The 144,179-nt window shown below is 42.3% G+C and overlaps 1 protein-coding gene across 1 annotated transcript; it reads right to left on the bottom strand.

Moving 5' to 3' along the window:
* Nucleotides 1–45,833: 45,833 nt before the first annotated feature.
* Nucleotides 45,834–91,580, bottom strand: fscn1a (fascin actin-bundling protein 1a). Its single transcript, XM_043711264.2, has 5 exons — nucleotides 90,595–91,580; nucleotides 77,789–77,945; nucleotides 58,779–58,900; nucleotides 50,293–50,460; nucleotides 45,834–48,156 (listed from the first exon to the last, which is right to left on the bottom strand). Exons 1-5 carry the CDS (start codon nucleotides 91,412–91,414, stop codon nucleotides 47,954–47,956), a joined length of 1,470 nt encoding a protein of 489 aa, XP_043567199.2. The 5' UTR covers nucleotides 91,415–91,580; the 3' UTR covers nucleotides 45,834–47,953.
* Nucleotides 91,581–144,179: the final 52,599 nt, after the last annotated feature.

The following is a 144,179-nucleotide window of genomic DNA, read 5'->3' as shown; positions in this document are numbered from 1 at the left end:
CCAGACATCCCACTCCTCAGTGACTGAAACAATGGAGGAGGAACCAACAGAAGAGTGGCAGTTGCTTAAAAGGCAGCCAGGAAGGGATGATACAACATCCCAAAGCAACAGGACCCCTCCAACATGGGTGACAAAGACTGTTTCTCTCTTAACAAGGAAGGAGAGAGGCAGCATCTACAGAAGGAGCAGCAAAGCGCAAGGAGGAAATATCTGAGCCCCAAATATTGGAGTCAGTGAAGAGACTAGTGCAACCCAACCACACAGTGAAGAGATGGCCCATTCGTCACTCCAGCGCTTTAGTGATTGCTCGATTTCACTTTATCTGGAGGATGTAGACGGATTGTGGGGCATGTACACACCTCCAGAGGAGGGAGGAAAATGTCCTTAACATCTCCCTCATGCTGCTGCCACCTTCACGTGCAACTGCTTCAAGCTGGATGTTGACCCTCGATACTCAGAGTCACTCCTTGCTGAGGTTTTATCTGGCCAGATTTCCAAAGAACGCTTCAAATAATTAAACCGTGCTTGTCTCTTGTGATGAGGTTTATGCAGGAAAGTACTTATGACCACAAGTGCGTCGGGTGGTGGTCAGCATGTAGCATCCATACGGTCCTGCAGAGAGATAAGATGATCAATCCTGTCAGATGGTTCACTGAGTAGACTGTCAGAGTCACTTGGCAGAATGTCTCCTCACCAGAACATATAAACAAGCATCAAGATTAATTGGTGGTGAAAATGGCCTTTCCAGTAAGAAATTCCTTCCAAATTTTCATTAAAATTCTGATTTTTAAGTGGAGATGGTTATAGTCATAGTGACATTAAAAGTCTATAGCACAAAAAAAAGTCCTTTTGCCCATCACGTCTGTGCTGGTCAGAAGTAATCACCTGATTATTCAAATCCCATTATCCAGCATTTGGTCCATAGCTTTGGTATCACAAGTAACCATTTAAGTATTTCATGAATATTAAGATTTCTGCCTCTGCTAGCCTTACAGGTAGTGTTTTCTAGATTCCAACCAGCCTTTGGGTGAAAAAGATTTTCCTCACATCTTCCTGCCTCTTACCTTAAGTCTGTGGCCCCTGGTCATTGATCCCTCTATCAAAGGGAGATGTTTCTTCCTATCTGTGTCTCTCACATAATTTAATACATCTCACTCACGTCACCTCTCAATTTCCTCCACTCTAAGGAAAGTAACCCAATTTTTCCAATCTTTCTTCATAACTAGAACTCTCTGACCAAAGCAACATCCTGGTAAATCTCCTATAATGTGGATTCCAGAACTGCATGCAATACTCTTGCTGTAGCTGAACCAATGTTTTACACAGCTGTGGGAGGTACTAGGACCAGAGGACAGAGTAAGGGCCCTGAAAACTAAAGATGCTGGAAATCTCAGTGGGTCAGGCAGCATCCATGGAGAGACAGCAAGCTAACATTTCGAGTCTAGATGACTCTTCACCAGAGCTCCTTCAGAATATGGGCCCACCCATTTATCTAAAATGAGGAACTTCTCTAAGAGTCATGAAGGAATTCTTTATCACAGAGTCATAGAGATGTACAGCATGGTAACAGACCCTTCGGTCGAATTCATCCACGTCGACCAGATATCCCATCCCAATCTAGTCCAACCTGCCAGCACCTGGCCCATATCCCTCCAAACCCTTCCTATTCATATACCCATCCAGATGCCTTTTAAATATTGCAATTGTACCAGCCTCCACCACTTCCTCTGGCAGCACATCCCATACACGTACCACCCTCTGTGTGAAAAAGTTGCCCCTTAGGTCTCTTTTATACCTTTCCCCTCTCACCCTAAATCTATTTTCCCTGGACTCCCTGACCCCAGGGAAAAGACTTTGTCTATTTATCCTATCCATGCCCCTCATTATTTTATGAACCTCCGACACTCCAGGGAAAACAGCCCTAGCCTGTTCAACCTCTCCCGGTAGCTCAAATCCTCCAACTCTGGCAACATCCATGTAAATCTTTTCTGAACCCTTTCAAGTTTCACAACATCTTTCCGATAGGAAGGAGACTGGAATTGCATGCAATATTCCAACAGTGGCCTAACCAATGTCCTGTACAGCTGCAACATGACTGCCCAACCCCTGTACTCAATACTCTGACCAACAAAGGAAAGCATACCAAATGCCACCTTCACTATCCTATCTACCTGCGACTCCACTTTCAAGGAGCTATGAACCTGCACTCCTAGGTCTCTTCGTTCAGTAACACTCCCTAGGACCTTACCATTAAGTGTATAAATCCTGCTAAGATTTGCTTTCCCAAAATGCAGCAGCTCACATTTATCTAAATTAAACTTCATTTGCCGCTTCTCAGCTCATTGGACATCTGAGCAAGATCCCATTGTAATCTGAGGTAACATTCTTCGCTGTCCACTGCACCTCCATCAGCAATCTTACTAACTATACCTCTTATGCTCTCATCCAAATCATTTATGTAAATAACAAAAAGTAGAGGGCCCACCACCAATCCTTGTGGCACTCCACTGGTCACAGGCCTCCAGTCTGAAAAACAATCCTCCACCACCACCCTCTGTCTTCTACCTTTGAGCCAGTTCTGTATCCAAATGGCTAGATCTCCCTGTATTCCATAAGCTCTAACCATGCTCACCAGTCTCCCATGGGGAACCTTGTCAAATGCCATACTGAAGTCCATATAGATCAAATCTACCGCTCAGCCCTCATCAATCCTCTTTGTTACTTCTTCAAAAAAACTCAATCAAGTTTGAGAGATGTGATTTCCCACGCATAAAGCTATGTTGACTGTCTCTAATCAGTGCTTGCCTTTCCAAATACATGTACATCCTGTCCCTCAGGATTCCCTCCAACAACTTGTCCACTGCCAATGTCAGGCTCACTGGTCTATAGTTCCCTGGCTTGTCCTTACCACCCTTCTTAAACAGTGGCACCACGTTAGCCAACCTCCAGTCTTCCGGCACCCCACCTGTGACTATCGATGATACAAATATCTCAGCAAGGGGCCCAGCAATCACTTCCCTCGCTTCCCACAGAGTTCTAGGGTACACCTGATCAGGTCCTGGGGATTTAACCACTTTTATGCGTTTGAAGACATCCAGCACTTGCTCCTCTGTAATATGGACATTTTTCAAGATGTCACCATATATTTCCCTACATTCTATATCTTCCATGTCCTTTTCCACAGTAAATACTGATGCAAAATACTTGCTTAGAATCTGCCCCATCTCCTGCAGCTCCACACACAGGCCGCCTTGCTGATCTTTGAGGGGCCCTATTCTCTCCCTAGTTACCCTTTTGTCCTTAATGTATTTGTAAAAACCGTTTGGATTCTCCTTAACTCTATTTGCCAAAGCTATCTCATGTCCCCTTTTTGCCCTCCTGATTTCTCTCAAGTATATTCCTACTGCCTTTATATTCTTCTAAGGATCTATCCAGTCTATACCTGATATAAGCTTCCTTCTTTGTCTTAACCAAAACTTCAATTTCTTCAGTCATCCAGCATTCCCTATACCTACCAGCTTTTCCTTTCACCCTAACAGGAATATACTTTCTCTGGACTCTCGTTATCTCATTTCTGAAGGCTTCCCAATTTTCAGCCGTCCCTTTACCTGCGAACATCTGTCCCCAATCAGCTTTTGAAAGTTCTTGCCTAATACCATCAAAATTGGCCTTTCTCCAATTTAGAACTTCAACTTTTAGATCTCTTCTATCCTTTTCCATCACTATTTTACAGCTAATAGAATTATGGTCGCTGGCCCCAAAGTGCTCCCCCACTGACACCTCAGTCACCTGCCCTGCCTTATTTCCCAAGAGTAGGTCAAGTTTTGCACCTTTTCTAGTACATACATCCACATACTGAATCAGAAAGTTTCCTTGTACACACTTAACAAATTTCTCTCCATCTAAACCTTTAACACTATGGCAGTCCTAGTCTATGTTTGGAAAGTTAAAATCCCTTACCATAACCACCCTATTATTCTTACAGATATCTGAAATCTCCTTACAAATTTGTTTCTCAATTTCCCGCTGACAATTAGGGGGGTCTATAATACAATCCCAATAAGGTGATCATCCCTTCCTTATTTCTCAGTTCCACCCAAATAACTTCCCTGGATGTATTTCCAGGAATATCCTCCCTCAGTACAGCTGTAATGCTGTCCCTTATCAAAAACACCACTCCCCCTCCTCTCTTGCCTGCCTTTCTATTCTTCCTGTAGCATTTGTATCCTGGAACATTAAGCTATCAGTCCTGTCCATCTCTGAGCCATGTTTCCGTAATTGCTATGATATCCCAGTCCCATGTTCCTAACCATGCCCTGAGTTCATTTGCCTTCCCTGTTAGGCCTCTTGTATTGAAATAAATGTAGTTTAATTTATCAGTCCTACCTTGTTCTCTGCTTTGTCCTTGCCTGCCCTGACTGTTGACTCGCTTCTGTTCTCAACTGTACTAGTCTCAGATTGAAATCTTTCCTCACTATCTCCCTGGATCCCACCCCTCCACCTTACTCGTTTAAATCCTCCCACGCAGCTCTATCAAATCTCCCTGCCAGTATATTAGTCCCCTTCCAATTTAAGTGCAATCCATCCTTCTTGTACAGGTCACTTCTACCCCAAAATAGATTCCAATGATCCAAAAATGCGAATCCTTCTCCCATACACCAGCTCCTCAGCCATGCATTCATCTGCTCTACCCTTCTGTTCCTGCCCTCATTAGCTCGTAGCACCGGGAGTAATCCAGATATTACAACGCTCGAGGACCTCCTTTTTAAATTTCTGCCTAACTCTCTGTAATCTCCCGAATCTCAGCCATTCTCCTTCCTCTTGTCATTAGTTCCAATGTGTACAATGACCCCCTGTTGACACCTCTTCCCCCTTGAGAACATTCTGCACCCTCTCTGAGACATCCTTGATCCTGGCACCAGGGAAGCAACACACCATTCTGATTATTTGCTGCTAGCCACAGAAATGTCTGTTTATAACTCGGACTAGAGAGTCTCCCCTCACAATCGATCGCTTGGAACCCAACGTACCTCTCGTCACATTAGAGCCAGTCTCAATACCAGAAACTTGGCTGTTCGTGCTACGCTCCCTTGAGAATCCATCACCCCCTACATTTTCCAAAACAGCATACTTGTTTGAAATGGGGATAGTCACAGAAGACTCCTGCACTAATTGCCCACTTCTCTTACCTTTCCTGGAGTTAACCCCTATATGTGATTGTATCTGCAATATTTCCCTTTCCTATAATTGCCTTCCATCAAATCCCCTTGCTCTTGTAAATTCCTCATTGCCTCTAACTGCCTCTCCAACCGATCCATTTGATCTGATAGGGTTCGCAAACAATGGCATTTATTGCAGATATAATCCTCAGTAACCCGTAAACTCTCCCTAAACTCCCACATCCAACAAGAAGAGCATATCACTCTACTAAGGGCCACTTTTGCTCCTTTCAATCTACAGACCCAGAAAATAGCACTGTCTTATTCCTCTACAAAAGACTGCTCCAGGTTAAATTATTACTTATGGCTTATATTTTAAATTCAATCAAGAGACATAGCTCAATAAAACATGTTAGCAAGAAGGAGCCCAGTCTACTCACTACTGCAGACTTATTTTAAGGCCACACTTAAAATCCACTTATCTGCTTCTGTGCTGTGACCTCTCCCAGACAGGTTCCTCCAAGATCAGTTGTGAATTTCACTGTTTTTTAAATTTTCCCAGACGCACTCTGATGTCCAGCCATATGTGAAATCAACAGCAAAGGCAGTAACTGCTAACTCTGTCAGTTAGCAATGTGGGTTTCTGTCTGTCTCTCTCTCTTTTAAAAGTGCTGTTGTTTTGTCTTTTTTTCTCCAAAGTTCCAGAACAATGCAACAGCACATAAAACAGTAATTACTGCTCCTGGAATTCGAGGAAATCATCTCCAGCACCTAAAATATCTCCAAAAAAGGAGCAGCTGTTCCAGCCAGAAATTTTTCCCGACCTCCATCTTGGATTACCCAGAATCCTCAGAGGCTATAGAGGTGAGGCTCGGTTGTTAAGTGTATTCAAGAATGAGGTAGACTTTAAAACAGTAAAGGGATTGAGTGGAAAAGGTAAAAAATTGGAGTTGAGGGTTATCAGCCTTCCTGTCTATTCCCCTCATAATTTCATTTATCTCAAATAGATCTCCCTTCAGTCACCTCTGCTCCAAGGAAAACAATGCCAGTCAATCCAAGCTCTCTCGATAAGTAAAATTTTAAAGTACTTTTACAAATTTTGTGAGCAAAGCACAGTTTTGGGAAAAAAAGTGTCAGGATGTAATTATCAACACTGACACAGCTGCACACTGTTCTGTAATGAATCTAACCTGTTTATTCTGTTTCCTTCTCCTATATCAGAATCAGTGTTTTATGCTGTAGCACGAACCAGGTGAATTTAGGCTTTTCATGCAAAACTAAAATGCAAATATTCCAAAGGTACATTCAAACTGACAATGGGATGCAAATTGCAAATATTGGGAAGAAAAAAAAAATGAAATTAGTTATCACAGCATTAGCAAGAATGTAGGTCCAAGATTTGGGTGCAATCCTTTGTCAGAACTGTAAAGCTGACAAAAAAGAGGCACAAAATGCCAAAAGCTGCTGCAGTAACAGGGAGCAGGTTAATGAGTTGAATGAAATGCACATTACTTCAGAAAAGAAGCAAAGAACTTACATTTGTATAGCATCATTCATGACCTTGGGATGTCCCAAAGCATTTTATAGCTAAATCCATTTCACTGAGGTGATCAAAAGGATGTTAACTGACTAAGCAATTAGCGTGAAAGTGCATGAGAGAGGCTAATACAAGGGAACAATGGAAAATAATGCTTTAAATTAATCAATTTAAACTTGTTTTAATTACTTAATTTGGTTATTACTTAATATTCATTGGAAATACAATATTGGGAATTAAATCCAGATTTACATAGGCCACATAAAAGAATGTTAAATACTAATTTCATTAGGACTCAGCTTTATTCTGCACAGCTTGTCACTTGAGATTGAATCTTTATTAAGAGCCAGTTTCCCTGCAGTGCACCAGTGCTGGCATTGGGAAGTTACATAGCCATCAATAAATTGATAACATGACATTACTGCACATATTGTTAATAATTGCATTTCACCCTTAAGCCAAACAGAAATGAAAAATTGCAAGACCTAGTATGATTGCAACTGTTTAAAGCATTTTCTGTACTTCACTATTCCCACATTCTAGTTTTAGATGTTATTCTTCTCACTGTTGTTGTAACTTACTGTCTCAGTCACTTGTCATTTCAAAGAAAATACATGTGCTCACTAACAATGCATTGGCTCCTCTTCTGATGATGCCTCAATTTTAAAATTTTCTTGTATGTTTTCAAATCTCACCATGGTCTCACCTCTCCCTATCCCAGATTTCTGAGATCTCTGTGGTCCTCCAATTCTGATCTTAAGACCATAAAACATAGGAGCAACAATTAGGCCATTCAGCCCATTGAGTCCGCTCCACCATTCAATCATGGCTGATAAGTTTCTCGACCTCATTCTCCCCCTTTCTCCCGATCACCCTTGATACTCAAGAACCTGTCTATCTCAGTCTTAAATACACTCAATGACCTGGCCTCCACAGCCTTCTGTGGCAATGAATTCCATAGACTCGCCACTCTCTGGCTGAAGAAGTTTCTCCTTATCTCGGTTCTAAAAGGTCTTCCCTTTACTCTAGTCTCTCCTACCAATGGAAACACCTTCCCAACATACACTCTATCCAGGCCATTCAGTATTCAGCAAGTTTCAATTAGATCTCCCCTTCATCCTTCTAAACTCCATTGAGCATAAACCCAGGGTCGTCAAATGTTCCTCATATGTTAAGCCTTCCATTCCTGGGACCATTCCCATGAACCTTCTCTGACTATGCTCCAGGGCTAGCACATTCTTCCTGAGATATGGAGCCCAAAACTGCACAATACTCCAAATGTGTTCTGACCAGAGCGTTTTAGAGCCTCAGAAGTACATGCCTGCTTTTATATTCAAGTCCTGTCAAAATAAATTCCATTATTGCATTTGCCTTCCTAACTACTGACTCAACCTGCAAGTTTGCCTTGAGACAATCCTGGACTAGAACTCCCAAGTCTCTTTGCATTTCAGACTTCTGAATTTTCTCCCCATTTAGAAAATAGTCCACGTTTCTATTCTTCCTACCAAAGTGCATGACCTCACACTTTCCCACACTGTACTCAATCTGCCACTTTTTTACCCACTGTCCTAAACTGTCCAAATCTTTCTGCAGCCTCCCTACCTCCTCAATGCTACCTGTCCCTCTTCCTGTCTTTATATCATCTGCAAATTTAGCCAGGGTGCCCTCAGTTCCTTCATCTAGATTGTTAATGCATTAAGTGAAAAGATATGGTCCCAACACTGGGCCTTGCGGAATACCGCTTGTCACCGGCTGCAATCCTGAGAAGGATCCTTTTATCCCCACTCTCTGCTTTTTGTCAGACAGACATACCCACATGCTTCTATCAATTGTAGCTCCTCCTGTACATCCCAAGGTCTCTTAGGGAGTGCTGTGCCAAAGGCCAAGGGATTTTTATGTAGTCATTTTGGTAATGATGACTTCTCCACCACATGCCTCCATGATCCATCTCATGACAATGCCCTCTTATTGTTACATTTCTACTTGATACAGTTATTTCATGTTGTGCAATGGTTTCTCTTGCCCGGTGAGTACACATGCTTCAAAGCTTCATCCTTGCCCATCTCCATTCTCCTCCACGTGATTCCTCTTGACAACATGGGATGGCATGGTGGCTTAGTGGTTAGCACTCCTGCCTCACAACGCCAGGGACCTGGGTTCAATACCACTCTCTGGTGACTATCTGTGTGGAGTTTGCACATTCTCCCCGTGTCTACATGGGTTTCCTCCAAGGATGTGCAGGTTAGTTGAATTGGCCATGCTAAATTGCCAGTAGTGTTTAGGGGATGTGCAGGCTAGTCATGGGAAATGCAGGGTTATGTGGTAAAGTGATGAGTCTGGGTGCGATGCTCCTTGGATGGCCGATGTCAATGGGCTGAATGGCCTACTTCCACACTGTAGGGATTTTGTGGACACAATTTGTAAGCTGTAAAAGTTATATTTCATATTTCACATCCAAAATATTGTGTCTTTAAGACAGTGATAGATTCTTGATTAGTAAGGGAATCCAAGATTACAGGGAGAAGGCAGGACAATGGGTTTGAGAAACATGTCAATCATGATCGAAAATTGGGGCAAACTCAGTGGGTCAAATGACCTAATTCTGCTCCTATATCTTGATGATCTGGTTTGACCCTGTCTAGATTAAGCTTGCCATTCACAGAGTTAACAGCCAAAGTGTAAAAAAAGGTGCTAAATAGGTAACAAGATTAACCTGTTCGAAACTTTGGATTTAGCATGCAATTCTGGACCCAATTGCTGAATACCGTATTTGGATTTGTGAGAACTTTCTGATTTTGCAGGTACAGCAGGCAAGCATTGTAGATAATTGTCAGTATATTTGTGCATCTGACACTGCTGGAGCTGTGCAGCCTTCTGATGAGCCCAGGATCAGGGAACTAGGGAAAGGGTTGACTAGGTTGCTGTCAGTCTGGCATTGGAGGTCCAGCGTGTGGTGGGATGCCCTATACCTGCAAGCCTGGGGATTCCAGTGGAGGATACCATCCCACCCTGCTCTGATGGTTGTCCCTCCTTTCTGCAGCAACTAGTGCTGCTCAGCTTGGCCTCCATGGCCTTCTCCCTTGGGATACCCCTTGCAAAATGCCCATGAGCAAACTCTGCCTTTCTTCTGATGGCTTCCCTAATCAGTTGGAGTAGCATAACATTTTCTTGCTTTCGGCAAAGTCCTCAGAGAATTTCCAGGATCAATGTTGTTTTAATGTCGCTGATGTTTTGATGAAAAGTGTTCCATTAAGTCTCTCGATGTGTTTTGAGGATATTCTTCACTGCTATAACATGAAATGATGGGGATCCCTGTGTGCTGACTTAGGTCCATTACTGGAGAATAGGGCCTGTTTGGGGTGCATTTTAGTTTTGGATTGAACATAGTCTGTTGTGGCTGTAGAGGTCTATTTCGGAGTGCCAGACCCTTTTCTCCAGCTGACACAGATCGACCGTAATGGCCCAAAGTTGACTGACTTCTTTCTTCTTGTGGCAAGCTCCCTTTTGTGCTGCCCTGTCATTTCTTTCACCCTCTACTTGTTTCCAGACACTCTGGACTCAGGACTTGCCACGTGATGAAGTATAGACATCTTGTACAAGCCAAGGATAGAAGCCAAACAGTCCAACTCTGGTGGATCACCTCTTGGCAAGACAAAGTGCCAAATATGGAGAGCAAACAACACATTAGGCCTTTCCAGAATGTTTGCCCTTGAGTCAGTGGTGACTTGGGTTGTGAATCAATTGGATGATGGCTGTATCCGTTCTCCCAAAGACATGCTCAACGGCAGGTTAGCCCCTGGCATGCGATCAATAGTTTCCCATATCTGCAATATAAACATGTCCACAACCGAGACCTCCGGTATCCCTTTAAGTGGTGAGTACCTCTTTAGGCTGCTCCTGAAAATGTTACATTTGCTCTCAAAACAGTTGGTTGACATTATCATTGAATTGTTCATCTTCAAATTGCCACACCCTCCTTTAGTGACTATTATCAGGAATTTACTGACAATCTGTTTGACAAGTGTTATTGCCTCAACTCTTTAATCAAGATGGTGTCTTGCACTAAACTCTAGCTGAACCAACATTTCTGGTCAGATATTTTCCAATCAACCTGTTCAGAAATGTTATGACACACCTATAGCAGGTCGGACCCGAACCCAGGCCTCCTGGATCAGAGGTAGGGACACTACCTTTGCACCACAAAAACCTGAAAAATGAGTTGCTGGAAAAGCGCAGCAGGTCAGGGAGCATCCAAGCAGCAGGAGAATCGACATTTCGGCCCTGAAGAAGGGCTTATGCCCGAAACGTCGATTCTCCTGCTGCATGGATGCTGCCTGACCTGCTGCGCTTTTCCAGCAACACATTTTTCAGCTCTGATCTCCAGCATCTGCAGTCCTCACTTTCTCCACCACAAAAACCTCCCCATTTTAGTTCAAGCACCCATCCTGGACCTTTTTTTAACTTGACCATCATCACATCATACACCCAATTTACTATGAGTTTTTGTTTGCCGGTAATTAAGTGTGCTTTCCTTTTAACGAAACGTCAAAGCAGGTGATTGACAAATTGAAAACAGCTAACACGTTTAGGACATTCAAGACCATCATTTAAAAAAAAGACCATCTCGTCGTCAAGAAGGGACTCTTGTGGTGCAGTGAGTGTCCTTACATATGGCAAGCAGTCCTGGGTTCAAGTACCACTTGTTCCAGAGGTGTGTGTGAATCACATAGATTAAAAATATACTTAAGAATAGTACTTAATTACCCAATTAAAAACAATTAATTCCATGTGTGGCTCCATCCTATACTTTAATATATTTAATAGTGCTTAATTACCAAATAAAACACAATATTCTTTCCATCATCAGTGTCTCCATCAGTCTGGCCTCTACGAACTAATATTTAGCATTGTAATCTAGCAGCTGAACCAATTCTTTTATTCTTACTGAAATGAATTAAACTTCGTGAAGGGTGCTGCTGTGTGACACACTAGTAATGGATCTTAGGTGCTACAAATTTTGTGTCAACTATGATTTTAGTTCTCTCCTTTTGATTTGGAATATTGAAGGTGCAAATACTATATTAGCACAGAAAACCTAGACTGATACTTCAGGATGGTACCGAGGGAGAGTTGTGATGTTAGGTGCTGTCTTTAAAGTGAAGCATTTAGGCCTTCTTGGGATTAAAAGATTTTATGGCACCATTTTGAAGCAGAGCAGGTGAGATTTCCTTGATGTCCTGACTAACTTTTAATCCTGTAATCAACATCATTAAATTAGATCCTTTGGATATTATTGTGTTGTCTAGTTCCTCCTCAAAGCAAGTTAGATAGCTCCAAACAGAGTTATGAATGAACTTGTCCAGGTGTCCCACAATACTGAAGTGGTCAAATCACTGTGAACACAAGGCAGTAGCAATACAAAACAGTCCTAACTTCAGGAAACCAGTTATGATAGCTTTTACTGCAAAACAATGCTAGCTCTAATCCACTTCGACTCCTTAAGCTTTCCTCTCTCTGTCAGTGGATCTCTGTCTGTTGCTATGCTGCTCCCATCAGAAGGTTCAAGAGATCAGTCTGCAGGCCAACCCTCTTTTTTTTTATATATACCTTTTTGGAAAGTTTTCTGGAGCTTTCTGTAGTTCTGGCGAATCAGGGAGACTCACTTTATACTATTTTGGTACTTTGGCAATCATTTGGATGGCTTGCTACTGCTTGTTTCTTTGTGTAGCATCCCTTTCTGTCTTGGTCCTTGTTTGTTTGGTGGATAAATTGTTGGCAATATATCTGTCCAGGATTATTGTTGCTTTTTGTGTTATGCTAATATCATTAACACCTGGCTGCTCTGTTTGTACTGTCTGGTGCCGAGGTTTTGTCATTTAGAGTTTTACTTGGCTAACGTACCAACATCCCTAACTGTTTGGCCAAGTTTGCAATGTGTTTTAGTACAGCTGCTACAATTGGATAACTCTCTTTTAGGAATTAATTGTGCAAATCCTACATTACAGCAGTAATACTTCTTCAGAAATATCTCTGGCTGTAAAGTTCTTTGACGCAGGCTGAAGTGAAGAAAGGTGCTTATCAATGTAAATACTTCCTTGTGAGTGGGTATGCAACCGATTATGGTGGTCAACCTACAAGTTTCTTTATTCGCTGCACTAATAGACCACATTATTTGGAGTACCATAAAGGGTGTGGATTTCAAGAGCATTTCAATAATAAAATACAGATGTAGGTATGAAAAATGGAGTCCATCTTAGAAAACTTTCCCTTTAGAAATATTTGTGTAGGCTGTTATTCTACCCTACTCTCAATCGAACTATGTTCAGTTCAAACACCAGCAGTCAAAGGCTGCAGACTTCAGCGAATGATCTGAGAATACTATCTGCTTAGTGCAAACTACAGTTTGCAGGCTGCAGTTCGTGGCATCTTTGTGCTACCTCATCATCCAAAAGCAAAGTGAGTGAGAAACGTAGGTACAATTATTTAAAACAGGCCAAGTGGAATTTTGTGTTAATGCAAACATTTGTTTAGAAATCATTTTAGATTTCAAATCTCTCCATGCAGACAAGCCATCTCCCTGGGCATTATAAATGCTTCTTTGCATCAAGCTATTAGATCCATTTACAATATATTGCCTTTTATTGCAAGTAGTGAGAGATACTGTCATAGAAGGGATTCACAGAACTTGTCTGTAGTACTGTAGTCCGATCAGAGTCTGATTCTCAAATTGTGTTAATGTTTATTAACCTATTGAAGCTCAGTTTTACCTGTAGTAATGTTCTGCTGCGGTGGAACCAATCACACTAAAAGCTGATCACATGGTCATAGCCCTGTTGCGTTTGGCACCTTGTATGCAAAATGGCAGCTGTACGTCTCCATGTGACAAGGCTGAGAGAAATGATGAAGTAGTACATAAATGCAAGATCTTTCCTTATGTCACCTTATAGTCCATCATTGATTTGCCATACATGCATGAGAACATATAAAGTAGGAGCAGACTATTTAGCCCCTCGAGCCGCTGTGCCATTCAGCAAGGTTATGGTTTGACCTAATTGTAACCTCCAATCCCCATCCTCATCTACCCTAATAACCTTTCACTCCCTTGCTTAAAAAAAACACTCTACCTCCTCAAATATTCCATGATTCTGCAAGAGAGTTCCAAAGACTGAGAGAAAGGTTTGCCCTCTCTTGGTTTTAAATGGATGACCCTGATTTCTTAAATATAAACTTTACTCCTAGATTCACCCTTAAGAGGGAACATTGTCTCCACATGTACCCTATCAAGGCCCTTTAGAATTTTATGCACCAATCAAATTACCTGTTGCTGTTTTAGACTCCAGAGGATACAGGCCTAGCCCGTCCAACCTTTTCTTTCAAGATAAGCTCCATTTCAGGTACTAATAGAGTTAACCTTCTCTGAACTGCCTTTAATATACTTACATCCTTCTCTAAATAAGCGAAGGAATATTATGCACAATATTTCTAAAGTGGTCTCTCTTGTATAACAGAAGAATAACTTCCATTCTTCTTCAGTTTCCCTCATGATAAATAATAACATTCTATTAGCTTTCCTAATTACATACTGTACCTAAATACTAACCTTTTTCACGCATAAGAATGCCCAGATTGCTGTGCACCAGAGCTAATGCTTTTTTTATTCTTCCTGTCAAAAAGTAGATAATCTCCCATTTTCTCTCATACTCCATTCGCCATATCTTTGTACCATCTACTTCACCTATCTATATTATTTTGTAACTTTCTTAAAGCCCTTCATGACTGACTTTGAGTATCTTTGTACGTTCACAAATTTTGCACCATACTTTCCATGCCTTTATTTTTTTGTATGAATTGTGAACAGTTGAGATTCCAGCACCAATCCCTGTAGCACACCACTCATTACATCCTACTTACCTGAAGATCACTTATTTATGCCTACTCTCTGCTTCCTATCAGCCATGCCAATATGCTATACCCCTACAATACTTCCCACAATAACCTTTCACGTGGCATCTTATCACATACCTTGTGGAAATCCACATAGTGCATCCATCTTTATCCACAGCACATTACCTCATAACTGCAATAGATTGGTCAAACATGATTTTCCTTTGACAAAACCATGATGACTTTGCTTAATTATCTTGACCTGACCCTGATTGTTAGGAAAGACATGATACACTCTCTTTCATCCTTTGTAATAGACTCTAACACTTTCCCAATAATGGTCTATTGCTGCATATTCTATTTGTCTCCTTCCCTTTTTAAATAAAAGGCATTACATTGACAGATTCCAATCCTCTAAACTTTACCAGAATCTAAGGATTCATCCTCTGCCACTTCCACCATTAGGGATATATTTCCCTCTCCACCCCTATCAGAGTTTCAGAGAGACCATTCCCTCCGCAACTCCCTTGTCAGATCCCCACATCCCCCTCCTTCCCCTCCACCGCCCCCCCCCCCAGCCCTCACCCCACTCCCGCCACCTTCCCCTGCCACCGCAGGAATTGCAAAACCTGCGCCCACACCTACCCTGTCCAAGGCCCCAAAAGATCCTTTCACATCTGACAGAAGTTTACCTGTACCTCCACTAATGTCACCTACTGTATCTGTTGCACCTGATATGGTCTCTTCTACATCGGGAAGACAGGATGCCAACTTGCAGATCATTTCAGAGAATATTGCCCCTAGTGTTAGGTATAGGGGTAAATGTAGGGGTATGGGTGGGTTGCGCTTCGGCGGGTCGGTGTGGACTTGTTGGGCCGAAGGGCCTGTTTCCATACTGTAATGTAATCTAATCTAATCTAAATATCACCAGAACACATGCACCAAATAACCCTGCCACGCTATGGCTGAAACTCCCCCTCTCACTCCACCAAGGTCATGCAGGTCCTGGCCCTCCTCTATCGCCAAACCCTAACCACCTGATGCCTGGAGGACGAACACCTCATCTTCCACCTTGGGACCCTGCAACCACATGGGATTAATGCAGATTTCACCAGTTCCCTTACATTACTTTTGTTACCTTTGTTATACTGGCCCTATCCTTCTCATTTAGATCCACATGTTTAAAAGTGTATATTTTTCTAATTTATGGTAACTTGCAGACAATCCATAACTAGTTTCTTGTCAATCAATTAATTTAAGGATTTCCTGTAATATTACTTGTTGTTTTCTCACTGTTTCAAATTCAGCATGAGCTGCTTTCTAGCAAGGTCTCGTCCAACTAGTAAGGTCGGTGTCAGCTTTGTGCTTCAACCCTGATTTACAGACTGATGCTCCAAGCTGCTCTCTTATTGACCTGCAGGTCCTGCCTCTCTGACTCCATTTCACACCAATCAGCTGCTGTCCCTAAACTCATGACATCACACTGCTTTTGGTTTCACTGCAGATAGGCCTCTCAATCCACAACTAATTTCCTCCTCCATACATCTCTCATTCTGGACAGTTTATTCATAGCAATAAGTCTTTAAAACACTTTTATTTCCCCCTCTCTGCCCCAAATGTCCCTCCTGCTCCAAACTTCTCCATAGCCCTCAATTCCTAGTTGCTTGCTCTGTCTCAGCCTTACTCTGGCAAAATCTCCTTTACTCTAATCTAACACTCAGTAACAGTTCCACTAGCTAGTATGTAGCTTTTCTCTTTTTTAAAAATGGAGGTACACTTGCTATCATCCAGTCCAATGGGACCATGAATAAAGGGCCATTTATTCAATCACTTCCTTTCAGTCCCAAGGATGAGGTTTATGAGCACCTGGGCTCTTGTCAGCCTACAGCTCCAACAACTTAATGATTGTGATTTTCCTGAGCTGCTCCCACCCTTCCATCTTCTGATTTATTATTGCTTCTGGGATGTTACTTGTATCTGCCACAGTGAAGTTGATACTAAATACTTGTTCAATTAAGCTGTTCGTTTCTTTATTTTCATTATTAATTCTCCAGTCTGACTGTCTAAAGGATAAATGCACACTGTTAACTCCCCCTTCAAATACTTTGAGAAGAAGGAAGTAAAAGATAATACAATTCTCATCCTACTCCATATGTACAACATCAGGAAATAGCAGAATCTGTGATAGGACCTTTTTTGATTTTATGAATGGGGTGTTCAAAAAGAAAACATGACTTAATTACTTGAGAATGCTCGGAACTGCGAATCTTGTGCCCAAATCCTGTCCAAGCAGTAATAAAATGTTGAGTCAGTGCGGCTGTGAAAGCAGCTCACAAGAAGGTCAAACTATCAAAAGCTTTGTTGCAAAGCTCAAATTTCAGCAGCCTGGGGAGAACATTGCAAATGTTGTGAAGAATAACTCACGTAATATGAGCCAGTCTTGTTTGATGTCAAGACACTGGGGAGGGGACGCATGTGTGCAGGGAATTTAAGAATTCTTGAAAAGAACCTCTATTTCCAAATACATCACCAGTGTTGAAGTTGGCCATGTCATGTGTTTTATATCGAGAGCTGATTGGATATGTTTCATAGAGATTTGATCACTTGACATATGACCAGACTTTTGATGGCAGTTTTTCTTTCCTGAAGGAGTAGCTTAACACTGGCTAATTTCATGTTGCCATAATTTAACTGGAGGTAGTCTGAACATGTCTTTTACAGATTTATTTTAACTCCTGCTCCCTCATGGACCTGTGGAATGCATATTAGAGAACCATGTGTCCTTTTCATCCTCTGAAGCTATCAGTATTTCTTTAACATATTATAGTAGTGCAGTTCGGTAATTGGCCAAATCCAGTCATTCCAGGGGCTGAACTCATTAAACAATAGAACATGTTAAGCCTGTTATCTCTCTGGTCCAAGGGTATTGATTTTCTTCCACCATGAATTCAAATAATGATCGTTTGACTCTGCTGCATTTTGGGAAAGCAAATCTTGGCAAGACTTATACACTAGGTCCTAGGGAGTGTTGCTGAACAAAGAGACCTTGGAGTGCAGGTTCATAGCTCCTTGAAAGTGGAGTCGCAGGTAGATAGGATAGTGAAGAAGTCGTTTGGTATGCTTTCGTTTATTGGTCAGAGTATTGAGTACAGGAGTTGGGACTTCATGTTGTGGCTGTGCAGGACATTGGTTAGGCCACTGTTGGAATATTGTGTGCAGTTCTGGTCTCCTTCTTATCGGAAAGATGTTGTTAAACTTGAAAGCGTTCAGAAAAGATTTACAAGGATGTTGCCAGGGTTTGGAGGATTTGAGCTATTGGGAGAGGTTGAATTGGCTGGAGCTGTTTTCCCTGGAGTGTTGGAGGCTGAGGGGTGACCTTATTGAGGATTATAAAATCATGAGGAGCATGGATAGGATAAATAGACAAAGTCTTTTCCCTGGGTTGGGGGTGTCCAGAGCTAGGGTGAAAGGGGAAAGATATAAAAGACACCTACGGGGCAACTTTTTCACACAGAGGGTGGTACGTGTATGGAATGAGGTGCCAGAGAAAGTGGTGGAGGCTGGTACAAGTGCAACACTTAAGAGACATTTGGATGGGTATATGAATAGGAAGGGTTTGGAGGGATATTGGCTGGGTCCTGGCAGGTGGGACTAGATTGGGTTGGGATATCTGGTTGGCATGGATGGGTTGGACTGGTTTCTGTGCTGTACATCTCTATGACTCACCATCCAACAGTATGGACCAGAACCCGTTGGCAATGTTTGAGACTGAACCCTCTGTTAGGATTTTAATCGATTAATAATTGTGGAGGGATTTGCCACTATGGGGTGTTCTCAGAGAGTTACTTTATGAAAGACAACACAATTGACCATCGGTCAGTATGATCTATTTGGTTTCTTTATTTGCCATAAAGGGGAGTTAGTGGTCCATATGGTTTCTCTCTTGTTCCACTAGATGTTCCACGATATTCTACATGGCTGCCTTTGCCTCTGGTATTGTCTATGGGCTCAATGTTCCAGCCATGTATATTAAATTTTCTGTTCTTATCAGTTTGCAGTCCTGTTTAGATTCTGCCCTAAATCCTTCTATCACCTCACACCGTGGTCCCCACTTGCCATTCGTGTTTCAGTTCTGGCTTCCCCCAAATTCTTATCAACTAATTGAAGTTTGACTCAGACCTCCAAAGTTCTTTTGGTCTTGCGGGGGTGGATAGCAGGTAGTAATTTAAAAGGTACTTTGGCCATCATTTGTTGGCTGGATTATTGGTTTGCAGAGCACTGTGATGCCAACAGCATGGGTTTAATTCCCATCACCGGTTTGAGGATACCATGAAGGACTCGCCTTCTCAACCTCTCCCCTTGTCTTAGGTCTGGTGGCCCTAAGGTTAAATCACCACCAGTCGTTTCTCTCTAATGAGAGAGCAGCCCCTATGGTCTGGCAAGATAATGGTGACACAACAACTCTCCCTCATCATCAATTTGTTGTGGAGTTTTTTTTAAATTCAACATTCGATACTGTCAAGCATCAAATATCCAGTGTAAAAATAATGTGGGAAATGTGAAGTTATGCACTTTGACTTGAAGAATAGAGGCAATGAATATTATTTAATGGAGAAAGATTGCAGAAAGTTACAGCACGGAGGAATTTGGGAATCCCTGTGCATAAATCACAGAGAGCGAGCATCTAAGTGAGCAGATAGTAGAGAAGGCAAATAGAATGTGGCCTTTATTTCAAAGAGAGCGGGGTATACAAATAGAGAATTCTGGCTGAAACTTTTCAAGGCAGTAGTCAGACCATATGTGGAATATTGTGAACCGTTTTGACCCCCTAATCAAAGGAAAGATACACTGGTATTGGAGACAGTCCAGAAAAGGTTTGTCAGGCTGATACTACATAAGAAGAGACTGTTTTGAGGAGAGGATGATTAAGTTGGAGCCTATTCTCATTGAAATTTAGAAGAATGAGGTATTAATAGAAACATACAATATTGATGAGGACTTGACAGGGGAGAAGCAAGAAGGTTGTTTTCCTTGTCATAGAGTCATTGAAATCTACAGCACAGAGAAAGGCCCTTTAGCACCAGTTAAAAACAGGAGAAAGTGAGGTCTGCAGATGCTGGAGATCAAAGCTGAAACTTTATTGCTGGAACAGCACAGCAGGTCAGGCAGCATCCAGGGAACAGGAGATTCGACGTTTCGGGCACAGGCCCTTCTTCAGGAATGTGCAGAGAGTGTTCAGCAGGAGAAGATAAAAGGTAGGGAGGAGGGACTTGGAGGAGGGGCGTTGGAAATGTGATAGGTGGAAAGAGGTCAAGGTGAGGGTGATAGGTCGGAGTAGGATGGAGGCGGAGAGGTCAAGAAGAAGACTGCAGGTCAGGAAGGCGGTGCCGGGCTGGAGGGATCCGGCTGAGACAAGGTGGGGGGAGGGGGGATGAAGAAACTGGTGAAGTCCAAGTTCATCTCCCAACCATCATCTCCCAGACCATCCATAACCTCATCACCTCAGGGGACCTCCCATCCACCGCCTCCAACCTCATAGTCCCACAACCCCGCACCGCCCATTTCTACCTCCTGCCCAAAATCCACAAACCTGACTGCCCCGGACGACCCATCGTCTCAGCCTGCTCCTGCCCAACCAAACTCATCTCGGCATACCTCGACACGGTCCTGTCCCCATTAGTCCAAGAACTCCCCACCTACGTTCGTGACACCACCCACGCCCTCCACCTCCTCCAGGATTTCCGCTTCCCCGGTCCCCAACGCCTCATCTTCACCATGGACATCCAGTCCCTGTACACCTCCATCCCCCATCACGAAGGACTCAAAGCACTCCGCTTCTTCCTTTCCCGCCGTACCACCCAGTACCCTTCCACCGACACCCTCCTTCGACTGACCGAACTGGTCCTCACCCTGAACAACTTTTCTTTCCAATCCTCCCACTTTCTCCAAACAAAAGGAGTAGCCATGGGCACCCGCATGGGCCCCAGCTATGCCTGCCTCTTCGTAGGGTATGTGGAACAATCCATCTTCCGCAACTACACTGGCCCCACCCCCCATCTTTTCCTTCGCTACATTGATGACTGTATCGGCGCTACCTCGTGCTCCCACGAGGAGGTTGAACAGTTCATCCACTACACTAACACCTTCCACCCCGACCTCAAATTCACCTGGACAGTCTCTGACTCCTCCCTCCCCTTCCTAGACCTTTCTGTTTCTATCTCAGGCGACCGAATCAACACGGACATCTACTACAAACCAACCGACTCCCACAGCTACCTGGACTACACCTCCTCCCATCCTGCCCCCTGTAAAAACGCCATCCCATTCTCCCAATTCCTTCGTCTCCGCCGCATCTGCTCCCAGGAGGACCAGTTCAAAATACGTACAACACAGATGGCCTCCTTCTTCAAGGACCGCAATTTCCCCCCCGACGTGGTCGACGGTGCCCTCCACCGCATCTCCTCCACTTCCCGCTCCTCCGCCCTTGAGCCCCGCCCCTCCAACCGCCACCTGGACAGAACCCCACTGGTCCTCACCTACCACCCCACCAATCTCCATGTACAGCGCATCATCCGCCGTCACTTCCGCCACCTCCAAACAGACCCCAGCACCAAGGATATATTTCCCTCCCCTCCCCTATCAGCTTTCCGTAGAGACCACTCCCTCCGCGACTCCCTTGTCAGATCCACACCCCCCACCGACCCAACCTCCACTCCCGGCACCTTCCCTTGCAACCGCAGGAGGTGCAACACTTGCGCCCACACCTCCCCCCTCACTTCTCTCCAAGGCCCCAAAGGAAACTTCCATATCCGCCACAGATTCACCTGCACCTCCATCCTCATCATCTACTGCATCTGCTGCAGCCGGTGTGGCCTCCTCTATATTGGGGAAACAGGCCGCCTACTTGCGGAGCGATTCAGAGAGCACCTCTGGGCCACCCGGACGAACCAACCCAACCAACCTGTAGCACAGCATTTCAACTCCCCCTCCCACTCCACCGAGGATATGCAGGTCATTGGACTCATCCACCGCCAAACCACAACAACCCGACGGTCGGAGGAGGAGCGTCTTATCTTCCGACTGGGAACCCTCCAACCGCAGGGGATGAATTTGGACTTCACCAGTTTCTTCATCCCCCCTCCCCCCACCATGTCTCAGCCGGATCCCTCCAGCCCGGCACCGCCTTCCTGACCTGCAGTCGTCTTCTTGACCTCTCCGCCTCCATCCTACTCCGACCTATCACCCTCACCTTGACCTCTTTCCACCTATCACATTTCCAACGCCCCTCCTCCAAGTCCGTCCTCCCTACCTTTTATCTTCTCCTGCTGAACACTCTCTGCTCATTCCTGAAGAAGGGCCTGTGCCCGAAACGTCGAATCTCCTGTTCCCTGGATGCTGCCTGACCTGCTGTGCTGTTCCAGCAATAAAGTTTCACCAGTTAAAAACAGCCACTTAACTAGAGTCATAGAGATGCACAGCATGGAAACAGACTCTTTGGTCCAACCCGTCCATGCCGACCAGATATTCCATCCCAATCTAGTCCCACCCGGCCCATATCCCTCCAAACCCTTCCTATTCATATACCCATCCAAATGCCTCTTAAAAGTTGCAATTGTACCAGCCTCCACCACATCCTCTGGCAGCTCATTCCATATACGTACCACCCTCTGCGTGAAAACGTTGCCCCTTACGTCTCTTTTATATCTTTCCCCTCTCACCCAACACCTATGCCCTCAAGTTCTGGACTCCCCGACCCCAGGGAAAAGACTTTGCCTATTTACCCTATCCATGCCCCTCATAAGGTCACCCCTCAGCCTCCGACGCTCCAGGGAAAACAGCCCCAGCCTGTTCAGCCTCTCCCTGTAGCTCAAATCCTCCAACTCTGACAACATCCTTGTAAATCTTTTCTGAACCCTTTCAAGTTTCACAACATCTTTCCGATAGGACGGAGACCAGAATTGCACGCAATATTCCAACAGTGGCCTAACCAATGTCCTGTACAGCCGCAACATGACCTCCTAACTCCTGTACTTAATACTCTGACCAATAAAGGAAAGCATACCAAACGCCTCCTTCACTATCCTATCTACCTGCGACTCCACTTTCAAGGAGCTATGAACCTGCACTACAAGGTCTCTTTGTTCAGCAACACTCCCTAGGATCTTACCATTAAGTGTATAAGTCCTGCTAAGATTTGCTTTCCCAAAATGCAGCATCTCGCATTTATCTAAATTAAATTCCATCTGCCACTTCTCAGCCCATCCCTTTTCCCAGCACTTGGCCAATAGCCTCGTTTGACTTGATGTCACAAATGACCATCTAAATACTACTTCGATGTTATGAAAGTTTCTGCCTCTACCACCATTACAGGCAGTGAGTTCCAGATTCCCACCACTCTGAGTGAGTGAAAATGTTTTTCTTCCCAGCTCCTCTAAACCTCCAGCCTCTTACCCTAAATCTACACTCCCTGGTCATTTGATCCCGCCATCAAGGGGAAAAGTTTGTTCCTGTCTACCCTACCCAAACTCCTCATGTCCCCTCGCAACATCCTCTGTTCTAAGGAAAATAACTGCGGTCTGTCCAATCTCTCTCCATAACCCAACCTCTTCAGTCCAGGCATCATCCTGGTAAATCTTTTATACAGTGCAATCACATTCCTCCTCTAATGTAGATTCCAGAACTGCACATCGTATTCTAGCTGTAACCTGACCAATGTCAGTTTTACACCATTGTGGGAAGGTTTAGGAGCTGAGGGCAAAACCTCCGAGTAAGGGGTCATCCATCTCTGTCAAATGATGAGGAATTCTTTCTCTAAGCGACATGAATTTGTGGAATACTTTATCACAGAGGACTGACAAGGCTGGGACTTGATGTATATACAAGACTGAGAGACGGGTTTTAAAACAGTCGTGGAATCCAGTGTTGTGGGGAAAAAAGGAAGGAAGGTGGAGTTGAATATCAAATCAGCCATAATCTCAAGTTGGCGGAGTGATGTCATTGGGCTACAGTACCTACTTGTTCCCCTAAATCTTAAAATTTTATAATCTTCCGCGTAATCAAGGAGAGTTTAACATTAACATCTGAGAATCATTTTAACCCATAATTACTTTTTGGCTTGAAAACCCTACTTTATTGTCTATTTGGAGGAATTCTCTCCCAGACAAACTGTTGAGGCTGGGTAATCCTCTGAAAATTTCAGAAGGAGATATATGGAATTTTTTATTTGGCAAGTGTATTGAGAGTTACAGAACAAATATTGATAAATGGGGTTAAGATATATATTAGCCGCATTCTATTTAAAAGTGGAGGCTCAGGCAGAAAGGATTAAATGATCAAGCTAATTTGTTACTAACAAACCAGTTCCAATAGCAGATTGTACTAAATTTTAACTTTTAAATCATTCTTGTACATTGATTTTACTGGTCCAGTAGACACTTAGCTAAAAGTTACTACAACTGCACCACAAGAGCAGCTTACGTTAACTGCTGATTGGATAAGATGAGGTGGAAGTGGAAAAACATATCCTAACATGATATAACTCTTGGGGAAAGGTAGCAGTGGTCTGTGATTGTAAAGTTCACTGAGGTAACTTCACACTTTGGGCACATACTTAGACTATTTGAAACAGTTAATCACTGGATTTTTAAACTGATGCTGTCCTTTCAGTATCCTGTCTCCTAAAATCCAAATTGTTTTCTTTAACTGGTATATGATTCAAAATTTTCACTGAAATTAAAAGTGATGCACTCTGAAAAGTGCATTGAAAATTCTCATTATTTGTGCTTAAATCTGTGATTTTTAAATTACAAAAGGAGAAATTGTTGGACACATTCTGTTTTGGATTCATAATGATTGAGTTCACTATTGAAGAATAGACCCCAGTTGTCAATCTTTAACATCAATCCAGAATATTCTGTGATCTCGTATTTCCTTATTTTTACTGTGTAGTTTTGGTTTTAATTACTTGGGAAGGTTCAGAGGTTAACTGAGAACAGCTGTACTGATAATTACAGCAAAGTACAAGTTTTAGTCTCATTAAATATTAAAATCACATTGAATCTCCTATAGCACTAATCAGGGTTAACTATGTCTGGACTGCTGGCAGAATGCTGAACTCTTAGCAAATGTTTCTTTTTGTGAGACTCCTGGAGTTTTTTTCCACAGCCAGCAGCACTCCTGAATTTTGTAAAGGCTGTAAATCTTTGTGTGAAGCCATTATGTCTGTGTTTGTAAAGTTTAAACACCTGAATGCAAGCAACAAATCTACAAAAGTGAGCAACTTCTGACTCTCCCAATCATACCTCTCTTCTGTTTTTGATACTGAAAGTGATCTCATATAGAGCAGTGATCTGCAATTGCAGACTGTCTAAGAGGGTTTACCTCTTAAACATAGAACAGGACTGTGCAGGAGAGGCCCTTCACCCTACTATATCTCTGTTCACCATGATGCTATTCTAAACTAATCTCATCTGCCTGCACACAGTCCATATCTCTCTATTGTCTGCCTGAGCATATGTCTGTGTAAATGCCTCAAGTGTTGCTATCATCTTTTACTGCATCCTTGGAAGCATTTTCCAGTCTCCTCCTTGCTCTGTTTAAAAAAAACCTTTGCCTTGCACATCTCTTAAACACTTTCCCCTCTCACCTTAAACCTATGCTCCCTAATATTTGACGTTTACCCCCACTCCGGAGAAAAAGACTCCAACTATCCACGCCCCTCAATTGTATATCTTTTATCAGTTTTCCCATCAGTCTCTAATGCTCTCAAAAACAATCCAATTTTAAAGTCATGCAGCACAGAAACAGACACTTCAGTACAAAAGTCAATGCTGACTATGTTCCCAAACTAAAACTAGCCCCACCTGCCTGCACTTGGCCCTTATCCCTCCAAATATTTATTATTCGTGTACTTATCTCTATATGCCATTCACCTCTATATGCCTATTATTTATGTACCTATTATTTTATAAACTTCCATAAGATCACCTCTCAGTCTTGTCCAGCCTCTCCCTATAACTAATATACTCCAATCCAGGCAACATCTTGGTAAACCTCTTCACACTCTCTCCAAAGCTTCCACATCCTTCCTATAGTGTAGTAAGTAGAACGGCAAACAATGGCCCAAATGTGGCGTAACTAAAGTTTTGTGTAGCTGCAACGTGACTTGCCAACGTTTATACTCCATGCCCTGACTAATGAAGGCAAACATGCAGCACCCCTTCTTTACCAACTGTTTCACTTGTGTTGCCACTTCTCAGAGAGTTAGAGACTTACACCCCAAGATGCCTCAGTACTGTATATCAGTGTTTCTAAGGGTCCTGTCATTTACTGATACCTTCCTCTTGCATTTGACCTCCCAAAATGCATATACTCGTCCAGGTAAAACTCCATCTGCTACTTTTCTATCTAACTAACCTCTATCCTCTGGAAAAGGCTTCCTCACTATTCAAAACTCCAACAATTTGTGTTGTCTTCAAATCACCAACATTTTTATCCCAATCATTTATTCATTCTCTGTAGTGGCCCAGTAGTAACTATTTAATTGACGTTGTAATACAAATAACCACAGGCACGAAAAGCGATTCTGAAAAAGAATTCTGTTTTACAAAGATAGAATGCATTGACATATATCAGAGTGTAGTTGACATCTCTTCAATATAAACAATAAATCAACAAAGTGGCTTTTCCTTTTCACTACCTTCCAATTATCTTTCACTGTCAGTATAGGATGGTTCTCTCCTTTTGTTCCTCTTTGCTACCTTATTTTTAGCTTACCCATTTCCTTATCATTCTTTGTCTTCCTTGGTGCTATAAGTCATGAATCTGCATTGATAGTTCAGAGGCTCAGGGATTACTGCAGTCCTGAACTGGATGCTCCACTTGGTGTCTGAATATTTAGCGCAAGTTATTAATTGGAGATGATTGGCAATGTACTGAGCTTATATCTGACTTTCTGTTTTGACCGTGAATTGTCTGTTTCGGACTACACTATCAATGAATCACAGCTCAGCGTCTGGTGCTGGTCACTGACATAAAGGATGCATTTAGTTAGAGCAGGATCAGTGGAGTTGCTGTTGTTTTCTTACATCAATATCCCTTGTACATTAAGAAAAAGTACAGACGTTTTCTTTAATAAGAGTGGGAAATGATTTTGTTTATTAAGATGGTGGTTCGTGCTGTGGTGATCAACTCTGTGTTAAGCATCGAAATAAAACAACGAATGGCAGATGCTGGAAATATGAACCAGAAACTGAAAACGCTGGAGAAGCTCCGCAAGTCTGGCAGCATCTGTGGAGAGAGAAACTGAGTTGATGTTTTGAATCGAGTGACCCATAATCCAATGATGCAGTGTTTTCTTTTTCAATGCTTTCTGTTTCTATGTTTAAATATTGCCTGGTGTGGCTCAGGAGCTGCACTCTGCGACAGCAGCAAATGGAGCTGAGATTTCCAAGGGAGTTACTGGGCTGAGAAGGTGTAGGATTTGCTGGTTTCGGTTTTCTTTGGGCCCTCGTCTCCACCGGCTGAGCTTTATTTCTGTTCAGCCCTTCAATGCTAGATGGTCATCTCCAGAGGTCACTGCTTAGTATAGAATGTTAGTCGTGCATTATCATGGCTCAGTGGTTAGCACTGCTCCCTCAGCGCCCAGGACCCACACTCGATTCCACATTTCCCTATGTCTACATAATTCTCCTCCGGGTGCTCTGGTTTCCCCTCCCCGTCCAAAGGTGTGCAGCTTAGGTGGATTGACAATGGGAAATGCGGGGACACAGGGATAGGGTCTATGAAGGATGCTATTTGGAGGATGCTATTTGGAGCGTCGGTGTCGTCTTGATGGGCCAAATGGCCTGTTTCCACACCTGGGGGATTCTATGATTCTGTTATGTGATGAAGCACCCATCATATTCATCTACACAATGGAACATCTTTCTTAAAATAGCATTTACGTTTCCTTCAGTTTTTGAGCTCTTCATCTTAGCAAGGGCTCTTACAATCCCACGGTAAAGGGAACTGATATTTCCGACAGCCTCCATGTTGCAAGTAGCATGGACAAGTCAAGAACCTGAGAGAACCCAGTAGTGTTAATAGATAATGTGTTTATGCTGTTGAGTTTATGACAGCTGAAGTAAACACATTAAGGAAATTCCTTATGACTATTCCTAATGAAGGGTTTATATGCGAAATGTCAATTCTCCTGCTCTTCAGATGCTGCCTGACCTGTGCTTTTCCAGTGCCACACTTCGCAAGATTAAAGAAATTTAGTTTTGTATCAACTTAAGAATAGAAGGTTCAAGGTCTATGTTCAGAAGAGCCTGGAGTTCAGTTCAAAGAGAAGATTGAAGATTTACTGAGCTTTAAACTGATTTTCTGCTTTCGGACAATGTATTGACAAGTTAGATCTGTTTGTCATCGGTGATCTGTTTCCAAGTTGGTGGCATTGGTAGCAAAGTGGGCAGTTATTGTCCATCCTTACTTTTTCTTGAGAAAGTTAATGATGGACATTTCTCTTGGACCTCTACAGGGCCGCCCATAGTGTTGTTAAGGGAGTTCCAGGATTTTAACACAGAGGATGGAACAGGGATATAGTTCCAACTTAGGATGCTGTATGAATTGGAAGAGAACTTGCAGGTAGTGGTCCCACATACCTGTTGCTCTTGTCCTTCTAGGTGAGAGGGGTCATGGGTTTGGGATTTGCACATTTGGTGGCAATAATAAAAATCCAAACCCTAAGTAGAGTTTCAGTCTCTCATTGGTAAGGGTATTTACTGAAGGAATTATTTGAAGATGTGCAGGAGAAAGAATTTTGAAGGAAAGACTTGCATTTATATCGTGCCTTCATGAATGCCAGATACCTAAAAAGAGCTTAACAGTTAACTAAATTATTTGTAATATTGTAAATACAGCAGCCAGTTTGCACAGTGAGCACCAATAAAGAACAATATGGTCATGACCAGACGTTCTGTTTGAAGGTTGGTGGTTAAGAAATAAATATTGGCCACGATATTGAAGGAGAATTTCACTGATCTTCTTTGAAGCAGGGCCTTAGGATGATCTTATCCACCTGAGGGACTCTGTTTAACATCTGTTCTGAAAGATAGTGCCTCCGGCAATGCTACACTCCCACAATATTGGGATATAAATGTCAGCCCGTGTGCATTCAAGGTTGTAGGATTTTGGCAATCCTCTGATCCAGAGACAAGAGCAGTGCTTCCTACTGACCTATGACTGACACCACGAAAGAACGAGATTGAAAATTGCTAGTAACGCATCTGCCTTTCCTAATTTACACCCCTCTTTTTTTCTTCTTGTCCTTTCTTCTCAATCCCAGTGTCTTTTACTTATTACTTTTTTTAAAAAAATGTAGCTTGGCACATCCTGAGCACTATCTGCTTTAACTGGCTGTGATCCCTTTTTTTAGCTCTGCAGAAGAGGAGCAACCTGACAGATTTGAATATGTGTTCCAATGTGACTGACTGAGTGGGAAGAGTGGGAGTGAGGAATGTGAGAATACAGAGGAGGGGGAGAAAAAGCACTTCTCTTATTTATTCGTCAATGGGTTGAGCTAAGTGACTTGCTAGGCCATTAGACAGATAGTTAAGAGTCATCCTCACTAGTCATAGATTCCCTTCTCTAAAGGGTATTAAAAACCTGATGAAGTTTTGCATGATCATAATTGAGAGTAGCTTTCAATTCGAGATTCACTGTGAATTTAAATTCCACCATTGCTATAATGAGGCTTGATCCCGTAATCCCAGACCATTAGCTGGGGCTCTGGATTATTAGTCCAATGATATTTCTACGATGTCATCACCAGTTTTAAAAGGGAATTTTAGAGTTTTGGGGCCTAGAAAGAGCGGAAGGTAAATGCTGGAGTGATGAAAATCCTGGATGAGAGTTCAAAGTTCGGGAAGTGCAGGGGTCTTGGGTTAGAGGAGTTTTAGTTGGGTACTTGTGATTGTACTGATAAATCAAATCATCATCTTGCAGGTCTCATTGTATGCACCTACAGCCTCTGGTTCCTTTATGGTTTTAGGAATAAAGGTATTGAAAATGTAATTTACAGCTGGCTGTTCTGATAGGCCAGACTAATTTAAACAATCTTGCAGATCCTTACAAGCAGCAGTTTGAGTGGAATGTGTAAGAAGTACAAATGCAAATAGATACTGCACCACTTGTTGCTATCAGAGAAATAAATTGCCCCTTCTCCCCTTGTTTCCTCTATGTAAAGCTGATCATTAATCAAGCTGACATTTTTGTAAGGAAGGATTCACTGGTGTAGGCCACAACTACAAATTTGTGAAAGCTGCCCAGTTTAGATAACAGTGTGGCAGTTTTAAAGGTCCCATCCTCATTTTCCAAATCATTCCTGGCCTTGCCCAGTTTCTCTGCAATCCCTTTTGACTGCACAAGTCTCCAGGATGTTGGGATTCTTCCCGATCTGGTGTCCTGAGCATTACTGATTTTTTTTTCAACTGTAGAATCACTTTTTGGGCTCTAAACTTTGTACCATGTGTTCTCTCAGAATCAGAGATGTATTATGGCCCAGAGGGAGGCCATTCAGCCCATTGTGCCTGTACTGGCTCTCTGAGCATTTTAATTTAGTGCCAATCTCCTTCCTTTTCCGCATGACGTCAATGCCTCCATTGAACCTGTTTCCACCACACTTCCAGAAAGTGCATTCCAGACCCGATTCACTACGTTAAGAGGTTTCTCTCACATTGCATTTGCTGCTTCTGCTTAGTACTTGCACCAGTTCCACCACTACCGCAGGATGTCACCACCAAACGTATCTTCCCTCTCCTTCATTGTCAGCATACTACAGAGACTGTTCCTACTGCGACAACCTGGTCCCCTCTCACTCCTAATACCCACTCACCTCCAGGGTACCTTCCCATGCAATCACAAAAGGTGCAACACTTGCCCTTTATATCTTCCCTCTTCACCATTCCTGGTCCGAAATGCACTTTCCAGTGTTTTATTAATACTCCTTTCAATTGAGTATTTTGTATTCACTGCTCACAATCTGGTTGGTCTCTACACCATCTTGCTGCTATTGCTAATATTTCAGTCCTAGGCCTATGTTCCAGCAAAGTCCAATGCAAGCTGGATCTCACTTTCTGAAAGGACCCAACATTGTGCATGCTCTCAGATTATTGAACTCCATATTATCTCTCTCTTTCCCCCTGCCTTGTTCCTAACTTTTTGGTTTTACTGTCTGCAGAGCTGATCTATTTTCTCCTGTTCAAATCTGTTTTAGCACCATTTTCTCCTTTCCAACATTAGCACGACCTTTTGTCTTTTGCCCCGAGCCCCCTCACCATCTGTTCCACATGTTCCTCCTCCTTCCTTGTCAACAACATAATACTCTTTTTTTTATTCCCTTCAGTTTCAAAGCAGAGTCTTTTGACTCCACATTCGTTTTTTCTGTCTCCACGGATGCTGCTAGACTTGTTGTTTCTTCAGCATCTTCTGTTTGTAGTTCAGATTTTCTTCATTTGCATTGGGTTTTTTTACTTTCCTTAATACAGTGCTCTCTGGTTCTCTTTACAAGTATAAACAGTTTCTCTTTATCCATTCTGTCCAGACTCCATATGAAAATGTTTATCAAATCCCCTTGTATCTGCCTCATTAGAAGGGAACCAATCCCAACTTCTCCAGTCACTCCTCATAACTGAGTGGTCTCATCCTGGAACCATATCTTCCCCAATGCATTCACATCCTCCTTATAGTCTGGCACATTGCCCTGTACATGAGCTTCCAACTGAAGTTTAGTCGGTGTCTTGTATATGTTCATTATAACGTTCCCCCCTCTTGTACGCTATGCCCCTTTTTAACCTAGAGTAAAAGTAGAGTCACAGTAGCTGCATATAAACATGGAGCTGCCCTCTCATTAGAGAGAGAGAGACGGCTGGTGGTTTAACCTGAGGGTCACCACAACTCAGGCAAGGGGACAGGTTGAGAAGGAGAATCCTTCATGGTAACCTCAGCTGGTGCAGGAATTGAACTTGTGCTGTTGGTGTCACTCTGTATCATAAACCAACTGAGCTAACTGCCCTCTAAACTGCTTTATTAACAGCTCTCTACCTGTCCTGCCACTTCTCTAACTCTCCAAAGTAGGATCTTTCTTAAAACCTGCAGTTTTATCAAACCTTTGGTCATCAATCTATAACTGGCTCAGTGTAGAATGTTGTTTTTGATTGTACTCCTGGGAAGTGCCTTTCTTTTGTTATGTCTCCTGACTGCAAGGCTATTGTTATTTGGAATGTAGACACAGCACTGGAGAGAGAAACTAAATCTTCTAAACAGTGGTTTAAAGGTCCAGTCTTTATCTGCTTACTCACAAACAGTCCGTACCTGAAATGCATGCAGTACAGAAACAGGCTCTTCAGTCCAACTTATCCATGCTGACCAATTTCCTAAACTATATGATTTCCACAAGCCTGTGTTTGGCCCATATCTCTCTCAAACTGTTCCTATTCAAGTACCCGTCCAAATGTCTTTTTTAAATGTTGTAACTATACCTGTATCTACCACTCCCTCTGGCAGCTCGTTCCATACATGCATCACCCTCTGTGAAAAGTTGCCCCCTGGGTCCATTTTTAAAAAAATATTTATTCTCTCTCCTTAAAAATATGCCTCCTACTTTTGAAGACTCCCCCCCCCCCCCCCCCCCCCAGAAAAAGTCCCTTGCTATTCGCCTTATCTATTCCGTCATGATTTTAAAAACCTCTAAAGTTACCCCTCAACCTCCTATGCTCCAGTCCTCCAAAAGTGGCTTTACCAACCTCAACATGATGATGTCTGAAAGCTTATATTCCAAGATCTGAGCAATGAAAGCAAGTACTGTACATTAAATGGCTTCTTAACCACCCTCTACCTGTGGAACAACTATCTGAACAGGCTGACAATAAAAGAAATACTTAGATTTCCAGAAGGCATTTCTCCCAAGTGCCTTCAAACATGAAAGATAATAGCACCAAACAGGAGCTCAGTGTTGGGGGTAACACATTACCATGGATGGAAGACTAGCAGAAAACAGAGAGCTTGCATAAATGTTTTTTTTTAATCAGCAGGATATGACAAGTGGATGTTCATGTATCCTGGTGGCTAGTTTTCTGCCTGCTTATCCAATGAAGTGTTTGTTACAGTTCTTGCAGGGTATTTTGTAAATGACATTCATTTTGCTTGTTGTCTGTATAGGGTCTTTTAAGTTCATTAGCTGCTGTTTTAGTGTGTTGGTGGGTTTGTGGGCTACCATGATGCCAAGGGGTCTGACAGTCATTTCCGAGATGTCTTTGATGTAGGGGAGAGTGGCTAGGGTTTCTGGACGCGTTTTGTCTGCTTGTTTGGGTTTGTTGCTGAGAAATTGGCAGACTGTTTAATGGGTACCCGTTCTTTTTGAATACATTATATAGGTGATTTTCCTCTGCTCTGCATATTTCCTCGGTGCTGCAGTGTGTGGTGGCTTGTTGAAATAATGTTCTAATGCAGCTTCGTTTGTGGGTGTTGGGATGATTGCTTCTGTGGTTCAATATTAGGTCCATATGTGTCGTTTTTCTGTAGATGCTGGTTTGAAGCCACAAAAATACATGACCCTCTCCCACAAGTATCCTTACATACAGATAAGGAAGAAACCAGTTTGACTGGGACAACACATCCATCCAAGGACAAGCCAAACAGAGACACGCATGAGAATTCCCAGAAGCAAGGCATTTCCAACCGGAACTCAACAAACACATTGACTTGGACCCCATTTACAACCATCTGACAAAAAGAACAGGAAATGACATCGCCACAGGATGTGATGTCGCCAACCCAAGGAAACCTAAACACACAAATAGAAAGTGAGTCACTAATACCAGTGCTTCACTGGAGGCTCACTGATGTTATCTAGTATGGTGACAAAAACGTCTGAACAGCAACCTTCCAGTTCAGCAAGCAAACTTACATCCAGAATCAATGGCAGTTGTTTTTTTCCACAAGATGGGGGATTTCAAGACTCGGGGGCACTTTTGTAAAGTGAGATGAGAGTTTTTAAAAAACACATGGACATATTTGTTACACAGAGGATGGTTCGTGTGTTGAATGAACTTCCTCAGGAAGTGATGGATATGGATGCAATTACAATGTTTAAAAGACATTTAGATGAGTACATGAGTAGGAAAGATTTGGAGGGATATGGGTCATGAGCAGCCAGGTGGGACTAGTTTAGTTTGTAGTTATATTCTGCATGGATTGGTTAGTCGGAAGGGTTTATGACTCCATGCCTACCTGAAACAGCAGCTAGGGCCTCCGATTAATGCTCCCATTTGAAAAACTATATCTCTGACTCCACAGTATGAGAAGGTCGACTGAGATTCCCTATTATACTCACTGGACAGGGACTTGAACCCACAAGCTCAGAGAGGAGTGGACTCCCCACTTTGCCACAACTAACATCCCATTTACCGACTGCGGTGTCATTGATATTGAGGCTGTTGATGTGGCTGACGAGTAAGCATAAGACCACAATGTTTTGGATGACCCTAATTATTGGAAAATACTTGGATATTTGTATTGAAGGTGTTAAGTCGGGCCCTAATCTGAAGCAGTTAGGATGATATTCATGGACCCTGGAAACATTGACGATTTACATTTTGAAAAATGCAGGAAATTACCAGACAACTGAATGTAATGTAACGTTGTTAACCAGGATTCTTGATTAAATCTGATCCATCCTCACAAGATCCTGCTCCACACGTTGGAGAAATAGAAAACCGAGCTCCCTCCACCACATCCTGTGTTCTTTGTTGCGTTACCAAAGAAATAGCTATTGCAGATGTGTACCATTCCTGTGCCCTTTGACTAATGGTTAGACTCACTGCCTCAGTCATCACCTTTTACATATAATGATAAGCATGTTATCAATCCCCAGAATAGCTAATTTGTCTCCAGTGATTTATTAAATTGAAAATGGCTGTTCTGACAGTGAGAAGCCATCCTATAACTTGGAATTTGACTTATAAGATCAGAAAGCCAGTATCCAGAATTGTGATCATGCATGGGACCTGGGATTTGAGCACAAAGATGCTTCCCCTGCCCCACCTTAATCTTGCCAGGGCATTTCCAGTTTTCATAACTGTGTTGTGATAGAAATTGCACGTTTAAGACATCAGCTGGATTAAATCTCTTTCTGTAGATATTCAAAAGAGCCTGCAATTGTACAGCATCATGACTGTAGCAAAATGCTTCTTAAAAAGAGCAACAGTATTTTTACAACCTCATTACACCCCAGATTGCCTCTCAACCAATGAAATACTTCCGTAGTGTAGTTTGTAATGCAGGAAACATTAAAAAGCTAACTTGCACACAGCAAAAGTCCCACAAGTGACTTCTGGTGATGTTGATTGATGGATCGATATTGGCACGTACACTTCCCTTTTGTTTTAATCCTTCCACAATAGGCACTCATACATTCACCTGTAAACTCTAAAATCTGGACATCTCTGCCTGAATCTCTCTGCCCCTTTAAGGCACTCATTAAATTCTTATCTCACTGATGAAGCATTTGGCCATCTGGTTTAATAGTTCCTTGTGTAGGATGTGAAATTTTGTTTTGCTCATCTGATGAAACACCTTGGAGCTATTTTAGTACCTTTTTAAAAATGTTTTGATAGATGCATGTTGCTATTGTTTGGTGAGCAAAGGTAAACATTCTTGAAGGACTTTAAAACTCGAGATAGGGCTTCTCTTCAAAAAATCTCTCTGATCTGCCCTGAGGACTGGAGGCTGTATAACTAATGTAAAAGAGAGGAGGGAGCAGGAAACACAGTTGAATAGAGCTGGAAAGATAACGTATGTGAACAGCATGATGATGCAATCATTTGAAGATGATGAAAGCTTGACATTACAGGTTGTGAATAAGAGGCCCAATGTAGAGATAGTGTATAGAGGAGCTCTCCAAAATGCCTTGTAGAAGAGCGACAAAAATGATGTTGGGGATTGGGATATTCCCCACCTGCCAAGAAATCAATAGCTCTTGCATCAAAGTTTAATATCAAACCTTTTCCTTTGTAAAAGTACAGAGTGTGAATTGTCCCCAAAAAGAAACTGGATGTGACAGAGCAAGAAGTCTTACTGTCATACTCCCAAGGTCTGTGCCAAATAAGTGCATGCATATAAGTTCTGGAAAGCTACACTCTATCTCTCTTTTGAGATTTGTAAACCACTGTTTATTCTATCTGTTCCTTTATCTGTATGGGTCTTGAACATTATCTGGGTATAGGTTTAACGCTGTGAGACAGTGTAGGATGGATGAGAACAAATTGGCCATCAGTTTTACATCTCTCATGATTTTAGTTTCCATTTAAACTTGAAAGACTGCTTAGTATCCCCACCTCACTATCACAGTAATCTACACAATGTGGGTTGTGCATCGTGAAACATACTGGTTAAACAGAAAACAAACCAGTCTGAAACAATTAATAGATTGACTGACTGTTCAGCTCTACTGTGGACTTGACTCTGAAACAACACAATAGAACAAAGGATCTTTCAGGAACGACAGACATGACTTTCAGTAATGTAGGTTGGCACTCAGTAAGGAACAGATTTTCAAGCGCAGTGTAATAACTTGCAGATTCCTGCCTTTGTACTGAGGGATAGATTTACTTTATAAACAAAAAGAGGAAATTAGATGCTTGAAAGCTGGTCACAAGTTTTTTTTCTCAGATTTTTTTTGTGTGGTGTTCCTTTTCACACACACTAGGCCCACAATTTGGAAGTGTAAATTTAGAATGACCAATTTGAAAGTCCCTAGATAGTTTACCATGTTGTCTAGACATTAACTGTGTTGTAAATGCAAATAGTTTGCCATTAAATTCAGTGGAGTATGGTTTGTATGAGGTAAATGTTGTATATACTACAAATTGAATCTATTCATTCTGAAACTGTCAGGTGCTAAATGTTATCTGTATTTCATTTTAAAAAATGATCATCCTTACTTCTCAAATCATTCTGTCACTAGAACAGACTTCAGCTTTCCTAATCCTCTGATACTTGTTTCTTCAATTCTGGCCTCTTTGTACATTCCCACTTCACCATTCCCAGGAAGCTCTGGTACTCCTCAAAACTAGGTGCAGGAGGTGCATTTGGCCCATCATGGCAGCAGTGATTCTTTTGAGCATTTTGAGTGCCAGTCTTCCTGCCTTTTGGATGTAGGTTTGTTCGCTGAGCTGAAAGGTTCATTTCCAAACATTTCATTACCTTACTAGGTAACATCTTCGGTGGACCTCATGTAAAGCAATTGTGAAAATTCCTACTTTCTTTGGGTTGGTGATGTTATTTCCTGTGGTGAAGTCACTTCCTGCTCCTTTTCTCAGGGGGTGGGTCTAACCCAATGTGTTTGTTGATAGAGTTCCAGTTGGAATGCCTTTAACCCTATGCATTGGGTGATTATGTAAGTAGAACAATGCTCCCTTGAATGCCTCTATTGAATTTATTTCCATCACATTTACAGGCACTGCCTTCTATGCCCTAACTGTTTGGTGTGTGAAGAAGTTTTCTCTCACCTTGTATTTGTTTGATCATTCTCTCTGTTACCTCTTCAAAAACCTCCAGCACATTAGTTAAACATGATTTCAAATAAATCCCTATTTTCCATGCGACTATTAATTCCACCCTGCACAATTATTTCAAAAAGGTTTCCCACCACCCAACTTAAACTGATAGACTGTAATTGCTGGGTCAGTCTTTACAACTTTTATTTGAGTAAAGGCTTGAGTATGACGATGTTCTTTTTTTTTTGCTTGAAGATGAGATGCATTGAATTTTTGCGGGTTTGTCATCTCTAAGCCCTTTGTGTTTCTTACCAGTCTCAATTCATTAATTATCTACTGTGGCCCCATGGTGTGTCTGATTTCCGCCCCATGGTGTGTCTGATTTCCACCCCATCTTACCACACACCATACCTGGAACAACTCACCATTTGGCAGATATGGTGGAATTACCCAGTATCCCTGCTGCCTCCACCATCGTTAAAAGCCTGTTGTACAGCCAGTCAAACCCTTAGTTCAGAGCATGGCTCCTGCTGTATTTTTGGAATGTATCGGACAGGGGGAAACTGTGTACTGGAAGGCCCTGCTGGATGAGATGTTGCCAGTGTGGGACTTCTTCCCCCCAGGATCGGCAGCAGAAGCCATTGACAACAAGCCATGCCAGCCTGATCCAAGATGCCACGCAGGGTAAAGCAGTCTTGGTCATCTAGAGGAGTAGTTGGCACTAAAGGACGAAGGCCAATGTCTTTCTCCACTTTGCTAGCATAAGGCCAACATCTTCTCTCTGCTCCTTCACATTCATTAACTCTAACCACTACTCTACTCCAAACTTTACCACTCTTACCATTGGCTGTAACATCTGCCCCATTGTCATCCACCCCAACTCCTGAAATCACTAACCCTGCATACCATCTGCTCATGCCGCCTTACTTGTTGGGGGGGGGGGGGGGGGGGGGGAAACAGGTCCTCAGCTGCACGAATGGTAATAGTGGAGCCCCCTCTTTCTTATTCCATAATATCACTCTCCATGAAGAAAGCAACCTACAATGGGACAGAAAGAGTCACGGTGGTGGTGTCCATCATTTGACTTCCCCATCCGTTAATGCAGTGAGGATTCTGACTGACCACCTTCAGTAGGGCCTGCACTTATATCAGAGGCTGCCCTTGACTTACTGTGCTGTAAACCCCAGAACAAACGTTACCTCCCTTGACTTGATTGAGGACTGCATTGATATGAGCCTAGTACCTCTGTCTGAGGAGAAAAAGAGCAACGTCGCCACAGTCTTACCAGACCATAGGGCTGTTCTTTCACTACAGAGAGATAATGGTGATGGTTTAACCTGCCTCAGGTGTGGGGAGAGGTTGAGAAGGCTAGTGGATAGGACTCAGAGTGAGTGTGATTTATGACAGCAAGTGGAGAGCACAGAATGGCAGCCTGGTCGAGGCCATGGGCTGGGTGAGTGTTCCTGAGCACCGTGTCCTTGCTGCAGCATTACGATGAGAGTTTTTGGTAGAGTATTGAAGTGCAGAAGCGTCTTGTAAATGGATCAGAGATGTGCCATAAGGGTTCTTAGAGGCTGGCACATATCAGATGCCCATGTCTATTGGGTGCAGGTGGTCAGTGTCTGAGTGTGCTCCGAGATGTAGGTGCCTGGTTTCTAACAGGAAAGTGGTGAGCTGAATCCACCAGGAGCTTGCTCTGGTTTCCTTGTTGAGTTTGCCCAGTCAAACTTGTGTGGTGAGGTGCAGGTTGGCTATTGTCAAGGGATTTAACAGGCAACGAATACCAATGCAAGGCAATGACCATCTCCAATAAGAGACAATCGAACCACCATTGCTTAACATTCAATGGTGTTACCATTACTGAATCCCCCCACTGTCAACATCCTGGAGGGAGGGGTGACCATTGTCTGGTGAGTACAGTTGAATTTCTGAGCGAACAGTTCAGCAGCTAGTGTTACTGCATCGAGTCACCACCTGATTCCCCAGAGCCTGTCCATCATTTACAAGGCTCCGGTCAGGAGAGTGATGGTGTACTCCCCACTTACCTGGATGGGTGCAGCTCCAACAACACTCAAGATGCTTTGGCACTTCCCAAGACAAAGCTTGCTTCATTGGCACTGCATCCATCACCGACACTCCGTAGCAGCAGTGTGTACAGTCTACAAGATGCACTGTAGAAATTCACCAAAAGAACCTTAGACAGCACCTTCGAAAACCACGTCAACTGCCATCTAGATGTACAAGGACATGGAATCACCACCTTCAAGTCCCCCCTCCGAGCCACTCACCATCCTGACTTGGAAATATGTCACAACACCACCAGGTTATAGTCCAATAGGCTAGTGCTTCCAACTAAACCTGTTGGGACTATAACCTTGTGCTGTGTAGCTTTTCACATCATGGAAATATATCATTATCCCTTCCCTGTCGCTAAGTGAAGATCCTGGAAATGCATCCCAACCACCACCACCACCCCCCTCCCCCCACCAAGGGCACTGTGGATCAACCGACGGCACATGGACTGCAGTGGTTAAAGTGACTCGCGCCCACCCACCCCCAACCTTCTCCAGGACAGTGAGGGAGTGAGGGCCAACAATTACCCATGTCCCATGAGTCAACGTTTTTTAAAAAAGGATGCAAAGTATTCAGTTAACACCTCAACCATGCCTCCAGCCTTCCAGAATAAATCCCCTTCATGGTCCTTAATTTGTCTTGCTTCTCCTTTTTACTACTGAAGTGCTTATGAAGACATTAAGATTCCCTTTTAAGTTAGCTGCCAGTCTTTTTTCATAATTCCTCTTTGCTTTTTGTAGTTGCTTTTTCACTTCACTTCTGACATTTTGTATTCCGCTTGGTTCTCAGTTGTACTTTAATACCGCACAACTGCCATAAGTACATTTCCTTTTCTTTAATGCAACGTCATCTCCTTATGTCACCCTAAACCTTAATGATACAATAATTACTCTCCCCTAAATTTTTTTACACTGTCACTTGATCTGTTTGGCCCATCTTATTTCCAAGAACCAGATTTGGCAGTGCCTCCTTTATATTGTTCTGGACACTGGGAAATTCTCCTGAACACAGTCTTGAAGCATTTGGTCCCTTGCTGTTCCTTACACTGCCACTAACTCAGTCAATGTATGGGTAATTAAAGTACCTCGTTATAACTACTCTATGATGTTTACACTCAGTAAACATCTGAGTTCCTCTATCCTTCCCACTAGCTGGTGGTCAAAATGCTAGTGAGCAAGGTAATTGCACTTGGCTCTAGACAAGTGATTCTGTCGTTGAAAGCACTGAACTATTCTCTTTCTTTAGAACTGTAATACTTTCCTCAGCAAAATATCACCTCTTGTCCTTTTCCTTTCCTAATTTTGCTGAACACTCCGTAACAAGGATTATTCAACACTGGGTTTCTAGTATCACAATGTCAGAATCCCAATCCCTGTGCCTACAACTGCCCAATCTTATTAACTACTTCCTGTGCATTCACATAATATGTATGAAATGAGCTGGTGGAGGCAGGTACAATTACATTTAAAAGGGTTTATGAATAAGAAAGGTTTAGAGGGATATGGGCCATATGCTGGCAAATAGGACTAGGTTAATTTTAGGATATCTGGTCAGCATGGATAAGTTGGACCACAGGGTCTGTTCCTGTGCTGTACAGCTCTACGACTCTATTTGTCTTGTTAAAACCAGCTCATCTTGTCTTGATAATGGAATCCTATAGTTGGTCTTATTCTGTAATAACCTGACCATGTATGGAAGGGAATTAATAAATTTTATTCATTATGGCAGCTGTGCATCACTGCCTACGCCAGCACTTATTGCTCAATCCTCATTGTCCTTGAATGTGGTGGTGAGTTGCCCAATTGAACTGTTCAATCCATGGGTGTAAGTACCCCCACAATGGGAGAGATTTCCAGAATTTTTGACCCATTGTTACTGAAAGAATGGCCATATAAATAAAAGTCTGGACTGTGACTGGCTTGGAAGGGAACTTTCTAAGTAGTGGTGTTCCCATGCATCCACTGTCCTTATCCTTCTAGATTGTATTGATTGTGAGTTTGGAAATGCTATCTGCGGATTGTGGTGAGTTTCTGCAATGCAGCTGGTAGATAGTGCATGGTGCTGCTACTGCTACTGTGCATCGTGGTGGAACTTTGAATGTCTTTGGGATGGTGTCAAGCTGCTTCATGAGTATTGTTAGAATATTCCCACTTGCTTGGATGAGTGGGATTCCATCAGTTTCCTGCCTTGTGGAGAGGCTTTGTGAAGTTGAGGGAGGAGTTACTCAACAGGATTCCTTACATCTAATCTACTCTTGTCAACATAGTACATCCAGATGTGTGTCACTGTCTGACATTTGTGTACTGATAGTTACTTGTCATTATCCAGGTCTTCCTGCATTTGGACATGCGATTGCTTGAATAACTGTGACAAGGAGTTGCAACAGTGCTATGGAGTCTCTGACACACTCTACTTTTGCAAAGTTAGAATCTCAGGTGAACTATGAATCCAGTAAATAATTTCCAGTAATCTTAAGTTGACTATCTGAACATCCAGAGATCCAGATAAACATGTCTTTACATAGCATACAGAAAATAATTCAAAAATAGAATCACAAATTACTTGTTGAATGTGGTCTTATCATGTTTTGACTACAGTGACTTGTTTTGGGGGTCTATTGAGTCTATGCAATTTATCAATTTGAATTTTAGTGGAAGTTTCTCAAGTGGATAAAACTGTTCAAGATTTTGAATGTGTACTGGTTAAACTGCACAATTTTCATAAACTTGCAAAATATTCTTCAAAGTACTTCATGAATCACAAAACCAATACTGTCAATAATGTGCCAATAAGTTTCAGTCCTAGACTGGTCCAGCACAGATCATTTTGTGGAGTCCATCACAGAATAATTCCGATCAGGGAAATATTGTGCCAATCATCATAGAATAGTCCAGCACATCAGGAATTAAAAACCTACATTTTGGTGAACAGGGTACAATTTGAAAGTTTGCAGGAAATAGAAAATTAGAAGCACTGTAAACTGTGGAACAGTGTACAAATGCAAAAGGACCCTGAACAAGGTAGCAAACTTCATTTGCCACATGTCAGCCCAATGCTGAACTTCATGAAGAGTGTAAAGTGATTCATTTTGATAGGAAGTGTACAATTATAAACTGGGTGCAGAAACAGAGGGATCTGCATATATATGTGGATTAGACATTGGATCATTATGAAATGGGAAGAAGAGTACGCCGTTCGGCCCCTCAAGCCTGCTCTGCCCTTCAATAGGATCATAGCTGATCCAACATTCCTTACATCAACTTTCCTTTTCCCTGTAACCCTCACTTCCTCTACTGAATATATTCAGCACTGCCTTTATATACAAGGACTATACCCCCACAGCTGTCTGTGACAAATACTAAACCCTTAAGAAATTCCTCCTCATCTTCCTCCCATAGTCCAAAGATATGCAGGTTAGGTGAATTGGCTATGCTAAATAATAGGTGCACTCGTTAGGGTGGGTTGCTCTTCGGAGGGTCAGTGTGGACTCGTTGGGCCAAAGGTCCTGTTTCCACACTGTAGGGAATCTAATCTAAAAAAAAGATTAAACAGGTGGGGACTCTACTGACAGGAGTCTAGAAGAATGAAAGGTGATCTGTATAAACCAAATAGGATTCTTAAGGAGCTTGACAGGGTAAATGCTGACAGGATATTTCCCCTCATGGAAGGGTCAAGGACCAAAAGGCATAGTGTTGGAATAAAGGGGTGCCAATTTAAGACTAAGATGAGGAGGAATGTCTTCTCTCAGAGTCGAGTGTCTTTAGGAGTCCTTGTCACAGATGAGCTGTGGGGGCAGGGTCCTTGTGGACTCAAAGTGGGCAGCACAGTGGCACAGTGGTTAGCACTCTGCCTCACAGCGCCAGAGACCCAGATTCAATTCCCACCTCTGGCAACTGTGTGGAGTTTGCACATTCTCCCAGTGTCTTCATGGGTTTCCTCCCACAATCCAAAAATGTGCAGGTTCGGTGAATTGGCTATGCTAAATTGCCCCTAGTGTTAGGTGAAGGGGTAGATGTAGAAGAATGGATCTGGGTGGGTTGCGCTTCAGCGGGTCAGTGTGGACTTGTTGGGTCGAAGGGCCTGTTTCCACACTGTAGGGATTCTATGATTCCATTAGCCTTTGATTACATGCTGTATCTGTTTGTGCAGTTATCCCCCAAATCCTTCTGTTGCAGTTATTTTCCATTTAAATTGTAATCTATTGTGTTCTTCTTTCCAAAATGAACACCTTCAAATTTTCCCATAGGTTACTGAAGGTGGCTAGACAGGTTGAGTGGATAATAGTGTACAGTATTCAAAGGTTTATTAATAGAAATGCTAATTTGGCCTTAGGTGGAATATTATTCAGTTTTGAGCACTGCAGTTTAGGAACGGTGGGAAAGCCTTTGAGAGGGTACAGAAAAGATACACTGGCATGGTTAGTGATAAAAGCCTCAGATTGGAGAAATCAGAACTCTTTCTTGGAAGAAAGGCAGCCAAGAGGAGATTTCAAAGTACACAATTCAAAATCATGAGGCGTCTGGACAGAGTAGATGAAGGAAAAACTATTTCCACTTCATGAAGGGATGAATGACAGGAGGGCACAGATTTGAAGTAATTAGCAAAAGCAACAAAAACACCATTAGGAAAATGTTTTGCATGCAGCAAATGGTTAAGAATGCAGATTATGTTGGAGGCAGGTTCAATTGAAGTTTAAGAAGGAATTGGATTATTATCTGAAAAGAGTATGTGCGGGTCTAGAGAAAAAGATGGGGAGTGATACTAAGAGAATTGTTCATTTGGAGCCTGGTAAAAACATGGACTATATGTGGTCCTTTTTTGTACTAAACAATTCTACGATTGTCATGTCTTATTATTCCTACATCATTTTTAATTTTATCACAACATTCACCATTGATTACCACTCAAGTTGTATCATTTGCCAATTTCAAAATTGTACTTTGTACCTACTCCCAACCACCCAGTCCAAGACATTCTTACTAACACCATTGCTATAGTACTGAACTCTGGGGAACATCATTGTATAACTTCCTTTAGTCAGAAAAACATGAGGAGATCAAATAATGCTAGCAATATTCAGCAGAGGAAAAGAATTAAAGTTTGAAATTCTGAAACATTTAATTGACTTAAAATTTTGACTCTTACTCAGTTTCAGTGGAATATTTCCAGCATTTTCATTTCAGATTTCAAGCATTTGTAGTATTCTGCATTTTAATTAAACATTCACCACAACTTTTTATACCCATGTTGCCCCTTGTTTATACTTTTATTCCACAGGCATTAAGTATTATCTTATTTTATTAATGCCTTTTAAGAGACCAACAGTGGACTCCCTATTCACGCTCTGCCATCAAAAACTCAACCCGCAACACATCTATGCAGTTCCAAGTGGTTGTATAAGTTGTTTTATGTTTCCATCAGCATTAAACTATTAGCCAGTAATTGTCAGTTTTATCCTTGTCCATTACAAGGACGTAACATTTGCAATCCTTCACTCAGCTGCTCAGAAGATGGGATATTTCTGAATAGCACCCTCAGCAGCTCATTCAGATTTGGTGATTTATCCTTTTTTCAAATGCACTGCCAGCCTTGCTAATACAGAATCTAATTTTATTCAGTGCCCTAACAACCTTAATGTCCTCTTATTTGGTAACCAAGACAGAATGCTCATTTAGTAACACGGTTATGCCTTATTATTTTCCTATTTAGTTTTGCTGTAGTATAATAAAGTACCTTTTAGATTCCCTTCATTTTTATTAATATGTTCTTGCATTGCCTGCTTTCTTTTCCCTCCCCTCAATCCAATTCTCCCTTCTGCATCTTATACTCCTATGCAAACATAAATCAACATGTTTGACATATCTCTGGAACAGGTCGGACTTAAAACTGGCCGAGGGTTAGGGACATTACAGCCCATGGTCTCTTGCAGTTCTGAGTGACAAAGTAGTCAGTCCAGGTTGAGGAACACCATGGTGTTGACCATGTGACTTCATATAAATGCACGAGCACAAGAATATAGTTACCATAGTACAGGGGCCATAGGTACCATATTGACATTGCTGCAGGAATGCAGCAACCCAATGGGAACACATGTCTCAGGCAGGTATCATCTAGATTCCTTCATGGATATGTGGACAGCTGCCTTGGAGGTGAGTGAGTGAGTGAGAGAGAGAAGGGGGGAAAATGTGGAGGAGGGGGTGTGTGGGGGGACCTACACTGCAAGGCAGACCAGGAAATCTATGTCGAGGAATGGCTTTTGTTGCAATATAATAATTGTCCTGGAAATCACAATTGTATGATGGAAACAAAAATGGCAGTGACCATGACAAGAATGGGTGGGGTCTGCAAAGTAACCATGATGATACATCATTAAACTTGGGGGATGTGTCAAATGGTTTAAAATGTCTCTTGCATTCAAATGAGCTACAACACCAATAATTACTCAAAGCTATCAGAACAAACAGGAAAGGAAAAGAACAGGCAGGTAGATCAGACAAAAGATGCTCAATATTTAGTTCATCTCCATTTCCAAAAGACAGTCCTTTGTGCTATTCTTATGCAGCATAGACCACTTGAGCAGAATGGCTGGTTTCAGTGCCAAAATCTCAGGATTAAGTTGCCACAACTCATTATTTGTAAACAGTATGGATTTTCTGGCATATGCAACATCTGTTTTATTTGACATGACATTCCTCAAGTTATACAAATGACATGTACAAAAAAGAGAAAAGACTGAAGTAAAGTGGAACAGTGTTACTTCTACAAGATACATTTGGGTGGAAATAATGCAACATTTGAAAGGTGAAACCTTTAAGCTGGCACCATTTTCAATGTCCGATAAATGAGGGCTACGTTTTACTGATCTTTCTTAAAAGAACATTTGAAGGTGTCTTACCACAAAGTTTTGGATCAAGCAATTCTTGAACTTCCTGCACAGTAATGATGTAACCGACATTTAAAACAATATTTTCTTTCCGTAAATTTTCGATAAGGATACCATAAACTAGAGGGTTGTTCTTTAGTTCACCCCAGTGGCTTCCTCATCCCAATCAGATCTTCTAGGACAATACTCAAGTCCACATTAATATGAGATGTGGGTTTTGGCAATTGGTTCCCTCAAGTTACAAGACCACATGCATTTGCCATTAAGTACATTCTCAGTGAATGCAGCACTGCATTGAGAGATCCTACCATGGACCACGAAAGTCTTACAAGGTCTAAATGCCTGTCCATCTTTCACTCAAAATGCATGAAATTATTTTTCTCAAAAAAAATGCTGCCTTAAAAAGTTCCAACTTATTCCTTCCAAAACCCAATTGCTATTATTGATTGGGTAGCTCAAAATGAAATTTGTTAGATGAATTTCTCTCATCCATTAGCCAAAAAGGAAATGAAGTCTTAGCCAGGAAAGAGTATTTTGCAATGACAGAGAGGATCCATCTGCTCAAATCATTAACAATTCACATTGGGATATCCAGTTTTATACCAATGTAATGGCACATTACAGTTTAGGAGGGATGCCCTGGCTTTCCAGTCCTAGGAATGTTAAGGCTTAATATATTCCAGAAATAACCCCATTAATAAACAACATACTAAATAGTCCAGTAGCCCCTGGATCATTGGGGAAGTGCTATTCAGTCCACATCCCCATCTCCAGTTCCAGCAACAGGCAAGGTGGCAGTGTCCAGTGTTTCAGCATTTTGCCCAATCTGAGCAGTTATGAAACATTGAGATTGTGGTGTTAACCCTCAAGGAATATGTTAAAGAGAGAGCATCATACAAGTTGGGATTCACAATGTACAGCAGAAATGTAAAGCATTAACTTTGTGTCTCACTCGAGGCATTGTCATTTTCACCAATATGTGGCACCCTCTTTTCCTAGTACAACTCTGCAGTAGGAAAGTAACTTACTGAACTACAGAAGAATGGATAAACAATAGAAATGCACAACACAAGACCAGCTTAGGGCATTCCATATCCACATAATTTTATTCTGGGAAATGACATTATTAAATGTTGCCATGATTAAAATGTTGCCCACTGAAGTCCTAAACATCTCTACACCATTCTATTGTGCCAGTTGTATTTGATTTCTGAAGATTTCTAGAACTAGTGAAGATAATGCCTAAAGCAACATCTTCAGTTAGAAGGGCAACTAAGGAGTTCTGGCAATTGGATTTCATCTGTTCACCATAAGAATGTTTATGGCTACAGTTAGACAACTGCTCAGTCCATGGAGGGGATGAGCATTGAGTTTGTTATCCAATCCAGAATTAAACTGCTTCTGCTAAAAAGGAATGGCTTTCACAGATCCAATATTGAGTCAGCTCACTAGAAGAGCTTCCCTTAACAAGCTGCATCCTTCCACCCTTTAGAAAGGGAGGCAGCAAGAGGCCAAACTCCCAGCCAGGCCTGAGCAATGCACTTGTGAACATGGCTAATATTAGAACATCTGTTAGTACAGCAGCTGCAATCCATGGCCAGAGCAAGTTGAACCATAACTTTGGCAATACCACATTACAGATGTTCAGGAAAACCCTACCCTAACATGAAAAAAATACTAAAGGTTGTAGAATCGAATTATACAGCCTGCATAGACCTAGGGAGATTATCTTTGATAACTATTGCCATGATGAGTATACAAAATCTGCTTTAAAAAAATTGCCACGATATGTTGTGAAAGGCAGGCAGGCATTATGACCCATGGTAGGACTACTGCAAAAAAAAAAAAATGCTGGAAAGCCACATTTATATATAAAGTGCATTTAATACTCCCAGAGGGTCGAGGAGTCAATGCCATCAGCAGATGCCTTCAGCACACCTGCATGGTCCCCCTTCAAATACTTCCCATCTATTTTAATTGCAACTTTGTTGTAATCACAGAATTCAAACAGGAAATCGACAGGTTGATCACTGCTGCTGGTGACAGAAGAGTCACTTCCAACCATCCAGTACTTCCCAGTAGAATCTGCAAAAGAGTGCAAAGATATTGTGAGCCAACCCAGACCGAGAACAGCAACACAATCAATGTCTTGGACAGATGCAGCATGATTTCACTCATCGATATATCCTGTAAAAATGGTAGCATATGATTGTTAGCTGCAACATACCAAGGTTTGGTCCTGCTTTTGTAGCACTTAAACAAATAAGATACTCCGGTGAGTAGCAAGCAGGTGTTTTGGTTTTTTTTTAGAAAAAGCCTGAGAATTGGTATAATAATGGTAACCTGAGCTACTGATATTCAACTTTCCCCAATGGATGTTAATATCAAAACACTTTATAACTGGAAATTTTTAAAGGAGGAAAAATTGACCAAAATTGGCTGCTATGATCATTAAACTGGTTGAACTGAAATTATTTATCGGTGAAACGGATAATGAAGTTTGCTTAAAAATTGATTCCTGTTTATTTCATATGTACAGTATAAACTCTCAGTCAGAGTCAGAGTCAGAGATGTACAGCATGGAAACAGACCCTTCAGTCCAACTCGTCCATTCCCACCAGATATCTCAACCCAATCTATCCCACCTGCCAGCACCCGGCCCATATCCCTCCAAACCCTTCCTATTCATATACCCATCCAAATGCCTCTTAAATGTTGCAATTGTACCAGCCTCCACCACATCCTCTGGCAGCTCATTTTATACACGTACCACCCTCCGCGTGAAAAACATGCCCTGTAGGTCTCTTTTATATCTTTCCCCTTTCACCCTAAACCTATGCCCTCTAGTTCTGGACTCCCTGACCCCAGGGAAAAGACTTTGCCTATTTACCCTATCCATGCCCTTCATAATTTTGTAAACCTCTAAGGTCACTCCTCAGCCTCTGATGCTCCAGAGAAAACAGCCCCAGCCTGTTCAGCCTCTCCCTATAGCTCAAATCCTCCAACCCTGGCAATATCCTTGTAAATCTTTTCTGAACTCTTTCAAGTTTCACAACATCTTTTCGATAGGAAGGAGACCAAAATTGCAGGCAATATTCCAACAGTGGCCTAACCAGTGTTCTGTACAGCCGCAACATGGCTTCCCAACTCCTGTACTCAATACTCTGACCAATACAGGAAAGCATACCAAATGCCTTCTTCACTATCCTATCTACCAGTGACTCCACTTTCAAGGAGCTATGAACCTGCACTCCAAGGTCTCTTTGTTCAGCAACACTCCTTAAGACCTTACCATTAAGTGTATAAGTCCTGCTAAGATTTGCTTTCCCACACTGCAGCACCTCACATTTATCTGAATTAAACTCCATCTGCCACTTCTCAGCCCATTGGCCCATCTGGTCAAGATCCTGTTGTAATCTGAGGTAACCCTCTTCGCTGTCCACTACACCTCCATTTTGGTGTCAATATTGATCTGCTTAACTAAGTTCTCTTCTCAATATCTAATAGCTAAAACACTTCCTGATACAGTTCAGGCTTGATCTCCAAAGAGAAGAGCAATGCCATACAATTGGGGTCCCTGAGCTCCCAGAATTAAAGTGTAGGAAGGAGAAGGGAATAAAAACAGCGTTATTGCTTGGTTTAGTGACTCCTGTTGTAGATATTTAACTGAACGGTTCCAGGGATGAGAAACTTCAGTTACATTGGTGAAACTGTTCTCATTGCAGGGAAGACTGAAGAGGAAATTGGATAGAAATTTTCAAAATCATGATGGATCTGGATACAGCAGAAAAGGAGAAACTGTTCCTGCTTGTATAAGGAACAGGAATGCACAGATTTGAAGTGATTTGCAAAAGAAGCAAATGGAAGACCAGAGAAAAAAAAACTTGCATGTATAACAAGTTGTTCAGGTCTGGAATGCACGGTGTAGAAATGAGGAGGAGACAGGTTCAATTCATGCATTTAATCAGGGCTTGGATCGTTATTTAACTAGAATCAAGCTTGCAAAGGTATGGGGAAAGACTGCAAATGACAGTCATGATGTATATTTGGAGTCAGTACAGATAGTGACATGAATCTGCACCGTAACACTAGGGATTGAGACTTTCCAGACTCAGGACATGAAAAAGGACTAAGAGAATGAGATTCATGGAATCATGTCCTGCCAGAAATTACGCCTACAGGAGAGAAACCTATAACAAGTAAACAAATGGAATGACTTACCTTTGAGTCTGTAAGCACCATCATTAAATTCCAGCTGGAAGACATCGTAAGAAGATCTGTTTGAATCTAGGGTTCCAGTCGTTTTCCGGCATCCAATAAAGCCATGCTCTCCACGAAGAGCAATAATCGGCCTGTTGATGAGTTTCATCACAAATTCTTCAGTCTCCGCTTGAAAACAGGAAAGTTGAAGTGAACACTATAGCAATTCAGGCAGTGACGGTCAATTAGCCAGGACAATTGAAGACACACCCCATATTTTTGCCAATACCCTGAGCAAGGAATCAACACATTTAGGGAAGGAGAAAAAAAAAAGAGATACATTTAGGGTGGAGAGGGGAAAAATATAAGCGAGACCTAAGGGGCAATTTTTTCACGCAGGGGGTGGTACAGGTTCAGAATGAGCTGCCAGAGGAAGTGGTGGAGGCTGGTACAATTGCAACATTTAAGAGGCATTTGGATGGGTATATGAATAGGAAGGGTTTGGAGGGATATGGGCCGGGTGCTGGCAGGTGGGACTAGATTGGGTTGGGATAACTGGACGGCATGGACAGGTTGGACCGAAGGGTCGGTTTCCATGCTGTACATCTCTATGACTTTATGTGGAAGAGAACATGATGAGCAATTCCTAGTCTCACAGCTAGTTGGAACCATTGGCGCTCTGTGGAAAATTCGACAGGATTCAGTTATGCAGATGTTTGGAATCACTTCAGTGGGAGATGGAAGTTTCCATCTGGAACTACAGTCAACAAGTTTTTACTTCACCAGCACTGGGCAAGACATTTTAATCCAGACTATATTACTTAAAGCAGAAAATACAAGATGCACATGACTCAGCGAAACAGATTAATTCAGAGCTTTGGGAAAACCTGTGGCTGCAGTCAATTTTGTTTCATCGCCAATAAAAAAAGCTTACTGCCATACATGGTACCAATGCCAAGTTTCAAAGTTGCTGGCGACATGATAAAATGATAATCAAAGGACTTGGTTCTGAAAGATGTGAATAGAAAATAAAAACCTAGATTTCTTCAACACTTAGGATACAATCTTTTTCAAATATCGACATTTTTCTGTAGCAATCATCTGACAATGTTAAAACAGAAGAATTGCAAAGCACTATCTGGATTTGCAGTTTTCTAAAGTACTGGAATCTTTTTCTACTTAAACACCAAATATGATGAAAAACCATTTCAAGAAAGGTTGGAAAAATACTTCGGTTTGAGTCAAAACATAAAAGGGAACATGCTGCTCAAAATCTTCTGGTTTAGGAATAGATTATATGCAACTGGTTAAATGCTTCTAGAAGGGATAGGCAAGTAGCTAAACCAGGAGATCCACATTGGTGCCTCAATATGGAACTTGGAGCCCTGCAATAAAGTAGATGCAATTTTGAATTTTGCATAGGAAGTTTAAAATGTGTTGGGCACAACTGAAAAACAAGACTAGCCTGGAAATGCTTCTTGCATCATACATGAGTCAGTTTAAAGAGGAAAACTGAGTCAACCTGCTGTACAGAACAGAAGGGCTTTTACAGCAAACTTGCCAAGGGAACACTAGATTAATGGGACACCACTCACACCAACCAAAAATAATAAGGAATGCCCTTCTGATAAAGCTGCATGTCAGAGTCAGCGTAATACTGCATAGAAACAGACCCATTGGTTCAACTAATCCATGCTGACCATGTTCCCAAACTAAACTAGTCCAATTTGGATGCATTTGGCCCGTATCCCTCTACACCTTTCCAATTCATGAACTTTCTCCCTGGTAGTTCATTCCACACATGAACCACACTCTTTAAAAAGTTGATCCTCGCCCTTTTTAAATCTTTCTCTGCTCACCTTTCCCCAACATCATCCTGGTAAATCTTTTCTGAACCCTCTCCAGTTTAGTAATATCCTTCCTGTAACAGGGCAACCAGAACTGTTCAGTGTTCCAAAAGAGGTCTCATAACATCCTGTACAACTTTAGCATGGCTACCCAACTCCTATCCTCAAAAGGTCTGAGCAATGAAGGACAGCGTGTTTAATGCCTTGTTAACCAGCCTGTCTACCTGTGATGCAAATTTCAAAGAATTATGTACCTGAATCCCTTCTTTGCTCTGTTCTATAACACCTAGAGTCCTGGGAAAAAGTGAAGACTGCAGATCAGTATCGAATAGTGTGGTGCTGAAAGAGCATTCCTGATGAAGGGCTTACGCCTGAAACCTTGATTCTCCTGCTCCTCCGAAGCTGCCTAACTTGCTGTGCTTTTTCAGCGCCACACTATCAACCACCTAGAGTCCTACCAATAACTGCACCCTCCTGGGGAAGCAGTTTTAAGGAGGGTGGTGAAGTAAGAATAAAAGCAACAGAAGGGGGCAACAAAGCAAGTAAATGAAATACACTTTGGTACAGGGAACTATTCATATGGGGAAGAAAATAGGTATATAGTTGTGGTTATGGACAGTATAATTACAGAGATAAGCACAGTTTTCTGGACCTTTGAAGCCCTGAACTGAAGACTGTTGCCTGCCTGGTGCCAGGGTTAAAGACCTCTCCTCAGGGTTGAGAAACAACTTGGGTGGGGGGTGGGGGGGGCAGGGGAAGAGATTAAACACTCATTGTATTGGTACCAAATCACATTTGCAGAACTAGAGAGATGGTTTTGCTTATACATTTTGCACAATTAGGGGCCCAATTAAATTAAAAACAAAACCTCCAAAGTAATATTCTTTGGATTACCACACGAGTCATAGGCAAACTGACAGTAAGTAAGTAAAGTCGAGGAGTTAAATGCATGCCTCAAAAATTGGAGTGTGTGAAAATGCTTTCAGTGCATGAAGCACTGGCACCAATACCAGTGTTGGTAAGGTACTGGCGCAAATACCAGCAAGAGAATGTAGGGTTACAAGGCAACAAGATATGGTGGCAGTACAGGGCAAATATTTGGAGTAACTATACCCAGGAGAGCAATAGAAAATAGACAGAGTAACCAAGAAACAACAATAAACAGAAAAGGGAGATAATTTAGGAAAAAGACAGGATTAATAGCTCAAATGTATTTAGCATTCAGAACAAATAGATGAATTAGCAGGACAAATACAAGTTAATGGGTATGATCTCAAAGTATGGAGACATGATTGCAAGGAGACCAGAACTGGAAACTAAATTTTCATAAGTATCTGACTTTTCAAAAAGACAGGCACAAAAGGAAAGGGTTGTAGGCTAGCATTGTTGGTATCGAATGAAATAAATCTGACAACACCAAAACTGGAGATAGTGGTTACCTCAAGAGTACAACAGGATCTTTATCAGATGGGCTAATGAGCAGAGGAGTGGCAGTTGGAGGTTAATCTAGATAAATATGGGGTGCTGCATTTTGGAACGGCAAATCAGAGCAGGGCTTGAACTATTAATAGTAAAGTGCTGGGGAGTGTTGCTAAACAAGAGACTTTGGAGTTCAGGTTCATAATTCATTGAACATAGAATCACAAGTACAGAGTATAGTGAAGGCAGCGTTTGGTATGCTTTCCTTTATTGGTCAGAGCATTGAGTATAGGAGTTGGGAGGTCATGTTGTGGCTGTACAGGGCACTGCTTAGGCCACTATGGGAATATTGTGTGCAATTCTGATCTCCCTGCTATAGGCAGGATGTCATGAAACTTGAAAGGGTTCAGAAAAGATTGACAAAGATATTGCTAGGGTTGGAGTGTTTGAGCCAAAGGGAGAAGTGGAATTGACTGGGACCATTTTCACTGGTGCATCAGAGGCAGAGGGGTGACCTTAGAGGTTTATCAAATCATGAGAGACATGGGTAGGATAAATAAAACGAGGTCTTTTCCATGGGGTTGGTGCAGTCCAAAACTAGAGGGCATAGGTATAGAGTGACAGGGGCAAGGTTTAAAAAGGGATCTAAGGGACAACCTTTTAAAAACACAGATGGTAGTGCATGTCTGGAATGAGCTGCCAGAGGAAGTGGAAATGGTAAAAGCTGTGACAATTACAATATCTAAAAGGCATCTGGATACGTATATGAATAGGAAGAGAATGCTGACAAATGAGACTTGACTTAAGGATATCTGGTTAGTGTGGATGAGTTGAAAATGTTTCTGTGCTGTACATCTCTGACTCTAAATATAATAGCAAGAAATAATTTGGAGTCAGAAAATGTAAAAAAAAGTATGATAGCTGGGTGAAGGTAAAATAGAAAAGGGTAAAGATGACACTGGAAGGGTAGTCTTATGGCCCCCTAACAGTAGCTATATGGTGGGACAGACACTCAGGAGATAATGAGGCATAAAACAAAGGCAGCTCATTCACCATGGGTGACTTTAACCTTCATGTAGTTTGGGAGAGTCAGATTGGCAGAAACCATGAGGAAAAATTGAGTGTATTCCAGACAGTTTCCTAGAACAAAGGTATGGTGGATCCAACCAGGATCAGGCCATTTTTAATCTGATGTGTTACAAAGCAGATTTGATAAATGATGTCACAATTAAAGATCCCCTCAGAAAAAGTGATCAGAACATGGTATAATAAAGCAGGAAGAACTTGGGTCAGAAGTGATTACGTGAAGCTTGAACATGGCTAATTACAAAAGAATCAGGACTGACCTGGCTGAAGTGGACTGAAGGGGCTTAGCAGCAAAGATAGATGAGAAACAATGGCAGACATTTAAGATGATAGTTTAAGGCTTACAGCAAAGGCATATTCCAGTGAGGAAGGAAGATTCTAAGAAATTGGGTAAGTTAAAAATCAAAAAAGGTGACAAAAGAAGAGGGAGAAAATAAACTTTGAGCATAAACTTGCAAGTAATATCAAAACAGACAGTAAAATGTGGTTCAACAGCCAGAAAGGAAGTGAGAAGCCAAAGTGAGCATAGATCCTGGAGAGAAAATGAGGCTGGGGAAGGAATGATAACGAACCTGAAACCAGCAAAGGAAACCGATAAATACTTGGAGAATCAGTCTTCACCAATTGCATTCCAAAATTAAAAATATTCAAGCGGCAAAAGGAGGGGAGGGAATAAGTACAATAACTAGCGAGAGAGAAAACCTGCTGGGAAAAAATAATGAGGTTAATCACCAATAAAGTACCCTGGGTCTGATGATCATGTACCACCATGCCACAACAACAGCACACTCCCCTTCCCCAAATCCATGTCACATACCACTTGGAGAAAGCACAGAATATGGCAGGGGCAGAGAATATCCTTCAATGTCCAGCATCTTGGGGGTAGGGGTGGTGGTCTTGGCATCATCATCATTAATGACCAAGCTGGTCAAGTTTTAATGACAGTTGTTAGGCTAGGTGTACAGCAGTTGGTGGACGAATAAGCTAGAGAGAAAACATATTTGACCTCCCCCTCAATCAGCCTGCTAGAGTTACATCTGCCTGTGACAGCCTGCTCAGTCAGAGTGACCACTAGAGATGTGGGAGAGGTACCCTCAGTGTTGAGGGGCCTGGACATCCACAAGGTGCTGTGGGCCATTATACTCCAACACAATCTGTAACCTCATGGCCTAGTGTATCTCCCACACTATCATTGCCACTGAATCAAAGGACCAACCCTAATTCAAAGAACAACGCTGGAGAGCGTGGCAGCGGGAGCAGCAGCACCAGGCATGCCTGAAAGTGAGGTGCTAACCTGGGGAGTCTACAACACTAGACAGTGTAACCAAACAGCATAAGCAAGTGGTACACAGGACTAAGCAATTCCACAAGCACTAATCAGATCTAACTTCTGTAGCCCTGCCATTCAACCATGAAACAAAGTATACAAAAAACCTCACTTGAAGATGCAGCTCCATCCTCACTGGTGGGCACAGTCTAAGGCTGGGTAAGGGTAAAGATGTACAACAATCTTTAGCCAGAAGTACCAAAGTAGATGATGCACCATATCAGTCTTCAGTCAACTCTACTCACTTCAAGTACAAAAGGACAACTGAAGACACTAGATACCTCAAATTCCATGCGTCCTGTACACAAGAGGCAGGGCAAACTCCCCCCCACTCAATACCACCCAATCAGTCTACTGTCGGTAAAGTTATAGATGATGTCAGCAACAGTGCTATCAAGTATCACTTGCTTGGCAGTGGACTTCTTCCTGACGCTCAGCTTGATTCCACCAGGGGCAGTCAGCTCCTGACCTCATCACAGCCTAGGCTTAAATATGGACAAGAAAGCTGAACTCGTGGGGAGGCAATGACTACCCTTGCCATTAAGCTGTATTTGACAGTGTGTGTTATCAAGGAGCTCGAACAAAACTAGAGTCAATGGGAATCAGGGAGAATCTCTCTGCTGGTTTCAATCATTCCTGGCACATAGGAAGATGGTTGTAGATGTTAGATATCAGTCATCTCTGTAGGAGTTCCCCAAGGTAGTGTTCTCATCTAAATCCATTTCAGCTGTTTCATAAGTGATGTTTCCTTCATCAAAAGATCTGACAGTGTTCAGCACTATTTTGATTCCTCCAATGCTGAAGCAATCTACATCAAATTGCAAGAAAACCTTGACAATATTCAGGCATGAGACAGCACAGTGTTGCAGTGGTTAGCACCTGCTGACTCAACACCAAGGAGCCAGGTTCGATCCCAGCCTTGAGTGTCTGTGCAAATTCCAGACATTCTCCCAGTGTCTGTGAGAGTTTTTTTAAGATTAGATTCCCTACAGTGTGGAAACAGGCCCTCCGGCCTAACCAGTCCACAGTGACTCTCCAAACAGTAACCTACCCAGACCCATTTCCCACTGACTAATGCACCTAACACTACGGACAACTTAGCATGGCCAATTCACCTGACTTGCATATCTTTTGACTGTGGGAGGAAACCGGAGCACCCGCAGGAAATCCACGCAGACACGGGGAGAATGTGCAAACTCCACACAGACAGTCGCCAGAGGCTGGAATTGAACCTGGGACCCTGACGCTGTGAGGCAGAAGTGCTAACCACTGAGCCACTGTGCCGCATGGTGTTCAATTGTTTTCCCCCATATTCCAAAAATATGCAGGTTAGGTGGATTGGCAATATTAAATTGCCCATGGTGCCCAGGGATGTGCAGGCAAGGTGGATTAGCCATGGGAAAATGCAAGGTTGCAGGGATGGAGTGGGTCTGGGTGGGATGCCAGTTGGAGGGTTGGTGTGGATTCGAAGGGCTGAATGGCTTGCCTCCACACTGCGGGCATTTTATTCTATAGGCATGGATTCTACTTGTGGGCTGAGGTGGGGAACATCTGTGCCTCACAAATGTCATGAAATGATAATCTCTAACAAGATCCATCATCTCCTCTTGACACTCAGTGGTATTACCAACATATCTGCCACTAACACCACATGGGAATGATCATTAATCTGAAGCTGTCATTACATGAAGTCAGAGGCTAGGAATCTTGCAAGTAACTCACCTCCAGATTCCCTAAAACCTGGCTACAATGTACAAGGCAGAAGTCAGGAGTGTAATGGAGTAATCTCCACTTTTCTGCAGAAGTGCAGCTCCAACGTGAGAAACGGTCTGTATAATCGGCACTGCACCCATAAACATTCACTCCCTCCACCACTCAGTAGCAGCTGCGCATACCATTCATAAGAAACACTGCAGAGCTTCAGAGGCTCCTTAGACAGCACCTTCCAAACAGATGATCACTACCAGCTAGAAGAACAAGGACAACAGACATGGGAACACTAGCACCTGCAAGTTCCCTGAATGTTACTAATCATGATGACTGAGAAATACAGCGGCATTCCTTCAGTACTGCTGGGACAAAATTCTGGAAGGCCCCCAATCCATTTAATAGCACTTTGGTGTACACCAACAGATTGCAGTGGTTCAATAAGGCATCTCACACCACGTTTTTCAGGGCAACTACATATGGGCAATAAATGCTGGCCTGACCAGTGAAGCCCAGATACTCTATTTCACTCAAATTTTTTTTTAAATGTATAAAAATTTGGGTGATTTTAAGCCATTCTAAGATGAACTGGATACAATAAAGGTTTTATACATGGAGAAAATGGTGGAAACTTTATAATGAATCTAAAGCTGCTTCCTAGGTCAATACATCTCAGCAAATAGCAATGTGGGGAACAAAATGAGAGTTGCTCAATTTAGCTCCAGAAGTGAAATGGTGCAAATACATCAGTGTAGAGTAATGAAAGTGGCTGATAATAACAGTTACACTCAAAGTTAGGGTAGAACAGGAAATTTAGGATTAAAATGAGTTTCTAGGACTGGGGGGGGGAGCAAATTTCAGATGAGTTAGTGTTGGCCCAAAGTAACAGAGCATTAAAAATAACTTGACAAATCAGCAGTGGAGATTTCTTCAATTTTAAAAAAAAGTGTACAATTAATGTAAATTTATTCTTCAAAAACAAAATGGTATACTTGTCCCACTTCTCCAAACATCAATTAAACACCAGTTCAAATTGCAAAAAAAAGGACAATGTGTGGGGTGGGGAGGGGAAGCTGTAAGCCACAGTCATGCCTGCGTACAATTTGGAAGCCTCGGCCTACCTGGTGTTTCTATGCTGGCACAAAGCTGCCCATTCTTTTTTGCGGTCACATATTTTCCATTGACAGCCTTCAGAACAATCCTTCTCCCACGCCATTCAATTTCAAAGTAGCAATTGCCATTTCTGTGAAACAAAAATGCAGGAAAGATGATTAATTCTGTGTGGGTTGAAAAAACTGGATTTGAAATGAGGACTTTAGTCATTGCACAGCATCCACATTTGTAACATAACCCATAACCATCACAGGCTGATGTCATTTACCTCAAGTTTATTCCTCTGACTGCTTTAATCTATTTTATAGAAAAGGAACTGGCACAACCTGTTCAGGACCCTATTTTTGGAATTTTAATCCTCGTCTCAACTGAATTTTAAGATGTATAGATATAGATCAGTTTCAGTCTTATAATGGTTTCTTCAAAGCAAAAAGAGACAACTACAATTATTCAAATTTGGAATTAACTATACAAATAGCTACCCAAGAGCACAAACATTATTTCACAGTTTACACCTTCCATGTCTTTTTGCTTGGACAGTGCTGGGCTTCTGGTACCGACAACTCTATTTAAACCTCCTCACTTTTTCCTCTTTGCCAGAACTTGTGACTCTGCTCAGCAGGCCATAGACTCCACCTCATGTCCACACCAGTTCCTACTGTATGGCAGTGAATGGAGGAATGAAATGGACTGCATAATCATTCTTAACGTCAAACCACATCTCCAAAATTGAGTGTTGTAGAATAGAGTGCAAGTTGTAATAGGACAACAAAACAGAACAGATTTGAAGGTAATTTCTCCACAACACCCTGACTGGCCTGTCTGTTATCCTGGCTTTAGACTGGTTTCCATTGGTAGGAGAGACTAGGACCAGAGGGCTCAGCCTTAGAGTAAAGGGAAGACCTTTTAGAATGGAGAGAAGGAGAAATGTCTTCAGCCAGAGAGTGGTGAATCTATGGAATTCATTGCCACAGAAGGCTGTGGAAGCCAGGTCATCAAGTATTATTTAAGACTGAGATAGATAGGTTCTTGAGTGTCAAGAATTACAGGGAGAAAGAGAGAATGGGGTTGAGAAACTTATCAGCCATGATTGAATAGCAGAGCAGACTCAATGGGCTGACTGATCATGACCAATCCCCAGACTGTACAGGCATAAATCCCTTGGGCTCTGGTAGATGTGGCCAAACCCCTGGACAGGGAAAGGACAAGCTGCTTGACCGATTCTGATAGTACCCCAGGCTGACCATGGTGCCCTTCCACTCGAGTTGAGGGAAACACCCCTTTGATTTTCACATTAGGCTATTTGCTTCAAGCACACGTACGCATTTTCTGAAAAACTTTGTGGCACATGCAGCTTGGATGCAGTTGACATACCATTGTGCTGCATACAGACCTGTCCACCACATTTGGTTGTTCAGAGCTCCCCACCCTGACAAACAGTCTGATACTCCCTCTGCACTAAGAAGCAATGCAAGCCACAGAGGCTGGCAAGCCTGCAACTGAACACTACATGCCATGCACACAAAGGCAGTGTAACCCAGAGAGAGGCTGGCAGCCCATAAACCAGTGCTGAAGTCTGGGAGTTTGAGAGAGTGCAGGAAAGAAAGCAATGTGACTAAGACAAAGCATGGAGGTCTCCCAGCAAGGGCAAAGTGAGTTAGCACTAACAAAGCAAACTAAGAGTCACAAGATGCATCTGAAACACATGTCCCTGTGCATAAAGCACCCTAACCGAAGAACATATCTCAAATGTCCCTGGAGTTTTGAAGTGATTAAGGACTGAGGTGATGCCAGAGTTAGTCAAACAGTACACATGACGACAATGTGAAAGGCTGGTGTTCTGCTGGTGCTGAAGTGCGATGAGGATGGCAAATCTGAGGAACGATGTTCAAGGCTTGAGGCGTGGAGGGGAGGGGCTGGAGAGAACTGCTAAAAGTGCTTCTCAGCAATTAGATTCCAAATTGTTCATTCTCTCCATATTCCTGCAACATCTCCATATTTGCTCACACACTGGCAGATACAATCATTATCTGAAGTAAAGTTCTAAACTAAACAATCAAGTCAATTTATTCTTGTCACATATACTGAGATACAGTGGAAAGTGTTGTTTTGCATGCTAAACTAATGGATCATATCACATGAAGTGCATCAGGGTAGCAGAACAGAGTACAGATTGTAGTGTTACAGCTGCAGAGAAGATTCAGAGAGAGACATCAAAATTGATGTTTGAGAGGTCAACTCAAAAGTCTGACGACAGCAGGCAAGACTCAAAAGATTTACACAGATGTTTCCAGGTTTGGAGGATTTGAGCTACAGGGAGAGGTTGTCAACCCAATCTAGTCCCACCTGCCAGTACTTGGCCCATATCCCTCCAAACCCTTCCTATTCATATACCCATCCAGATGCCTTTTAACTGTTGCAATTGTACCAGCCTCCACCACTTCCTCTGGCAGCTCATTCCATACATGCACCACCCTGTGTGTGAAAAAGTTGCCCCTGAGGTCTCTTTTATATCTTTCCCCTCTCACCCTAAAACTATGCCCTCTAGTTCTGGACTCCCCAAACCCAGGGAAAAGACTTTGCCTATTTATCCTATCCATCCCCCTCGTGATTTTATAAACCTCTATAAGGTCTCCCCTCAGCCTCCGACACTCCTCTCTATGACTCTATTTGGCCATGTCATCATGGTAAGGATACCACTCTGGATCAGGTTCAATCCATTTCCCTCCATAACAAATTACCTTCTCCGGTCATTGGATTGGAAAATCTGCATTTTTGAACAATACTTGGTGCACTATTAGAGTTCCATTATTTGACAAGCCATGACGTGGAGGAGCCAGTGTTGGACTGGGGTGGACAAAGTTAAAAATCGCCAGGTTATAGTCCAACATGTTTACTTGGAAGCACCAGCTTTCAAAACACTGCTCCTTCACTACCTGCTCCAAAACAAAAACCTGTTGCACTACAACCTGGTGTGTGATTTTTAACTATGATTTGATATGGTAAACATTCACAGTTCCCTCTGAACTATTTTCTCAGTCTACATTCCATTTATTCTATTGCGTTTTAAATTCATTGATGGCCCCTATGTTGCTGGCTGCATCAACATTTACTGTTCATACCTAATGATCCAAAGGACAATCTGTCAACCACACTGTTGTGGGTCTGTTACCTGGTCTGGACTATGTGTGGCAATGATGGCAGATTTCATTCCCTAAAAAGGACATTAGTGATCCAGATGGGTTGTTACAACAATTGACAGTGGCTACGTCACTCAAGTTTTTATGGAGTTCAAATTTCACCATGTGCTATTTGAGCCAATGAGTTCAGAGTATTAGCAAAATCCTGCAGATGCTGGAAATCTCAAACAAACAGAATGCTGGAGAAACTGGTAGCATCTGTGAAGAGAGAAACAGAATATTTTGTCTCTGGTATGTCAGAAAATCTTTTTTAAATATATTTTTGATACAGGTGGTGAAGAAGGGAGACAGATGGTGAGAGACCCATTGCAAAAGTCAAAGGGGTTTGTTAATAGTAGTGAAGAGAGAAAGATTATAAAACACAAATGAAAGGAACTATTAGAACACAGAACAGTACAGTACAGCACAGTAGAGGCCCTTTCATCCTTGATGTTGCATCAGCCTTTTGTCCTATTAAGATCAGACTAACTTGCATATCCTTCATTGTACTAACTTCCAAGAGTCGCTTAAATGTCCCTAATGTATCTGACTCTACCACCACTGCTGGCAGTGCATTCCAGGCCCCCACCACTAAGCCTATCTCTGACATCTCCTCTAAACCTTCCTCCAATCACCTTAAAATTATGTCCCCTTGTGATAGCCATTTCTGCCCGGGGAAAAAGTCTCCAGCTATCCAATATCTATGCCTCTCATCTTGTATACCTCCATCAAGTCACCTCTCATCCTTTCTGCTCCAATGAGAAAAGTCTTAGCTCCCTCAATCTTTACTTCACAAGACATGCCCTCCAGTCCATCCTGGTAAATCTCCTCTGCACCCTCTCTAAAGCTTCCACGTCTTTCCTGTAATGAGGCGAACGCAGAACTGAACGCAATATTCCAAGTGTGGTCTAACCAGGGCTTTATAGAACTGCAACATAGTTTTGCAGCTCTTAAACTCAATCATTCCTCTGGGCTTATGAAAGCCAACACACCTTCACAAAGCTATCAACTTGGTTAGCAACTACGGAAATGGACCCCAAGATCCCTCTGTTCTTCCATACAGCCAAGAATCCTGCCTTTAACCCTTCCAAAGTGAATCACTCCACGCTTTTCCAGGTTGAACACCACCTACTAATCAGCCCAGTTCTGCATCTCGTCAACGTCACATTGCAACGTACAACAGCACTCCACACTATCTACAACTCCAAACTTTGTCATCGGCAAACCTACTTACCTACTTCCTCATCCATGTAACTTTCAAAAATCACCAACAGCATAGGTCCCAGAACAGCTCCCTGCAGAACACTACTGGTATTCAAGCTCCAGGCTGAATACTTTCCATCTCCTACCACCCTGTCTTCTGTGGGCTAGCCAATTCTGTATCCAGACAGCCACACTTCCCTGTATCCCATGCCTCCTTACCTGCTGAATGAGCCTACCATGGGGAACCTTATGAAACGCCTTGTTAAAATCCATACACACTACATCCATTGCTCTACCTTCATCAACATATTTTGTCACATTCTCAAAGAATTCAATAAGGTTTCAGAGGAATGACCTGCCCCTCAAAGCCCTCTATTCTCTCCCTAACAGCAAAGTAAACAGACAAACAGGACAAAGCTGTCTGAGGTGGGGGTTAGAAAATAAGAAAATGTAAATCAGAAAATGTGATCTGTTCTGAAGTTATGAAATTTAATATTGAGACCATGAGACTGCCAAGTGCCTTAGCAGAAAATGAGGTGTTGCTCCTTAGAATTGTATTTTGCTGCATTTGAACATTGCAACAAGACCAAGGCAGAAAGGTTAGCATGAGCAAGATGGTTTATTGAAGTGGCAAGCAACTAGGTCAAGAGAATTCCTACAGACTGTTTCGCAGGACACTTACACTGTCACCCAGTCTGCACCCACCGTGCTCGCTATTGTAAAGGAAACCACATTGTGAGCAGTGAATGCACTAGACTAGATTGAACAAAACAAAATAAAACAAAACACTGCCTCACCTGGAAGGTATGTCTGGGGCCTTGAGACAGCAAGGAGGGCGATGGTGAATGGACAACTGTTTAAAAACTTCTACAAGTCCCCAGGAAGGTGCCATGGGGAGTGAGGAAGTGTTAGGAATTTCAGAGGGAACGATATCTGCAGAATGCTGACATTGGAGAGCAGGGGAATGTTTGTACGGTAGCAGCACCCTGTTGGAGGTAGTGGAAATGGCAGAGGATGATCTTTATTAATGTAGAGATGAACAGGGTGGGAAGGAAGGACAAAGAGAACCTGATAGATGTGACTGGGGGCAGCCTTACCGAAGGTGACATCAGAACAGATGCGAAGGAAACTGCAACTGGGAGAATGGAACAATCCTTACTGGAAGCAGGGAGAGAGGAGATGTGATCAGGTCCTTGTTTTTGCACCGATAGTATCTGCATTTAAAAAGGACCCTTCTAACACCCAGCCTTTTCCGGTTTACCATGCTCTTAAGTACGAAGGACTTATTCTCCCAAATCCACACTTTAATTTAAAAGTCGTTCTGGTATAACCCACGTTTCGTTAATATGAATGGGCTATAACGCAATTGACAGATTGTGGATTCTGTTTGGATAACGCAAACTTTCTAGTGAATGGGTATAATGATTTTCTATAGTGGTTTTCCATTGCGCAATTTACTATAGCACAGGGTTGGAGAGGAACGATACGTATACCCATTTTACATCTTTTTTCACCACTAACAGCTCGCCTTTTGTACTGGGTCTCTACACCACTTGCTGTCCTCAACTTCCATAAAGGAATATAAGAAGATTTCTGTCACCTTTAAATTCTGGAGAAGTCAAAGCAGACTTGAAATTTATTGATGAAGGGCTTTTGCCTGAAACGGCGATTCTCCTGCTCCTCTGATGCTGCCTGACCTGCTGTGGTTTTCCAGCACCACACTCTACTTGAAACTTTAATGTTTCTTTCTCCACAGATACTGCCAGACCTGCTAAGTTTCTCCTGTAGGAGAACATAGGACAGTATAGCACAGCACAGACCCTTCGGCCCTTGATGTCGTGCCAACCTTTTATCCTACTCTAAAGATCAAACTAACCTACATACCTCATTTTACTATCATCCATGTGCCTCTCCAAGAGTCACTTAAACATCCCTAATGTATCTGATGCTATTGCCACTGCTGGCAGTGCATTTCCATGCACCCACCACTCTGTGTAAAGAACCTACCTCTGATGTCTCCCTTAAACCTTCCTCCAACCAGCTTAAAATTATGCCGCCTCGCGATAGCCATTTCAGCCCTGGAAAAAAGTCTGACTATCCACTCTAACTATGCCTCTCATCATATTGTACACTTCTATCATGTCACCTCTCACCCTTCTTTGCTCCAATGAGAAAAGCCTTCGCTCCCACAACCTTTACTTCACAAGACATGCCTTCCAGTCCAGGCAGTATCCTGGATAATCTCCTCTGCACCCTTTCTAAAGCTTCCACATCCTAAGGCAACTGAACACAATATTCCAAGTTTGGTCTAACCAGGGCTCCAGAGAGCTGCAGCCTCACAGCTCAAACTCAATCCCCCTGCTATACCATACGCCTTCTCAACAACCGTATCAACTTGGGTGGCAACTTTGGGGGAACTGTGGCCATGGACTCCAAGACCCCTCTGTTCTTCCACACTGCCAAGAATCCTGCCTTTACATTTAAATTCAACCTTGCAAAATGAATCACTTCACACTTTTCCAGGTTGAACACCGTTATTCTACATTTGATCCCCAGAATATTGGCCTGGGATTCTGGATTAAGAGTCCAATGACATTACCAAAGCCACCACATGCCTTAGAATATTCGGCAGCGGTGGATTCAATCCATTGTCAAAGAAACTGGAATGTAAATCCAGAGCCTTCAATCACTCAGCCATGCTACCATATCTTGCGTGAACACAAGCCTTGAATGCATGCATTCCAAGATTGGATTATGGGTATTAGAACCCCTACCCTAGGTATAGCAGCAATGTAGGGTTTTTTTGGGCAAGTATTTGTAGTAGAAAGGTGCAAGGGTTTAAAAGGGCTAATGCAGAGAAGTGCATTAAGTACCACCCAACATGATATCATTGGACTCGGGAGTGACTTACCATTAAGGTCTCCCTCAGTCTAAGTAGCAATGTCTGTTACAGCAATATAACCTATATTCTCGTGGTCATCATGCAAAAACTATATTTCATTTAAGACATTAATCTCTTTCCATTCGGACTGCCAGCTGGTTTTGTTCTACCACACCAGATCAAGCAGCGCGTGCAAATGCTTACCAGGAAAGAGGATGCTGGCAGCAGCTCTACCAGTTAGACCTTTCACCATGATGAGGGATCATCTTACAACAGGCATCTCTAACTCAGTGGTCATAAGGGATCTGAACACATCTAACACAAATAAGCTACAATCTTAACATAGATCACCTGGACACCTATTCCACAGAATAGGTGGATCAATGAATTTGCTCCACCTTCATCCAACCACGGTCATGGACATGTACAAAATCTTCTGCAAGAAACTTTATGACGCAGTTTTATATTTGAAAATTACCACAGGCTTTAGTTTTGTTCCATTGACCAAGCATGCTCATATTACTATGAATCATGTGCTCTCGTGCTCTGTCATTTTCACTAGAAATCTTATTTTTAATCTTTCCACTCCACAATTTGGCTGAAGGGATATAGTGGTACATGCATGAAACACTCCTGCATTTCAACGTGACCAAAAGTGTACTCCTATTTTGGCCATGGTTTGATGATGAATCACTGGAAACTGGTCGTTTTAGCTGGAGGTCCATCAGTAGTCTGAGCAAGCTGTGTTTCCTGCCACAACTGCAGGTTGTTAAAGTGGCTACACCAACTCGCTGATAGTCGGAAACATTTGATTCGGCCCACTTAAAGTGCATACAGCCCACAATCCCTTACTTGATTCTATGCACTGACTTACTATACATGGCAATTAAAAACCTGCATTTCTGGGGTGAGAATATAAATCAAGATAAATAATTAATGAGAAAACAGCATTTATTACAATAGAAAAGTTGACTCATATATAGCATTATTTTTGACATCAAATCAGGCATCTTAAGATGCCACAACTTACAGTATGTAATAGATTACAGATGTCAGCTGCATTAGGGAGGAGAAAACTGGTCTTAACTCATAAATGAGCCATGATATTGCAGTCAATGGTCAAGATAAAACCTTGGCCATTTCAAGTATTCCAGTTCAGGTCTGGTTTTATGATAATGTGGCATAATTAGCAAGTTTTAAGCTAGTTTTGCTTTAATCCTTTTATTGTTCAACTTCTAAAATTTCCCTTAAGACTTTAATAGATAGTAACAAAATCTTTATAAGCCATAAAGTCTTATTCATTTCCAAAAGATACTGAAGCACATAATTCATTAGAGTTCTGACATGTGGTGGATTTTTTTTTATATAAGGAAAGGTTTGGGTTTCTGGTTTGAGTTAGTAACCTGTGCGCACACCTAAAATTAATAACTGATGGGTAAGCATTTCTCTAGCCATGGTGATTTCCCTTACAACAGTTTGAGGGGCCAGGCTTTAAGGTGAATGGGTTGGGTGTGTCGGTCTGTCTCGGAGAGACAGATTTTTTTGTTGTTTTATCTTAGATTGTTTTGCATTCAGCGAGGTCAATAAAGGACCCTCGGGGATTGTTAAATTCTGGAATGTTTTTTTTAAAATGCTCAAGGGAAACACCGATAGTTTACAGAGGGAGACATTTTATTTCAGTTTTGGATTGTCCTGTGAAGTCCTTGGAATAGGATGGCTGTGCAGACTAGTACTCCAGAGAAAGAAAGGATATATAGTGAAGTAAGTTGCCTTAGTGTCAGAGATCACAAAACACCGCTCAAAGTGAAATTGACAAAACAGTTTATTGCAAGCCATATTGCTGGAAGAGAAATTGACTAGGCTGACAGTCTGTACAGGTAGATCAGAATTTCTTTTCTGAGAGCGGAGGATAAGACCAGCTTTATTGTAATGCTGCACAATGACACTGATTAAGAAATGGGAAACTACAATGTATCTGGAAATTGAGTAATCTAGTTACCAGGATGCTAATTGGAAAACAGTTATCAGATGGATGTCCTGTTCCTTCACACAATCCAACATTCTGACAGTAACAACAGTTCCATTCCTCTTCACACGTAGGTGTTAATGTCTCTTCTGAGGTGGTGAGGTGCTTCGATTGTCCTGTGGTGCCTCTCTGTCTGACCTGCTGTTTGTGGGGCTTTGGTATTGCTGGGTTGTGAAACTACCCTTAGGGCTTTGAGATATTTGTGGTGCTATGTCATGTCCACGGGAGTTTAAAGCCTAATCCCTTGTCTGTGTGCTGTCTGACTTGGCTTGTGAGCTGCTCGGGAATTCTGGGTGTTCTGGTACAGTTTGGCCAATTTTGCTTTTGTGGGCCTATCGTGCGTTAGCAAATCTTTTCCCATAGTTTGAGAATGAACAGTTATGTGTTAGCTCAAGCCAAGTACTATGTTCATTATAATAGGTCTAGGAAGAAGCTACCATCAGTTACAGGGTAAAGTTAAGTCACACGGGACTTAAATCCACTGAACCGTTTGCTACAGGTCGTCTGGTGAGACTTTTATGCAAATTATATTTTAGGTGCTCTACCAGAGGTGCATCTTAGGTACTATACAAAAGCATTTTTCTCCCTTTTCAATTTATGAAAGACTGTTTTGGGATTAGATTGTATTTTTAAGGTATTTAAAAATCTTTGTGTAGTGGTTTCATTTATTCTATCTTAATTGCTATTGTTAATAAACTTGTTTTATTGTTAAAAAAAGTCTGCAGTATTCCATGCTTACATTTCAGTAAGAGACCACTTCATTAAAGCAAAAACAAATCAATGTAAGACCTATCCAACAGATTCCCTTCTGGGATTTGATTTGTCTGATAAAATCAACCGGGATACTAAACAATCACTCTATAGAAGATTTCAGTCATTCCATGCTCTTCCTTCAATATTATAATTTGGAGATGCCGGTGTTGGACTGGGGTGTACAAAGTTAAAAATCACACACCAGGTTATAGTCCAAATAAACCAGTTGGACTATAACCTGGTGTTGTGAGATTTTCAATATTATAGAAACTAACTTCACTTAAGGGTCTCAACTACAGACTAAAATGCAGAAAGTCACAAAACTAGAGAAGAGCTACAAAAGCTTGGCAAGTGATGCATTCTCACATTATACACAAATTAATACTTTAAAATTATTTTCAAAGTGTTTTTTGGGACAAATCAAAACAATCTATCCAGGCTCGAATATTTGGGAGTTATGTTTATGTTCATCTTAATCTTGCAAGAAAAAGGTCAAAGAGGCAGCTTTCATATTGCTATAGCTATAGAAGCCAATTTACCAAATGCTTGCGGTTTTCATTAAGCAACTCAATGTTGCTAGATGTGATTCAACAATGACAGCTGGTGACTGCATGCAAGGTTTGTGCTAAAATGTAGCTCTTGGGCTATTAACAATGTAGATTTGCATTCATGACAAAAAATTGAAACGTTGACTTTAAAAGTAGAGGCAAATAAGTTTTTGATTCCAGTTCTAAGAAAGTCATTTGAAACAGTGAACTATTTTTTTTCCTCAAGGAGGCTTGTGGATTAGATATTTTCCCAACCAATTAAACAGGGTTCACAGAAATGTTGTTACAAACCTTGGGAGACACATCTGGGCCTTCTGGCTCAAGGGTTGGGACACAAACTGTGCCACAATAGCCCTAAGCTTGTGATTTAGGCTAAAGGCCCCGATCAGATGACTGGAGAGATCATTAATGAAGTGCTTATAGTGTTGAAATTTAATTAGATACAGAAAACACAACCTCACTCGGGGCCACTGATAAGCATAATGCTTCTTGCATCAAACCAAGTTTAGAAGTGTCATATCAGCAAGCTAGATATTGAACTGCAAAGTAGTCTCTAGGCCAACAAAACTGGAAAGAGTTAGTTAAGAAAGAAATCTCAAGTTAAGACATGAGAACACCATTGTCCAACAGGTTTAATTGGAAGCACTAGCTTTTGGAGCGTTCCTCCTTCATCAGGAGCAGTGCTTCCAATTAAACCTGTTGGACTATAACCTGGTGTTGTGTAATTTTTAAACTTTGTACATCTCACAACACCAGGTTACAGTCCAACTGGTTTATTTGGACTATAACCTGGTGTTGTGTGATTGTGTGTGAACACCAGCATCTCCAAATCGAGAATACTATTAGTTGTCTGTAAAAAATACTTGTGAGGAGAAAGGCTGGATTTTCTTTTTGTTGTTTGTGTTCAGATCTTTCTAAATTGGTCTTTATTTTGTGTAATAGATGTTAGTTCTTTTGTTAAAGAATACTGACAGGCATGTGTGAATATGTTCAATGACTAATCAGTAAGCAACCCAGTGCAAAAATTAGTCTTTTGATTGATCAAGTCATGTGCTCTAAACTGTTTCTCCTTCAGCTGGAATCAGGAATCAAAGTGGGGATTTTTTGGTGGAATAGAATTCATTGAATTTTGAAGGAACTGTGAATCTTTAAAGAAATTAGTAAATGGAGGTACTTGGACATCAAATGAGTGTTATGGGAACATAGGAATAGGAGAAGACCATTCAGCCTCTTGAGCTTGTTCCACTATTCCATGTGGTCACGGCAGATCTGTGGACCAACTCCATATCCCTGCCTTTGGTCCATATCCCTAGATGCATTTGCTTGACAAAAATTTCATCGCATCACAGATTAAAATGATCCAGCATCTATTTCCGTTTGTGGAAGATGTTTGTTCCATACATCTATCACCCTTTGTGTAGAAGCAATCCCTAAAATCTCTAAATAGTCTGGCCAGAATTCACAGTCTATTCCCCTAGCTCTAGAATCACCAAATTCTTATTAATACCTTGAGGACTTTGAACAGATCACCCCATAGCCTTCTGAAATGTAGGGAAAACAGGTCTAATTTGATCTCATCTCAACTTAACTCCCAAATTCTAGTTATCATTCTTGTTGCAAAGTATATTGTTCAGGAAACACTTCAAAAGGGCTTTGAACGTTGCCAAGACTTTTCTGGGAGTAGAAAAGAGTGGATTTTTCTGAAAACTTGGACTAAAGCTAAATGCAGAGATTTAGCAGATCAATTGAAAGCAGAAATGAAAGGAGATGACTCACCCAGCATTTCGAATTAAGAGATAAGAAACCTGAAATTAAGGTGTCACCAAGATTCTATTAGAAATGGGGGGGGGGGGGGGGGGGGGGGTGAAATACTTGAATTGTGAGAGAAAGATGATAAGAAAGCTTGAATTGGAAAATGAATGAAAAAAAGGAATGGAATGGGAACAAAAACTAAAATATCTTCAAAGGGAAGAGAACTTAAGACAACATAATACAGGGAGAAAAGCTTAAAAGAAAGAAAGAAAGAGGAGATAGTACCTCAAATGATTCAGATTCCAATGAAGGATTTCATTTAACTAGAAATCTGTGTTCAGAGCTTACATTTACACGGAATGATTTGGCACCTATTTGAAAAGATGAAGTGGACTGAGATGTTTGAACTTGAATGTTACAAAGAGTGTTTTGACAAGTGCAACATTGAATGCATACGTGTAGCTTGTCAATCTGCAGACTACGCTTTTAAAAAGGCAATACTTAATGTTTGAGCTTGTGCTGGAAGCTTCCAAATTAAAATGAAGAATTACAATGAAAAAATTCAAATCAAACATTCGTTAAATTTGGAAGAAAATAAAATAGTATGGGATTAGTGATTTCAATCCCAGAAGTCAGTTTTGGAAGAATTCCAAAATAGTATCTTGGTGATCATTAAGACTTACTTAGAGGAGATTCAACTATCAAAAATCCAAGAAGCAATGGTTCTCAGATACCTATGACAAGGTAGATGTAGAGAAATGGTCAGATGGGAATCAAAGAATCAGAATCCCTACAGTGTGGTAAAAGGTCATTCAGCCCATTGAGTCTGCACCAACCCTCCAAAGAGCATCTCATGCAAATCTAGCCCTGATCCAACACCCACCCGCGCCCCCACAATGCTGCATTTTCCAGAGATAAGGAAAATCTGGAGATAGAAAAAAGTATCAGTTTTGGTTTTAGCTGCAAACAAAGATATGGCCCTGGAAAAGCACAGCTGGTCAGGCAGCATCTGAGAAGCAGGAGAGTCCATGTTTTGGGCATAAGCCCTTCATCAGGATTTTTGCACAAATCATTGACTCTCCTGCTTCTCAGATGCTGCCTGACCTGATGTGCTTTTCCAGCACCACACTTTTCAACTCTGACTTTCTAGCATCTGCAGTCCTCAGTTTCTCCTAGCAAACAAAGATGTCAAATTGAAAAGGAGAAAGGCTAGAACCTAAAAGCAATAAGAAAATTATGTGTCTCCATTGTAATAAGATAGGGTATACCAATCCAATTGCTGGAAGTTAAATAGTAGGTTGACTGTAGTGGGAACACCCAAGGAATCCTCAAGGAAAGGAAATGGTTATTAAAATTGAAACAGTAACACAAGTGGAATATGTTACTTTAGAACCTACTAGGGAGGGAGCAATGATGCATCATTGAATCCCTAAGGCGCAGATAAAGGCCACTTGGCCCACTGAGTCTGCAACAGCCCTCTAAAAGACAATCCCATCCCATCCTTGTAAGCCCACATTTACCATGGCTAATCCACCTAGCCTGCACATCTTTGGAGTCTGAAAAGAAACCGGAGCACCCAGAGGAAGCACATGCAGACACAGGAAGAATTGTGCAAACTCCACACAGACATTTAATAAAAAGGTAGAATGTAAGAAAATACTTCCATGATCATTGAAGAGAATCAGACGATTGGAAGCTTTAATATTTTAATTTCAAAATGGAACAGGTATTTCTGTATGCTTCCAATCAAGGTAAACCAATACAAATATTGAGACACACTGGGGCAAGTCAGTCACTGATTTTGGCTGATGATACAGTTAGTCAGACTTCTGGGGGACTGATGAAGGAGATATTAATTGAAGGTATGCACAGAGGTTCCAAAATCATTTTAGAGTTGGATTAATGAGTGACTTTGTAAATGGAGAAATTGTAGTTGGGAGTAGTACAGTAATCACTATAGAAGGAATTTATTTTATCTTGACTGGTTTCAAAACACTGACCTCACCAAAGCTGGCAGAGCAAACAGTATAAATGAAAGAGAGAGATACTGCAGGAAGAAACCTGAGACTAGGTTTCAGGCACACAATGAGACAGGAAGAGAATGTGTCCAATGAAAAAGAGGTGATGACTTGGAAATTTTGTTCTTACAGCTTTTGAAAATTTGAATCTAAAAGGATGAAGGTGAAGTAAATGAGTTTGACATGTTTATTCCATTGTCTACATTACAAATACAATAGATGGATCCTGAACTGGGAGAATTATACCAGTCTACTCAAATTAAAATCAGAACCAATTACAGACAGCGTTAATGAAGATATGGGGACCATTTCAGACAACAGGCAGTGAGGAATGGGCAACAGGCCATCAGGTGCAAACTCCATCAGAGTATTGCAACACAATTTGAGTGGCTCATGAAATTCCAATGGCAGGACAACTAGGTAATAGGAAACACAGGTCAAAATATTACAGCATTTTTATTGTCCAGACCTACACAAAATGTGTAGTGAAATTGGTCAAAAATAATGTATGTCGGGTGATCTAGAAACCCCAAACAATAAAACCTGCACTTTTGATTTCAATGACAGCATTCAAAGAATCATTCAGCAGGGGCATAAAAATCCATGTAGAACTCCTACCTAAAATTAAAAAGCTGGGATCAGTATATTTTATCAATTAACAATCTTTTGACAAGATTTCCTGAAGTGGAAAACTTAGGGAAAACCATAACAGAAAAAACACAATATTGGAAAAGGTTAATCCAAGTTTTTTTTAAGAAAGAAAACAGAGTTCCCAAAGAATGAAACTATTTACGTTTTCACTTTATCATCCATCATTTCACGTTGCATTGGAAAGATGACATCAAACTTTGACGACAATGATTTAAAGTTTATTTTGGGATAAAGACCATAAGACTTCAAAGCAGAAGGCAGGCCACTTAGTCTATTGAGTTATTATGCCATTCAATGAGGTTATGTCAGATCTGATAATTCTGAACACTCATCTTTGTTTTTCCCATAACCTTCAATTCCCTTGCTGATTCATAATCTGTCTATCTCAACCTTGAATAGACTTAATGACCTAACCTCAACAGCTCTGTGGTAAATAATTCCACAGATTTACTGCCATCAAAAAAATTCCTCCGTGCGCCTCCTTATTTTGATATTATGCCCTCTGGCCCTAGACTCTCCCACAAGGAAAATGAACTTTCTGCATCTACTCTGTCAAGTTCCCCAAGAATCCAATAGGTTTCAATAAGATCACCTCTCAGTCTTCTGTATTCCAACAATTACAGGCCTCGACTCCTAAACCTCATCATTGGACAGTACCCCCATACTTGGTAATAGACTTATGAACCTTCTTTGGAATGCCTCCAAAGCCAAATATTCTTCCTTATGAAAGGTGATGAAGTTTGTTCACTTAACTCCAGCTGTGATCTAACTAGCGCCTTCTATAATTTTAACAGAACTTCCCCACTTTCATACTCCATTTCCTTTGAAATAAAGCCAACATTCCAATTGTCTCCCGAATTACCCACTGAAGTTGGATTCTAGCATTTTGTGATTCATGGATAAGGACTCAGAATCACCTCTGTTCTATGGGCATTTTTCTTATTAAGCAGTCCAATGTGTCAAACACCTCTGGAAAGCCCATATACATTACATCCACTGCTTCCCCTTTATCTATCCTGCTTGTTACTTCCTCAAAGAATGCTACTTTTTTTTTAAAAGGCAGAATGTTCCCTTCATGGTCTACTTGATCATATGAGGCGTTTCTAAATACTCTGCTTTTTTTTTTAAAAAGGAAGTTCCCTCGTTACTGTTCTACATGAATCAGTCCTGTTCTTTAGAATTGATATCGGCATGATAAGAGAACCCTACAAATTAAAAGGGAAAATTGTAAACCAAAGCTCAAACTACATTTCTGTCCCACATATCAACAAAGCTTGTAAGGTGGCAAAAGGACATTTGAAAAGTGCTCAACAATGAAATCTAGACCAGATTTTAAAAAAAGGACTTTGTTGCTGTTACCGGTCTCAGGTAAAAAAAAAATCAGTAAAAATTACATTCAATAAAACTTATAATGTGAGTTACGTAGTGAATTCTTCAGAGAACAGAAAAATGTCAGATATGTTCTGTTAATGAAATAATGAACAGAAGTATACTGAGAGATGAAAAAAAGAGATTGAAATATAATCAGAACATTTTAAAAAATTGAAAATCAAGATTTCAAACGCTGACCGCTGACAATTAACAAGATAATTAGGAATTGTGCAATTGTGTTGGCTGCATCAAGAGTTGGTGATATTCAATGAAACCTCGGAAGAACAATGTTTTGCACCATTTGAAGGAGCTGCTTGATTGATTACAAGAAACATAATTTGGCCATAAATATGGCAAAAAAGTGAAATCACCACTAAAAATGACTCATTTAGGCTGCACTTTGGAACAAGGCCAAGTAGTACCAAGAGAAGCAAAAATAAGGGCAATGTTGGATTTGTCTGTGTCCAAGGCAAATGATAAGATTCTGAGATATATTGACATGAATAGATTTTATTGGAGGTTTATTTTGAATTTTGGCACTGTTCCCCGGTGAACTTAAAGGCAAGAAATTCAAATGGACAGAAGAATGTGATTTTGGCAATTTGAAAGTTATGTTGATAATTGCACTTGTTGTAGCAGCATTACATTATAAGAATCCATTTAAATTAGCAGTAGGTGACAATGATGTCAGTGTTGTTGCAGGGGATTAAGCAGCAAGTCAGTTACTCTCCTCAAAGCCAAAAAGCTTGTCAGGAATATTTGACAGTAGAGGGAGAAACACAGCCTTCTGATGTTCCATACAGGTTTGAAATTTATAAATCCAACAGGGATTGTTACATCCATGGGTTTTATCCCTTTAATGATTATTTCACAGATTCTGACAAAGAGCTACAGTTGTTTTAGTGGAGTTTAATGCTACACCACACAATTTAAAATCATTCATGTAGAAAGAAAAGGCTAATATTATAGCAGACCTGTTATCAAGAGCCCATATGAAGCAGCAAAGTATTGTGGACTATGGTTATGAAAATCATGTTTAATGTAAATAGAGCAAACTTTGTTTTAACTGGCACCTTATTGCAGCACACTAAACCAGCAAAAATTAATACCAGACATTTATTGCATTATGAGTGTGGTACTGGAAAACGACAGCAGGTCAGGCAGCATCAGAGAAGCAGGAAAATTGACATTTCGGGCAAAAGCCCTTCATCAGGAATGTTTATTGTGTTATGGTGATCTCCACAATGTCCAAGTATTCAGTTAAGGGTGAGAGTGTGAAGGCTCTCTCACATTAAGTTTTATTTAAGGCAAAGTTGCATTACTATTTTTTTTTTTAAAAAGTGATTTATGCTTATAAATAAAGTATAACAGTGATGTGCATACTCCCTACATTACATAGCTATTAGTGTGTATTTTTATATTACGTGGACCTCTTGATCAACCAGAACACTCCTGGTTTCATAGGTGCCAGTTAATAAAATGTTTGCTGTATTTTTTTTTACTGGCAATGTAAAGTAGAAATAGTGATAAGAAGAAATGCTGATAGGAAACAAAAATGAAAAAAGCCTCTTCAGGATACTTATTGTTTTCTTTGGAGGATGAGTGATAAAAGATGTACAGAACATTATTGTTAAAATTTGTATTTTAAAATAAAGGCAAACAAGTTTTTGGTTTCAGTTACGTGAAGGTAACTTGCTTTTGAAGAGAGGTTAGAAAGTCATTTGGAATAATGAAATAAAGACAATTTTCAAGGAAGCCTGTGATTTAAGTTAAATCTGAGAGTGGCATGGTGGCTCAGTGATCATCTCACTGCCTCAATGCCAGGTTCAATTCCACTTTCTGGCAACTGTGGGGGTTTGCACATTCGCCTTGTACCTGCCTGGATTTCCTCTGGCTGCTCTGCTTTCCGCCCACTGTCCAAAGATGTGTAGGTTACGTGGATTAGCCATGCTAACTTGCCCAGAGTGTACAGGGATATGGTTAGAAAATGGGTTGGATGGGGATGGTGAAATGCTCTTTGGAGGGTCAGTGTGGATTTGACTGGCCGAATGGCCTGCTTCCACATTGAAAGAATTCTCCGATTCTGCATGAAATATCCTGGTCAGATAACCAAGAATTTACCTGATGAAATGCTTACTAAGTTGAACTTTTATTACATACAGAAAAACAGATCAGAGACCATATGCAGTTTGAGCTCAACTCAGAAGCAACCTGGCTCAGTTCAGAAATGTTATATCAGGAGGGGATGTTAGTTTATGAAGTCTCCAAGCAATGAGTGCTTGCATAGATGTTCTCAAACTGTCACAACAAGGCCATTAGAATTGAAAGGAGTCAATTATGTCTTAAAGTTAAATATGAATGATTTTAACTGGGTTGATTAACTGTAAAGGATATTGCTGGGAGGAAAAGTGGAATCATTTTGCTGTTTATGTTATGATTCCTCCAAATTGTATTATATTTTTGCCATTTTTTTCTTCTCCTTAACAGGCCTAGGTTATTTATCATCTAACATTGAACGTATTCACGATGCCAGTGAATAACCAACCAAATGCAAAAAATATACTTCTGGCCCAGCAAGCCAGGCTTCACACCTGTCCTTAGCCAGTGTTACTATCAACTAGGATCAGAACACTTACTTTGTGGAAGCAGTGGACTGTACCCCTCCATTGGCAGTCAAAGTCCAGTATTTCCCAGTGCAGGTTCGGAAAGCACACTTCTTGGTTTCTTTATTGATTTCTAACTGAAAAGTTTCCTGGTCACTTTCTTCATCTTGATTAGCAGAGAGGTCCATACCTTTCAGGGAACAAATCATACATCATTTTTCTAAATCTGGATGGAATCATAAGCAACACAAAAGAATGCTAAACAAGCCAAATCACACTTCTTTTTCCTGCTTTTTCCTGGCTGGAACACGAGACACCATTAGAAGTAGCTTTGCTCAAACGTGCTAATGTTGGGAGCGGTTAGCGAGATGCTTTTCACGTGCTACAGAATAACACCAATAGCATATTTTCAATTCCCTGTCCACCTTAAGCGGAGCAAGTGACCTGCCTCCTCATCCTGTCAGACATTGGAAGCCAGCCACCAATAACAAAAGCCATCAAGGAAGCAGCTCAGGATGAAGCATCAACAACAATCCAAGGACCTGCCATCAGGCAGAGCACACATGAAGTGAGTACAGTGTAAAAACACCAGAGATTAAATCAGCATTGGAAACACAAAGGGGTAGCTATTGGTTTTGGGTAGTACCTCATCAAGAGTCCATTTACTGATATAACTGAATACCAACCCAAGAACATAATAGACAACTAACACATAACTACCCTAGACATGTCTATTGCAAAGAATTGGAGAATCCACAGTCCTTCATGTCAGCGAAAAGGGAAGAGATGCTTGTCCAGAAAATTTGATTTTTAACCCCAAGCCTTAAAACAATAAAAGGCTAGAGACAGACTGCAAGAGGAAGCATAGATGCAAGAGCTTTCAGGACAAACAGGAACCAAACCTAAACAGTTGTTTAATATTTGAGTAAAAAATACTTAAGCTTTGGACGTATAAAAAGACAGCAATACTCAGCTGTACCAAAATGTTTGATCAGTCTCACGTTAGAGGTTTGAACTAATGTGGCTCAAAGATAGAAGACAGAGGGTGGTGGTGGAGGGTTGTTTTTCAGACTGGAGACCTGTGACCAGTGGAGTGCCACAAGGATCGGTGCTGGATCCTCTACTTTTTGTCATTTACATAAATGATTTGGATGCGAGCATAAGAGGTATAGTTAGTAAGTTTGCAGATGACACCAAAATTAGAGGTGTAGTGGACAGCGAAGAGGGTTATCTCAGATTACAACTGGATCTGGACCAGATGGGCCAATGGATGCGAAGTGGCAGATGGAATTTAATTCAGACAAAATGCTGCATTTTGGGAAAGCAAATCTTAGCAGGACTTATACACTTAATGGTAAGCTCCTAGGGAGTGTTGCTGAACAAAGAGACCTTGGAGTGCAGGTTCATAGCTCCTTAAAAGTGGAGGTGCAGGTAGATAGGATAGTGAAGGCGGCGTTTGGTATGCTTTCCTTTATTGGTCAGAGTATTGAGTACAGGTGTTGGGAGGTCATGTTGCGGCTGTACAGGACATTGGTTAGACCACTGTTGGAATATTGCATGCAATTCTGTTCTCCTTCCTATTAGAAAGATGTTGTGAAACTTGAAAGGGTTCAGAAAAGATTTAAGGATATTGCCAGGGTTGGAGGATTTAAGCTATAGGGAGGTGCTGAACAGGCTGGGGCTGTTTTCCCTGGAGCGTCTGAGGCTGAGGGGCACAGATAGGGTAAATAGGCAAAGTCTTTTCCCTGGGGTGAGGGAGTCCAGAACTAGAGGGCACAGGATTATGGTGAGAGGGGAAAGATATAAAAGAGACCTAAGGGGCAACTTTTTCACACAGACGGTGGTGCATGTATGGAATGAGCTGCCAGAGGAAGTGGAGGAAGCTGGTATAATTGGAACATTTAAGAGGCATTTGGGTGGATATATGAATAGGAAGGGTTTGGAGGGATATGGGCCAGGTGCTGGCAGGTGGAATTAGATTGGGTTGGGATATCTGGTCAGCATGGACGGGTTGGACTGAAGAGTCTGTTTCCATGCTGTTCATCTCTATGACTCTACAACTCTGACTAATTTCACAAAAGATTGATACTTAGAATGAATTTTTCTGGAGTTTCAACTTTCTCCTCTAATTTACTTTAGCAATAAGGACTACATTAGCCAGCAATACGCTAAATGAAGTGCTAAGCTGTAAAGTGTCATACGCTTTTCAAAGCTGGTTACAGTTGGGAAGCAAATTCACCAGCCCTAATCACAGTGCCAAGATGGAAGAGATGTAGGTAGTTATCAAGAGGGAAGGGGACAGTTACTACATGATTCTAAACCAGCAGACTATACAAAGACAGATTCATCCAGTTAACTGGAGACCAGGGAGAACTGAACAGTAGTTTCCTTTGAATTTGTTTTATTGAATAACATTCCACACCAGCCACAGATCAGATTACAGACCATGCCAGTGAAGTGGAATCTTCTTCAAGTCGACAGCCAACTTAAAGTCCTCTTAAGGCAGATGGGTGGTGCACGGGAGGATATTTGTGTAGCTCTGGCAATTTTTAAGAAGAATCCTAAATGGAAAGCAGTTTCATAGTTCTGTCTTTATGTGAGTTGTAAAGCAATGGGTAGCTCTCTCATGTTCAAGGGAACTTTCAAAACCTTTTCATAGTTTTTTTCAAAACCGAGTGTGTCAACAAGGGCAGCTTCAAAGTGTTTCCTAGTCCCACCCATACCTCCCAAAGTCTGGAAGATTTTAAAATAGTAACTGTAATTTAACAAACATGTTAAAAATCAATCAAAAGACTTCCACTCATCCCAGTATGCTGAAGCAGTCCAAAGAGGAAGCAGCTGTGCAAGTCCCTTTGCAATCAAATACAATGAGAATTGGAGATCGTGTTTAAAAACAGACAACTTATTTTGGGAAACTGCAACCAAGAAACTGTATATAGTGAGACAGACAGTTAAGAATCATGGCGTAGAATTGCAAAATGGAAGCTATAACTGAGCTAATCCTGTTAAATTATTTAGTTTCCTTTCCATTTGTTCAGTTGCATCTCAAAAGTTGTCATTCAAAGGTCAAGGCCTCAAGCATCTTATTCAAGATGGGTTTTAGATGGATGCCAGAAACCACATGACCGAACTCGATTGCCTTCACTGATCCTATACATGCCCTAGTAGCAATGCTGCAATTCTATCTATCTTCAGAGAGCCCAGAGACAGACTTGCTACACAACCTGAACACAACTGCTTTGGCTGATACTAGCTCAATAAACACTTGTCTATAAACTCAGTTGAGAGATTCAAAAGTACATCATCCGGTCTACTTAACTACTGAAATTTTTAAGACGACAATTTTAAAAATTAAAATCACAGAATCATAGACTACTCAAAGTGCAGAAAGAAACCATTTGGCCCATCAATTCCACACCAACTCTGAAGAGGATCACAATCAACCCAGCCCCCAACCTATCCCCATAATGCAGCACTTACCATGGCTAACCCACCTAATGTAAACATCACAGGGATACTTAACATGATCAATCCACCCTAAATTACACATCCTTGTACAGAGAGGAAACCAGAACATCCAGTGCAAACTTCACAGACAGACAGACAGTTGCCAGAGGCTGGAATCAAACAGATCCCTGGAGCTGTGAGGCAGCAGTACTAACCATTGAACTACCCAAGATATACAACATACTACTTTCCTACTAAGATATTCAACAAACAAAAATGCTGAAGAAACTCAGGTCTGGCAGAATCTGTGGTGAAGCAGTTAACGTTTAGTCCTGTAGGAATCTTCAGAACTTCTCTCCACAGATGCTGCCAGACCTGCTGGGTTTCTCCAGCATCTTCTGGGAGGATTATCAGCCATTTAAATTAGGCATATAATTTGTCCCAACATCATTGCAGGACAGGAAGCATGGAGAACCTCTCTGTGGTTGTATTATCGACTGGTTTCAGGCATTTAGGTAACCCTAATTAAACAGGTGATTTTTAATCAGAGGAGGAATGAGAATTTAATACCCAACATTATTCCCTTAATCTTTATGGGAATCCTTTGTATCAAATTAACATGGAATCTTTTGTTTTGCTGATCACCTTTCTGCTCCAATTGTACATCTCATTCTACAATATTCCAATAGTCTAATCCCAGAATTCATGACAATGGAAAAGTTGTTTGGAAGTACAGAACTTGATATTGGTAATAAAAGAAACATTGTGCCTAGCACTCTTCAGAACAATTCACAAAATACCAATGAAGGAGAAAAATGCAGATTTGAGTGATTGCAGTCTCTAATACAGTTTTAGTGTTGGTTTTCTTCTTTTATTGGTACTCTTGCACATTGTCCTGATGGGAGTCAGTTTACCTCAGTTGGCTGGATTGTCGATTTACACAGCAGTGTGATGCCAACAGCGTGGGTTCAATTCCCATCACTGGTTCGAGGTTACCGTGAAGGACTCTCAACCTCTTCCCTCACCTCACATCTGGTGGCCCTCAAGTTAAATCACCACCAGTCACTTCTCTAATGAGAGAGCAGCCCCTATTATCTGGTAAGACTATGGCGACAACACCACAACATTATCCTGATGAGTGCAAGACAAAAAGCTTTGACAAAATACCTTTTCTTCAGCAATGCAACAAAACAGGAATCAGAAATTTGATGTTGTTATAAACTCAAATACTTATGTTAGTGGTAAACATGGTGACCTTGCCCAACATATCACATGGTAGCATAATCTTTTACAGAAATGATGCATAGAGAGAAAAACTCCACCAAGGCCTTGCAAGTTTTCCACAACTGAAGCAAATGCAAGGCTATTCTAGTTATTACTCATTGTCTGATGATTTGATATACCCACTATGTTTCCTCCAGATTTTTGTTTGGGTAGGGAGCAGCAGGGAAGGAAAAAAATCCAGGAGGAAAGCAGACCAACACCAAGAGGTAGTGAATATTTCTAAACCCCGTCAAATAGATAAAAGGGCCTACACAATAAACATAATTGATGGAAGTTATTTTATCCTGAATCATCTTTTCTTCAAACATGAATCAAACAACTCTTACCCAGCACTGAGTAAGTTGGGAAAAGCATACACAATTGCAGACATACCAATAGGACTCATGTGAAATCTTGAGTGTTCTAATTTGGAGTCAATTTAAAAGCTCTTTTTAACCAGTACATTTTTTGTATCGTGCATATTGTTCAAATTCAAAGCCAGTACTGACAGTTTATTTTCATTGTATAACTTGTTATAAGCTTATGCTACTGTACAGCATTTCATCTTTTAAATGTCAAGATTAACTCTTCCATTCAATGCTGCCCTGCACCTACTTCCCCCAAAGGGGGTGAGAGTTTACATCCAGGAGTTAGAGAGCATGACATGCAAGAATGAAAGGTTGTCATGGTCTACACATGGTTTGGGCCTCTGTCCAATGCCTGTAAACCTGAATTTCTCAGCTCAGCCAGTTTTCTTGTCACCTCCCCTAATTTTGCCACACTATTGCCAGTGAGACTCCATTACACTTACTCAACCCAATTCCTATATTAACCCACCTCAAACCAGCAGAATGAGATGTCTTGACAATAAAGGTCAAAAAGCAGGTCACCAGATTTGCAAATAACACTTGGATATTATTCACCAAGGTGGACACAGAGTAAAGTATATGGGGGACATGATATCCTCATTTACTGCATCCATTGCTCTCAATGTGGCCTTCTCTACATCAGAGAGCACAATCTCATGGAACAGTTCAGGGAACATCTCTGGTCCATATACACTAACCAACCCCACCTTCCTGTAGTCACCCATTTCAACTCCCTGTCCCCCTATTACATGTCCATTCTGGGACTCCTCCAACTGCCTAAACAAGGGCAGCCACAAATCAAAGGAGGAATATCTCATCTTCTGCCTCGGGATCCTATGACCACACAGCCTCAACACTGAATTAACCAGTTTCCAAATCTCCCCTCTCCCTATCCCAGATCCAATCCTCTGACTTGGGCACCACCCTCTTGACCAACCTACCTGTCCATCTTCCTTCCCAACTATCTGCTCCACACTTCCCACTGACCTGTCACAATCACCACTTACCTTCGCCCACCTATCGCCATCCCGACTACCTTTCCCCAGCCCCACCGCCCCTCCCCCTATGTATTTCTCATCCCTGGAGCCCCTCCCTAGTCCTGACGAAGGGTTAAGCCTGAAAGGTTGACTCTGTTGCTCCTCAAATGTTGCCTGATCTGCTGTTCTATTTCCAGCACTACACTTCAGCGAACAGTAAAGTATCCCATATGACCTCAGGCAAGTTGTCACTTAAGTACTCCATTCATATTGTAACATAAGAATATTTTTCATTATATATAAATACAATGGCTATGCTGCTACAGCCATGTAGTAATGCGTTGCTTGCCTATCAGGACAGAGTTCACTTGCAGATGATATTCAACTAGGCTTTGATGTACAAAAAACGTTCAATGCTTGTATGAATAGGCCTTTAGTTGGCTGAGTGATTGAATGACAAGGAAGTACAATAAAAGCAAATTTTCAGTGAAAAAGGTTTAACAAAAATCAAGCAAATTAAAAAGATAAATACAATCAGACGTCTATCCGTCCTTTAAAAACAAATGGCACACAATCACTTGGGTATGTGCATGACAGCACTAGAACATTAAAGTGTCAGCAAGAATTGGAACTGAAGGAATACATCACTAACCACAAAAGAAGTTAATTTAGCACAAAAGGTCATTGTTAACACACCAAACCTTCCAGGACTGGGCACCTAGCATCAATTCTTAAAAATCAATCTTTGCTCACTGAGTTTGGTGACACTGCTGAAAAGGATATTTGGAAGTACATTGGTGATGAGGCAACCAATAATGCTCCCTTCAGGCTCAAAGGAGAGACTTGCACTGGAGCAAATCCAACCATGGATTTACTAGGCAGGGACTGAAGGACTAGTGTGAATCACAATACATTCAAGGTCTGAAACAAACCCATTGTTGGAGAAACTTAGCAGGTCTGGCAGCATGTGGAGAGAAAGCAGAGTTAACATTTCAGATATAGTGACCCTTCTTCAGAAAAACTAAATAAATGGTAATGTGACATGAGAGAATGAGTTCGCTGTGTTGAATGCAATTTGTATAATATGATAATAGATCGAGGAACACCTGGGAATGGGTGACTGCTAAAAGCAACCAGGTGTGGGGCGGGTAAAACTGATCACTTATTCAGCTTCTCTTCAGTTCTGGCCTGCTATTCATAATCTCGTTTATCTTCCCCTTTCATATCCCTCTCAGAGTTCCATCTCTACCTATGTGCTCACCTCTTCCCTCCCTCTCCTCCTGTTTCCCCCTCACCCCGCTCCCCCCATCTCCATCCCAAACTTCAGCTTCAGCATCAATACCACTTTTTTCTAGTTAACAGTTCTAATGCAGAGTCACTGGACTCTGAACATTTAACTCTGCTTTCTCTCCACAGATGCTGCTGGACTTGCTGAGCTTCTCCAGAAATTTTCGATTTTGTTTCAGATTTCCAGCATCAAGTCTTGCTTTTTTCATTGAAGGTCCACAACCAGTGCACTGAGACAATCACAAAAAAAAAGGAATGAAATGAAAATCCTCACTTTCTCTAAGTGCAATGAAATTACAAGGCAATTGAATATAAATATAATACCAGTTCTTAACATCCACATGTGGTATGGCCACGTCAAGAAGTGTACTTGTCCAGTTCTGGGCCCCTTAAATGATCAGAGGTTGTAGAAAAACATTTCAGACCAGTGATATTTGCTTGGTAGAAAAGCAGAATATGGTAGATGCTGGGAATCAAACAAACGCAGCGCTAGGTATACTCCAAGTTGGTTTAGTATGTTCATTTTAACATTGAGTTGGTACAGGTTAAGAAGTAGTGTTAGTTTCCAGGATATTTTCAAAGACCCAAGGTTTATTTTGGAACAGCACAAACTGCAAGGTTCAAATGTAGAGGAATATTGAAGTTTGATTGGCACGTTGTGTCAGAGCTTAGGTTTCAAGTGCAAGGAGACAAATCAAAAAATGGTCATCTCTGGATTGTCCTGATTTTCTCAGCATCTAACAACAGGTCTGAAACAATTTTTGCAACTTCATACATCTTTAATGCACAATAAAATTTCAAACAGCAGAGAACAAGACAGCACCTTCCAACTGATGACATCTACCACCTAAAAGAACAGCAGGTGCATAGAAACACCATTAGCTGCAAACTCCCCTCCAACCCACACTCCATCCTCACTTGGTACTATTTCATCATTCCCTCAATATCATAATCAAAATCCTAAATATCCCTCCCAACAGCATGGCACGTGTCCCTGTACCCCAAGGACTGCAGCAGTTTAAGGAGAAGCTCACCACGACCTTAAGGGAAATTAAGGATTGGCAATAAACATTGACCCAGCCAGTGACACACTCATCCTTTCAACAAAGGAGACAGTAAACATTCACATCAGAAAGTGATTATGAGTTGCTTTGTGGATCCAAAAAACTATATTCTATCCCTTTGTTGCCAACCTAGTTGCTTAAAATATAAGCAAGAGTAAGGTTTTCTCTTTGAAAATAAGTGACAGAAACAAGTGTTTACCATGTCTTCGAGATCTATGCTTTACATCCGGTAAGTCATTGATCGGTTGTGCTGTGAAATTTCTTTTACTGTCTCCCTAGTGTTCGGAATAAAAAAGATTCCCACTTACAACCAGTTTTGAGTTTTGGGAAAATTTCTCTACTAAGGGAAACCAGAGAAAAGTCAAAAACATTTCTTAGAAAGTTTCAGTAAAAACACAATGCAAGATTGTAGAGGCATCATGTCGCATCTTTCTTTCCCCACTACCTCCCTTGCACACTACACCCCTGGCCACATAGTAATCCTAATGGATGCATGGCTGCACTTGTGATTAACACTCTGCTCATGTGCAGTGGCGTCCAGTCAGAGAGTAGATTCTTTATTAAAACCATTAAAAATTGACAGTTCTCCCATGGAAGGAACAAGTGTGATCCTCCAAGTTCAACAAGGTAGGCCTCAGTTGCTGGTCACTGGCCACAGACTACATCATCCTCCGAGCATCATCTGCTACCTCATGTTCCAAATGCCCAACTGCAACAAGCTGCAGTCGAATCCGTGTTGAATCTTTTAGCTATTAGTTCAGACTAAGAGTTAAATAATGCTCCCACTACCTATAAAATAGCAAAATATTTTCGCACTTCAATTTTGAAATGCTTCTCATCCCAACAAAAACCATCTCCTTTAGTACCATCTGATACCACCAGGACCAATTTCTTGGCAGAACCTCATTCAAGTCACTGTTGAGGCACTTAAATGGTACTGGCAGTTTTTTTCAGCTACAGAAAAAAAATACTATAAGCCACATTCCACCTTGTCCCTGCCAGACATCCACATTTGCACCAGTAGAATCACCAAACAGCATCTCAGAACACTGCCACCATCATCTATCCATCTGTGGGCTAGCTAAGTCACAAGCAGCATTTTTAAAAATTCATTTTTAATTCAATCACTGGAATATGCACATGGCTATCAAAGCCAGCATTTATTGCCCACCCTTAGTTCTTCTTGACAAGGGGAGTGTAGGTTGCCTTTTGGCCTCAGTCCACCGGGCGAAGATGTTCCTACAGGGCTGCTGAATACAGAGGCCCAGGACTTTGAGGCAGCAATAAATGCTCGTCAGATTGGGGTGTGCCTCACAGAGACATGACATTCCAGTGTACACTGTACTAATCCTTTGTATCTAACAGAGCTCAAGTTTGTGAAGACCCGTCAAAAATGACTTGGCAGTTTGCTGCAGTATATCCTGTAGATTGTGCAGTGCACATTGTAATGGCACACAGTCATCAAGTTACAGAATGCAGCAGAGAATGCTGTGCATCAGTAGTTCATAATTTTCCTAACTATAACTCCAAAAGATTGGAGGATACAAATGATAAGCTACTTGTATTCCTGATGAAAGCAATCTTCTGTAATTAAGCTCGTAGAAAAGGGTCAGTTAACAAGCAGAACATTTGAGAGGTGCAGACATCCACTGGACAGTACCCACCCCAGAGGTTTAATAAAAAAAAATCAGGGATGCTGGAAATCAAACAAAAACATAAATTGTTGGAAAAGCTTAAGTCTGGCTGCATTATGGTGAGAAATCAGATTAATTTTTCAGGTCCGGTGACCCTTCTTCAGAATAAGAGGTGTTGTCCTTGAAAACAAAAGGCAAATCTGTTTTGTAGGCTGACCACTTCAAACTGGTCAGAAGCCAATTCCCCACGTGCAGCGAGTGAGTATTTTGGGCTCCATTCCAGCTAACTGGCTTCACTTTATGTTGCTGCTTGGGCACTGACCGGAAACATTTTCCTTTAAAAATACTGACATGCTTGGACTGTGCAGTTTTTATTCCCTTTCCCTAACAAAGGTTTTTTTGAAAAACCAAGTGAAGGGAGGAGATTATTACCATCGACTAACGGCAGCTGTGACCAGGAGCGTGAAAGCAGTTTCGGGCTTCTTTACGGATGTAAAAAAAAACTCAATGTGTTTTGTTTTAAAAAGTGACGAAAATAAGGACCATACAAATCTTCTGAACTAATTTATGTTTATGGAACTTTTTTTGCCTAAAATAAAGGTGCTGAAGTCAGTCCAAGCTTGAGGATATTACGTTGATAGATTGGTTCTATCCGATAAATGACGCATGATTAGATTAGATTACAGTGTGGAAACAGGCCCTTCGGCCCAACAAGTCCACACCGCCCCGCCGAAGCGTAACCCACCCATACCCCTACATTTACCCCTTACCTAACACTACGGGCAATTTAGCATGGCCAATTCACCTGACCTGCACATCTTTGGACTGTGGGAGGAAACCGGAGCACACCCACGCAGACACGGGAGAACGCGCAAACTCCACAGTCAGTCGCCTGAGGCGGGAATTGAACCCGGGTCTCAGGCGCTGTGAGGCTAACCACTGAGCCACCGTGCCGCCCAAATCGACAGTGGCAAACTCCACAGTACCATTTTACTATCTTAAAAAGGTACCAGTTAAATGCAGTTTATGCAGATCAAACCAGAGCAAGGAAGATCACACAATTGCAAGGAACCAAATATGCTGTCTTAATTTTTATTTGAGGCTCAAAAAAACTATGTCCACTGTTTTTGTTATTAGTGCAAATACAACACAAGTGATATTTTAACTTACTGCTTGTACACCTTTCAATAAATCACTACAATACCTGATGCTCACAAGATCTTAAATAGTGCATAATTCATTAAGAAAACTTAGAAGTGGTAAACTCCATGAGATCAAGGAACTTGATGCTCAATGATTTCACACTAAGAAAATAATATTAACTAAAAAATAAAGCCGAGTACAATTGCTACACTTTGGTCAATTTTAGTTCAACGCAGTCTGGATGCTGTGGTGAAATGTTGCACGTAAGGTTCTGACCGGACTTAGTAGTCGAGGCGCCTGAAGTATATTTCTGTCGGCAGACCCTAGGCTTTTTGAAAAGGTCTCCCCTTTAAGAGCTCAAATAGCACATCTGGTTTTGTTCTTCAGTCACGGGTGAGATCACTCTGAAGCCTTTTTGCGGGGCTAAAGGATTTTAAATGCTTATATTTCATACCATAACGGCTGCTTCCTTTTTAAAAAAAGGGAGTTATTTCTCTGTATTGCCTATAAATCGCATCTCTCTGGAACCCTATTTTGTTGAGCGTTGAAAACGCTCTCAGTAACCACAGCACATTTCCTTTGTTGTGTCTGAAACTAAATTGTTATTTAGCGCCTCCTCAAGAGATGAGGAAGGGAAATTTCAGCTAATCGCAAAATACAACAGTGCTAGGTGAGATATCCGCTATCCATTTCTAAACCCATTTTTACAAAAAAAACTGCCTCAAGAGCAGATGAATTAAGATTAAATTGCATGCGGATGTTTTTATTTATAAATGTATTTAGCCCCAGCTTAGTCATGGATGTGGGTCCTTGGTTTGACCGGACACAAACTCTTTATTACACGAACCAATTGCACTCCTCACCTTCGAAGTGTTGGCTGGGAGAGGGGTGACCAGTCTTGCTGGCAGAGTATTGTAAGGAAATGTTTGGATTGTTCACTGCACAAAGGAATCATTATACCATTCATGTAATGAACGAGCAAAGCAATTGAGCACCGCTATGGAAGACCGTTATTGCAGACAATGAGGGAGTGATTTTTTTTTTAAAAAGCCTTTGCGCGTTTTCGGTCCATAAAGAAATATCCCGCGTGTTTCCATCACGTACGATCTGGAAAATCTGTTGGACTCATGGCTCTCCCGTTCCAGCCGGTTATACTGTTACCCACATTTAATACATGGTCTCGTTTTAATCAAAAGGGTTTGCAAATGGAAGACCACAGAATGGGACTTGGTTGAGCTAGTTAACCTTTGACACACCGCCCAAAGTAATTAAATACCGTTACCAAGAGAGATTGGAAAGGGTTGATGGATATGTGAAGTATTCATCAAGGGTCACGCCTTCCAAAAGGAAAAAACCCTACAGGAAAACAATGGATTGGACTGAAAATAGGAGCCATATTGGAGAAAATCTTCCAAGCCTGATATTAGTTCCCTAGCAGACGAAATTGAGGGAATGAAGTCAATGGAATTCTTAAGGTAATCAGGTCTTATTTATAAATACAATGTAGATTCCCCCCCCCCCCGCCCCAAGCAAGTTTTGTAGCTGCTCCTAAATTTGCAACGGGGGTGGCTAGTATTGGAGTAGATCAAGGGGAGAGATGGAAAATGGTTTAAGTCAAGAGAATAAACCAAAATGTGTGCCGGCATTAACCCTTACCTTGCCGGATGGAAACGTTCCTGCTGTTGGCTGCCTTCAGGACCACCTGTGGGTAGCTTTGTTCCAAGACAAACAGCTCATCCTTGCCCGCTTTGGTGCTTTTGCCAGCTTTCATGGTGCCAGTGGGGCCGGAGGGAGCCAGGTACCTGCCCTCACAGTCTCGGAAGGCCACCTTGCCCGACCTGAACTCCAGGGTGTAGCCGGTGCCCCGGTCGGGTTTCTCCACCAGTTGGCCGTCGTTGCGGAGGAAGCGGTTGTCGCTGCTCTGGAGGCTGTACTTCTGATCCTGGAAGACCAGGGTGATGAGGGAGTCCACTCCCCACGGGGTGTCCCGGTCAATGGCCAGCTCGTCTTTGTCGCTCAGGTGCGCGTACCGCTTGCGGGTCACGCTGAAGAGGTTGGCCTGCGGGTGCATGGCGATGTGGACACTCCACTTCTCGGCCACCGAGATGGTCTGGGCGAAGCACGTCAGGCGGTCCTCGGTGCCGCCGAAGTAGCGCTTGTGGGGCTCGGACTGCAGCGACCAGCGGCCGTCGTCGTGGGCGACAATGAGGAACCTGCAGTCGGCGGCTGGCTGCTCACTCTCACAGCACACGTTGCCATCCTTATCGGCGGCCAGGTACCGCCCGAGGTGGCTCCTCAGGAACACCACGTTGGAGTCCTCGCCGTTCTGCTCCAGCGTCCAGATCTGCTTCTTCTTCATGGAGGTGGCCGAGGCGTTGATCTTGAAGCCAAAGGCTTCAGCCGTTAGGTATTTCTTGCCGCAGTTGATGAGCCCAAACTGGATTTGCAGACTGTGGCTGGGGTCGTTAGCTGGCATGGTTGGCTCTTTTGTGAACACTATCTCAATCTAAGTTTTTTTTTGCTTTAAAACCGGGTGTTTTTTTTTCTGGTGAATGTAGTTTTTGTTGCACGGGCTATGTTCCACCTCTTTGTTTGAAATGAAAAGCCCCCCGTTCCCCGAGTAAATTTGAGCTCAGCCTCCCTCCAGTAAAGGCTGGAGCGCTGGCGACCGCGGTATCATTTATACCGTGCCTGACGTCAGGCGCCTAGAACCGCCTTCCACCAAAATCCCGACCCTGAGGCTTCTTCTCAATCACTGACACTGCCCTGCATTTTGTTGTTACTCCACTTGATGCTTTCACCCTGATTATAGACCCCCCCCCAAAAAAAACCCCACACCAACTTGACAGTTCTTAGTCTGTGCGACCAGTTGATAAAAGACAATTGGCCGTAATTTCACAGTTTTTTCTCTCCAAATAAACCCATAAGAATGAACATAACAATTGAACCAGAAGTTGGCCATTTAGCTCCTCAAATGTGTTTTGTCACTCCATTAGATCATACCTGACCTGCCACCCATCTTTATGTACCCATTCCCTTTGCTCCATTTGTGTTAACAAAAATCTATAATCTCAGATTTTAAAAAAATAGTTAATCTCGTATCAATCATTGTTAGCAGAAGACAGTTGCAAATTTCCACCATTCTTTCCTTGCAGAGACATTTCCCAATTTCATTACCAAAAGGACTGCATCTAATCTTCTGACTATGCTTCCTAGTTTGAAATTCCAAAACGAGTGAAAGTATTTTGGTTTCAATCGACCCTATCTTGAGGGCCAGTGCATTGACTCCACAGTCATCAAACAGAAGTGCCTGTTTTCGTTTTATTAGGTTACCACTATTAAGGAACTCAACCATAAAAAATAGTATTTAGAGAAGCTTAAAGATGAAAGTTTTTATCAATGCTCAGCAGACATCCTGTGATACGTGTGAGTGAAGATCTTGCATACCTGTGGATATTGCATATTCGTTTTCCAAGGTCAGTCAGACATTTACAGAGGCAGGTAACCAGAGTGACCAGCACCGTGAGCAATGTTAAACCTGTACCTGTAAGATTACTACATTTTAGTAGGTGATTCATTGTACTTGATGAAGTGTAGACTTAACTATCTGCAAATGAATGTAAGCTATTATTGGATTTAATCCTAACATTTTAAAACTAAATCAAAGCTAAAAGAACTGCAGATGCTGTAAATCTGATTCAAAAATGGAAATTGCTGGAAAAGCTCAGCAGGATCAGTGAAAAAAATCAGAGTTAACATTTCAGGTCCAGTGACCCTTCCTCAGTAAGGGTTAACTCTTTTCTGTTCATAGATGTTACGGTCGAAAAGTGTGGTGCTGGAAAAACACAGACGGTCAGGCAGCATCTGAGGAGCAGGAGAATCGATGTTTCAGGCATAAGCCCTTCATCACAATTTTTGACTCTGATCTCCCCAGCGTCTGTAGTCCTCACCTTCTCCTCTTCACAGATATTATACTTGTTATACCCATGTTATATTTGAAAGTTCCTGTAATCCTTTTGCACCAAGTCAGTATCCTAGTTCACCCATCCCCCTTTACAGTCCCTGACTTGTATTGATTCCCAGTTGAGCTTTGCCTCAATTTTAACAAAGTGAAATTGTGTTCAAATCCATCCACACCTGTCACCTCTTCATATCACTATAATTTCTTGCAGCCCCACAATTATCCAAGATCATCGCACATTTCCAATTCTTCCATAACCCGAATGTCATCACTCCAGCACTGTTGACCCTGCCTTCAGCAATGTAGGCACGAAACTCAGGAATATCTTCCCTAAACCTCAACACCTCAGTAATTTTTTTTTTAATCCATTCTTAAAGTTACTGCTTTGACCAAACTACCTTTTTTATTACTACTGAAAAAAAAATTTATAAAAGCTTTTCATCTCATCAAGACAATTCACAAGAATACAGTTAAAAGGGAAAACCAACATTTATAATGCAAGACAACAGAGTTTTCGTTGGCCAGCTGGCAAATGAACTCATAAAAGTGTTGGGGAATGCACCCATTAATCACCTGATGAAGGAGAAGTACCCTGAAAGCTGGTGTTTCCAAATAAATCTGTTGAACTATAACCTGGTGTTATGTGATTTTTAATTTTGTCCATCCCATTCCAACACCAGCACCTCCAAACCCATTACTGCTTATCACAGTGTGTTTAAACTTTAACCTAGGCAGATTAACTCTGACTGGTAGTGTGTCTCCCTAAAAAGTGAACCAGTGAATGGTTATCACCTACTTCATTCAGTTGAAGTAGGCGCAGAGCATGCACGCATTCTTTCTATCTGCAATGAACAGGGGCCTATGTAATTTCCAGTACACGCAAGTGCACCATACTGTGAGCTTGGACTGACAAGTCTAAATTATTTGACAGTGTAATTCTTTGCACGCATATTTGATATGATCAGCCAGTCTGCATACCTGGCATCACACCATGCTTAAATTCGCATAACACATTATTCGTTTGTGTGAAATACAGAGTATCTCTTTAGCGTGACAGCAGCATCCTGTTTGTGGCGAATACCACTTTTGTTGCTACAGCCTAATAATACTATGAGACAGCTAACTTCACTTGTTTGCTCAAGTGTTTGAGATATCTTACCCTTCTCTGAGGTAACCTGGACACTTTCCAGAACCAAAGTGATAACCTTGGCCTTTCATGAGTTAATGCAGTGTGAAATGATCTAATCAGGGTGCCCGTTATCCTGCAGGATGGCTTTGATGCATCCTTTTCCAGCATCAAGTTTGCATGGATGCTGCTATCAGACCAAACAGACATTCTGCCTATCACACAAATGAGTAATGTGGTCTGTGAATTTCAATAGCAATGTGATGTCAGGTATGTAGGCTGTACATCCCAAAGACTAGTGGATCATATCAAAGAATATATCCTTTTACTGTTCATAACAAGCAAGGTACTGAGCGTAAGTTAAATATATTAATACTTGGATCCTTGTTCTTTGCAGACAGAACAAACATATACACATACTGCAACAAAAATAAACTGCTGGAAAAACTGAGCAGGTCTGGCAGCATTGAGGAAGTTGAGAGTGTGTTGCTGGAAAAGCACAGCAGATCAGGCAGCATCCGCGGAACAGGAAAATCAACGTTTCAGGCTGGAGCCCTTCCTGATGAACACACTCTCAACTCTGATCTCCAGCATCTGAAGACCTCACTGTCTCTTAGCATTGAGGAAAAGTCACTTGACTCAAAATGTTATCTTTTATTTATCCCTACAAATGCTGCTAAACCTGCTCAGCTTTTCCATGAATTTCCATTTGTGTTTCTGATTTGCAGCATCTGCAGTTCTTTCAGTTTTTATTGTATACACACACTGCACCTATTTCAATCAACAAAATATATGACAACCATTTGCTGGTTAATTTTCCTTGACAATGCTGTAACCAATCAGAGTCAAACGCCTGTTTCAAGATTTAGACAAAGCTTGGCAATTAACTGTCAATCAGCATCAATGCAGACATTCCCATAGCAACAGCTCTGCCAATTAGAATCTAATTGTCAATCACATGTTTCTGTCCTCTCCTGCTGTATACATGTTGGTTTCCCCCTTGAATGAGTATTATTTGTGAATGGTCTGGATGAGTGCAAAGTGAAAAGCTTTAACAAATGTATTTTCAGCAATACTCAAGTTTTGTACGACTGAGTAGCTATTTCTACCTTGTCACATACCTCCGTGCCAAATTCTATCTGATAAAGCTCCTGTGAAACATCTTGAAAAGATTTTACTATGTAATGGTGATTTACTAAGACAAGTTATTGCTAATACTAAGCCACAGAGATTAGGAAGTCCCAAGTTCGATCCCCAGGTAATGCTGAGTTTGATGTATTTATGTAAGGTAACAATGAGAGCACTACAATTAGCTCTGTGGTTTCTAAGAATATGCTGACTCTCCCTTCCAGGCTCCATGGGTTTTGAAAGGATCACAATACTATCTTGTCAAAGACTAGTAAATTTCCCACAGAATATAGCTTTTAGTCCATGATTCCCTAACTTGCAACTCCCTTCCTTTTTAGCATTACTTAAAACATGGTGCATACTCACCCCCCTACTGTATTCACTGTATACCCATGACTGCGTCACCAAATACCAGACTAATGCCGTTTACAAGTTTGCTGATGACACCACCACAGTTGTTTGAATTTCAGATGGTGATGAGACAGACTATAGACGGGAGGTGGAAGACCTGGAAAAATGGTTCACTGAGAACAACCTAGCTCTCAATGCTGGCAAAACCAAGGAACTCATTATTGACGTTCGGTGCGATGTTACTCATGCCCGCCCCTATACATCAACAGCACAGAGGTGGAATGAGTGGAGAGTGTCAAGGTCCTTGGAGTAGTCATCCAAAACAAGTTTTCTGGGACTCTTCATATGGACACACTGGTTACAAAGGCCCAAGAATGTCTCTTCTTCCTCAGGCAGCTGAGGAAATTTAGCATGATGGCGAATACCCTCGCCAACTTTTATAGGTGTGCCATCAAGAGCATTCTGTCTGGATGTATCACTATCTGGTATGGCAACCGTACCATTCAAGATCGGAGACGGTTACAGAGAGTGGTGAACTTGGTCCAGACAATCACAAAGGCTATCTTCCCATCTATAGAATCCATCTACCAGGCGCATTGTCAAGGAAAGGCCGACAGCATTCTCAAAGATCAATCCCACCCTGGCATGCTTTTCTACAACCTCTACCATCGGGGAGAAGGTACAGAACCTGAACACACACCAGCAGGTTTCGTACTGTTTGTTAGAATACTGAATGGACTCACAATCTCTTAACATTCGCCTGTAACTGTGTTTTTGTTTTTGCCGCTGTTTATCTATTGTTTACTTATCTGTGCTACTTAACTCTGTGATCTGCCTGTATTGCTCGCAAGGCAAAGCTTTTCACTGTGCCTTGGTACACATGACAATAAATTCAATTCAATTCACTCATGTCTCAATGTAACAGCAAAGAACAATGCAGAAAATTCTTACAGTTAGCAGCAGATATAAATTTTAATGATTTAACAATTACTTTGATTGATGTGCATGACCAGATCTTGAAATCTTACTAATTTTGTTTCCTGTTATTTTGCAGTTTTTCCCAGTGATTGCATTTCAGATTGCGTTAAAAAACTGCTGACATAGAATCACTGAATTGGAAATGCTCTGGAGACTGAAGCTAGAGTTTGTTGTGCATGTAGAGGTGACAAGGGATACTTGTGTGGAAAGTTTACAGAATCATAACTTGAATCACACATGAGGTTGAACTTGAAATGGAGATGGGCAGTTTATCTGAATAGCTTCAGAGTTAGAATAGTAAGCTGCACATTTTTGTGGGTTGTACAAACAAATACATGTTTTTGGATTGATCCATTTAGCAGCTTAGTTGGTTTTCTGGCCAGGTTTTTGTTTTACTGGCCAAGAAGTAATTTGGAGTAAATTGTATTTGATTAAATTTGGATTACACCATTTAGCCCTCTATGTAGTTTTCCTTTGGCATTCTCAATTGCAAAATGATCCAACATAAGTCTGTCAGGATAAAACAGCTGGGTAGGGTTTTTGGGTGTAGCGGTATCAGATGTGTATTTAATATATGACTTCTAGTGATTTGGTTTGGTATAGTACATCTATGACACTGGAATAATGAGTTTCCTAATTGAGAATTCTTCTTTGTTTATGTTTATTGGGCATGGAGAGTGAAAGATGAGGTGTACCAATGGGATGGGTAACAGACAGGTCAGAGGCAAGTTTCACCTCTGCCAGGAAGATTCCTATAAACACTTATAAGATGTTGGCACATCTTTGGCATGTCACTGTCTAATGCATCATCAGATTGGAACCATAAATTGCAGTAACAGTGACCTTGCTTCAATCCAGACAGACTGCAAATTACAGGGAATGCTCTAAAGTGATTGTCAGAATTATTGTCTTTGCTACTAATTCATTTTTGAATCATTTCCACAGAATGGAGGTTGTAACATTACTCTGCTCCAATATTTGGGTAACTGTGTCTCTGTTCCTAGCTTGCACAACTTTAAGCCAGTAACTGGGTTCTGCCAGATAGTTTTACTCCAAGCATCCTTCATTCCCAGCAAAATATACCTTGCAGATAAAAGCAGCTTTTGCAGAGGCTGCTAACATTCTTGTCTCAGTAGATTATCACTGACCTTGAAGAAGATTATGTAACATCTTATTGTTTAGTCATTGTACCAGCCCCTCTTCTTCATCCATATATCAAATTTGACTCTCTTTGCCCACCTACCTGCCAGCTTCATCTTATGGTACATTGGTTGAGTTTACTGCTTTCCTTCCATTGCCTGGGCGCACATAAATTTTAAAGTTAAACATGAGAACTTCAAATAAGAATATTACATATTATGATTAATCTTTTCCTCCCTTTTTTCAATGAAAGTTGGTGTGTTTGTGGCAGTGAATTTTCAGTTAGCATACACTTCAATGACCTAAAATTACCTTATAATAGTTTGGTCTGTAACTTGCCATTAATCATATTATTAATGACCTCTTGTCACATAGTAAAATCAACTGATGTAATACCTTAGCTATAAAATGTGAAAATAAGCAGTTGTGCTGACCCATTCCAATTTTACTTATTGTTATGGCTAGGATTTATCGGAATGAAATGTCTGTCTGACTGCTGTTTTCTAAAGTTTGCTTCAGTGTTTGAAATAAATGCTACATTGTTAGATGTGGCCCCAGGTCACATACCAGTACTCAAGGCTACCTTTTCATTTCCATCTTTGTAGCTCTCCATCCTTAAAGGAAGGATGAGAGGGAATGTTCTTAATGCAGACAGTGTACTAAATAGGACCTTAGATTTTTGCCCTCTCTTTTTCTTCCATGGTTGTTGAAGCATTTTTCAGAAATTCAAGTATATTGTGGCACCTGAAAAGTGGCCACTTAAAATTCTCAGCCTTGTGTTTGTGTTTCATGCCATATCACACATCTTTGTGACCTCCTCCAGCTGTGTAATCCATTGAACTCTCCCTCCATTTGACTCTTGTTACTTGTGCATCTACTTGCCCCATTCTCCCTCTACTCCATCATCCATGACTGTACCATAATTTAAACCAGAAAATACTGGAAACACTCAGAAACCAACAAGCTGCAGTAACTAATGGCCAGAACTTCTTTTTTAGTTAAGAAATGGGAGTGGGGCATTTTTACCAGTGAGACAGCCCTCTCCCCCCCCAACAAAATGAGAGTCACTAGAATAAATGCAAATCAGGCACTTGCAGTATCCCTCAGAAGGCTTCTTAGTCAACCTCAGATGACTGCACTACAGTGCTTGAGACCAACTGCAGAGGGACAGTAAATGACATTTTAGGGGCTGTGAATGGCAGGGTGGGGATATATAGAGAGAGAATGGTTGGGGGTGGAGGAGGGTCAGAAGCAAGGCAGGGCAGTGGGATTCAGTGGCCATGCCCCAATCCCAACCTTGTGTGTGATCATCACAGACTGGAGCAAATCAAAGTTCCCTGCAAACTGGTAGGCAGGCTGCTCTGATGCAGCAGTCAGGAACACAGTTAATCAGCAAGGTGGTGTGTTATGATATGGCGGTAAACTCCTCTGCTAATTAAACCAAACACCCAGAAAAGCTCACCTCAACTTATAATCTGTTAATGTATGAGTGACGGAGAACTCCCAAATTCCACTATTTAAAAAGAAATCAATTTATTCTTTAACTCTAAAAGAGAACATTAAACAACAACTATTTACAACTCTTAAGCCTCCTTTCTTTTAAATGCTTGTTATATGCATCCCTCTCTTAAAAAAAAATTGTTCCCATAAAACTCCATATTAAAATTACATCAACTTAATTTCAAAAACCACGCAGCGGCTGTTGTTGTCAGTGTCTGTCTCTCTTTGGTGTAGATCTTCCTGTGTCATCTTCAGTCTTTTGCTGCAAAGATGTTTCATATGAAAAAGATACCTTTGATAGAGAGTGTTTTGCTGACAGTTATTCTGATGATGGCAGTTGGTCTATCTAGCTAACTGTCAAAATGCCTGTTTCTTTATAACCCAAACATCGGATCATCTCATTGATTTGAGGTTGACAAAGACAATAAATTCAAAATCAATTGGGTTTTGGTATCCTGGTGCAGAAGTTAAACTGATTGGCTAATTGAATGATTGTCAAAACAGTAACCAAAACTCGGGTATTTGTTTCACAGCCAAATGTTACATATTTTCAATTTTCCAGTACATTCTGAGACTGCTAGTCAGTCACATGATAGGTGCCTGCAGGCTTTCAGTGCAAAATTGCTTTCACCCTCTCTTAAAGTTACAGTACACGCCTCCAACGTCATAACAGGTAGAATGAGACCCTTGAACCATCCTTAATTGTCCACTGATAAATCTTAATTGCTGGCAGATCAGGAAGGTCAACGTTGTTTTTTTTTAACATACCCAGAAATTAATTTCTGAGGAGGCAGGAAGAAGGTGAGTATTTCTCTGGTCCAATTATCTGGCCATCCCTACACCTTACTTGGACACTGCTAGGAAGGAGGAAACAATTACACTTCAGGAGTAGTTAATTGGCTATAAGACACTTAGTGGCTTCTTTAAATTTTGAAAGGTACTATATAAGATTTTTTTTAACACATTAGTTTGACTGAACTGATAGCATACGTGACTCTGAAAACTTCAGTACTTGAGCACCACATCACCGTTTCAGGATAGGAACATTGGGTTAGGAGGAAGCCATTCAACCTATCAAGCCCACACTCCCATTCTAGACCATAGCCAATAATCTCTTCAATGCCACTTTCCCACATGACCTTCACATCTCTTAATGACTTTAGTCTCCAGAATCCTATTGATTTCTTTTTTGAACATGGTCAATGATTGAGCTTCCAACCCCTCTTCTGTGGGAATTCCAAAGATTCAGCACTCATGGAGTCAAGAAATGCCTTCTCATCCTCACCTTAAATGGCCTGCTCTTATCCGGATATGTCCTAGAGTCACTAGCAAGCTGACACATCCTATCCCCATCCATCCTGTCATATCCTGCAAGAATTTTGTAAGTTTAATTGAGGTCACTTGTTATTACTCAAAACTTCAAACCTCAATCTCTCCTCATAAAGCAACCCTGCCATCCAAGGGATTAAGGTAAACTTCTGACGCACTCATTCTATGGCAAGTCGATCCTTCCTTGGATAAGGAGACCAAATCTGTACACAATGCTCCAGGTGCAGTCTTATCAAGGTTTGGAGTTGCCGGTGTTGGACTGGGGTATACAAACTTAACCATCACACAACATCAGGTTATAGTCCAACAGGTTTATTTAGAAGCGCTAGCTTTCGGAGCAGCTTCCTGACGAAGGAGCAGTGCTCCGAAAACTAGTGCTTCCAAATACATCTGTTGGACTATAACCTGGTGCTGTGTGATTTTTAACAGTTTTATCAAGGCTCCATAAACTGCAGCAAGACATCTTTTTAGTTCAAAACAGAATGGAATGCCAACATACTGTTATAAAGATCTTGCTTGCTGCACTTGTATTCTAGCTTTGTATTGACTCACGAACAAAGACACCCAGATCCCTCTGGACTCTCACACTTCCAAATCTCTAACTAGTTAAGAAATATTCTACTTTTCTGTTCTTACTGGGGTATACAAACTTAACAATCACAAAGTGAAGGAAATAACTTCACACTTTTCACATTATATTCGATCTGTCCCATTCTAGCTTTTTTTAAACCATTCAAATCCTCTTGAAGCCTACGCTCCCTATTCACAACTTACATTCACTCTCAGCTTGGAGTCTGACCAAAAGGCTTTTGAAAACTAAATACACGACACTGACTTGTCCTTTGTCAATACTACAAGTAACATTATTGGAATACTACAAGTAACATTGTTGGAAAACTCCAAACATTTATCAAGGTGATTTACCTGGCACAAATCCATACTGACTCTGCTCAGTTTTGCATTCATTTTTTGGTGTTCAGTTATCACATCCTTTATAGTATATTCAAACATTTTCCTACTATGACTGTGAAGCTAACAGCTTTGAAGTTCTCCACGTTCCCTGTTTCTCTCATCATTGAATCTTAGAATTCCCTACAGTGTGGAAGCAAGCCCTTTGGCTCATTGAGTCCACACTAACTTCCAAAGTGTGTCCCACCTTAGCCTATCCCTGTAACCCTGCATTTCCCAAGGCTAACCCACCTAGCCTGGACACTATGGGCAATTTAACATAGCCAGTCCACCTAACCAGCACACCTTTGGACTGTGAGTGGGAAACTGGAGCATCTAGAGGAAATCCATGCAGACACAGGGAGGGAACGTGCAAACACTACACACGCAGTTGCGCAAGACTGGGATTGGACCTGGGTCTCTGGTACTGAGTCATTGAGCCAACTTCCTGCCCAAATAGTTGAGTTATATTTGCCACCTTCAAGTAGGCAAGAACCGTTTAATCTAGGCAAAATTTTCTATATAGTTCTGAGAAAGGTCTGCTGTCCTTTAGATGAGATGTAGACGTTTGGACTGGTAATTCATGTGAATAGCAATGGTGCTGCAGCATTTTTCAAATAGCTGTAAGCAGTTCTTCCAATGCCTCAACTATCCCTTCTCTTGTAACTGAAAACAGACTGATTGATTGATCGTTCACTTATACTTTCATCATGAGCAGTAACCCTTTAAAGCTTCTGTCCCAGATATACCCTCCTTTGATTTCAATGCATTCCTGTTGCATCTCTGCTGATGTGAAGTTAATTAGCTAACCTCACTTTGTAGATGTATTGTCAGAAAAGTTCTTAATAATCTTAAAACGGGATTGACATTTTAATTAAAAGTGGGATGTTTTTATACGTCTTAGTCATTGGTGTGGTCATTACACATGCAGATTATAAATCTTGTATTGCATTAAACAGAAAGGTTCACATTTTGTTTTCCCTGAAACAGGTTAATTTAAATCCTTGACTTGTCTGTAAATCTTAGCATGTTCCATGGAAGTTTTGCCCATCCCTCTAATTTGGTCTAATCTCAGCTCACCAGAGTACAAACGACGCTGAAGAAGCTCATCATCATCCAGGACAAAGCAGCCCATTTGTTTGGAACATCATTCACCCCCTCAAACATTCACTCCACCACTGACACACAGTGACAGCCGTGTATACCCTGTTTAAGGTGCACTTCACCCTCTTGCCAAGCCTTGCTAAACACGAGAGCTCTAGCCCATTGACGAAGAGCAGCAGCAGATGCACTGGAGCACCACCAGCTGCAAGTTCTCCTCTAAGTCACACACCATTCTAAATTAACCGTTTCTGTACTGTCGCTGGATCAAAAACATGGAATGATTCCATGTCTCTTAGCTTCCTTCCTGATGGCACTGTGGGTCTACCTACAGCAGATAGCTTGCACAGTCCATGAAGGTAGTTCACCATCGCTGGTGTAATTAGGAGATGGGCAAGCAGGTCCGTTCCCATGAAATAATTTTTAAAATTGCAAGATTGAAATTGAAAATAGGAAACATGGAAATTGTGTGTGAGCTTTTGAAGTAGAGATCAAATGATTTTAGCATTGGTACAAATTCTTTGCATTACTTCAATGAAATTCTACAAAACTCGGTGTAAAAAGTTGTCACGTTTCTCATTATATCATGATTTGGAGGTACCTGATGAAGGAGCGGTGCTCCAAAAGCTAGTGCTTTCAAATAAACCTGTTGGACTATAACCTGGTGTCGTGTGATTTTTTTTTAACCTCACTATAATCAGTAACTCTTTGTTTTAGTAGATGTAAATTTGTGATTTCCTTCTTGCATACGTGATGCCTGTTAGGATTCATATCAAGACAAATCATGCAGTGCTGATACTGTGTGTTTGTATCTACCGTGACTTGGTTTGTAATAACTTGGCAAATCACCCCATAGCAAGAGGAATCTTGTTTTGATCTCATGCAGATAGAAAACAAGATGAGTTGTTAACAGTTTATACAGCTGTGCCCTGCACTCAAACACCCTGTTGCCAGCAACTTGTGCTATAACACATTGATCACCACTGAAAGCAGCTTCCATTCTGGATAGTTTGAAAGATTTACATAAAATGATAGCAAGGGTAAGGGGCTTCAGTTAATCCAGAGAAGTTGAAGTCGTTCTCCTGAGAGGAGGTTAGAGGGAGATTGAACAGAGCCGCTCAAAATCACGAGAAGTTTAGTAAAGTAACTCAGAGAAACAATTTGCAATGGCAAATTAGCAAAAACAAAACTGAAGTGGGGGGTGGGTCAGGGTTCAGTGCAGGTGAGGCCATAGAAAAATCTCAAATGTACGGCTGGACAAAACAATGTAAATGGTTGCCAATAGTAACATTTAAAAGAGAGTTGGATATGGATTCCAAAAGGGAAAAGCTTGCAGCACGATGGGAAAAAGCAGGATGTGGCACTACAAGCCAGCATTGTCCCAGTGGACTGAATGGCCTCCTTCTGTGGTACATAATTCCCTAGGGTGGAATTGATCCATGCCAGCCAGACAAAACTGGTTTATAATGAATCAGGAGACTAATTTGCACAACCTTAAGTATAGTATAATAGTGAAGCACTGGCCATGCCCCAACTGAGCTATTCCAATGGAGCTACAACACTGGCAGCTAGCCAACAATTTGCAAAATAACCCAAATGTAACCTGTCCACCCTCAACATTAGGACAGTGATGAAAGTGTCCTTGACTTTGCTATTAAGCAACATTTACTCAACAATAATCTGATTGCTGATGCTTGGTTTGAGATTTGTTAGGTTTACTCAGCTCCTGATCTCATTACAGTCCTGGTTGAAATGTGGGCAAATGAGCTAAACTCAAGAGAGGAAGGGAGGGTAATTACCCTTGACGTCAAAGATAGCATTAAACCAAGAGTGGCATTAAGGAACCCGAGCAAAACTGAAGACAATGGGAATTGAGGGGAAACCTGTCTGTTGGTTTGAGTCACACCCAGGACAGAGGAAAATGGTTGTGGTTATTGAATCTCAATCATCTCAACAACAGGACATCCCTACAGAAGTCTCTTAGAGTAGTATCCTGGCTCAACCTACTTCAGCCACTTCTCTCCATCATTAAGTCAGAAGACGTGAGGCTTACTGAGGATTGCACATTTGTGACTTCTCAGACACTGAAGACAACCATGCTCAAATGCAGCAAAACCCGGACAATATTCAAGTTTGAGCTGATATTTGTGCCACACAAGTCCCAGGCAACAACCACTTCCAACAAAGGAGAATCCAACCATTGACGTTTGACATTCAGTGGAAATCGAGTCACGATTAGAATGGCGCTGGAAATGCACAGCAGGTCAGGCAGCATCCGAGGAGCAGGAAAATCGATGTTTCGGGTAGGAGCCCTTCATCAGGAATGAGTCCCTCATTCCCAATGAAGGGCTCCTGCCCGAAACATCAATTTTCCTGCTCCTCGGATGCTGCCTGACCTGCTGTGCTTTTCCAGCACCACTCTAATCTTGACTGTAATCTCCAGAATCTGCAGTCCTCACTTTCGCCTGTTCAGTGGAAATACCCCATTGCTGAATTCCCCAATATTAATATTGTTGGGTTATCATTGACAAGATGCTGAATTGGGCCATCCATGTAGATAGTGTACATACAAGAGAATTCTGTAACAAGTAACACATCTCCTGATTCTTCAAAGCCTATCCATCATTTACAAAGTAAAAGTCAGGACAGGGATGGAATGCTCTATCCTTGCCTGAATGAATGCAGGTTCACCAACTCAATAAGCTCAATATCGTACCTGTAACGTCAGACTACTAGGTTAGTACCCCATCCACCACCTTACATATTAACTCCCTCCCCACTCCTCCGCTCCCCTACTGTACACACAGTAGCAGCAGTATGTACCATCTATGAGTAAACTGCAGAAACTCACCAAGTCTATTACAACAGCACCTTCCAAACCTGTGATCTCTACAATGTAGAAGCACAAAACCAGCAGATATATGTGAACTCTGCTACCTACATGTTCCCCTCTAAGTCTCACATAATTCTGATTTGGAACTATATTGTTGTTGTTCATTGTTACTGGGTTAAAAACCTGGAACTCCCTCCCACATCATATTGATGGTGTTGTATATGAAGCTCATGGACTGCAACACTTCAAGTAGGCAGTCTACCGCCATCTTCTCAAAGCCGATTCAGAATGGGCAATAAATGCTGGTCCAGACTGTGAAGATCACATCATAGGAATTTTTAAAAATGCACTCAACCACAACCCCTATTCCCCAACCAATGATGTTGGAATTACCAAAAATGACGAAAAAGGTTTTCTGCAATCCTTGGAAATTTTAAGATGAATGTGATAAGTTCTTTCTCAGAGGGTTATGAGCTTTTTTTTCTTCAAAAGACAGGAGCAGAGTCTTTGATTATTGTTAGATAGGTTCTTGATAAGCAAGGAGAAAGTGAGGTCTGCAGATGCTGGAGATCAGAGCTGGAAATGTGTTGCTGGAAAAGCGCAGCAGGTCAGGCAGCATCCAGGGAACAGGAGAATCGACGTTTCGGGCATAAGCCCTTCTTCAGGAATGAGGAAAGTTTGTCCAGCAGGCTAAGATAAAAGGTAGGGAGGAGGGACTTGGGGGAGGGGCGTCAGAAATGTGATAGGTGGAAAGAGGTCAAGGTGAGGGTGATAGGTCAGACTGGGGTGGGGGCGGAGAGGTCGGGAAGAAGATTGCAGGTTAGGAAGGCGGTGCTGAATTTGATGGATTTGACTGAGACAGGGTGGGGGGAGGGGAAATGAGGAAACTGGTGAAATCCGAGTTCATCCCTTGTGGTTGGAGGGTTCCTAGGCGGAAGATGAGGCATTCTTCCTCCAACCGTCATTTTGTTGTGGTCTGACGATGGAGGAGTCCAAAGACCTGCATACCCTTGGTGGAGTGGGAGGGGGAATTGAAATGTTGAGCCACAGGGTGGTTGGGTTGGTTGGTCCGGGTGTCCCAAAGGTGTTCTCTGAAACGCTCCGCAAGTAGCCGGCCTGTCTCCCCAATATAGAGGAGGCCACATCGGGTGCAGAGGATGCAATAGATGATGTGTGTGGAGGTGCAGGTGAATCTGTGGCGGATATGGAAGTTTCCTTTGGGGCCTTGGAGGGAGGTGAGGGGGGAGGTGTGGGCGCAAGTCTTGCACCTCCTGCGGTTGCAGGGGAAGGTGCCGGGAGTGGAGGTTGGGTTGGTGGGGGGTGTGGATCTGACGAGGGAGTCACGGAGGGAGTGGTCTTTACGGAATGCTGATAGGGGAGGGGAGGGAAATATATTCTTGGTGGTGGGGTCCGTTTGGAGGTAGCGGAAATGACGGCGGATGATGCACTGTACATGGAGATTGGTGGGGTGGTAGGTGAGGACCAGTGGGGTTCTGTCCTGGTGGCAGTTGGAGGGGCGGGGCTCAAGGGCGGAGGAGCGGGAACACCTACCACCCCACCAATCTCCATGTCCAGTGCATCATCCGCCGTCATTTCCGCTACCTCCAAACGGACCCCATCACCAAGGATATATTTCCCTCCCCTCCCCTATCAGCATTCCGTAAAGACCACTCTCTCCGTGACTCCCTCGTCAGATCCACATCCCCCACCAACCCAACCTCCACTCCCGGCACCTTCCCCTGCAACTGCAGGAGGTGCAAGACTTGCGCCCACACCTCCCCCCTCACCTCCCTCCAAGGCCCCAAAGGAAACTTCCATATCCGCCACAGATTCACCTGCACCTCCACACACATCATCTATTGCATCCTCTGCACCCGATGTGGCCTCCTCTATATTGGGGAGACAGGCCGGCTACTTGCGGAGCGTTTCAGAGAACACCTCTGGGACACCCGGACCAACCAACCCAACCACCCTGTGGCTCAACATTTCAATTCCCCCTCCCACTCCACCAAGGATATGCAGGTCTTTGGACTCCTCCATCGTCAGACCACAATAAAACGACGGTTGGAGGAAGAACGCCTCATCTTCCGGCTAGGAACCCTCCAACCACAAGGGATGAACTCGGATTTCACCAATTTCCTCATTTCCCCTCCCCCCACCCTGACTCAGTCAAATCCATCGAATTCAGCACCGCCTTCCTAACCTGCAATCTTCTTCCCGACCTCTCCGCCCCCACCCCAGTCTGACCTATCACCCTCACCTTGACCTCTTTCCACCTATCACATTTCTGACGCCCCTCCCCCAAGTCCCTCCTCCCTACCTTTTATCTTAGCCTGCTGGACAAACTTTCCTCATTCCTGAAGAAGGGCTTATGCCCGAAACGTCGATTCTCCTGTTCCCTGGATGCTGCCTGACCTGCTGCGCTTTTCCAGCAACACATTTCCAGCTCTTGATAAGCAAGAACTTATGAATAATCAAGTCGGCCATGATCTGATTAAATGGTGGAGCAGGTTTGAAGGGTTGAGTAGCCTAGTCCTAATCCTACATCATATGTTCCCATCCACAAGTTCCAACTCCTCCTGCAAATGTTGCTCCCTCCACAGTTTCCTAACCCCACTAATATCTGGGCCAACATTTTGAAGTTTATTCCCATATTGCTCGGTAATACTTCTGATTTTGATGCTTGAAAAATCCTCCTTTTCCCTACATGTGCATTTTAACATTTTGTTAGTTTGCTTGTCAGGATTTACAATTAAGTCGTTTAAAAAAATAACAAATTTGTTGCATTTTTTTCAGTTTTGCATTTGTGCTTCAGATACATTTTCCTGGCAAATAGTAATTGCAGCAAAATTGTGATATTCATGGAGATATGACATGCTGTGGTCATGAGACCTTTTAAGAACAGGAACCAGATACTAGTTTGATAAAAAGAGATTATTTTTCCAAATCAAGTGGATTTCATCAGTTAAAGCCAGTAATAATCTAAAACTCAAGCTGCAGAGAGCACTCCAAAGGATTAAAAAAAGAGGCTGTGGTAGTGTCTGTCTTTTGAGTCCCATTGCACAAACTGAGCACATCTGTGTCATGTGCATTTATATAGTGCCTATAATGTAGTAAAATGTCCAAAGGTGCTTCAAAGCAGAGTATCAGACAAAATTTGCCAGTGACCCACTAAGGAGCTATTTCCACAGCTGACTCAAGGCTTCGAGTGAAGGGAGAGGTTTTGAGGAGTGTCTGAAAAGAAGGGAGAGAAGAGGTTTAAGGGGAGAATTCAAGAATTTAGACTCCAGACACTTCCCATCAATGTTCTGTTTAAATGTAAGCTTGCACATGCAGCAATGCAGCAATCTTAAAGGAACCATAGAGAGCAACAAGAAGGACAATTGCAGATAGAAGCCAGAGAGAACATTTGCCCTGATCCTTGCAACTCAACAGTGTGGAGGATTCCAGCCACACTTCTGGTAAATTGCCATTTTCAGAGACAGACTGACTCCTGCAGAAAGACTAACAGGATTAGAGCACAAAATCATAAGAACAGTAAGCCATCCAACCTCTCAGCCAGTTAATATCAGTCATTTAATCTTTAGCTTCAATTTTCCTGCCCGATTCCTTGATTACCTTACAATCTAAAAATCTATCAATCTAAACCTTGAATATGCCCAAAATTGAGCAGCCACAATCCTCTGGGTAGAGAATTCCAAAGATTCATACAGTTTGAAGAAATTTCTTCTTATCCCGGTTCTAAATGATTCCTTATCCTGAGACTGTAAGCTCATATTCTGGATTCCGTAGCCAAGGGAAGAAATCGCAGGAGGTGCAGAAGTCAATGTTTTGGGTGTAACCCTTCTTCAGGATTGGGGGTGTGTGTACGGGGAGCTGCAGATAAAGGGAGTGGCGGAGCAGGGTGGTGAAGTGGGGATTGGTGAAGACAGGTAGAGCGTACGACCCGGTTGGTCAATGGAAGGAATGAGTTTAGTTTGTGGCAGGGAGCAGTGGAAGCTCAGGGCCTTCCTTTCTGAAACATGTGGAGGATCTCTACTATTCCACATCCAACGCAGAATCCATCAGCTCAACAAACAGTTTTTCTGTTTCATATCTGATACTAAAAAAATCGGAAGTTTGCAAAACTCTGCTCCACTCACCTCCAGTTAGAGTACACGCTCGCTGTTCGAAAACCTGAAACATTAACTTCTCCACCTCCTGATGCTGCCTGGCTTGCTGTGTTTTTCCAGTCTCCTGCTTGTCTACCTTGGATTCCAGGATCTGCAGTTATTTTGTCTCTAAGAGAAGCAATCCGTCAGGCTCTATCAATGAGATTAAATCTCAATTTCCTAAATTCCAGAGGTTTTAGAGGCTGTGGTGGTGCAGTGTCACCACCTTCGAGCCAGGAGGCCTGTGTTCAACACCCACCTACTCCAAAGGTGTGTACTAACATCTATGAATAGGGGGTTGATTTTAAAAAAAATCAATGGGGCTTTTCTATTCAATCTCTTTGCACAGAACAATCCTCTTAACCCAGGAACCAACCCAGTAGATCAAAGTAGGGAGATGCAACCTTCTAAGACCATGTGCCTTTTTTATGTATAAAGTTAAAGATTGCACAACAACAGGTGTATTTGAAAGTATAAGCTTTCGGAGCACTGTTCCTTTGTCAGGGAGCTAATGGAGCAGGATCATAGGACACAAAATTTATAGCAAAAGATTATAGTGCCATCCAATTGATGCGATATATTGAACAAACCTAAAAATGATGCGATAGATTGCTGTTAAGTCTTTCATCTTTTAGAATAGGTTGCAGGTTTCAGTTCATTAATATGTAAATCCCAAAACTTCTTTTAAGTCACATTCTCGAGATAACTTAAGGTTTTCTATATAAAAAAGTGACATATCAGCTCAGACAATGCATTAAGGGTGTGAGGTTTGAGTGTGTTCCAAACTTTAAGTCCATCTTTATGTGTTGGTTGAGGCCATGTTTATGTATAGGAAGACCAAAATTGAGCATAGAACTCCAGGTGCAGTATTACAAAGGTCCTGTATAATTGCAGCAAAATTTCTTTGTTTGTTCTGCAAATCTGCTGTAATAAATGCCATCATGCAATGACCCTCCTTACTGGATCTGCATGCTAACTTTGCATGCTTTGTGTACAAGAACCCCCAAAATCGTTCATTGTATGAGTTTCTAACAAAGGGAGAAAGTTAATAGTTGCTCATATTATAGAGAAGTTTCACCTCTTGTCCACTCATTTAACATTTGCATCCTTTTTTTTAATTTATCTTCCTTACACTATGTTTTCACAGCAAGCTTTATATTGCCAGCAAACCTGGATGTGTTAAACTCAACTCCTTAATCTAAGTTATGAACGTAGATTGTAACTAGCTGAAGTCCCTTGCAGCAGTCCACATGTAACCATCTCAAAGTGAACTGTTTATGCCTACATTTGTTTGTTGTCCTTTCACTAACCCTCTGCCCAAATTGATTTATTAGCCCTGTCCTATTTTCCCCTTTAGCAAATTTTCATGTGGCACGTCATTGAATCCCTGTTGATTCTTTGGTATTCTTGTAGAAAAAACCAGGGGGTTCTTTATTCATTGCCCTGGGCCAACCGCGTGAATTCCTATGTGGCCAGTCTATCCATGACCATTTTATGTCAGTTTGACAGTTGATGTACAGAAGCCAAAGGAATGAATAACAATCAATTGGTTTTGCCACTGGCCAGCCCTTCCTTAATTCTGTATTGAGACTTTTTGACACGTATTCAGAACTGTTCCATTGACGGGAAGCTTTATCTAATTTAGGGTCATCCTTAATCAAGATCAGAGCGATAAACTGGGACTGAGTGAGGGTACAGCCTCATTAAATGCTTGTGAAGTCAAATGTGTTTCTCTGTCCATTTTTTGTTACTGCCTGAAAAAATGCACGCATTTCCCTTTCTACAAGTCTAAACATTGAATTGCATTGTGGATTCTAATGTGCTGAAACAGTGCATCCATTCATATGCTGTTTGGTGATAAGGCTGTCACAAATTGCAAAACATCAGATGTGAATGTACAATGTTAACTTCACCATGGAATCGAAAGAGGGAAGAGAAAGTGAAATAGAGGGAGTGAGCTTATTTCTTTTCCTGTCTTGATCTCATCCACTGCTACTTAGGTTGTAGGTGGCAAGAATTTCCCAGCTAGGCAGCATAGTCTTCCTGACATCTGCAAGTTGGTCTCCAATTAAGCCATTGGTGGCTGCCGTGCTATTTTGATCTGAGATCTGCGCAGTTTAAGTAGTCATCGCTTCCTCACCAAATCTACGAGGAGCTGGATCGAGAGATTGAAGAGATCCAGCAGAGCTCAAAACTGACTTGAAGGTTTGTAGTAGACCATGAACAACTGGAGTACACGTATCACATGCATCATCTCTTAAAATCGAAGCACCTGTGATTTATTATTTACTTACATGGAATATGGAGAGAAATTTTGTCTTAAATCAAGACTTCCTGTCCTTTCTAAGATGGCATTTGATGGAGATGGAAAAGAGTAGTAAGAATCATTATCTAAACTTAGAATCAGAGGGAGCTACAAAGCTGAGTGTTAGGCTACTAATGCGTACTGTTACAGAGTAGAACAGCATGGGTGGGTACATGATCCCACTCAATCAGATGATGAGGTATTAAATCAATGTCTTGTCTGTCCTTGATGGTGAATTTAAAAGAGTCCATGACACTGTCGGAAGAAAGGGGTCTCCCAGTCTCCTGACCAGAAGAAAAACTAGTAAAATTCATGAATGAGACATATTGATTAATTATTCGTTCAAAATGGCTCTCCAATGTACATTCATTTCCAAGTATTACAGCTTTTTAGCCTTCTATTTTCCCTCTCACTGGGGAAAATCATAATATTAAAACAATGGTTCTGCTCTGCCAAGCTCCAACTGTTGAGTAACAATTATATAGACGAGTGGGAATTCGACTACCAGTAATCCCACTTCATTTTGTTCTCTTTTACTTTTAGAGTCTTAAGACATTAAGGAAAGTAAGCTCCAGGAATTAAACAGGACCGGGAAGCATAATTGGCAAAAAGAAAGCATTGTCATGCATTTTGAGTATTGACATGAGCCTGGAGAAAACTTTAAACAGCAAAATCCTTAGCCAGCAAAAATAGCATTTTAAGGGGATTATGCAAATATTCAATGTCAATTGAGTTGATTTATCACTGTTGACATATTGTTGTGTCATGTTTACAGGATCCTGATGTGCCATAGGACATAGAACATTACAACGCAGTACAGGCCCTTCGGCCCTCGATGTTGCGCCAACCTGTGGAACCAATCTATCCTACACTATTCCATTTTCATCCATATATTTATCCAATGACTGTTTAAATGCCCTTAAGGTTGGTGAGTCTACTATTGTTGCAGGCAGGGCATTCCATCCCCCTACTACTCTCTGAGTAAAGAAACTACCTCTGACATGGCATTCAACAATGTTACCCTTGGGAGACTGATTAGCAAGGTTAGATCTCATGGAATACAGGGAGAACTAGCCATTTGGATACAGAACTGGCTCAAAGGTAGAAGACAGAGGGTGGTGGTGGAGGGTTGTTTTTTGGACTGGAGGCCTGTGACCAGTAGAGTGCCACAAGGATCAGTGCTAGGTCCTCTACTTTTTGTCATTTACATAAATGATTTGGATGCAAGCATAAGAGGTAGAGTTAGTAAGTTTGCAGATGACACCAAAATTGGAGGTGTAGTGGACAGCGAAGACAGTTACTTCAGGTTACAACAGGATCTTGACCAGATGGGCCAATGAGCTGAGAAGTGGCAGATGGAGTTTAATACAGATAAATGGTAGGTGCTGCATTTTGGGAAAGCAAATCTTAGCAGGACTTATACACTTAATGGTAAGGTCCTAGGGAGTGTTGCTGAACAAAGAGACCTTGAAGTACAGGTTCATAGCTCCTTGAAAGTGGAGTCGCAGGTAGATAGGATAGTGAAGAAGGAGTTTGGTATGCTTTCCTTTATTGGTCAGAGTATTGAGTACAGGTGTTGGGAGCTGAAAATGTGTTGCTGGAAAAGCTCAGCAGGTCAGGCAGCATCCAAAGAACAGGAGAATCGACGTTTCAGGCATAAGCCCTTCTTCAGGAATAATCATTCCTGAAGAAGGGCTTATGCCCGAAACGTCGATTCTCCTGTTCCTTGGATGCTGCCTGACCTGCTGCGCTTTTCCAGCAACACATTTTCAGCTCTGATCTCCAGCATCTGCAGCCCCTCACTTTCTCCTACAGGAGTTGGGAGGTCATGTTGCGGCTGTACAGGACATTGGTTAGACCACTGTTGGAATATTGCGTGCAATCCTGTTCTCCTTCCTATCGGAAAGATGTTGTGAAACTTGAAAGGGTTCAGAAATGATTTACAAGGATGTTGCCAGGATTGGAGGAGTTGATCTATAGGGAGAGGCTGTACAGGCTGGGGCTGTTTTCCCTGGAGCATCGGAGGCTGAGGGGTGACTTTATAGAGGTTTACAAAATTATGAGGGGCATGGATAGGGTAAATAGGCTAGAGGGCACAGGTTTAGGGTGAGAGGGGAGAGATATAAAAGAGACCTAAGGGGCAACATTTTCACACAGAGGGTGGCACTGGTATGGAATGAGCTGCCAGAGGAAGTCGTGGAGGCTAGTACAGTTGCAACATTAAAGATGCATTTGGATGGGTATATGAATAGGAAGGGTTTGGAGGGATATGTGCCAGGTGCTGGCAGGTGGGACTAGATTGGGTTGGGATATCTGGTCAGCATGGACGGGTTGGACCAAAGGGTCTGTTTCCATGCTGTACATCTCTATGTCTCTATGACTCTATGACATCTGTCCTATATCTATCACCCCCTAATTTAAAGGTATGTCCCCTTGTGCTAGCCACCACCATCCCAGGTAAAAGGATCTCACTGTCCACCCTATCTAACCATCTGATTATCTGATATGTTTCAATTGTCACCTCTCAACCTTCTTCTCTCTAATGAAAACAGCCTCAAGTTCCTCAGCCTTTCCTCATAAGACCTTCTCTCCATACCAGGCAACATCCTGGTAAATCACTTCTGAACTCTTTCCAAAGCTTCAAAATCCTTCCTATAATGCATTGTGCGAGATTTGAAATTTTGAATAATATTTGTGACAGATTTTTCTGTAACCTCTGTCAGAGCTGAACCCACATTTGACAACACATTGACAATTCCAATTTTTCCTCTCATTTTATTTACATTATGTTATTTACAAGACTAAATATTGTATGGTTTTAAGTATGGATCAATCTAAACATTGTAAATATGGGGCTGAGTTTTATGATAAATTTTGATGGGAGTCATGGGAGGTTTCTCCCTGGGACCCCTAGTTAGATTTCTCATGTTATCTTTCCAAACTTGGCGCATTATCTGTGCACCACACCCCCTATTGCACTCTGTTCATCCTCCTTCTTCTTGCCAGAGGTGAATATATTTGCCACTGCCAGGACCCCCCCACGATTCCCAGCACCAGCGCCATTTTTAATGCCGCCAGTCATATACATTGTCAATCAGGAGATGTCCTTCACTGTGCATGTAGTGGGAGGAGAGTCAAATGTAGGAATCATAGCTGACACTTAGAGTCATAGAGTCATAGAGATGTACAGCATGGAAACAGACCCTCCGGTCCGACCCGTCCATGCCAACCAGATATCCCAACCCAATCTAGTCCTACCTACCACCACCTGACCCATATCCCTCCAAACCCTTCCTATTCATATATCCATCCAGATGCCTTTTAAATGTTGCAATTGTACTAGTCTCCACCACTTCCTCTGGCAGCCCATTCCACAAACGCACCACCCTCTGCGTGAAAAAGTTGCTCCTCTTTTATATCCTTCCCCTCTCACCCTAAACCTATGCCCTCTAGTTCTGGACTCCCCCACCCCAGGGAAAAGACTTGTCTATTTATTCTATCCATGCCACTCATGATTTTATAAACCTCTACAAGCTCACTCCTCAAACCTCCAATGCTCCAGGGAAAACAGCCTTAGCCTATTCAAACTCTCCCTATAGCTCAAATACTCCAACCTTGGCAACATCCTTGTAAATCTTTTCTGAACCCTTTCAAGTTTCATAACATCATTCCAATAGAATTACATGCAATATTCCAACAGTGGCCTAACCAATGTCCTGTACAGCTCCAACATAACCGCCCAATTTCTGTACTGATTAAAGGAAAGCATACCAAATGCTTTCTTCACTATCCTATCTACCTGCAACTCTACCTTCAAAGAGCAATGAACCTGCACTGCAAGGTGTCTTTGTTCAGCAACACTCACTAGGGCCTTATCATTAAGTAGGTGAAAGTGAGGACTGCAAGATGCTGGACATTAGAGTCGAGTGTGTGGTGCTGGAAAAGCACAGCAGGTCAGCCAGTAACTGAGGAGCAGGAAAATTGATGTTTCGGGCAAAAGCCTTTCATCAGGAATCAGCCTCATTCCTGATGAAGGGCTTATACCTGAAACATCAGTTTTCCTCCTCCTTGGATGCTGCCTGACCTGCTGAATTTTTCCAGCACCACACTCTTGACCCTTATACACCTAATGATAAGTCCTGCTAAGATTTGTTTTCCCAAAATGCAGCACCTCGCGTTTATCTAAATTAAACTCCATTTGCCACTCCTCAGCCCATTGGCCTATCTGATCAAGATGCCATTGTAATCCGAGTAACCTTCTTCGCTGTCCACTACACCTCCAATTTTGGTGTCTTCTTCAAACTTACTCATTATACCTCTTATGCTCACATTCAAAACATTTATATAAATGATGAAAAGTAGTGGACCCAGCACCGATCCTTATGGCACTTCACTGGTCACAAGCCTCCAGTCTGAAAGACAACCTTCCACCACGACCCTCTGTCTTCTACCTTTGAGCCAGTTCGGTATCCAAATGGCGAGTTGTCCCTGAATTCCAGGAGATCTAACATTGAGGAATTTCAATGTCCTCCATAAAGAGTGGCTCTGCAGCGGTAGTATTGATCGAGCTGGTTGGTGAGGGTACGAGCAAGAGGGAAAAACATACTTGACCTCATCCTCACCAGTCTGCCTTGTGCCGATGCATCTGTCCATAACAGTATCAGTAACAGTGACCACTGCACAGTCATCATGGAGATAAAGTCCTGTCTTCACACTGAAAATACCCTCTGTCAGTTTGCATGGCACTATCACTATGCAAAATACAATAGACTTCAAACAGATCTCCCAACTCAAGACTGCATATCGATAAGGTGCTGAGAGCCCTTAGCAGCAGATGAATTGTACTCCAACGCAATCTGCAACTTCATGGCCTGGCATATTCCATCAAGCCAGGGGATCAATCTTGGGGTGAATGGAGAGTGCAGGAGGGCATGCCAAGAGCAACAGCAGGCATACCCAAGTATGGGGTAGCAAACTGATGAAGTTATAAAACAGGACTACTTATGTCGAAAAGTATGGCACTGGAAAAGCACAGCAGGTCAGGCAGCATCCAAGGGGCAGGAGCAGACTACTTATGTGCCAAACAGCATAACCAGTAAATGATACAGAGTACCAAGTAATTTGACAATCAATGGTTGTGATCTAAGCTCTGCAGTTCTTGTGACATCTAGTAATGAATGATGGCCGAGAACCCATTGGAGGAGGCTCAACAAACATCCCCATAGATAATAAAAGGGAAACATTCACTGACATTCAATTTGGGTTCCATGAGGGCTCTCAGCTCCTGACTTCATTACAGCTTTGGTTCAAACATGGACAAAAGAGCTGAATTCCAATGGTGAGGTGTGGCAGCCCTTAACATCAGGACCAAGTGTGACATCAAGGAGCCCAAGTAAAACTGGGATAGCTCTCTGCTGTTTGGAGCCATACCAGGCATATGAAGACATTTGTGATGGTTGGAAGTCTCTCTTCTCAGCGCGAGCACATCTCTGAAGGTGTTACTTAGGTAATGTCTTTGGCCCGATCATCTTCAGCTGCTTCATCAATGGTCTCCCTTCATCATAAGCCTTGAACTGGGGATATTCATGGATGACTGCGCTGTGTTCAGCACCATTCATGACTCCTCAAGTACTGAAGCAGTCCATGTTCAAATGCAACAAAGACTTGGATAACATCTAGACTTGTGCTAACTAGTACCAATTAATCTTGGTGTTAAACAAATGCCAGGCAATGATCATTTCCAACAAGAGAGAACCTAACCATTAATATTCTAGAGGTTACGATTGACCAGAAACTGAACTGGACTAGATATACAGGAACTGGGACTACTAGAATAGGTCAGAGGCTAAGAATCTTGCAGTGATTAAATCACCTGCTGACTCCCCAAAACTTGGCCACAAAATGCAAGTCAGGGTAGAGTACTCCCCACTTGCATGGACAAGTGCAGCTGTAACAACACTTTAAGAAATTTGACAACATCCAGGTCAAGGAGATAATGAGGACTGAGGATGCTGGAGATTCAGAGTAGATAGAGTGTGGTACTGGAAAAGCACAGCAGGATGTTGCCAGGGTTGGAGGATTTGAGCTATAGTGAGAGGCTGAACAAGCTGAGGCTGTTTTCCCTGGAGCGTCGGAGGCTGAGGGGTGACCTTCTAGAGGTTTACAAAATTATGAGGGGCATGGATAGGATAAATAGGCAAAGTCTTTTCCCTGGGGTCAGGGAGTCCAGAACTAGAGGGCATAGGTTTATGGTGAGAAGGTAAAGATATAAAAGAGACCTATGGGGCAACTATTTCACGCAGAGGGTGGTACGGGTATGGAATGAGCTGCCAGAGGATGTGGTGGAGGCTCGTACAATTGCAACATTTAAGAGGCATTTGGATGGGTAAATGAATAGGAAGGGTTTGGAGGGATATGGGCCGGGTGCTGGCAGGTGGGATTAGATTGGGTTGGGATATCTGGTCAGCATGGATGGGTTGGACCAAAGGGTCTGTTTCCATGCTGTACGTCTCTGTGACTCTATGACTCTGAGGTCAGGCAGCATCTGAGGAGCAGGAGAGTTGACGTTCCAGGCAGGACCCTTCGTCAGGACTGGGGTGGGGGAAGGGGGCTGAGAAACTTCCCCTATTTATTTCTCAGCCCCCTTCCCCCTCCCCTATCCTGATAAAGAGTCCTGATTGAACCGCCAACTCTCTTGCTCCTCAGATGCTGCCTGACCTACTGAACTTTTGCCAGCGCCACACTCTACTACCATGCAGGTCAAAGCAATCTACTTAGTAGATGCCATAACCACAAATGTTCACCACTGGTGCTCAGTAGCAACTGTGTGCATCTTGTACAAGAAATTTACGAAGGCTCTTAAGAGAGCACCTTCCAAAACCCATGACGATTACCATTCAGAAGGACAAAGGCAGCCGATACATGGAAGGAAACCGGCAGATTCGTTTCCAAGCCAATCAGCATCCAGACTTGGAAATATATCATCATTCCTTCAGTGTTGCTTTGTTGAAATCTTGGAACTACTTTCCTTCTGGGTGTACCTACACCAAATGGGATTTCACTGTTTCAAGAAGGCAACTCACCACTATCTTCTCAAGGGATAACTAGGGATGGGCAATAAATGCTGGCCCAGCGGCAATACCTACATCCCACAAATGAATAACAAAAATATTCTCATTGTTCAAAATGGGACTGTCACAAACTGGAAAGCCTTCAAGCAGTTGAAAACATCCACTAAACCAGTAAGCAGAAGATCCATTTGCCATTGGGAACAGGCTGGGAATGCTTAACTTCTGAGCAATACCAAATTTACAATGAATAATCATTGCATTCAATTCACACCTGATGAAAGTGGGAGTCAATTAAATCCTGTCTGCCTTGTTGTACCTGACATTACAGTGTTCTATTATACAGAAAATGATGTTCCCCTGCTCAATATCCTTATCTTCCTCCTTTGAAAATTGCTCTTCAGCGTTCATCACATCCCCTGCAGAGCACAGTGTACAAGAGTTATGCAACACACTCTGTCTGGACTATACAGCAAGGCCCTTCCAGACTGATCCAAGCATCAAGACCTCATCTTCAGGACTTATTATCTGTTCAATGATGCCCCTAGTAGATGGGCGGCAATGGCTTAGTGGTATTATTGCAAAATTATTGTCCAGAGATCCAGATAAGGTTGTGGGGGACCTGGGTTCAAATGCTACTGTGGTAGAATTGGGATTCAATAAAATTCTGGAATTAAGAGTGTAATGATGATCATGAAACTGTTGTCAATTGTTTGGAAAAACCCATTTGGTTCATGAACTTTAGGGAAGGAAACTGCCAACCTCACAGGATCCGGCCCTCATATAATTCCAGACCCATAGCAATATGGTTGTCTCCATTAGGGATGGGCAGTAAATGCTCTCCTAGTTAGTGATGCCTACGTGCTGTGAATGAATTAAAGATAAAAGAATCCGGCTGCAGCGTGTCCTCAGTCCGGGGTTATATAATGGAATCATCACAATGGTTACAGAGTGTAGTCTTTGTCTTTCAATAACTGTTCTGGCAAGTCATCCAGTCCCTGAAGTGAAACGGCATCACAAGGGTATAGGCAACATGGTGATTCCCAAAATACCATTTGGAGACTTCTACATTTTTTCCCCCAAGCAGCAGCAGTTGAGGCAGGCCCCAGGCACCAGCAACAGTTTTCAGTTGTGGGCAAGGCACAGGCTGCAGCAGCAGCAGCAGCAGTGGTGGTGGTAGTTGCTTATCCAGCTGAACACAGTTCAAAATAAAGGAAAAAAACAAATACACACAAAAAAATAAAGAAAACCAAAAGGGAACAAATATCTCCTCTGGAAAGGGAAGGGGTGGCAGGGGAGAAAAAGAAAACTCTCCTCCTCCAAAACACAGAGAGTATCAGCGTGAGTACACTGACTGTAGCACCATTTGCAGACTTCTAGATGTGGTGCCAATGATCACAGCTCTGATTTGCACATTAATAGAATGGAATCTTTTCCTGTTCATGAAATCCAATACCTAATATTGATTAGGTCTGCATTGATGCTGCACCTCACTCATTGGGATGAAATGGCATCAAGGGTGGTAGCCTGTATCTCCTGCTCATTTTGAAGGGTCCTTCAGTTCATGTGGAGATGGCTTGGTAGCTGCTGAGATTTGCTTGCTGGCTCATCTTTGCTGCTCAATTTCTTGGTGCCTTTGTTGTGCCACAGTGACAATACCCCTTGCTGTGGCTCGATCTATTGCTTCTGCTGCCAATGAACCTGTGTGGGCAAAATCAAAACAGATCAGGTCCTTTGTAACAAAAGCAGCCAGCATGTGTATCACTGACAAAGGATGGTTTAGCATTAGTCCTCCATACAGTGGGACATACAGCACTCCAATAAGAAGGGATCTGGAATGCCTCCACATGGACCTTTGATATTGAACCTGATTCAATGAATACAACATAAGTCATGTTGTGTGAAAACAGTGGGAGGTTGTAAGTATGATTACTGATATATTTTGTTTCCACCCCCATGTTATTCAAGCATAAAATAACATGTTGATGAATACTTACAGCTCAACGTGAGAGGAAATTAGTTCTGTGCTCTTGTGCAGCCTCTGCAATCTTAGGATGTCTTTGTGAATTATGGTCCGTGGGTTCCACTTTTAAATAATTAAATGATCACTTCTGCTTGACAGAGATGACTATCCTCAATCTGCAATGACCAGTGATGTGTTCAACATTGCTTTTGACCAGGATTTGTATCCCACACGGTTTGACACTCAGACAATGTGCTATAATTATAGCTGGCATCACCTTATACTGATTGATGCATTCAAAGGCATCTCATAGAACCCATGCAATCAGGTTGGAGAATAAATCCCTTACTCTGCCCAATCAGGTGTGGTTGCAGCCATGTTCTACCTCCATTGCATATTTACAATTTCCCATGAGAATGGAAGACAACACAGGTTACACTTGGAACAATGAGTCTCAAACTCAACCTGGCAATGTAGGCCCCTTCCCCCACCCTCCCATGGTCCCTTTTTTCCAAGCACTACCTGTCTAGCTCATCAGTACTGAGATCCACACATTCCCATATACCTCTTTAAATTATGACATTCTCTCAACTTTACCCCTAGCGCCAGCCGACAGCTTAATCGTGCCAACCTCTGCACTGCACTGACCCCTGTTGAGGCCTGGGTGGTTATAATTGCTGATAACACCCCCTGCAGTAATCCATGTCCTCCAATGCACTAATGTGTCACTCCCTTAGATGTTGAGATTACCCTTCACAATTACTGACCCCTTTACAATTTAATCCCAAAAATTGACTTCCTAAATTCCCTAACACCTTCCAAACCCATAACTATTTTCATCTTGAAGGACAAAGGCTGTAGATACTTGGGAACACCACCACCTACAAGTTTCCCTCCAAGCCATTCACCATCCTGACTTGGAAATATATCACCGTTCCTTCACTGTTGCTGGGTCAACATCCTGGAATTCTCTCCCTTAGGGCATTGTGCATCAACCCACAGAAAGTTCAAGAAAGCAGCTCACCACCACCTTCTCAAGGGCAACTAGAGATGGGCAATAAATGTTGGCCCAGCTAGTGATGCCCAAATCCCATGCATGGGATAAAAAAAAAATCAGTGGCCCTGATAACCTGCTTTTACTTTAGTTGGGCTGACCCCTAGCACTGACCATGGGCCAAACTTCTGGCTGACATGGATAGACAGCCCCAACTGGTCACTGTCCAGACTCCTGACTGATAATCTATGCAGCTCTCTGACAAACTTAACGTGACTCCCTGACTGGTTAGACTGGACCTGTAAGACAGGCTGTGGCCCACTTCCTGGACTGTAGCAATAAAGGCCCCCTGAGCCTGACTGCCCCAATTAATTTACTAACTATATTCAAACCCCTGGACTGATAACAGGTGCTGTTTCATAGAACATCTCTGGGACACCCCGCATTGGGACCCTGAACCACATGGGATCAATGTAGATTTCACCAGTTTCCTCATTTCCCTTCCCCCGACCTTATCCCAGTCCCAAGCCTCCAACTTGGCACCGCCCTCTTGACCGCCCCTACCTATCCATCTTCCTTCCTTCCCACCTATCCGCTCCACCATCCTCTCCAACCTATCACTTCCACACAGAACTTTATCTACCTATCGCACTCCCAGCTACCTTCCCTCTAGCCCCAACCCCCTCCCATTTATCTCTCAGCCCCACTGGCACACAGTCCTCATTCCTGATGAAGGGCTAATAGCCGAAACATTGACTCTCTTGCTCTTCGGATGCTGCCTGACTTGCTGTACTTTTCCAGCACCACACTCTCGACTCTGTTCTCCAGCAACCGCAGTCCTCACTTCCTCCCTGATAACAGACGCTGCCCTTGACTCACTGTGCTAGGACTCCCTGACTGAAGTCTGTCTCCCTTGACTTGTCTGTTGTCTCACTCTTAGTTTTGAGACATGGCTATTTGGTTAAAGCACAGTATGTTTGCCACATGAGCTAGTGGCACATGGTACAAGTGTGAGATTGATGTAGCACAAGGCCATTTAATAATATATCCAACCCTGGACAGCCAGGACAATCTGCCTGGCTTTGTGTTTGCATTAAAAGGCAAGTCAAGACAGAAATATTGTGAGCCTTTAAGGTCTAGCAGAGGGGCAAAGCACAAAAAGGTGAGGCAAGACAAGGCAGAAATGCTGTGAGCATCCAAGTAAGCATAAAATGAGAGATCACTAGGACAGCAATGAGGTCGTCAGATACACCCTAGTTCAAACCATGACTTGGGTAGCCGTACCTGTCTCGGCAGCAGCATTGTAACTGAAGCTGCTGGTGTGCTACAATGTGTAGCACTGAAATGTAGGGAAGTATTGTAAATAGATCAGAGATTTGGCCATGAGAATGAGGAGAGATTGATAAGTGTCTGATGCCAATGTCCATGGATGAGGAGGTGCAGACAGTTGCTGCTCATGGAGCATGCCCTGAGTTGTTTGTGACTTCTGTCCATGAAACGGAATCAAATTAACTAATAATGAGATGGCAATACTTGCAAATAGCTTCTCACATGGGATTCCCATCCCACCAATCAGCACTTGTTTAGGCATTGGAACTTTTTGCTTTTGACAGCAAGAATGTCACTACTGTGGATCTCACCTGATTTTCCCAACTTTCTTAGCAATGTGTCTTTTATAGCTGGGAAAATTCCCACGTCCGATTTAGCACAGAAATCAGTTCCATGCTTCATCATCCAATCCTAACTGATTTTTAAAATGATCTGTAACTGGCATGTACTCTGATAGAATGGTTTCAATCCACTTGTCTTTGTGTCAGATTTGGGAGTCCCTTTGCCTCCGAGGGATGTGTTTTCATGCCAGTACCTTGACTAGCACATATCTAGGTATCAGCGCAATGTAAAGAAAATCTTCCACACTGTCACAGGTTTGTCCTTCAGATAAGCCCATTAAATTGAGGTCCTGTCTGTACATTCAGGTGAACATACAATTGCAGCATTTGAACGAAGAGCCGGAGAGATCTCCTAGTGTCCTGGCAAATATTTGTTTTTTTAAAAAAATTAACCTAGTTTTAGAATCAACTCGTTCAGCAATGTGATTGCAGACCTCTGGAACATGTAAGGTTTGAACCTGGGTCTCTTGGTGCAGAGGTAGGGACACTATCTATGCACCACAAAAGGGCCCTCCCTGGCAAATATTTATAGCTCAACTAACATTATTAAAACACAAGTGCTGGTCAATTGCATGACCTTGCTGTGCAGGGGAATGGCGCTAATTAGATAGCTTATTCAAAGAGCCAGCACTGGCATGACAGATCAAACTGTTTTCTTTTGCACTGTATCATTCTATGATTAGAGGCATTCTTACAGGAACTATACTTTAAAAGTACATTAATTCATTGAGTTGTATTTTGAGACATCCTCAAGTTGCAAAACACACTACAAAATACAAGATTTCTCTTTCTTCTCTGTAAGAGTTGTGAAAAAAACTCAAATAAAAATTGAGGTTAAGACTGTCAATATGATGTGGCTATTAAAAAGCCATAAGGGATCTTCATAAATGACTTCATAGATAGAGGCATAGAGTGCAGAAGCAAGGCAATATGTATAAACTTTTACAAATCATTTTTTAGGCCTCCGCTCTGATCAATATGTTTTGTCAAAGCCTTAGAGAGGGTACAGCTGAGATTTACTAGAATGACCCTGCAGATGTGAAGGACGTCAATCACATGGAGATAATAGAGAAGATGGAATGTATTGCTCCTGAAGAAAGGTTACACCCAAAACGTTGACTTCTCCACCTCCTGATGCTGCTTGACTTGCTGTGTTCTTCCAGCCTCCTGCTTGTCTCCCTTGCAATCCTTAGAGCAGAGAAGGTTGAGGGTTGATGGATAGAGAGGTTCCAAATTACAAAATGTTAGATAGAGTAAATAAGGAAACTGTTCCCCCTGCCAAGATTGCCATGAATTAGAAGATAAAGGTTTTCAGTAAACAGCAAGACAGCCGCAGGAGAGAGGAATGGAAGTTTTCCTTTACATAGCAAGTTATGATGTTACCTCCTGGCTGCTAAAACACAGAAATTGCTAACTTGACCAAATAGCTAGGAATATTGGCTATATTGGCCAAGTAAAACTCTGAAATCACAAAACCCACACACCAGACCCAATGCAAACACAGCAGCCAGGTGCTAATTGTATTAGCATAAAGGAAAAGGCAGCAGATATCTTGGACAGACATACCCTCAACAACTTACCCACTCAACAAAAGAGAGCTCAGACAGGAAGGCATCGGGTCCTGTTACAGAAAGAAGCTAACAGTAGTATGCCATCCTAATGATTGATTCTGTTTCAAACTATTGTGTATCTCCTTGATTGGCCAGAACTGTAGAAAGTTCCAGAAAACGATCTAAAAGCTAAAAAAACAGGATTCTCTCTTGGAATCTTCTGGAGGCTTTCCGAGGAGACCAGCGTGGCAAGAGTAAGAGACCAGCTGAGCATCCAGAGAGAGAGAGAGAGAGGGGGAGAAAGCAGCTTCACAGACCCAGAGCAGAGAGTGGGCGACTGTGTAAATCTACAAGAGACTTAGGACGTACTGTAATATTAAGGGCCAAGTAGGATTAGAGATTGTATGTTTAGTATTAAAGTTTATTGCAACTTTGTTCCGAATCAAGTTGGGACTGTTTTGCACCTGTACCCGCTTGTGTTTGTATTGATTTGACCAATTCAGTATTACGGGACACCTGAGCAAATTCTTTCATAACATTCTGGTCAGAGTGGTCTAACTTGTTCCTGATGAAGGAGGAGTGATCTGAAAGCTAGTACTTCCAAATAAACCTGTTGCACTATAACCTGGTAATAGTCATATAGTCATAGAGATGTACAGCATGGAAACAGACCCTTCGGTCCAACCCATCCATCCCGACCAGATATCCCAACCCAATCTAGTCCCACCTGCCAGCACCCGGCCCATATCCCTCCAAACCCTTCCTATTCATATACCCAACCAGATGCCTTTTAAATGTTGCAATTGTACCAGCCTCCACCACATCCTCTGGCAGCTCATTCCATACCCGTGCCACCCTCTGTGTGAAAAGGTTGCCCCTTAGGTCTCTTTTATATCTTTCCCCTCTCACTCTAAACCTATGCCCTCTAGTTCTGGACTCCCCGACCGCAGGGAAAAGATTTTACCTATTTATCCTATCCATGCCCCTCATAATTTTGTAAACCTCTATAACGTCACCCCTCAGCCTCCGACGCTCCAGGGAAAACAGCCCCAGCCTGTTCAGCCTCTCCCTAAAGCTCAAATCCTCCAACTCTGGCAACATCCTTGTAAATCTTTTCTGAACCCTTTCAAGATTCACAACATCTTTCCGATAGCTTTGTTCAAGGTGGAACTAGATAACATTGGCATTGTTATGATCTGGAATGCATTTTGTGGCAGGGTGGTGAAAGTAAATTAAATAGTAGCTTTCATAAGGATATTGGATAAATACTTGAGGGTGAGGAAAGAGCAGGGAAAAGGGGCTATCTAGGGAAATGGATAGTTTAAAGAGCCAGCGCTGTCATAATGGATTGAATGATCTTCTGTGTTACATCATTCCATGATTAAGTCAGTTTCTTTCACAAAACATGTATTAACATGTTTCCAGCATTAAATAATATTGAGAACATCAACAGCCATTGAAGATTTCCCTTCACATTGATTACTAAACCTTTCGTAGGATTTTGTTTTGTGACAAGAATCGCCTGTGGAGCTGCTGTCAAGCATTAATTTCATGCATGCATGGTTCTAAGCTTACTTTTTTTAGGGTGTGGAGAATGTTATTAAGAATCATAACAGTTATGATGCAATATTTAACCTTCCCCTGCATAGTGCAATTTGAGTAGATAATCTTTTTCTAAGGCCCTGTGATTAACTCAGATCTGGGTCAGGATTTTAACCCTGATATGGTGGCAGGAATAGAGAACGGGCAGATCTGTAATCCTGTGCCCCTCGGTCTGCATGGTGATTGTCAGCACTATCCCTCCCAGCGATGGGATTTCCCCACATGTAGTGGAGACCTGATCTGAGTAATTAAGGGGCTTTTGCTGTCTGTTAACAGATTTGGTTGGGATTTTCCAGTCAACCGGCAGATTTAGAATGAAAGCTGTCTCCATCATGCTACCCACATACACTCCCAACTCCAGAGTGATGAACCTTCTACTGAAGCCAATTTTAATTTAAGCTAATGAAAATGTCTGTGGAGAAACATGTGTATCCAGTTGATGGTTTCTTGTACATTCTGTCTTCCAACAGCCTGGTAAAGCCATTTGGCCCCTCCTCCTATCTGTCCTGAGGTGAAGATCCCTGTAATTTCCTGGATGGTACAACGGATGGTGAAAAGAACAATATTGTCAATCTCATCAGCTCCAGCTAGACGTTGATCTGAAATGTAGAATCTGGACTTTGATAGTCTTTGACAACATAGACTTTGACCTGCTCTTTGGCTCTGGGTACGGTTTCTTGGTGGCACCAGATTAGTAACCAATGGGAGACCTTTCAAATTCATCCCTCAAGGTCCAGCATCACTTTCTTGTGAACGAAAGAATTTCTGTTGACTCCTGTGATATTTTCACCAATTGTACAACAGCAAAAGGAAGTCAAATGCGCTTTCCCTCAAGGTGAACTCTGGTGGTGAGGGTTGGTTGGTGAGAGAGGAATGTGCACATAAGAAGGAAAATCCCTTGGGCACCTGATCAGAAATTTTCAGCTATATTTCTTCTTAATTTAAAAAAAAATTAGCTTGTGGAATGAGAGAGTTGCTGTTGGGCTAACATTTACTGCCCATCTCTAGTTGCCCTTGAGAAGGTGTTGGTGAACTGCCTTGAACTGTGAGCCCATGTGCTGTAATAGACTCACAATGCCATTAGGAAAGAAATCCCTGGATTTGACCCAGCGAACATGAAGAAATGATTATTTATTTCCAAGTCAGGCTGGTGAGTGACTTGGAGGTGAACTTGCAAGTGATAGGATGCCCATATATCGGCTGCCCTTGTCCTTCTAGATGGAAATGGTCATGGGTTTAGAAGGTGCTGTCTGAGGAAGTTTGGTGAATTTTTGCAGCGTATCTTGTAGCTCGTACAGACTACTGTCACTGACCATTGCGAGTGCAGGGGTGAATATTTCTGGATGTGATGCCAATCAAGTGAATTGCTTTGTCCTGTATGGTGTAAAAAATGTTCTTGAATGCTTTTGGAGCTACATTCATCCAAGCTATTCACCTGAGTTGTGCCTTTTAGATAGTGGACAGGCTTTGGGGTTACTTTCTGCAATGTTCCTAACATCTGACCTGCTCCTGGAACCACAGTTAATAAATGGTGAGTCTAGTTCAACTTCTGGTCAGTGGTAACCCCCAGGGTGTTGACAGTGGGCATTTGGTGATGGTAGCACCACTGAATGACATGGGGCAGTGGTTAGATTCATCTTGATGGAAGTGGCCATTATCTTGTGTCATAAATATGAATTGCTATTATTCAGTCCAAGGCTGGATATTGCCCAGATCATGTTGCATTTGAACATAGACTGCTTCAGTATTTGGGGAGTCATGAATGGTACTGAACATTGTACAATCATCAGTGAACATCCTCACCTCTGACCTTATGATGGAGGGAAAGTCATTGTGAAACAGCTGAAGATGGTTAGGCCTAGGACACTTCCCTAAGGAACTCCAGAAGAAATGTCCTGGAGCTGAGATGACTGACCAACATCAACCATAATTATCTTCCTGTGTGCCAGGTATGACCTCAACCAGCGGAATGTTTTCCAACCGATTTCTGTTGATTCCAGTTTTACCAGAGCTCCTTGATACCTTGAGGTCACTCTCATCCCACCTTGAGATTTCAGCTGTCTTGTCCATGTTTGAACTAAGGGTGTAATGAGATCAGGATCTGGATGGCCCTGGTGGAACCCAAACTTAGTGTCAGTGAGCAGGTAATTGCTGAGCAGAACACCAATGAGAGCATTTTTTTTGTTTCTTCTATCAATTCACTGATGCTTGAGAACAGACTGATGAGGCAGTAATTGACCAGGTTGGATTTATCCTGCTTTTTGTGTACAGGAGATACCTGGGCAATTTTCCACATTGTTGTGTACTTGCCAGTGTTGTGGAAAAGCTTGGCTAGGCCGGTAGCAGGTTCTTCAGCACTGGTCTTCAGTACTATTGCCAGAGTGTTGTAAGGGCCTTTGCAGTATCCAGTGTCTCCAACTGTTTCTTGATAACACATGTTTCTTGATATCAAATTGAACGAAGAATGGTATCTGCAATGTTGGGGCCCATTGGAGTTGGCCGAGATGGATCATCCACTTGGCACTTCTGGCTGAAGATTGCTACAAAAGCTTCAGTCTTATCTTTTGTACTGATGTGCTGGGCTCCTCCAGCATTGACGATGGGGATTTTGTGCAGCCTCCTCCTCCAATGAGTTGTTCAATTGTCCACCACTGTTCACAACAGGAAGTGGCAGGACTGCAGAGCTTAGATCTGGTCCTTTGGTTTTGGGATCATTTAGCTCTGTCTGTCACTTGGTGCCAATGCTGTTTGACATGTAAGTAGTCCTGTTTGGTAGCTTGACAGCTCATCTTCAGGTACGCCTGATGCTGCTCCTGGCATGTCCTCCTGCTTTCTCCATTGAACCAGAGTTAATCCTCTATATTGATGTTAATGGATTGAATAGGGGATATGCTGGGCCACAAGATTGCAGATTATGTTGAAGATTCTGCTGCCACTAGTGGTCCACTTATAGATACCTAGTCTTGATTTGTTAGGTCTGTTCAAAGTCAATCCCATTTAGTATAGTGACAATCCTATGGCTTTAAGAGGTGTACATTATCCATTTTTTGGGAAGAAAAGTTGAGATGTGGTTGACGAGTAGTCTGCTCAGAGCCAAAAAGTAACCAGCTTGTGAGGTTGAGGTTTGAGTTTTTTAAAAAGTTGGAATAATAGAAGCACTCTGAATGGGTGGGGTCAAACTCCCACAGAATCAGGATTTTTAGTTTTAGCTTTCTGCAGTTGCTGGGAGTTTGAAGCTGGATGTGGAAGCTCTTATTCCTTTCTCTGTTACAGTTAAAAGCTGGAGATTCTCTTCCTGCTGCTAGAATTGCATGTGAGACAATTGATTTTACTGACTTTGCCTTTGCCAAGGGTGTGTTTATGGGATTTTACCATATTGGAACAGTTAATTAGTAATAGTTAATAGATATATTATTTTGTTAAGCATTCCGATAAAGTTACAGCTAAGCCAATTCTTTTATTCTGTTTTTATTCTGCCTGTATTTTAACTGTAGTGCAAAACTAAAGTGTAATTTGCTTAAAGTCAAGTAGTTAGACCAACTAAATTGCATCTGGAATGCAACACCTTAGTTTTGAAATAAGAACAAGTTAGGATCTAGTTACCTTCCTAATGTATTTTGAGGGGGTTTGGTCTGGCCCATAACAATTGTGTCACACAACATGATGTGAGGTAATATCAATATGAAGACAAGATTACAATACTGTCATGGACAAATGCATCTATCGTAAGCGAATTGGTAAGGCTGAGGTTTTTCACTCTTGTAGGTTCCCTCACCACCTACCACAGACCCAGTCTAGCAGTTACGTCCTTTCACACCCGACTAGCTTGAACAGTAGTGCTGCTGCCGAACCACACTTGATGGTGCACATTGAAATCCCCCACCAAAAGTACATCTTGTTCCCTTGAATGCTTCCTCCAAGTGTTGTTCAACTTGGAGGAGCACAGAGTCATCAGCAAAGGGAGGATGATGTGTGGGTAATCAGCAGGAACTTTCCTTGTCCCTGTTTGGCCTGAAGCCAGGAGACTACATGGGCTCTGGAATTAATGTTGGGGACTCCCAGGGCAACTCCCTCCACACAGTATACCACTGTGTCTCCACCTCTGCTGGGCCTGTACTGCTAGTGGGATAGGATATATCCAGGAATAATTATGGTGATGTCTGAACATTGTAAGATATCAGTATGTGTGAGTATGGCTGTGCGAATGTGAGGACTGCAGATGCTGGAGATCAGAGTCAAGAGTGTGGTGCTGGAAAAGCACAGCAGGTCTGAAGGGCAGGAAAATCGATGAATCGAACAAAAGCCCTTCATCAGGAATGAGGCTGGAAGCCTCGGGGGTGGAGAGAGGTGGGAGGGGGTGGGGCTGGGGGGGGGGGGGGGGGGGGGTAGCTGAGAATGCAATAGTTGGTTGGAGGTGGGGTAATAGTGATAGATTGAAGGGGAAGGTGGAGTGGATAGGTGGGGAGGAGGATGGACAGGTGGGACAGGTCATAAGGGCGGTGCTGAGTTGGAAGTTTGGAACTGGGGTAAGGTGGGGAGGGGAAATGAGGAAACTGGTGAAATTCACATTGATGCCGTGGGGTTGGAGAGTCTCGAGGCGGAAGATAAGGCGTTCTTCCTCCAGGCGTCGGGTGGTAAGGGAGTGACGATGGAGGCGGCCCAGGACCTGGATGTCCTCGGCGGAGTGGAACGGGGAGTTGAAGTGTTCGGCCAAGGGGATGGGGTTGGTTGGTGCGGGTGTCCTGAAGATGTGCTCTGAAGCCCTTGGTGTTTCTGCTACCTAGGTCAATGCCAGATAGTTCAATTAGTTTCATTTTTTTATTGAGACTTTGTGCGATTGACACAACTGAGTCGATTGCTAGGCCAATTCAGAGAGGAACTGTGAGTCAACCTCATTGCTGTGAGTCTGAAGTCACATGCAGGCCACACCAGGATAAGGACGGCACATTTCCTTCCCTGAAGGATATTATTGAACCAGACAGGCTTTTCCAACAATCAACAGTGGTTTCATTGTCATCACTCGACTCTTAGTTTCAGATATTTATTGAATTCAAAATCCACCTTTTGCCATGGCAGGATTTGAACCTGGGTCATCAGAACAGTTTCTGGATTAATTGTCTAGCAATACTACCACCGGGCCATCTCTCCCTTAAGAAGGGGTGTTAGCATGGGTTGCAGAATCAAAAGTGGTAGTTATATACCAAATCAGCTCTAGAGCCTGACTGATGCCATCATTTAGGTGGTAAAAACAATGACTGCAGATGCTGGAAACCAGATTCTGGATTAGTGGTGCTGGAAGAGCACAGCAGTTCAGGCAGCATCCAAAGAGCAGCGAAATCAACGTTTCGGGCAAAAGCCCTTCATCAGGAATAAAGGCAGTGAGCCTGAAGCATGGAGAGATAAGCTAGAGGAGGGTGGGGGTGGGGAGAAAGTAGCATAGAGTACAATGGGTGATTGGGGGAGGGGATGAAGGTGATAGGTCAGGGAGGAGAGGGTGGAGTGGATAGGTGGAAAAGGAGATAGGCAAGTAGGACAAGTCCGGACAAGTCATGGGGACAGTGCTGAGCTGGAAGTTTGGAACTAGGATGAGGTGGGGGGAGGGGAAATGAGGAAACTGTTGAAGTCCACATTGATGCCCTGGGGTTGAAGTGTTCTGAGGCGGAAGATGAGGCGTTCTTCCTCCAGGCGCCTGGTGGTGAAGGAGCGGCAGTGAAGGAGGCCCTGGACCTCCATGTCCTCGGCAGAGTGGGAGAGGGAGTTGAAATGTTGGGCCACGGGGCGGTGTGGTTGATTGGTGCGGGTGTCCCGGAGATGTTCCCTAAAGCGCTCTGCTAGGAGGCGCCCAGTCTCCCCAATGTAGAGGAGACCGCATCGGGAGCAACGGATACAATAAATGACATTAGTGGATGTGCAAGTAAAACTTTGATGGATGTGGAAGGCTCCTTTAGGGCCTTGGATGGAGGTGAGGGCGGAGGTGTGGGTGCAGGTTTTACAGTTCCTGCGGTGGCAGGAGAAGGTGCCAGGATGGGAGGGTGGGTTATAGGGGGGCGTGGATCTGACCAGGTAGTCACGGAGGGAACAGTCTTTGCGGAAGGCGGAAAGGGGTGGGGAGGGAAATATATTCCTGGTGGTGGGATCTGTTTGGAGGTGGCGGAAATGTCGGTGGATGATTTGGTTTATGTGAAGGTTGGTAGGGTGGAAGGTGAGCACCAGGGGCATTCTGCCCTTGTTATGGTTGGAGGGGTGGGATCTGAGGGCGGAGGTGCGGGATGTGGATGAGATGCGTTGGAGAGCATCTTTAACCACATGGGAAAGGAAATTGCGGTCTCTAAAGAAAGAGGCCATCTGGTGTGTTCTGTGGTGGAACTGGTCCTCCTGGGAGCAGATCCGGCGGAGGCGGAGGAATTGGGAATACGGGATGGCATTTTTGCAAGAGGTAGGGTGGGAAGAGGTGTAATCCAGGTAGCTGTGAGAGTCGGTGGGTTTGTAAAAAATGTTAGTGTCAAGTCGGTCGTCATTAATGGAGATGGAGAGGTCCAGGAAGGGGAGGGAGGTGTCAGAGATGGTCCAGGTAAATTTAAGGTCAGGGTGGAATGTGTTGGTGAAGTTGATGAATTGCTCAACCTCCTCGCGGGAGCATGAGGTGGCGCCAATGCAGTCATCAATGTAGCGGAGGAAGAGGTGTGGAGTGGTGCCGGTGTAATTACGGAAGATCAACTGCTCTACGTAGCCAACAAAGAGACAGGCATAGCTGGGGCCCATACGTGTGCCCATGGCTACCCCTTTGGTCTGGAGGAAGTGGGAGGATTGGCACACTCTGCCTGATTCCAGGCCAGCAATGATGCCGCCAGTTAAAACAAGCTATGCTGGAGGTCATCACTAGCTAATACACACTCCCCCAACCCCTCCTCTTTCTATCTCATACTCCTGTACCATTGAAACCAGTGGCACTTGTGGAAGCAAATTTTGTGGTCACTAGCTTCCTGTAGGCAGTGCTGCTTCTAATTCTAGAAGCAATCAGAACAGGGGCTGAAAATAACACTTCAGTATTCTGGGAGAGGAGAGGGCATACTGAATATCGTATCAAAATCTTCACTCTGTTCAAATCTTGCAATTGACTAGCATGCTTCATTGCACCTTGTTCCTTTCATATTCTTGCTGCAATGATATTTCCCCAGTTACATGCTGCATTTACCAAGAAGAAAAACTGCCATCCTGGATTAAAGTAAAACTATCAACTCGATCAGAGACAGGAACTTCCATTAGTTTTCCACCCTATGGGAGTATACCTGCTGTGTATGAAAGGCCAATAAGTAGTAATCTTAGGTTTTGTTATGAATGAATAATGAACAAATCGTAGCCCATTAATAAGATTTATACATTATTCAATAAGTAACACTCCTATATTTCTGCTCCTGTGTGACAAAGGATTAATAATGAAGGGTGAATGCCAAAGGGAGTGTATGCAGCTATTAATCACAGGTTGCATAATGAGGAGAATGAGTTGTGTCTGTTGAATAACAAAGAGAACATTGGGTGAATGGGGACGAATAATGAATTCGTAGTTTAATCTAAGGGTTCAGACGATGATAGGAAAGGTCAGGGGCATTTCTGGACAACCTAATCTGAATTTACATTTCATGCAGGCTATTTTTGCTGGTCTTCATAATGGAAAGATTTGCATGTATATAGCCCATTAGGACCTTCCTTATTAACATCCTGAAGCATTTTGAACGCAATTAATTGTGCAGAGATGCAAATATTTCTGTAAAGAATTGTCTTCAGGTAGTGAATGTTGGTGACATTTATTGTCCATTCTTAGCTAAGCTCAGACCTCGAGGAACAAGCTTCCTCGGCCTTTCTATTTCTATCTCAGGCGACCGAATCAACACGGACATCTACTACAAACCGACCGACTCCCACAGCTACCTGGACTACACCTCCTCCCATCCTGCCCCCTGTAAAAACGCCATCCCATTCTCCCAATTCCTTCGACTCCGCCGCATCTGCTCCCAGGAGGACCAGTTCCAAAAACGCACAACCCAGATGGCCTCCTTCTTCAAGGACCGCAATTTCCCCCCCGACGTGGTCGACGATGCCCTCCACCGCATCTCTTCCACTTCCCGCTCCTCCGCCCTTGAACCCCACCCCTCCAACCGCCACCAGGACAGAACCCCACTGGTCCTCACCTACCACCCCACCAATCTCCATGTACAGCGCATCATCCGCCGTCATTTCCGCTACCTCCAAACGGACCCCACCACCAAGGATATATTTCCCTCCCCTCCCCTATCAGCATTCCGTAAAGACCACTCCCTCCGTGACTCCCTCGTCAGATCCACACCCCCCACCATCCCAACCTCCACTCCCGGCACCTTCCCCTGCAACCGCAGGAGGTGCAAGACTTGCGCCCACACCTCCCCCCTCACCTCCCTCCAAGGCCCCAAAGGAAACTTCCATATCCGCCACAGATTCACCTGCACCTCCACACATATCATCTATTGCATCCTCTGCACCCGATGTGGCCTCCTCTATATTGGGGAGACAGGCCGGCTACTTGCGGAGCGTTTCAGAGAACACCTCTGGGACACCCGGACCAACCAACCCAACCACCCTGTAGCTCCAACATTTCAATTCCCCCTCCCACTCCACCAGGGATATGCAGGTCTTTGGACTCCTCCATCGTCAGACCACAACAAAACGACGGTTGGAGGAAGAACGCCTCATCTTCCGGCTAGGAACCCTCCAACCACAAGGGATGAACTCGGATTTCACCAGTTTCCTCATTTCCCCTCCCCCCACCCTGTCTCAGTCAAATCCATCAAATTCAGCACCGCCTTCCTAACCTGAGATCTTCTTCCCGACCTCTCCGCCCCCACACCAATCTGACCTATTACCCTCACCTTGACCTCTTTCCACCTATCACATTTCCGACGCCCCTCCCCCAAGTCCCTCCTCCCTACCTTTTATCTTAGCCTGCTGGACAAACTTTCCCCATTCCTGAAGAAGGGCTTATGCCCGAAACGTCGATTCTCCTGTTCCCTGGATGCTGCCTGACCTGCTGTGCTTTTCTAGCAACACATTTCCAGCTAAGCTCAGAAGTTGTCAGCAAGCCTGCTTCATGGACTGTGTTAAATTCAAACGCCTGCTACTCCACTTTGCAGAACATTTGAGACACGATCACATTGTTGTGAGAGTTAATCTGTTTATGTGACAATCCAGCAATGTCTGACTCAGAAAATTACAGGTTCAAGTCCCACTCGTGAACACTTACCACAATATCCAGACTGATGCTGTGGTGTAGAATGAAGGGAATGTCACACTCGCTTTTCAGATAAGACATTAAGCAGATGTGCTGCACACTCAAGCAAATAAACTCAAAAGATCCCATAGCACAATTTGATTAAAATAACAGTAGGTTTCCCCAGTGCCTTATTTAATGTTTATCCTCAGGAAACACCGCAGAAAAAGATCATCAGTTGTTTGTAGCAGCTAGATGTATGAAATTTTGCAGCCAAAGTTCTTTCATTACAATAGTGACTGTGCTTTAGAAATATTTCATTGGAATAGCAGGAAAGGCTCTATGTAACTGCAAGTCTTTATTTTCCTTCTTCATGGTCAGCGTTACTGATGCTTGTTAATAGTGATAGAAGATCACATGGAAAACAAGGAGAACTAGCCATTTGGCCCATATCCCCCCAAACCTCTCCCCCATAGACAGAAGGTAGGGACTGGAAGGTTTCAGACTGGAGGCCTGGGACCAATGGTGTGCTGCAAGGATTGGTGCAGGGTCCATTGCTTTTCATCATTTATATAAATAATTTGAGTGTGAACATAGGAAGTATGGTTAGTAAATTTGCTGATAACACCAAAATTGGAGGTGTAACGGACAGAGTACTGAGGATTGGCAGATGGAGTTTAATTTAGATAAATGTGCATTCCTGCATTTTGGAAAGACAAATCAGGCAGGACTTATACTCTTAATGGTACAATCCTGGGGAATATTGCTGAACAAAGAGACCTTGGAGTGCAGGTTCAAAGTTCTTGTAAAGTGGAGTCGCAGGTAGACAGGATAGTGAAGAAGGCATTTTGTATGCTTGCCTATGTTGGTCAATGAATTGAGTAGAGGAGTTGGGAAGTCATGTTGCGGCTGTGATTGTGATATTGATTAGGCCGTTTTTGAAATGCTGCATTCAATTCTGATCTCCCTGCTATAGGGAAGGTGCTATGAAACTTGAAAAGGTTCAGAAAATATTTACAAGGATGTTGCCAGGGTTAGAGGGATTGAGCTACAGGGAGAGGCTAAATAGGTTAGGGATATTTTCCCTGGAGGGTTGGAGGCTGAGGGGTGACCTTATAGAGGTTTATAAAACCATGAGGTTCATGGATAGGGTGAATAGCCAAGGTCCTTTTATCTCTCCACCCTTCAGGCATTCTGCCTGTATTCCTGATGAAGGGCTTTTGCCCCGAAATGTCGATTTTACTGCTCCTCGGATGCTGCCTGAACTGCTGTGCTTTTCCAGCACCACTCTAATCTAAACTCTGGTTTCCAGCATCTGCAGTCATTATTTTTACCTAGCCAAGGTCTTTTCTCCAGGGTAAGAGAGCATAGGTGTAGGGTGGGAGGGGAAAGATTTAAAAGGGACCCAAAAGACAACGTTTTCAGACTGCCTGGAATGTGTGTCTGGAATGAGCTGCCAGGGGAAGTGATGGAGCTGGTACAATTACAACACTTAAAAGGCATCTGGATGGGTATATGAATAGAAAGGGCTTGGAGGAAAATGGGCTTAATGCAGGCAAATGAGACTAGATTAATTTGGGATACCTAGTCAGCATGGACGAGTTGGACCAAAGAGTCTGTTTCCTTGCTGTACAGCTCTATGACTCTAAGTCAGAGAATCAGACTGTGAAAGCAGGCCATCCGGCCCATTGAGTCCACACTGAACATCCACAGAGCAGCCCACCAAGTTCAACTCCCCCACTCTATCCCTGTAACTCTGCATTTCCCATGGCCTATCCACCCAGCCTGCACATACCTGTACACAAACCTTATGTGAGAAAATGTGGCAGCCATTTTTGTTTAACACAAGAATCCACAAAGAGCATGGAGATGAATGATTAACTCGTGTTTTGGATGGAACACATTGAGTGAGGAATGGTGGCCTGATGGAGCTGCCTGTTTATCATTATGTGTTGCCACTGGAATATAATGCTCAGTGAATCTCTGAAACAGAGATCCTTTAATAAAAGGATCCTCTGATTCTTTTAATTTGGTGTTTCTTCCTAATGGACCAGCATTTCTTGATGAGTCAGCCTCAAATATCTACTGAACTGTTGAAGTTGCATTTTAAAAGAATGCCGTAATAATAAATTACAGGATTAAATTAACATAATTTACATTGACTGAAATACGAGATACCATTATGAATAATATTACCATATAGTTCATCAAATGTACATCAGGTTGCAGGAAGTTCCCCTATGCTGCTATATATTAATGAAGTAAATTCTGATTTGATCTGTGGATTATGCTGAAATGGCTAACATATCCAAAAACAACACAGAAGATTTCAAAGCGGTATTGATAGGATTGTGGACTTCCAGCATTACTGAATATACCGAGATATTAAAGATTAATCTCGAGGATACTGCAATATAATTATCACAACATTAATATTTTGAGCAATTTTGTTATGTTTGTTATGAAAATATTGGATAGGGCAGTTCATCAACAATCTGATTAAGGAAGAGAATGAATGTATGCTGAATAATGATTTATTGTCACTTGTATTCTACAATGAACAACACAGTAAAGTACAGTGAAAAGCTCTGTCACCACAATCTGGTGCCATTTTGAATAGATAATAAGAATGAAAAGATAAAGCTGGAAGAGAGTTCATCTTCATCCCACTGCCTCTGCCATGAGTCCTGTGTTGGCTGACCAACAACACCTGCACCCTCTGCCACCTGTGCCAGACCCACCAAGATGCCACTCTTCAAGCAACATCTCATCTTCGCTGAGCCCACATTGCCAATGGGCCGATGATGCTGGGTCCCGCAACCAGGAACCCCTGGCTCCGCTGCCACCGCCACCTTGCCGATAACCGGAAGACCCCAGATCTGGGCCTACCACAACCAGGAGTCCTTGGCTATTCATGTTTTGATTGGCATGGATAGGCAGCACATCCCATGACTGACCATGTCAGCTGGCCATTGGGAGGAGTGTGGGGATAAAGCAGATGACAGTAGGATATCAAGTGATGAAATCTTCAGGACTACATCCTACCAGAGAATACATATAGCCAGGGGGTGAAGAATGGCTCTACATGTGTTCATGTAGTCAAAATAGTTATTCTTTATGTACGAACTGGGCGACTGAGTCAGAGTATAAACACACTGTAAACTGAACACAAATTCAGTGGACTGAATAGGTTTCAGTTTGCTGCAAGAGTACTTTGCAAGAACCTAACCACCTGCTGACAATAAATTGTGAGAATAAACATCCTCCAGATGGTATTGAAGGGACCTTGTATTTGGTTTTTAAGTTACAAAAAACAATTATTACTTTACCATGAGGTGGGAGGTTGTGCAGGCAGAAGGCAAAGGACTGAATTGCTGCTCATGTCCCTCTCAGAAACAACTACTGTCAAGTAAAGACGGAGATGCTTATTGAGATGAAATAAGAAGGAAAATTCTATATAATTAACGTTTCATATTGAAAAAGCCTTCTCTTTGGGATTTCCCGACTATTCTGTTGAATTTTACCACAATCAGTGTTGGAATCCAACCGAAGTATGCTGTTGAGGTGTAGAAATTAAACATTGTTAACAAGAGGATGCAGTTCCTGCCTTAGAATTGTTTGTAAAGGAATTCATTGTGTGCTATTAATGGGTGAGGGAAGGATAAGTTTTGAGAAATATCACATTGCCTGTGCAATAATTTGCTGTGCTCCCACCTTCATGAGAAAAAGACACTGTTGTGAGATTCAATAATGTTTTCAGGGCCACACATCCATTTGAATGTACATCCCTCAGACATTAGCAAAATGCACTGCACAAAGAAAAATTAGCAGATTGCCTTTTAAGTCAATTTGTTAGAAGCCTGCTCTTTCACAAGAGCTCAAACTACAGTATAATGAAGTATTAATGATTCAGAAAATGACATGTTTCTGGACTAGGATTATGTATCTGTTTTTGCTGGGGAAGAATTCTGCATCATGAAATCAATTTGTTGGATTTCTTGAATAAAGGCAAACTACTGTGGATGCAAAAAAACCCTGAAACAGTTTTCTGGTGAAACTCAGCAGGTCTGGGAGCATCTATGCAGAGAGAAACAGAGTTAATGCTTTGAGTCTGGTATGCGCCTTCTTCATAACTGAAGGGTGTGTTCTGCTGCTCATGTCACATTGGAAATGTGTTCTTATGGACTTTTGACAAGGGTAGAGGCTCAGAGCAAAGGTCAAAGGGATTGTTAATGGTGGAGAAAGAGAAGAAGAAGCACAAATTAACACACACATTGCTGGCAAAACTCGGCAGGTCTGACAACTTCTGTGGGGGGAAAGCATTGTTAACAAGTGTGGTGACTCCTTCTCAAGAGATGTAAAATGGGCATAAGTTAAGATGTAAAAGGGAAGTAATGTGTCCACTATACTAAGAGCAAAGTAAACAAGGGACAAACAAGACATGGTTGTGGTGGTGGTAGCGACAGCTGAGGGGAGGAATTTGAGAAAATATGGATAATAGCCACAATGCAATCAGTCTCTGAATTCTTGAATTGAATTTTGAGACCTTGAGGCTGTAAAGTGCCTAACGAGAAAATGAGATGTTGTTCCTTGAGCTAGTGTTGTGGAATATTGCAGCAGTCCCAGGATAGAAATGTTACTGTGACGGCAAGGTGCTTTAATGAAGTGGCAAGCAACTGGGAGGTCAGGGTCATCCCTACAGACAGAGAGGAGGTATTCCACAAAGCAGTCACCTAGTCCGTATTTGGTCTTGCCAATGTAAAGGAGACCACATTGTGAGCAGCAAACAGACTAAACTGGATTGAAATATGTACAAGGGAAATGTATTTTGGGGTCTTTGACTGTGAGAAGGCAGGAGGTGATTGGGCAAGTGTTGTACCTGGGATTACATGGGAAGGTGTCATAGTGGAGTGAAGAAGTGATGGAAGTGAGGACCAAGGTCTCACCAGAGGAATGGTCCCTGCCGAATGCTGACAGTCAAAGGGAGAGGAAGATGTGTTTGGTGGTAGTATCCTGCTGGAGATGCCCATGCACAATTAGCAGCTCCCTTGTTTTTTGCATTGCTGTGAAATATTAACTGTATTTCTCTCTCTACGGATGCTGCCGGACCTGCTGAGTTTGTCCAGTACTGTATTCTCTGTGTTTGTTTTGCTGGATATTTGTTGTGTGCATTTTGCATCACCCAAGGTTTGCAATGATAATAATGTTTGGTAAAAGCCTCCTCATTCCATGAAGGTGAAAATAGTTTATGTTAATTATGGATGAGGGAGCTCCACATGCACTGCTTCCCACTCTATCAACATACCTTTCAAATCCCTTTGTCAAATGTATTCATCCAGCTTTCCTTTAAATGCATCTACAGTCTTAACTGGTCTTAATAATACTGTTGTAATACAAAATTGAAAAATATAAATTAGAACACTTGCATTCAGACAAACTCCTAATTTGAGGAGAGCTGTTAACACCCAATGAACAATACTGTAACATGAGCCACTGCCTTCAGGACTTATGGTGTAGAGAAAGTTGTTAACCTGACAGACCATTGTTAATTTTGTCGGCAGTTTCCCCTTAGGGTTATATTTCTCTCTTGGAGGGTGAGAAATGAATACTTCACACCCAATAATCCTTTCTTGCATTTCAAGAGCATCTTGAATGGAGAGGTTTGAGATCCTAATCCTCAAAGCACATTTTTTTGTCAGCCTTTGTGAAAATCTTTGTGAAGATTTTTGCAGCAGGATGTCTGTCATTTCTGGATTTAACCAAATGCAACTGGCATTTTCATCTATTCCCAATTTGTTTGCAGGTGGTTTGCAAAAGTCCCATCAATGTAACACGGGTGGTCAAGAGGGAAAGGGAATCTTTGTGTTTGAAGCAAAGTTGTTGAGATTACAACCATGTTTTCTTCTAAATGCAGCCAATTGTTTCTTGGTGGAATACACAGCAGGAAGAACAGGCTGTCGGAATGGGGGAGGGAGGTGGATAAGAAGTCTCTGCAAAACACACACAAAATCCCATGCACATAAGGTCATTAGGATTCAAGTGACTGACCTCACTTTAAGGAAGGTTACAGATGATTGACTCCATTGTGTTCTTCAGATAAAAAATCATTGCAACAAAGCGAGACACTTCAACCTAAATCTCCATTTCTGCAGATACCTTAGCCAAACAACCTTACAAATATAACATAGATGAGTTAGTTTTATAATATTTCTGTGTTAAAATTAGACCCAGTGTTTCAATTCTTTTATTAAGTTAAAAATCAGACAACACCAGGTTATAGGAATCGACATTTCGGGCAAAAGCCCTTCATCAGGAAAGGGCTTTTGCCCGAAACGTCGATTTCGCTGCTCCTTGGATGCTGCCTGAACTGCTGTACTCTTCCAGCACCACTAATCCAGAATCTGGTTTCCAGCATCTGCAGTCATTGCTTTTAACACCAGGTTATAGTCCAACAGGTATAGTTATAGGTATAGTCCAACAACCTGTTGCATTATAACCTAGTGTTGTGTGATTTTTAACTTTGTACACCCCAGTCCAACACCGGCATCTCCAAATCAATTCTTTTTTTAGTTGTATCTCCATAAATTCGGGGAACTGACAAACATGTTTCTCTCTATCAATCCACTATCATCATTGCAGCTCCCCCTTCTCTATAAGCTTCTTGTTCAAATAGCAAGAGGGGGGAAAATCATCATCAACCTGACAAGGACAATATAAACAAAAATAGAAATTGCTGGAAAAATTCTGTTTTTGTTTCAGATTTCCAACATCTGCATTTCTTTGTTAGGGACAATATAAATATTAATTCTGAAGATAAAGGCCAATGGAAGATGAGTACACCAGATGATTTAATTTTATACACGCTGTGCTAGCTGGATGATCCATAGGACTATAAAGTAATCACATTTTCAGTTATATAGTCATAGAGATGTACAGCACGCAAACAGACTGTTTGGTCCAACGCGTCCATGCTGACCAGATATCCTAATCTAATGTGCTCCCATTTGCCAGCACTTGGCCCATATCCCTCCAAACCCTTCCTATTCATATACACATCCAGTTTACTTTTAAATGTTGTAATTGTACCAGCTTCCACCACTTCTGCTGGCAGCTCATTCAATACACACACCACCCTCTGCGTGAAAAAGGTGAACCTCAGGTCCCTTCTATATCTTTCCTCTCTCACACTAAACCTATGCCCTCTAGTTCTGGATTCCTCTACCCAGGGTAAAGCCCTTGTCTATTTATCCTATCCATGCCCTTCATAATTTTATAAACCTCTATGAGGTCACCCCTCAGCCTCTGACATTCCAGGGAAAACAGCCCCAGCCTATTCAACCTCTCCCTATAGCTCAAATCCTCCAACCCTGGCAACATCCTTGTAAATCTTTTTTTAACCTTTTCAAGTTTCACAGCATCCTTCCGATAGGAAAGACAACAGAATTGCACACAATATTCCAATAGTGGCCTAACCAATGTCCTGTACAGTCCCAAATTATCTCCAAACTCCTGTACTCAGTACTCTGACCAATAAAGGAAAGCATACCAAACGCCTTCTTCACTACCCTATCTTTCTGCGACTCCACTTTCAAGGAACTATGAACCTGTACTCCAAGGTCTCTTTGTTCAGCAACACTCCCTAAGACCTTACCATTAAGTGTATAAGACCTGCTCTGATTTGCTTTTCCAAAATGCAGCACCTCATATTTATCTAAATTAAACTCCCATCTGCCATTTCTCAGCCCATTGGCCCATCTGATCAAGATCCCGTTGTACTCTGAGGTAACCTTCTTTGCTGTTTACTACACCTCCAATTTTGGTATCAACTGCAAAGTTACTAACTATACCTCCTATGTGAACAGCCAAATCATTTATATAAATGACAAAAGGTAGAGGACCCAGCACCGATCCTTGTGGCACTCCACTGGTCACAGGCCTCCAGTCTGAAAAACAACCCTCTACCACCACGCTCTGCCTTCTACCTTCGAGACAGTTCTGTATCCAAATGGCTAGCTCTCCCTGTATTCCATAAGACCATAAGACCATAAGACATAGGAGTGGAAGTAAGGCCATTCGGCCCATCGAGTCCACTCCGCCATTCAATCATGGCTGATGCGCATTTCAGCTCCACTTACCAGCGTTCTCCCCGTAGCCCTTAATTCCTCTAGACAACTATCAATCTCGGCCTTGAAGACATTTAGCGTCCCGGCTTCCACTGCACTCCGTGGCAATGAATTCCACAGGCCCACCAGTCTCTGGCTGAAGAAATGTCTCCACATTTCTGTTCTGAAATGACCCCCTCT

The sequence above is a fragment of the Chiloscyllium plagiosum genome, unplaced genomic scaffold (genome assembly GCF_037043375.1).
Source record: "Chiloscyllium plagiosum isolate Xiang-an unplaced genomic scaffold, Cpla_swu_hap1 HiC_scaffold_20, whole genome shotgun sequence".
In the NCBI taxonomy this organism is placed as follows: Eukaryota; Metazoa; Chordata; class Chondrichthyes; order Orectolobiformes; family Hemiscylliidae; genus Chiloscyllium; species Chiloscyllium plagiosum.
The sequence above is the reverse complement of the archived record's forward strand: the minus strand, read 5'-3'. Positions and strand labels throughout refer to the sequence as shown.

What these genes read in the sequence shown, in the direction of transcription:
- fscn1a (XM_043711264.2), bottom strand. Translation starts at nt 91,414, where the DNA reads ATGCCAGCTAACGACCCCAGCCACAGTCTGCAAATCCAGTTTGGGCTC. An exon ending in GAACGTTTCCATCCGGCAAG is followed by an intron (nt 77,946 to 90,594) that starts GTAAGGGTTAAT and finishes GTTCCCTGAAAG; the next exon opens with GTATGGACCTCTCTGCTAAT. An exon ending in TGCCAGCATAGAAACACCAG is followed by an intron (nt 50,461 to 58,778) that starts GTAGGCCGAGGC and finishes CCTGTTTTCAAG; the next exon opens with CGGAGACTGAAGAATTTGTG.